General features: G+C 41.8%; 4 protein-coding genes across 4 annotated transcripts; all 4 read left to right on the top strand.

Annotated features, from left to right (window-relative positions):
• The first annotated feature begins 22,953 nt into the window (after nucleotides 1-22,953).
• Nucleotides 22,954-32,533, top strand: LOC120929279 (keratin, type II cytoskeletal cochleal-like). The gene is made up of 9 exons (XM_040340604.1): nucleotides 22,954-23,448; nucleotides 24,071-24,279; nucleotides 26,085-26,145; nucleotides 26,232-26,327; nucleotides 26,420-26,584; nucleotides 27,599-27,724; nucleotides 28,099-28,319; nucleotides 31,459-31,487; nucleotides 32,150-32,533. Exons 1-9 carry the CDS (start codon nucleotides 23,023-23,025, stop codon nucleotides 32,317-32,319), a joined length of 1,503 nt encoding a protein of 500 aa, XP_040196538.1. The 5' UTR covers nucleotides 22,954-23,022; the 3' UTR covers nucleotides 32,320-32,533.
• A 12,187-nt stretch (nucleotides 32,534-44,720) lies between these two features.
• On the top strand, nucleotides 44,721-51,152 carry LOC120929278 (keratin, type II cytoskeletal cochleal-like). The gene is made up of 9 exons (XM_040340603.1): nucleotides 44,721-45,212; nucleotides 45,468-45,676; nucleotides 46,249-46,309; nucleotides 46,427-46,522; nucleotides 47,162-47,326; nucleotides 47,416-47,541; nucleotides 47,992-48,212; nucleotides 48,467-48,495; nucleotides 48,922-51,152. Exons 1-9 carry the CDS (start codon nucleotides 44,781-44,783, stop codon nucleotides 49,086-49,088), a joined length of 1,506 nt encoding a protein of 501 aa, XP_040196537.1. The 5' UTR covers nucleotides 44,721-44,780; the 3' UTR covers nucleotides 49,089-51,152.
• A 19,162-nt stretch (nucleotides 51,153-70,314) lies between these two features.
• LOC120929280 (keratin, type II cytoskeletal cochleal-like) lies at nucleotides 70,315-82,828 on the top strand. Its single transcript, XM_040340605.1, has 9 exons — nucleotides 70,315-70,828; nucleotides 71,802-72,010; nucleotides 74,143-74,203; nucleotides 76,290-76,385; nucleotides 76,702-76,866; nucleotides 78,052-78,177; nucleotides 78,567-78,787; nucleotides 81,284-81,312; nucleotides 82,464-82,828. The coding sequence occupies exons 1-9, from the start codon at nucleotides 70,394-70,396 to the stop codon at nucleotides 82,610-82,612; spliced, it is 1,491 nt and encodes a 496-aa protein (XP_040196539.1). The 5' UTR covers nucleotides 70,315-70,393; the 3' UTR covers nucleotides 82,613-82,828.
• Nucleotides 82,829-104,624: 21,796 nt separating this feature from the next.
• On the top strand, nucleotides 104,625-131,294 carry LOC120929277 (keratin, type II cytoskeletal cochleal-like). Its single transcript, XM_040340602.1, has 9 exons — nucleotides 104,625-105,122; nucleotides 107,218-107,426; nucleotides 111,997-112,057; nucleotides 113,800-113,895; nucleotides 113,986-114,150; nucleotides 114,251-114,376; nucleotides 117,292-117,512; nucleotides 130,226-130,254; nucleotides 131,033-131,294. Exons 1-9 carry the CDS (start codon nucleotides 104,706-104,708, stop codon nucleotides 131,185-131,187), a joined length of 1,479 nt encoding a protein of 492 aa, XP_040196536.1. The 5' UTR covers nucleotides 104,625-104,705; the 3' UTR covers nucleotides 131,188-131,294.
• The last annotated feature ends 12,885 nt before the right edge of the window (nucleotides 131,295-144,179 follow it).

Raw genomic sequence — 144,179 nt, 5'->3', positions numbered from 1 at the left:
ATGCAAGTAGGCACTTTTTTCACCAACTACTAATATTAGGGAACACCGCATGTGTTACTGTTTGTAGCTCTTTTTCTGTTACTATCATTAATTTAATTTTAAAATTAAAACTGAAAATATTGTTGATGTATAGAGCAAAGGGTATATAAAATCAATCTTCCCTGGGTGTCAAATATGATAGGTAGGTTACATTGGTTAATCTTTTTTGCTACTTTTTGACCATAGTAATGTGCAATAGCCTGCAGATATAATTATTGTTATCAGGGGTACCCCAAGGCCTGGACAATATTTAAAGTATTCCCCCTAGGCAAAAAAGAGAAATACTGCCCCAGAATATAAAGCGCACTAGCAACTTTCTGAATGAAATATCAATAACAGGGATTCAGCTCAGTATCATCATGTCATATTAAAGATGAGCTCCAAGCTCCTATGTAAAAATGAAAAGTAAGCAGCTACAAAAACTGTAATAAACAGCCACTTACCTGTCCCATGATACAGCAATGTGCTCAGCCCAGCTACTTTTATCTTGTATCCGCTGTTCCTGGTGCTGGCATTTTAACTATGGGCACCCAGCTGTGACAGCTTGCAGCTTCACAACTCGATGCCCACTGTGCATGCATGAGTGGCACTGCACATTTTGAATGGCCCCACAGTCTTCTGGGACGTGTCACATGTCCTAGAAGACTGCGAGATGGAGGGGAGGAGAAGAACTTCTGCTTCCGATCACCTAGGCAGCCGGAGTGGAAGTGGGAGCGAGTGTCTGTCAAAATCAAGTACCCGCTCCCCCCCCCCCTCCTCTCCAAAAGCTCCATTTCATACACAGGAACGGGGAGGAGGCCTTCAAGCGAAACATCACCTTTTGGGTGTAGCTCCACTTTAAGAGGGAAATACATAGATGTACAGCATATCATTTATTCTGTTATTTTAGGTTTTTGTATGTATAGAATCTTGGGTGGGTCTGACACGCCCAGGAATTCTGAAACATTTCAAAATTGTCAGAATGCTGATTCAGGCCTGCCAGAATGTTTTTTTTTTTTACTGTTGAAAGAAACCCGAGGAAGTCTGAAGACAATATGTAAAGTTACATACTGACAGAGATAAAGTTACAAATGAACCCAGGACAAGTTCTTCTGAGAGAATGGCCGGCGATGGACGTGTCCTGCTGAAGCTCTGTCCTTCTCGGCTCTTACGGCTCTCACAGACGCTCGAATGGCAGGGTAACTACAAAATAAATTACACCATATCACTCCCTAGAGCCCGTGGATCAAAACAATATGGTTTTTGGAGTAAACCGTGGAAAAACCGTAGCTAAAACCCTCAAAGAAAAGCCGCTCACAGGAAATATGAAAATGGCACTGTCAAATTCTCCTCAGGCAGTCAAACCCCACTCTGACAAAAAAAAAACAGCACTTATCACAGGATTCCTTTGATACTGATGATGAACACAGTGCCATAAGCCAGTCAAAACAAACTGATACATTACAACCTAAAATATTGAACCAAATAGAGAAAATGTTTCAAAAAGCTTTGAAAGTGTCCTCTGAACAAATTACTGAGACTCTGACTAAAGAAATCAGAGACATAGGTCAGCGCACTGCGGACCTTGAATACAGGATGGATGATATAGAAACTAGCATAGCAACCCATGACAATGAATTTGAAATGCTAAAAGAAGAAAATGCAGCAATGCAAGCCCGTTGGGAGAATTTTGAGAACAGGGCTCGCCGTTCAAATCTCTGTTTAAGAGGTATACCGGAGTCAATCATTGACCTCCAATCGTCTATGACAGCCCTCATTCAAGAACTAACACCATCAATTCCTATAGAAAGATTGGAATTAGGGCCACGCAAAGATGATGGCCCCCCTTGCGATATAATTGCTAAGTTCTACTTTTTCCGCACCAAAGATCAAATTATGGCTGACTGAAAGAATCTCTTACTTTCCAATGACATACGTACCACATTTTTGCGGATTTATCTCCCATAACAGTAGCTAAACATCGTGAGATGAAACCTTTGCTCCTAAATCTCCAACTCCACCACATCCCATATCAATGTGGATTTCCATTTTCAATTAGGTTCACTTATCAAGGAGCCAAATACTCCAGCAAAACCACTACAGAACTAAATAACACGCTGCAAAAACTTCAGCTTTATAATAAGTCATCTGCAAATACGCGACGCCGTGCCCTTTCTGACTCTCCTCCAAATTCATCAATCCCAGAACCTGATGGAAACAGACAGGCTACCCCAAAGAGAGGCGGTTCAATCCTCCAGTTTCTGACCAGCAGGACACAATGGACTGACTTGACTGAATAATTCACTTTGTATCTCCTCCAAACTCCATGGTTAATCTAGCCATGCCTTAATTAATTTACATTTTTCCTACCCATAGAAGATAAGTATCAGTACACTTAAAATCATTCTGCCAAATCGCCTTGTTATACCCTCATAAGTCTCTCTCCATTGTAACATCCTGTCTCTCCCCCTTCTCCTATAACTACCTCTAAAGTTTTCAGGTCACTTTCAGCATCAAAAGCACACATAGTCTGCCTCCAGGAGACTAATTTCACTGAATCCTCCACCCCTAAATATTTTGGTGCAAGCTACCCCCAGGTTTATACAGCCTCAGCCAAGTCCAAACACAGAGGAGTGTTAATAGCATTTCACCGAATGACACCCTTTTTCCTAGAAACAGAAATCAAAGATCCAGAAGGTCGCTACCTCATACTTATAGGCAACCTATGCCATATACCAATCACAGTAGTCTCATATTATGCACCCAACAAAAGACCAACCTCATTTTTATCCCACCTTCTTCAAGTTATTGATACACATAAAGTAGGCACACTCCTAATTTGTGGAGATTCCAATCAAACAATTTATCCCTATTTAGATAAATCACCATTACCCCCTACATCTAATTTTCAATCTAGATCGTTTCAGAGACTCCTTCAACAACATTCATTAACAGATTCCTGGCGTGAAATTAACCCATCCAAACGCCAATACTCCTTCTATTCTCACCCTCACAAATCCTTTTCCCGTATTGATCACATTTTAATTTCTATTTGTATGTCCCCTGAATTGCTTACCTCATATATCAAACCCTATACATGGACCGATCATTGCGCTATAATTTCCACCTTTAACTCATTACTTCCAAAAGCACAAGACTCAACGTGGCAAATGAACAACTCTCGCTTATCACACCCTTCACTCTCTCAAGACCTAGAAATTGCCCTAAAAGAATACTTGCAAAATAATAAATCCTCAGATATATCCCCACTAACATTATGGGAAGCACATAAGCCTGTCCTTAGAGGATATTGCTTACGTCAAGCATCACATCAAAAGAAAGAAAATAAAAAACTGCAACAAAAACTTGAAACTGAATTTAACAACTGTCATAATAAATTCCAATCTAGCCTTACACCGCAGAATAAAACACAACTTGAGAAAGCTAGCTTAACTCTAGACCTATTTTTATCAGAATCAGTAGATAAAACTCTTCGTAAATCCAAACAAAAGTACTACTTCCAAGCCAATAAACCTGGCACTCTCCTTGCACGTGCACTTATAAAACTAAACAACCCATCCAAACCAATCTCCCATGATAAATATACAAGTAATCCAGTCAATATCCTTCATACCTTCCACAAACATCTGACCTCCTTGTATAAAAAAGAAGGCTCTTTCGACCAATCCTCAGCAGAAACGTTTTTTTCACAAATAAAACTCCCTACTCTATCCCAAAGTCATTACGAAAGCCTTGAACGCCCCATCACTCCCATTGAAATTGAACAAGCAATCAAATCCCTCAAACCTAATAAGCGTCCGGGACCAGATAGGTTTTCAGCTCTTTACTATAAAAAATTCTCACATATATTAACTCCCATGATGTTAGAAGCATTCAACTCCATCATTAATAAGCAATCATTCAGATCTGAAACTCTAACGACAATTATATCTATGATTCCTAAGCCACAATCTGATGACTCTATATCGCTCTTAAATCTACATATAAAAATATTAGCGAAAGTGATTGCAACCCGATTGAATAGCATAATAGGTACCTTAATAAGTAACGACCAGGTTGGTTTTATCCCAATGCGCCAAGCAACTGATAATGTTTGTAGGGCCTTGTTGCTGATCCAAGCAGCCAAGAAAAGAAGAATCCCTATGTGTCTACTGTCACTAAACATCAAAAAAGCCTTTGACACGGTAACGTGGCCCTACCTACATTTAACTTTACAAAGATGGGGCTTTGGCCCACATTTCCTTAGTTGGGTCACATATTTATATAATAACCCAAAGGCATACATCAAGTATGCAGGGTATAAATCAGCTATGCTCAATATTAACAGAGGCACTGGCCAGGGGTGCCCCCTCTCCCCACTGTGATTTGCCTTACTCATTGAACCCCTAGCTCAAGCAATTAGAACAAATCCACCAATTAAAGGTATAGAACTGGCTGGCTACCACCATAAACTCTGCTTATTTGCTGATGATATTTTAATTTTCATGTCCTCCCCCATATTACAGCTCCCAACGTTATAAAAAAACTTGACCATTTTGCCCATATATCAGGATTAAAAATAAACATGCAAAAATCTATAGCTTTAAATGTTTCTTTGCCCCCAGATATACTTCAACAAGCGAAGATATCCCTCCCTTTTACATGGTCAGCGACACATCTTTCATATCTAGGTATTGTACTTACCCCTCATCTAAAATATATTTTCTCTGCCAACTACCCTCCACTGTTACGGAAAATTTCAAATTATTTAAAGCAATGGTCCACTCTCCCCTTATCTTGGTTAGGTAAAATAAATATCATAAAAATGACTATATTACCCAAAATTGTATATCTCTTTAGAGTTTTACCCATTCCTATTACAGCCTACTTCCTCAGAAACCTACAACGAAAAACACAATCATTTATATGGAGCACTTTAAAATCTCAAATCTCTCCACACACCCTATACCTCCCTAAACTTAAAGGAGGTTTAGGTTTCCCAAACTTTGCCACTTATTTTCATGCTGCGCAAATAGCAAACATTCCCAAATACCATGTAAGCCATGAAATTCCACTATGGGTAGTAATTGAAACCATTGATAGCGACCCAATCTCTATACCAAATCTCATATGGTCCACCTCCTCTAGCCACAAAATAATCGACAATAAGATTACTAAACATACCGGGGTAGATCCACGTACAGCGGTGCATTTATGCGCCGGGCGTAGCGTATCTAAGATACACTACGCCGTCGTAACTTTTTTTTTTCAAATCCACAAAGAAAACTGCGCATGCGCTGTCCGTGGGGGTATCCCAGTGTGCATGCTCGAAATTAACCCGGAACAAGCCAATGCTTCCGACGGTGACGTCATTCTACGCAAATCCCTATTCCCGAACGACTTACGCAAACGATGTAAAAATTTCAAATTTCTACGCGGGAACGAACAGTAGCTTTATGCACGCCTCATAACAGTAGCTTTAACTATACGCCGGAAAAAGCCAAACACAAACGACGTAAAAAAATGCGCTGGCCGGACGTACGTTCGTGGATCGCTGTAACTAGCTAATTTGCATACTCGACGTGGAATTCGACGGAAACGCCACCTAGCAGCCGCCGAAAGATTGCATCTTAGATCCGACGGCGTACTAAGACGTACGCCTGTCGGATCCATCCGAGATGCCGTCGTATCTTGTTTTGTGGATACAAAACAAAGATACGACGCGCAAAATTTGAAATTACGCGGCGTATCAAGAGATACGCTGGCGTAATTCTTTTGTGGATCTACCCCACAATCTCTATTTGGGAAAGATTCAAAATGACCCTGGGTTTACAATCCCCACATGTACCCCTTATATCGTTTATAAGAAACTCAAAGTTTTACCCAGCCCTCACATTTCCTAGAACCTTCACAAGATGGATTTCAGTGGGTCTAGCACAATGTTGTGACTTTTTATCACCTGCCTCATTTAAAACATTTTCAGAAATACGTGAAAGTCATAAACTTCCGACATCAGAAATGTTTCGCTACTTACAAATTAAAAACTTCTTTGAACCATATGTACAAGATATAAATAAATTGAGTGACATGACGCAGTTTGAACGAATATGTAAACGAGATCCTCATTCAAGAGGACTCATTTCAATACTATATAGCCAACTAAGTACTAGGCTTACCGCAAAATTACCTTCATATGCTGAAAAATGGATGAACAACCTTGGTTTCAATATAGATATATCTACCTGGAATAAAGTATGGTCAAATACTAAAACGTCCTCCCAAAATATACTTGCTATGGAAACAAATTATAAAGTTCTCATGTACTGGTATTTGGTTCCTGTTAGAATAGCAAAATTTGCTCCCCATTATTCCCTGCTTTGTTTTCGTGGCTGTGGTGATCCAGGAACACATTTACATATTTTCTGGGAGTGCCCTGTTACAAAAAATTACTGGAAAGAAATATTCCTCATGATTTCAGCAGTTTTCAAGAAATCCATTACTCCTGATCCGACTACCGCACTCCTAAATTTAAAACGGATTGTATTTCCTATGCTCAATTTAAACTGTTCCTACAAATCACCATAGCCGCAAAGCAAACCATCTCCAAAGCTTGGAAAACAGCTACGCTTCTAGTTTCTGAAACCAGAAATAGAGTACACCAAGCTATGCTCCACTCAAAATCAGCAGCCATAACCAATGATTCCATAGACATATATGAAACATTATGGAACCCATGGGCGACCTATACTATCTCATCTAACCCAGATGATTCTCTATTGAGACCTTGGTAGGATATTGTAAGCCAGTAACATCCTGGATACAGTTCATCGATATTATTACTATCTCTATTATGTAACGATCCCGGAGCCTTTCCTCTATCCTGTACTCCCTTTCCTATCCTATTGTTTTCATCACTTTCCACTTTTTATACTCCACATTCTGTCCTTTTTCTTTCTTTTCATCTCTCACTTCTTCAAATATATAACCCAAGCTATCTCATTATATAAAATGGTAAATGTGAATATGTAAATACGATATCTAATTTTGCTCCTATTGTTTTAATAATTAACATGAATAAGATCCTTCTCCCCCCTATTTCGGCCAGTTTTTGAACTGATTCATTGCTAAAATTACAATTCCTCCATAGCTATAGTTCATATCATGTTATATATATATGTTTTAAATACTCTTTTATTGAATGATACCATTTTTATTTTTCTGTAATATTTTATTGTCAATTGTATCTACTGTTTTCTCTTTACTTTAAACCCAATAAACAAATTTGACAACAAATTAACCCAGGACTCCAAAGCTGAAATCTTGTAATGCATCAGTGTAGTGGTGAGCAGCTGCTCCTGATGTGAACTGAAATACTGAAGGAAAGTATCAATTCACCTCCCTCCAATTTCTAAATCCATAGATTGTAGATTATTTCAGGATAATAACTAACTTGGTAAATGAGATGCTGCTGTGGTCACTTCAGTCATACAATCTTGTACAAGTAAAAATAATTTTCTTTAACCACTTCCAGACCGCCGCATGTAGATATACATCGGCAGAATGGCACGTACAGGCACATTGGCGTACATGTACGTCCCTGCCTAGACGTGGGGTCGGGGGTCCGATCGGGACCGCCCCGCTACATGCGGCGGTCGGATTCCCGCGGGGAGTGATCAGGGATGACAGCGCGGCTATTCGTTTATAGCCACTCCGTCGCGATCGCTCCCTGGAGCTGAAGAACGGGGAGAGCCGTATGTAAACACGGCTTCCCCATGCTTCATTGTGGCGGCGGCATCGATCAAGTGATCCCATTTATAGGGAGACTCGATCAATGACGTCAGTCCTACAGCCACACCCCCCTACAGTTGTAAACACACACTAGGTGAACCCTAACTCCTACAGCGCCCCCTGTGGTTAACTCCCAAACTGCAACTGTCATTTTCACAATAAACAATGCAGTTTAAATGCATTTCTTGCTGTGAAAATGACAATAGTCCCAAAAATATGTCAAAATTGTCCGAAGTGTCCGCCATAATGTCGCAGTCACAAAAAAAATCGCTGATCGCCGCCATTAGTAGTAAAAAAAAAAAATTAATAAAAATGCAATAAAAATATCCCCTATTGTGTAAACGCTATAAATTTTGCGCAAACCAACCGATAAACGCTTATTGCGATTTTTTTTACCAAAAATATGTAGAAGAATATGTATCAGCCTAAACTGAGGAAAAAAATGTTTTTATATGTTTATATAGTTTTTATATTTTTTAAAAATTGTCGCTCTATTTTTGTTTATAGCGCAAAAAATAAAAACCGCAGAGGTGATCAAATACCACCAAAAGAAAGCTCAATTTGTGGGGAAAAAAGGATGCCAATTTTGTTTGGGAGCCACGTCGCACGACCGCGCAATTGTCTGTTAAAGCAACGCAGTGCCGAATTGTAAAAACCCCTTGGGTCATTTAGCAGCATATTGGTCCGGTCCTTAAGTGGTTAATTTCCCTTACACACAATTAGATATTTAATGTGAACATAACGTTACATTTTTCACTAACCTAGGTGGATTGTTGATATTGTGGTTTACAATGAACATCCATACCAATCCTGAAAGTTCAAAAGAGGTACAAAATACAAAACCGATTACATATTTTCTATAAAAAAGGCAGGGGTTGAAGGTCACAATGACCCGAGACAATGGTATATTAGATCAACCTTTTTCAGCCAGGGTGCCTTGGCAAAAATGCCAATAATTGCCTCAAATTGCCCAAAACTGTCAGTATGCTGGCAGGTGGATCTTGCCTCCTTTTTTTTTGTTACACAAAGCCACAGGTTTTAATTTGTGCAGCATTACTACCTTGGGCACCATGTAAGCCAGCTGTTGTGATTCTAATAAATGATAATGTCATAAATTGATAAGGAAGACACTGAGCATCTGAGGATATGCTTGTTTGCCCTTCTCTGTCTGCACTGGGGTCACATTAGTATGCAAAGGTGTATAAAATAAATAATCTCTAATGTTGGGTGTCCTACATGTGTCGATGCCCGTAAATTATGTAAAACTATTTGTTTCTTTTACATTTTACAATGGGGTGCCTCGAGATTCTGCATCATTTTGAAAGGTGCCTTGACTGAAAAAAGGTTGAGAAACACTGTATTAGATAATGGTCACCTTATAAGACTGTATAAATGTGAAGTTGAGATGTAAACCTTAAGTTCATGATATTCAGTTTTGTTAAAGGACTGCGTATCATAAAAATTTAAAAGAGAGAGGGAGGGAGGCGCACCTAAGTGCAATATTATAAAGTTATTTTTAATAGCGCAAACATGAATGCACTTACAGAAATGAAGGTATCATAGGCATATCTGTCAGGTAAAGGATCTTTCTTGAGGAGGGCAAGCAATCCGGTTTTCCCCAGCGATTAGCTGTGTTTTCTCACTGCACAGGATGCTGTCTGCAGGGCAGGAAGTGAAGGAGATCTCAGCTGCCTGGCTTGGATCGTACAGGGGAAATTACGTCATCCGGTGGGAAGACCTGTGTGGAGGAAAGAATGAGGGACACAAAAGGCTAGGTGCTCGGATCATACAGCTCCTTCTACTGGCCAGAAGCAGGATCCTTTACCTGACAGATATGCATATGATACCTTAATTTCTGTAAGTGCATTCATGTTTGCGCTATTAAAAATAACTTTATAGGATTGCACCCAGGTGCACCTCCCTCCATCTGTCTTTTACATTGCTCACAGAGCTCTGGGGATGGCTTGACCCTGCATATATGGACAAATTCCAATTAAAACAAAAAAGACAATATCAAACTGAACTATATCACAAGTGTTCTCATTGTCGTGCGCTGGGTAAACCCTTTCTTCTTAATGTATCATAAATATTTGCATTTTCTATTTGGTAAATACTGTTTTCAATGTTATCGTCTTTTACATGTGACAGTGATGGACAATGCCTGCACAATGAGAACATACTCCCAGATTCACAAAGCACTTACACCGACCTATAACAAGTTACGCCGACGTAAGTGCAAATGTGCGCCGTTGTATCTGTGCGCCAGACCCACAAACTAATATGCGCCTAATAACAGGCTAAACCCCGCCGACGTATCTTGCTTACGCCTGTGTAGCGTGGGCGCACATATGGGCTGGATGCACGGTGCTGCTCCCATTGATTAGCCATTCAAACATGCAAATGAGTGAGATACGGCGATTCATGAACGTGCGCGCGCCCGGCGCATGCTACGCGAGGTGCGCGTAATTTGTACGTCAGGCGTAAAGTTATTCCCCATAAATGAGGTGCAACCCGGCAACAGACGTGCACAGGTCAGCTGGAGAGCAGCTGCAGCAGCACCGTTACGGACGAGCTGAGCAACCACACTTGCAGGACAACACATCCGTATACCAACATGCCAGGGGCAGCCATGGTCATAGCACTACTGCGTCAACAGGCACGGAGGAGGGCACAGGAGAGGATATACCGAACGCACATGAACGTCTTGGCATCCTGAAGTCCACTTTCCGATGCCTGGATAAGTCCGGGGGGGCCCTGTTGTATTCCCCAAACTTTGTGTGCCAGATCATCGGTGCATGTTGCGTGCTGCACAACTACGTCATGAGAAAGGGCCTGGAGATTGATATATGTGATGACCTGACCTCCGAACCACACAGTCCCCCCCTGCCCGAGGCTACCACGTCTGCTGAAGGAACAGCAGTCAGGAGTTGCCTCGTGGAATGCATCTTTGCATGTTAAACACACACATTCATTATGGCACACGGACAATGCACGCATGCACACCACTGTGGTCCCTAGCTCACACACACCACATCACTTTGGTTTAGCCCAAGTCCACCGCGCGGGACTTGGGAGCAGCAACACCACGCCAAGGCCCCAATGATGTTGCTGTACATTCATACCACATCCACACGGTCGTGGGGATAACCTCTCCCAGACGAGCCAAGGTGACCCCTACCAGTTGACACGCCTTGCTGGCAGAAATGGCCTTGTGCCAGTCTGAACACATTGGCCACACATACACACACTCACACACCAGTCACACCGTAGCACTGAAAGCACCGGGCAAAACCTGCCCCTGCACTCCTGACCATGTGCAGTCCAATGGTGCTGTGACGTCAGTGAAAAAAGAAAAAAAATGGGATCATGCCATTGTCCGCCATGGCAAGCCCTTACAGGTGCATGGCACATGCATCTGTGCACATCACCCAAATAAAAAAAAATCTCAGACTCTGAGCTGCACTCATCCTCAGGACAGTCATTTGCCCTCTTGCGAACCAGGCCTCGTGCCCAGGGTTCTACTCCGCAGTTGTCGTGGAGACAACTCGGGTGGGGGGTGGGGCGTGGGGCATCACGTGGCGGATCATCACCTGGGCTGACGCTCCTGGAGCTGGTTGCAGATGTTGACTGCATCCCCTCCAAGGCAATGGCAATGTGGGTCAGCACACCATTTGTCTCAGCCTGCAAATGCCTCTGCCTGGCATTGTGCTGGTGCTGTAGGCGCCTGTTCTGGCGACCCTCGGACTGGATGGCGGCAGTGTTGGCCTGCACTATCACGCTGTGAAGTTACTGCCCTGCTTATTTTTGTGTCATGCGCAAAAACTGAGATTAAGCTATTTATCCATCCTCTATATCATTTATGAATACATTAAACAGAATTGGTCCCAAGACAGAGCCTTGGTGTACCCCACTTACCACTCCAGACCAATCTGAGTACACGTTATTTATCACCATCCTTTGAATGTTACCAGATTGTTCTGGCAGGAACGACCCTTCGTAAACCCATGCTGATTACTACTAATGATAATGTTTTCCTCAGCAAATTCTTGGATTTAGTCCCTTATCATCCCCTCCAACAATTTACTTACTTACTGTTGATGTTAGGCTGACTGGCCTGTAGTTTCCAGGAATATGTTTCTGCCCTTTAATGAACATTGGTACCACATTGGCATTTCTCCAGTCAGCTAGTACAATTCAGTATGCTGTCCACAATTAGGAATAATGGTCTAGCTATAACTTGACTCAGTTCTTGGAGGACTCTCGGGTGTAAGCCATCCTGGTGATTTATTTGTGTTATGCTTTTCTAATCTTTTATTGACTCCGGCCCCTGCTAGCCACAAGGGTATGTCCTGTGATGTGTTACTAACAATACTGTCATGGTCGGTATACCCCTCCTTTTCATGTGTAAAAACTGAGAAGAAAGCATTTAGTAGAGTTGCATTTTCTGTGTCATCTGTAATCATCCTCTCATTGTTGTATTTTATGTGGGCAATGTGCTCTGATCTCACTTTTTAAATGTTACTATATCTAAAAAATTCCTTTTGATTTGTTTTACTGTCCTCTGCTATGTGTCTCTAGTAATTATTTTTAGCCACCCTGATTTAGTTCTTACACTTCTTATTGCTTTCCTTTTTAGTGTTGAACTGCTGACACTGACCCCTCCGCATTAAATTTTTTAAACACCATTTTTTTCTCTTTATTAAAGGGTCACTAAAAGAAAAACATTTTTTTTGATGAAATGACTGTTTAAAAGTTAACTGATTCCTTTTAAAAATGATTAAAAATTGAATTTAATCTATCATATAATGTGCCTCTAGTTTTACTTTCGGTTTTAAAGGTACATACATGAAGTTCTGGGTGAGAGGTGAGTCGGGAAGACTCACAGAACAAAAACAAACAAATCCAGGGCAGTGTTTTGTTTTTAAAATTAATCTGATTGGTTCTGAGGAGTTTTAGACACACAGTAATGACAGCTTAGACCACTGTGAAAATCTCCCAGTACCATGGTTATAAGGAAACAGGCAACCAGGAAGTGTGGAGATCACAGCAGAATTACAGCTACTTCAAAGCAAAAACGAACAATGAGGACATGAAACCAGTACTGCAGTAAGGTAAAGGAAGCTATTTAGCTAAAAAAAATGTGGCCTGCATTCTGACGTTTTTCACGCTAACCTGAACTGACCCAGGAAGGGGAAGCCATAGAGGACGCCGAGATCCAGCTTTTGAAACCGCACTTTGTGCACCTTATTGGGCTTATGATTCTCCACCTATCTGTAAGTGCAATATTTTACTTTGATCATTAAATTGTTTTGCAAAGTTGCACTATGGGCCCTTTTACTTTATTTTTGCATCTGAGCCATTCATCCGTTCTGACCGATGGGAAATAGCTTGAAGCAGATCCAGTGTGCTACATACAGTCATTTGGGTGACTCAAAATATACCCGGGTCCAGTCTGACCACCGTTGTGGTCTCCACATCTGGTAAGGGCATTGTTTTGTCACTCAGGTGTGCCTTGGTGGAAGGTTGTGTCAGCCCTACTATCCTTTTCTCTGAAGACATTCGCTGTGAAGTTTACTCTTTTAAAGAAGTTTTCTTTAAGATATCTGGGAGCATATGGACTAATACCTCACCTGTAGTCTTTTTTGCTTGCACAATCTCATTCATTCACAGACTTTATACACATTCATATATTGTTTTCATTTACAAGTTATTTTTGTTTTTCACATGCATTTTTATTTATAGTCAATTGTTTAGTTTCAGTGATGCATAGCAATTGACCTTACGATTTTGTGTCACCTTCACTTATTTGTGTCACGCCAGGAATTTTTTGGTATCACATCAGAATTTCTATACACTAGAATTTGCGCTGTACCTCTTCTTTTCTTTATTTTGCTTAAATATTTGTATCTATATTTTTGGTACTAGCAGCATTTTCAATTTTTTGTTTAGCGCAGTGTTTTTCCCGTTTTTTTACTGGGCTTTTTTAACCGGTATTTGTGCGGTCATGCAATGTTGTACCCAAACTACATTTTTTGTCATATAAACAGAAAAAGACCCAAAATTTGGGAAACATTTGGGAAAAAATATATATTTTCTACTTTTTGTTATAAGAAAAATTTCTAAGGGAGTACATTTTTGATTTCACTCCTCACTACCTATCAGAGGGTAGAAGGCCAGAAGTGGTTTACGAGGGGTCGAATTTTCTCGTCCCACCCTCTTTTCCTGCGGCCTGCCATGTTGCGTGCTCGGATAAGGGTCTAGTATTTATTTTTTTGGGGCAACCCCACACCTTTTTTCTTTTTGGTGCGGGGTTCCCCTTAAAATCCATACCAGACTGAAAGGCCTGATTACGAATTTGGGGGAACCCCACGCACTTTTTAAAAAAAATTTGGTTCGGGGTTGCCATGCCATTTTTTCAAAGACTTTTATCTGTATTGCCGGGACCCGACAATTCATTATAGCTGTGAGTAGTTTTAAATGACTTTTTTTCCTTTAGAAATGTCATTTTGCAGAGACTGTTATAAACACGGTAAACATGCTCTACTTTACAGGCATAATATAGACACCCCCAGCTACGGAATATATTCCCTTTTATTGTTTCACTTTAAGCATTATTAAAATCAATGCTCCCGAGAAAACTGACGTTTTTAAAACTTTTTTTTTGCATTGATAAATGTTCCCTGGGGCAGGACCCGGGCCCCCTAAAACACTTTTTATGACAATAACTTGCATATTAATCTTTAAAATTAGCACTTTTGATTTTTCATGTTCGTGTCCATTGACTTTAACATTGTTCACGTGTTCGAACAAATTTTTTGCCTGTTCTGCTGCAAACCAAACCGGAGGGTGTTCGGCTCATCCCTAGTCACCACGTGATACTGCAGTGCTGGTTTGACTACGACCAGGGTGTACTAGGCCGCTGGTGCTTGCCAGTTCACCAGAAGGACGAGCAGGACTAGTACTGGCTCTCTGCTCCATACGAGAGCCCTGTGGTTCTTGCACCTCAAGAACACCAAAAGGCCCCTACATTCATTAATGTATATCATGAGAGGGTGAGACAGAGAGGGAGTGAGAGAGGAGGGAGTGAGAAAGAGGGGGAGTTGAGGGAAAGGGAGAGGGAGTGAGTGCAAGACCCCTTTCACACAGAGGTATTTTTCAGGCGCTTTTCAAATTATTTTTTTTGCCCAAAGCACCTGAAAAATACCTCTGTGTGAAAGGGGGTCCCCTGCAGTCCCAGTGTGAAAGCCAGAGTGCTTTCACACTGGGGCACTGGGCTGGCAGGACATTAAAAAAAAGTCCTGTAAGAGGCACCTTTGGGGCGGTAAAGGAGCGGTGTAAAATAAATGGGCACCACTGCCGAAGCACCTAGATGGTTAAAAGCGCCCGCTAGCACTGCTAAAATGATGGTAAAGCGCTGCTAAAACTAATGCCGTTTTACCATCAAAGCCTGCCCACCCTGTGTGAAAGCTGCCTAAGAGTCGGGGAGTGAATGAGAAAGAAAGGGATGAGAGAGAGGAGGGCGATGAGAGAAAGGGGGAGGAGAGACAGGGGGAATCTGAGAGACAGAGGGGGTTTGAGATACGGGGTCTGAGAGACAGAGGGGGTCTGAGAGATAGAGGGGGGCAAAGAGACAGAGGGGGTGGCTGAGAGACAGAGGGGGGCTGAGTGACAGGGGGTCTGAGAGACAGAAGGGGAGACTGAGAGACAGGGGGATGAGAGACAGAGGGGGGCTGGGAGACAGAGGGGGTGGCTCAGAGGCAGAGGGGGGGCAGTTGAGAGACAGAGGGGGGCTGAGTGACAGGGGGTTTAAGAGACAGAGGAGGGGACTGAGAGACAGAGGAGGGGACTGAGAGACAGAGGGGGGATCGAGAAACAGGGGGCTGGGAGACAGAGGGGGCTGAGAGAAAGATGGGAGGGCTGAGACAGACCACATAGCATGGTCTCTATCGGCAGTCCCTCCTCTGCTCCCTCAGTATGCAGGCATGTATGTGTAGGATGCCAGGTACCTGATGGCAGCAGCAGCTCCAGGTCTCCCTCTTGATCCAGGTGTGCTCTCGCTACTCTGCTCCTTCCAGTGGTTCCTTGGCAGCCTCCACCTCCCGCATGTTCTCTTCCTTCAGGCTCCCAGTTAGCCTGTCCTCCAGGCCGGTCGGCACGGTTCTTGGAGCAGAGAGGAGGTGCAGGAAACGAGGCTCTGGGAGCGCCGGGGTGGCCGCGCCCGCTCCTGTTTGCTTCTTCGGTGGTCAGGGATGGGGTGGAGCTCTTCTCCCTCCTGAGTTCTCACATCTAACTGCCCTCCTCACTGGCCACCTTCCCCGAATCCCAGCCGCTGTTTGCTGCCACGCTCCCACTGCCGCCGAACTCTGCATAAAAAACAGGTCACTGAGCCATCGGCCCACCATGAAACTCCTGGTAGTTTCAATGGGCAGTACATGCCTGGTAGTACAAAGCTCTTTGCTCCGAGTCTAGTATACTCCTTCGAATTTACATATCACGGCAGAGCTGCGGTGTAGGACCATTCCCTACCCCACCACGGCCAGGAAAGCCAAATTATTCAGGCTGCTGTTCCCAACACCAGCAGCAGCTGCTTCCTACCCCAGCAGGCATCCCTGCAGTCCATCTCCTTAGCTCTCGCCCAGATGCACACTATAATCAGCATGCTGACCGCAGCAGTCTCAGATGTGCAGGCAAGAGAAGGAGTACTAGAGGTGCACCTAGCAGTGACCTTCCTAGACACAGTCCCAGCACCCATCTTGGCACTACCACCCACAGGTAGGCCGGACACTATTTCCACTATTTTTCCTGCACACCTCATCCCTACCGGCATCAGGAAGGACATCCTGGAGGGAAAGAATGTTAACCTGGCCTACCTGCTCATCTCGGTCCATGATCTGGCCAAGAATAAGTCCTACGCCTGGGGGGACATGTCCGTGGTTCTGAAGGCCGCAGATAAGCTCCAAACCAGCACAAATTGGAGCATCGTGGACACCAAGTTCTTCCGCCGCCACTTTGCGGGTCTGCGTTCTCTGCTTTGCACCGTTTGCCAGTTCTCAATGCATGTGGCAAACTGGTGCTCTAACATGAACGCCAGATGTTCCTTGGCTGTCCAGTTACTAGGCAAGATGCCTATCTGCAAAAACTTCAACTATGGCACCTGCAGCTTCAACCAATGCCGACAGCTCCACATTTGTGTCAACTGTCATAGAGCTCATCCCAAGAGCACATGCACCCTTAAGCATCCCAACTCATCCTGACTGAGCTGGATGAATGTATGATGGCTGGAGTTCTACCTTATTTCACACCCGTCACCCGCATATGCACTATTCCTGGTGCGCGGGTTTGCCTCTGGATTTTACATGGGGCTCATCACCCTACCACACACCACCAATGAGTGCAGGAACCTCCGCTCAGCTTCCACTGACGAGCAGGCTATTGAGAATATGTTGCAGATCAAGCTGGACCGGGAATTCATTATGGGCTCCTACTCTTAGTTGCCATTTGAGACATAGAGGGTTAGCCCTATTGGGCTTGTCAAGGGCAAATTCTCAAAAAAATTATGTTTGGTGTATGATTTGTCTGTGCCTCATTCCTCCCACATCCCTAGGCTTAACCCAGTGATTCCTTATGAAGAGTTCTCTCTCAAATATGTGTCTGTTGACTTAGCATTTCAGGTGCTTTTAAACTCTTACCCATTGAACCTTCCTTGTGGCAGTAGCAAGGCATCATGTAGAGAGATTTATACTACTTTGCTACCAAACTGACCTTTAGGTCGAAGACCAGCCCATGGCTTTTTGATACGTTCGCTCAGTCCCTCACCTGGCTTATTCTAACTCACCAGGAGCAGTGCCAGAAAGTCATCTATTAGCAATATATTACCTGGATGACTTCCTGCACCTCAACGTGCCCATAGCGGAGCATAAAGTGGAAGATCCCGCTCAGTCCATCACCTTCCTAGGAATCACCCTTGACACCCGATTAACCACTTCCCGCCCGGCCTATGGCCGATTTACGTCCGGGAAGTGGTTATGAAATCCTGACAGGACGTTCTAGAACGTCCTGCAGGATTTCATGCCGCGCGCGCCCGTGGGGGCGCGCATCGCGGCGATCGGTGATGCGGGGTGTCAGTCTGACACCCTGCATCTCCGATCTCGGTAAAGAGCCTCCGGCGGAGACTCTTTACCACGTGATCAGCCGTGTCCAACCACGGCTGATCACGATGTAAACAGGAAGAGCCGTCGATGGCTCTTCCTCACTCGCGTCTGACAGACGCGAGTAGAGGATAGCCGATCGGCGGCTCTCCTGACAGGGGGGGTTAGCGCTGATTGTTTATCAGCGCAGCCCCCCCTCGGATCGCCACCCTGGAGCACCAGGGATGCCCACCCTGGAGCACCAGGGTGGGCAAAAAAAAAAAAAATGGCAAAAAAAAAAAAAGTCTAAAAAAAAAGTCTAAAAAAAAAAAGCATAAAGAAAAAAGATGCCAGTCAGTGCCCACAAATGGGCACTGACTGGCAACCTGGCAAAAATAAGTGCTGCCACCCCAGTGTCCATCAGCGCCACCCCAGTGTCCATCAGCGCCACCCCAGTGTCCATCAGTGCCACCCCACAGTGCCCATCCATGCCCAGTGCCCACCTATCAGTGCCCATCTGTGCCACCCATAAGTATCCATCAGTGCCGCCCATCTGTGCCGCTTATGAGTGCCCATCTGTGCCGCCCATGAGTGCCCAGTGCCGCCTATGTGTGCCCATCAGTGCCGCCTATGTGTGCCTATCAGTGCCGCCTATGTGTGCCCATCAGTGCCGCCTATGTGTGCCCATCAGTGCCGCCTATGTGTGCCCATCAGTGCCGCCTATGTGTGCCCATCAGTGTCGCATACCAGCGCCGCCAATCAGTGCCACCTCATCTGTGCCCGTCAGTACTACCTCATCGATGTCCATCAGTGCCATCTCATCGGTGCCCATTAGTGCCGCCATATCAGTGCCCGTAATTGAAAGAGAAAACTTATTTACAAAAAAATTAACAGAAAAAAATAAAAACGTAATTTTTTTTCCACATTTTCAGCCTTTTTTTAGTTGTTGCGTAAAAAAAAAAATCGCAGAGGTGATCGAATACCACCAAAAGAAAGCTCTATTTGTGGGGAAAAAAGGACGCCAATTTTGTTTGGGTACAGTGTAGCATGACCGCGCAATTGCCATTCAAAGTGCGACAGTGCTGAAAGCTGAAAATTGGCTTGGGCGGGAAGCTGCGTAAGTACCTGGTATGGAAGTGGTTAATGCAGGCCAGCCTACTCCCTGACAAGCTGTCCCAGATTGGGTGGTCATTCACGCCTTCACCACTTCACAAAGTTGCACCAAGAGACAGCTGCAGTCCCTGTTAGGCATGTTGAACTTTGCTATGAGGATTGTCCCTCAGGGGCGCTCCTTCATTTCCTTCATTTCTCACCTCCTGGTCTTCCTTTCCAATGCACAGGACCCCGCTCAAACCATCAGGCTAGACCAGGCAGCTGCTGCAGATCTAGCAATGTGGAACAACTTCCTTGAGAACTGAAATAGCGTATCCATGTTCATTCCAGCAGCTTTAGCCTCCTCACCTCATATAGTAACAGATGCGGCAGCTTCCACAGGCTTAGCTGCCATTTTTTGCGCACATTGATTTGCAGGTCCATGGCCACAGGAAATCCTCCTGGTCCCAGGGTTCAGCCAGACATCCTCATTGTTTGAGTTTTTCCCTATTGTCATGGCAGCTTAGGTCTGGGGACACACCTGGGCGCGGCCGGCAGACTGTGGTCTTTTCCATGGACAACTTAGCCACAGCTGAGATTGTCAACAAAGGCAGCTCCAAGTCCCTTGCCATTATGTCCTTCCTATGCAGACTGGTGCAGATATCCCTTCACTACAATTTCTGTACTTACATACCTGGCAAGTGCAATCTCTCAGCAGATGCACTGTCCCGTCTCAATTTGTATTTGTATTCCTTACAGAGACCTGGAGCCGACCCAACCTCATTTTCTATCCCACCTTGGTCGCAGCTAATGATGGGCTAAGAGACCACCTTCACAATGCTACACTGCTCATAAACTGGTCACTGTGCCCAACACGCTAAAGGCCTACCGCACCGCCTGGAATGCCTACGGCAAATTCCTAGCCACATGTCCCGGGACGGGCACAGGCCACATTAAGCATGTTCTGGCCTTTGTGTCTTACTGCCACACTCATCTGAGCCTGTCCCACAACACTGTCAGACTGTACTTAGCTGGGATCTAGCATTTCCTCTCCCTACAAGCCCTTGGGAAACCCTCATTGTTCGCGACCCTTGCAGTCAAAGCCTTTCTTCGTGGATTCCAGAAAAATCAGCTTGTAGCCAGTAGCAAATGCTTGCCCATTTTAAGTTCCACATTCTGGGGCATGTCAGCCATCCTGTCACGTTCCCCTTTTGGGTTGCTGCCCAGCCTGGTCGTCCAAGCAGCTATCTACCTGGCCTTCTATGGCTTCCTACGGCCCAATGAGTTCACTTACAGTGGCACCGGTTGCCAGGTGCTACACAGGTGCCATCTGACCTGCCATCTGGCAGTGTCCAAAACTCATCAGTCTGGCACCAGGGTCGACATAAAATTCTTCCAGACTCGCAACGAATGGTGTCCAGTAGCGATTCTGGCCAAGTTATTATCACATCTGTCGAGCCATTTTAGCTCCAGCCCATTGTTGCCTTTTCCTTCCAGTCCACTAACATCTAGCCAATTCATCAGGCATGTTGGCATTCTCCTGGCTAATCTAAACCTCAGCCCTAACCATCTTTCCGGGCACTCCTTCCGGATTGGAACGACCTCGGCCGCCTCCCAACATGGGGGGCTTGGTCAGTTCCTCAGAAGATTAGGCAGATGGAAATCCACCTGTTATACCCAGTACATTCCGAATCCCCAGGTTGAGATGTCGCAAGCCTTCACCAAGCTTGCCCAATAAATGTCATGTATACCAATAAAACAGCTTTCCCTATCCTGGTATTTTTGCCGCCTTTTTAGCGTACAGACCAGCTGACCAGGGCATACCTAAGGTCTATGTTATATTGTGAGTCTTATGGCGCCTTTATGTCGTTTCACGCATGGGCGTACCTAGAGTATTTGGCACCTGGGGCGGATCCTATATTTGGCACCCCCCCACCACTGGACCCCTTTACATTACACAGCACTTTGCACCTCTGGACCCCTTAAGTGAAGGGGGTGCCGGCCTGGCACCCCTCCAATGTGTGGCACCCAGGGCGCCCAGCCCCCACTTAGTACGCCACTGGTTTCACGTCTATCTCGGCTGGAGGGCTCTGACCATAAATTAAAAGGCCAGTATGGTAACCTGAATTTATGGTAGAAGCCCAGGGGAAAAGGGTTATTTAACCTCCCTGGCGGTATGATTATGTCAGATTTTTCAAATCTCAAAGTAGTACAATGTTTTGCGCTCACCTGTGTTTCTTGTCGGTTCCAGTGTGTAATACCCTCCCTCCCATCCCCTTTACAGGGCACTTCCTTCACATCCCTCTTCTACAATCAACCATTACTTATCTTGGGTATGTCCCCTTTTGGCGTACCAACCAGCTGACTGGGGACAACTCAGGTCTGTCTTGTGGCGCCTTTATGTGGTTTCACATCTATCTCAGTTGGAGGGCTCAGACCATATATATATATATATATATATATATATATATATATATATATATATATATATATATATATCAACAAGGGGGTGTGCAGGTGAATTTGAGAGGGTTTGGTTTTATGGCTAGATAGATTAGGACTGAGCCCTCTCAATTAAGTGGTGGACAGGCTCAGTCTTTGACAGGGAATACATGCCATCTGATAATTATTTCTCTTTCAATTATGAATTATTCTTTCCTTTGTGTATTATGCTTCTTTTGATGTGCACCTTACACCTACAGGTACACTGTAATTGTTTAGTTGCTTAACAATTTATAGCTTTTTTGTTGATATTATAACCATTAATTATGCACATTGCATTATGCCATGGTCACTCTCTAGAAATTGTGCATTGTTGTATTTGTTTCTCTTGCAATATTTTATTAATAAACCATTTCCTGATTTAAAGATAAGCTGGCCTGAAACAGTAAAAATTTGGGGATGCAATGGGGTCGATTTACTGAAAATAAGACTGGAGTGTGCAAAATCTGGTGCAGCTCTGCATAGAAACCAATCAGCTTCCAGGTTTTCTAGTCAAAGCTTAATTAAACAAGCTAAAGATAAAAGCTATTTGATTAGTATGTAGATCTACACCAGATTTCTCTCTCCAGTTTTATTAATTCAACCCCAATGGCTTTTGTAAATGATTCTAAAGTAGACTAGACAATTGTACCATATAAGTTGTAAAATAGTCTAATGCCGCGTACACAATATCGCAAATTCCGACAACAAAACCGTGGATTTTTTCCGACAGATTGTTCGCTCAAACTTGTCTTGCATACACACGGTCACAAAAATTTTGTTGGAAATTCCGAACATCAAGAATGCGGTCACGTACAACACTACGACAAGCCGAGAAAAATTAAGTTTAATGATTCCGAGCATGCATCAAATTGATTCTGAGCATGTGTAGGATTTCTGTGCATTGGAATTGCATATAGTCGATCAGAATTTTCGACAAGAACGTTTGTTGTCGGAAAAATTGAGAACCAGCTCTCAAAATATCCGACCAAAAGCTCACGTCAAACATTTGTTGTCGGAAATTCTGACCCTGTGTACGCAGTATTAAAGTGGAAGACTTTTGCAGGGAGAAATAGCAAAAATAACCTTAACATGAATATAGTTGAGATTCCTGAAATTCAATATCTTGATTTTTTTTTTATTATTGGGCCACCCCAAGCAGAACCAACTTATAAGGCATTACTGGGACATATACAAGACATGGTAATTGTTTCTTGTAATAGCATCAGCTCATATTGCTTATACTAATTAAACATTGTTTTATTATATTATTAGCCACTAATAAAAGTGTCACAGCTTTGAAAATATAGGTGGGTTACTGTTTTATTTGCTGTGACAAACGGGTGAGCTATTATCATCAAGCTGAAATCATAAGAAGTCACAACAATGCAATATTTCAAACTACACCCAGTTCAGTATAAAAAGAGCCTAGCAAGTGTCAGTGCATTGAACATTGCTCTGGAGAGTAGTCAACACCTTAGATTCTCTGTGTATCAACTCAAAGAGGAGATCCATCATGTCTCACCGCTCCATCCTGGCCTCTTCTGGACACAAGCACTTCAGTTCTGGTTCTGTTTCTTTACCCAAACATTCCAGCTCACACAGCTTCCTATCACACTCTTCTAAAAATGTTCACCAGACCAAGCATTGTTTCAGCAGCAAGAGTGACCATTCTGTTGGGTCAAAGGGACCTAAGATTTCAATGGGAAGTTTCCATGCAGGAAAAAGTGGACATGGACATGGATCTGGATTTGGTATTGTTGGACATGGTCATGGATTTAAAGGAATGTCTGGTTCTGGAGGGATCACATCAGTTACTGTAAACCAGGGTCTTCTGGCTCCTCTCAATCTGGAAATTGACCCAAACATTCAAAGAGTTAGAACAGAAGAAAAGAACCAAATTAAGGGTCTGAATAATCAATTTGCCTCCTTCATTGACAAGGTGAGAATTGTCAAATGTATTTATAATTAAAGGAAAAAGTATATGTACATATGATTAAGTGTCCGACAATATTTATAAGGTAAAAAATTTCTATAAAAAAAAGCTACCCTTAGTATAGTGAATATGAATTCAATAGGGCTGGTTTACTAAAGGGTTGGAGAATCATAATTCATAAGTTGTGTGAATACTCATCTCAATTATCTAAACACATGAAAAGCACCTGCACATGATTTTATATTCATAATTAACAGGCATTTGCGCTTCATATTATTAAATAATTGAAGTAAATATTCACACACAAGTGAATATTTTTAATTTCTAGTAAATCAGCCTCATTGTCTTTGAATGAAAGTATGAAAACATAAGTTCTTCAGCCTCCTAAATGAACAAATTTCCACATAAGTAATATGCAGTTCATTCTAGTGAACTGTGTTATTAATGGAAAAATAGATGTGCATACTCTGTACTAAATTATACTGTCCCAGTCAAAGAACATGGAAAATATTCTAATAAAATGCTTTTGCCAATCCAATCTGGCTTAGGTTTGTGTGAAAATATGTATATTTTTGTATGTTACCCCATTTCTATACCCATAAGCAATTATTTCATACTCCCAACACAGGTAAGATTTTTGGAACAGCAGAACAAGATGCTGGAGACCAAATGGTCTATTCTACAAGATCAGAAGACAGCAAGATCTCAGATTGAACCTTTGTTTGAGGCTTTTATTGGCAACCTCAGGAGACAGCTGGAGAATCTAGAATGTGAGGGAGCTCGTCTGGATGCAGAGAGGAACAGCATGGAGGGGACTGTAGAGGAAATAAGGAGAAGGTACCAATACTATTACACACTAATGCATAAATGTATGGAGTACCTTACATCTAAGGCCCCATACACACGTCCGAGGAACTCGACGTGCCAAACACATCGAGTTCCTCGTCGAGTTCAGTGTTGAAGCCGCCGAGGATCTCGGTGGGCCGACTTTCCTCATTGAACAACGAGGAAATAGAGAACATGTTCTCTATTTGGCCCGACGAGTTCCTCGTCGGCTTCCTCGCTGAAAAGTGTACACACGACCGAGTTTCTCGGCAGAATCCAGCTCTGATCGAGTTTCTGGCTGACAGTTAAGCTTTACCCTCTCCATGTTTTGGGGCCAGGCTCAGACAGGTAATACGGAAACTTTAGTATTCGTCCTTAAATCCTATCATCTAGTTCTTAAAGCAGAACTCAGCTCACAATTAAACGGTTTCTCAAAATAAAGCTCAAGTAAGAAAGGTTCTTTATGTTATTAAATCCGTAATCACAAATCCTTAAATTAAACACATACAATGTGCTACATTTAAGGCATGCCTCTGGTGGTAACTGTCACAGTTGCCAGTGTGCTTATGTCAGCTCTCAACAGAACTTTCACTCAAATGACTGGTGTTATAGCTGTGTAGCACAATGACAACTGTAGACCTAAATAAAGGCAAAGGTTTCAACCGCCTTCGGCTGCAAAAGAATATAAGGGTATACATTTGCTTTGATACTGTATTTAGCTTTTTAGGAACAATAGGGCTTTAATTTGGTAGCAAATATATATATATATATATATATATATATATATATATATATATATATATATATATATATATATATATATATATATATATATATATATATATATATATCCTTGGTTTTATTGGAAATAAACAGTATAAATATTAGAAAAAAAATGCATTTTCCTATCATTTTTCCCAACACAACATTTACAGAATTTGAGAAATTCCAGATATTTACCACAAAATATATTAATTAAAGTCTGCTGATTAAAATCATGTCACAAAGCAAATTTTAGGTAATGTAGCAATATAGTAAAAATCACAGTGAACATATACATTTTAGGGGAACCTCATTCCTTTTTTGCTGCTTCAGTGCACGCAGTGGGAGAAAAATGGTTTTCAGAAAAAAGATTTGCGCAATTTTAAAATAATTTTACATCTTGTTGACGTGGGCACAAATGATTACAATGGTGACTTATTCATGTTTGCCACAATTAAAAATTCAGATGACATTTTATTCACTTACATTAGCAATTGATGCAAACATTGCCCCAATCATCCAACATTATTGACATCCAACATCACTGTTGTGAGGATTTTGGAGGGGAAAATTATTTTTTTGTTCAATTTTTATTTACCCTTTTTTTTCTACATGAGGGGGGAGTCTGGATCTATTAGGTAGAGACCAGATCCATACCTCCAATGTAAATACTAAACAAAAGCATAGTGTTTACATTCGCTTTCTATGGAATAAACTCTAGAAGCTTTGGAAGCCCAGGAGCTGGTTATTTCAGTTCCAGGGCTTAGGACTGAATGCTGACTGTCATTTCTGCCCAAACCCTTGTTGGGACGCACAGGAGCTACTAATTCCCAGTGACATTTGAAAACATCACTGGGACAAATAGTCACTCTATTCACACCATTTTAAATTGGCAATGGGGACTTAAGTGGTTTAGAATGTTAATAAAACTAAACGCAGGCATAAAAATTAGCAATAAAAATATTACAAAAATTGGATAATTTTTTTTTAATAATTTACAAATTGTTTAGCATGTAAAGGACATATGAGAAAATAAAAATGTGTATTTTTTACAGATATGAAGATGAAGTCAACAGAAGAACAGGTGCTGAGAATGAATTTGTTTCTCTGAAGAGGGTAAACATTTTAAAATTAGTCACAGCTTTCTGTATTGTCTGTTAAAGCAACACTAATAAAACAAATAACTGTATTTCTAACTTTAGGATGTTGATGGTGCTTTCATGAACAAAGCTGAACTTCAGGCCAAGGCCGACTCCCTGAGCGATGAGATCAGCTTCCTTAGGACCCTGTATGATGCGGTAAATATTGCTCCTTTTGGGTCATAAGCACATTTATTAATCAATTTATAAAGCTGTACTGTAGTTGCTGTAAATATTTTCAAAATTTTCAGGAAATCAATCAACTCCAAGCTCAGATTTCAGACACTTCAGTTCTTGTGTCCATGGACAACAGCCGAGACCTAGACATCAATGGTATCATCGCTGAGGTCAGAGCTCAATATGAAGAGGTCGCTAACAGAAGCAGAGCCGAGGCTGAAGCCATGTACCAATCCAGGGTGAGTGTGTTATAATTGGAGCTACAAGGCAACAGGTATCACCATTCATTGTAATTCAGAAAAGATATAAGCAGCTAGACATGAATGGATTGAATAAGTGATTGGGAGGAACCGATAAATGTTCATCACAGCCGATATTCTGCCAAGCATTATTTTAAAATAATATATTGATTTAATGAGACTGTAAAAACACCTTTAGTGTGCTGCACCTGGCTAGCTTGAGGCCATCTGTATAATAGATCATAATTTTAGGTTTTGATTTCAGCCAACCCTTTTCCTTAAAAACGAAATAATATGCTATGTACTGTATAGTTCAGCCCAATAGTAAAATACATTAAAGAGCATCTCCCCCCTCCAAAAAAAAACTAAATTCGTAATATACTACATTTAACAACTCCTTATATGTGGTTCCTGCAGTAGTTTTCTGTTTTGACATTTCTCCTTTTCTTTTTCACTTGGCAATACTGCAAAAACACAAATTATTTTCCCTCACTCGACTGTATCTATGGGGGGAGCCATGGTTTTTACAATGACTTCAAATAAGTCTTCCTCTTCATCTCTATTACATGTTAGTGGATGGGATTCATAGTTTACAGAAGGAAAAAATCATTGTTTGTGCGCTCAGTTCAACTCACTGGAAGTAACCAAGACACTGCATTTCTGGCTAGTTAAACACATTTTTTTTTACTTGCTGAAAAAGTTATTTTTAGCATACAAATTTTTTTTATGCAGCCACCACATCAAAGTACTGGTAATCTAAAATATATTCAATTTTTTGGGGTGGGAGAGGGTAAGATATTACCTGTGTTCATTTTTGTTTCTGGCGATATCTTCTACTTTTGATAATTCAATTTAAAATAGTACTGTAGTTTTATATTTTGATATAATAATAAATGCAGTTTGCTGTGAGATACAAACCTTCAAATAAAATGGTGCATGGAATAAGAAATTAAATTAAAATATGCAGTGTCCACGAACATTCTGAATTTTCTTCTTTTTTTTTATTATCTACAGTTTGAAGACCTGCGAATGGCAGCTGGAAGAAATGGAAACAATCTACAGAACAGCAAAAATGAAATTGCTGATCTCAATCGAACAATTCAGAAGCTTAAAGGTGAAATTGAATGTGCCAAATCTCAGGTATATATCCAGAGTTTGTTTTATAATTTTATGACCAACTTTACAATATTGTTAGCACCTCTGATTTAAGGTTTTTAACAGCTTCATAGCGCTTGTTTAGATAAATGTTTAATGTTATCTTTTTCCAGATTTAGACTGACCATAAAGGCCTTTTGCTTCCCATTTTTACATTTTTATAATGGATCACCTTCCTTTGTAATATGTAATTTATTGTTTTCTTGTTAATATAAATAGAACATTTTCAGCACTTGTCTCATTGAGATCCTTTTTGCTCATGTATATTGTGTCAAGCTTATTGAACTCAAATAAAATAAAGCTGGAAATACTCAATGTGCCAGATTAAAAAAGAATGCATGTTATTTAATAATTTCTAGCGTGCTGCACTTGAAGCTGCCATAAGAGAAGCTGAGGAAAGTGGTGAAGCTGCTGTCAGGGATGCCAAGCAAAAATTGTCTGAATTGGAGGCTGCCCTACAGAAGGCCAAACAGGACATGGCTCGCCAACTAAGAGAATACCAGGAACTGATGAATGTTAAACTGGCTCTGGATATTGAGATTGCCACTTATAAGAAAATGCTGGAAGGAGAAGAGCACAGGTATATAATTCAGATGTCAGGCAAGGAACATGCTAACTGGGAGATAAAACAAAGAGATTACTTCATCAGTAGTGTTGCTCACGAATATTCGCATTGCGAATATTCGGCTCGAATATAGCATATTCGAGAAATCGCGCTATATTTCGAATTTCGCGGTGAATATTCGCAATTCCGAATATTCGCATTTTTTCAATTTGATTTTTAAAACAGATCACATCCTATCGACGTCTAAAAGCATTGCTGGTATGATTAGAGACCCTGGGCAGAGTAGCTAAGCTGAGGCGATCCTTTTATGTTGCCAAATTGAAAAAAAAAATATTGCGATTTTTCGCTATTGCGAATGCGAAAATAATTGCGAATTTTCGATAACTGTGGTAGGAGAACTCTGATTGTCTCTGATGCAAAAGGGGGGGGCTTTGTGTATGTGTATGTTATGAATATTTGTATGTTTGATATTATTATTTTTTGTAAGAAGGAAAAAATTGCGCATACCTTAAAAAAGGGGAGAATACAGCAGCAACTCAAAAATGTTATACAACATAAATTAATACAAGACAGAAAATGGAGTCGCTCTACAAGAATAAAAAATATGTCTAGTGACAAGACATGTGGGCAAATTATAAAATAAGCAAGCGCAAATAACTTGTGAAATACACAGTGAAACAAATATATAAAGAAATATAGTCCCAATAATAGAAAAATAATCTTTCATAAAAATGTCTTTGATATGTGAAGTGAAAAAAAGTCCAAAGCATGCAGCATGAACGTGTTCAATCTTTAAGGTGTTTGATTGACAAACGGCTGTGACAGATGGATAGAGTAAAGAATCACCACCAATGCAAAACACTTTTTATTTTCTATTGTAAAATATCAAGAATATTCTGAGCCAATCAGAGTGCTCCTTCTGCATTTGCCGAATATTCGCAATTATTTTGTATTGTAAAATATCAAGAATATTCTGAGCCAATCAGAGTGCTCCTTCTGCATTTGCCGAATATTCGCAATTATTTTGTATTGTAAAATATCAAGAATATTCTGAGCCAATCAGAGTGCTCCTTCTGCATTTGCCGAATATTCGCAATTATTTTGTATTGTAAAATATCAAGAATATTCTGAGCCAATCAGAGTGCTCCTTCCGCATTTGCCGAATATTCGCAATTATTTTGTATTGTAAAATATCACGAATATTCTGAGCCAATCAGAGTGCTCCTACAGCATTTGTCGAAATTGCGCAATAAATATCGCATTCGCATGTTGCGATATTTCGATAAAATATCACGAATATTCTGAGCCAATCAGAGCGCTCCTCCAGCATTTCTCGAAATTGCGCAATAAATATCGCATTCGCATGTTGCGATATTTCGATAAAATATCACGAATATTCTGAGCCAATCAGAGTGCTCCTACCGCAGTTATCAAAAAATCGCAATTATTTTCGCATTCGCAATAGCGAAAAATCGCAATAATTTCATTTCGATAAAATATCACGAATATTCGAATTTAGCGAATATATCTCGAATATTCGAATATATATTCGAGATATATCGCGAAATCGAATATGGCATATTCTGCTCAACACTATTCATCAGTCTTCTGCTGCTCTTTTAATATCAATTGCCAGGCTTAGAGAAGGGAGGTGACCTAGCTGTGTTATTTAGCTGCATCAGAGAAAAGTCAGGTCACCAGGATGGCTGTGCTGTGTGGCAGAGACAGAGTGTAAATTTCAGTATGGACATCAAGAGTATTATTAGACTGACTTGGAAAAGTAAATTCCTACAGACATAAATATTTTTGCTAAACTGTCACAATCGGGCAGCAATATTCAAATGGGCAGGTACCATATGTGAGCCCATTTTCACACTGAGGGCTGGTTTGAAATCGTGTGAACCCATTTTAGTCCAACTTCGGGGGCAATTTGACAGACATCTGTGTGGGTTCACGCTCAGATGTCTATTCAAATTGCCCCTGAAGTCGCCAAAAGTAGTGCAGGAACTACTTTTGGAAATTGGTTTGCGGTGTCGCATTGATTCGGATGGTGTCATTGCCAGCAATAGCCTCCGATTTGGCATGCAAGTTTACATTGCATGCCAAATTGGCCCAATATGAACGTGGGCTAAGGGTCAGAACCAACGAGTCTGGATTATTTTTATTAGTAAGAAATACATTTTAGGTCTCTAGTTTCTGCCTGATAGTCTGTTCAACTGTTTTTTACTAGTTAACCTCCCTGGCGGTATGATTCTGTCTGGAATTACGTACCAAAAGCGGTACCATTATTTGCAAGGAAATTTGGCGTTTTATACTGTAGGCCTGTAATCCTTAGGAATAACTCACTTAAATCTGACCAAACAAGAATCTAATAGGCATCCCGGATATGACATTTTTTTAAAAACAAAATTATAAAATATAATATAATAAATAATTATAAATAATTATAACAAATAATAATATAATTCTAATAACAATTATTCAATAATGCAATCAACTCAAAAACACTGAAATTTGCTCAGTTGCAAAATTGTTGCTGTCATTATTTATTTTTTTTATGACGAATTTCCCCACAAATCGCTATCGCACAATTCTGCAAGTGATTATAATTTATTATCGCTGTTTTCTAGCTGATCTAAAACCATTTTTGACATAAAGGGACATTTTTGGTTGCTATGGACAATCTACAGTTTGCAGGGAGAAAGAACCGTTTTTATTATATAAAAGAACATGTAGGGCACTAGGGACAAGGGGGTGTGTATTTTTTACATACAGTACTGTAATCTATAAGATTACAGTATACTGTATGTATAGTGTTTGTTTACTTTTTTGAATTTGGCGCCGATCTCCGCTCCCGTGCGTCGTAACGTCGCAGGGAACGGAGATCGGGGTCACAGGAGGACACTGTGTGAATCGAGCGAGGTCCCGCTCGCTCACACAGCGCGGTGGCATCGCTGGATCCAGGAACAAGGTAAGCCAGCGCGCGCTACAGGCTCTGCATAGCTACCCCGAGCGTGACTCGGGGTTACCGATTTTAGCAGAAAAAATCCACCCGAGTCACGCTCGGGGATACCGCCAGGAGGGTTAATGTTCATAGGTGTATGAAAAAAATCTTAATTCATGCTAAAATTCTGTTTATTTTACTCTTTTTCAGGATAGGTGCAGAGGGACATGTAAACATTTGTAAGTAAACCAATTAATTCCATGTATATTAAAAAAAAAAAACTATGTGCAAATTCACATACAGTATTAAAGTGGATTTTTATGCCTTCCACATTTAACGTGGAAATACTTAGAATATGTTTTTTTTAAATAATGAATATTAATTCATTTCTAGTAATAATTTTTTACCACAGATACTATACTCTAAACTATTATGTGTTAATTTCAGACAACCACAGACCATCTGAAACTAACTACACTTTTAAGTACACAATGGGGTTTATTTACTAAAGCTGGAAAGTGCACAATCAGGCTAATTTCTGCAAAAAAACAATGAGCTTCCAGGTTTTATTACCAAAGCTTAATTGAACAAGCTGGGGTAAGAAGCTGATTGGTTTCTGTGCAGAAGTGAGTCTGATTTTGCACTCTTTAGTAAATAAACCCCAATGTGTACTTTAAAGTGGGGTATGTAGGTCTGTACACCTATCTTTATATTCTAAAATATAGAGATAGGAGCACTAGGGATGGTGGGTAAATGAATCTTTAACTAAAGTATACTTTAGTTAAAGAGTAGACTTGCTGGCTTCATAATAGCGCATTATCTTCTGGGTGATATTGCCTGAACATGTATATACATATTGGCAAAGCATACCATATTGACATAACCTATCCATTTGTTTCAGCTGTCCTGCATTCCAGCACTGGAGGAAAACACCATTCTTCAGGAAAGTCCCATGAAGCTAGTAGCCACCACCAGCACCACCAGCACCACCATCATCATAAGGGAGGGTTCAGCTCCAGAAGCCATGTCCCCACAAGCAAGCATCACTCCAGCCATGGACATCACTGCTAAAGTGAAGACCTATATAGAGAGATATGATGAAGCTGCTCAATCGATGCATTAAAGCCTACATAGAAATGTAGAAATCTCCTTTTCATATTATGTGTATATATGAATTAGGGGTGCTGGCTTGCTTATTAGTGTAGTATAAATATAATGTTTGCTGTATATATTTGTGACATTGTATGCTGTAAAATGCTTCAATAAACAATAATGCATGTTCTGACATCTGCTGTAATTATAAATACTGACACTAGCTCAAATTGCATTTCCCACAGAACATTTACAGTAGTTTATGATTTGCAAATCTTATTTTGAGCACTGGGAGTATAAAAATGGATGAAGAGACAAGCTCAGCTCATTCCCCCTTTATATTACCCTCATTTATACAGAAAAACATATTATGTATGTCTGCTAAGCATATTTTACCATTGCCAGTAGTTCTTGTCCCAGTAAAGTCTACTGTTTAATATCCCACTCACACACTTTAGTGCATGTCCTGGTAGATGCAGATTAACCTACCAGTCAGACCAGAATGAGCCTAATGATCAGCTCTAGAAAAACCTTTCTCTACCAGGGTTCAGTTGTACCCTAGGATTCCTGTTAAGATCGCTAGCGGTTCATTAACCACTTCATCCCCGGAAGGATTGCGCGGTCGCATGGTCGTGCGACGTTGCACCCCAACAAAATTGACGTCCTTTTTTCCCCACAAATAGAGCTTTCTTTTGATGGTATTTGATCACCCTTGTAGTTTTTATTTTTTGTGCTATAAACCAAAAAAAGAGCCACAATTCTGAAAAAATACATATTTTTTACTTTTTGCTATAATAAATATCCCCAAAAAACTATAAAAAAACAAATTTCTTCCTCAGTTTAGGCCGATATGTATTCTTCTACATATTATTGGTAAGAAAAAACTGCAATAAGCGTATATTGATTGGTTTTGCGCAAAAGTCATAGCATCTACAAAATTGGGGATAGATTTATGGCATTTCTTTATTCATTTTATTTATTAGTAATGGCGGTGATCTGCGATTTTTATGGTGACTGTGACATTGCACCGTACGGACAGATTGGACACTTTTGACACTATTTTGGGAGCATTGACATGTATACAGCGATCAGCGCTATAAAAATGCACTGATTACTGTTTAAATGTCACTGGCAGGGAAGGGGTTAAATACTAGGGGGCGATCAAGGGGTTAAATGTGTTATCTTAGTGTGTTCTAACTGTAGCTCACTCGAACATGACAGAGATCACTGCTCCCAATAACTGGGTGCAGTAGATCCCTGTCATGTTGCTAGGCAGAACAGAGAAATCTCCCCGTTCTGCCTCTCCATGTCACGATCGCGTGCCACAGGTGGACATTAAGTCCACAGGACCTTGATTTAAACGGGACGTACGGGTATGCCCATTTGCACATTTTTCCCTTTTTGCCGACATATATCGTTGTGCACTGGGCGGCAAGCAGTTAAGCTTTAAGCAACAGGCAATTGATCTTCCACTCATACTGACCACCATTGTAAAAAGGATAATTTTACATTGTCCAACAATGCAAGGAGGCACTTTTTTCACCAACTACTAATGCTCATTTAATTTTAAGACTATTACATAAAATAATGTTGATGTATAGAGCAAAGAGAATATAAAACTGATCTTCCCTGGGTGTCAAATATTATGGGTAGGTTACATTGCAATTTTTTTGACCATATTAATGTGCAAAAACCTGCAGGTAAAATTATTTTAGCAGGGGTTCCCCAAGACCTGGACATTGTTTGAAGGTTTCCCTTGGGGCAAAAAATTTGAGAAAGACTGCCCCAGAATATAAATAGCAACGTTCTGTATGAACTATCAATAACAGCGATAGCAATAGGCAGGGATTTTTTTCTCAAACAATAGGTGTTGAAACTCAACTATGAACCCACAAAACCCCTCCCCCCACACACACCCTCCAATCACATCAAATAGTGGGTGTGGTCAGTCAAATTTCACGAACAGTAGGATGAACTTAAAGGGGCATTAAATACCAGGATTGGATTACATACAGAGTGCAGAGTCCAGGAGGGTTACACACAGAGTGCAGAGCTGTCACTTCTGTGTTTACAAGTGATTGTGGTGAGAAGCCCCCCCCCCCCCCCCAAGGGTCTAAGCCAGAGGTGGTGGAACTGAGTTCCACCAAGTTCCCCCTGAAAAAAAGCCCTGGCAATAGGGATTCAGCTCAGTATTATTATTTCATATTACGTGGGAAGCAGTGGCGGTTGGTGGTATCTTTTATTGGGGGGGGGGGGGGCGACAAACAATCCATACCGCATGGATTGGGGGGGCACCACTGCTCCCCGTATGAACGAGCCCCTACTGGTGGCAAGTACATAAATGTACAGCATGTTAATGTACTCTGTTATTTTATTTATTTATTATGTTCATGTACAAGCTATAGATACAGTCACACTTCTTAAACCCTTCAAACATATTAATAAGCTTATTTTTACACTGACATATAAAACAATGTTTTTATAATTTAGGAAGATTAAACATTTAATGTATATCCAAACCCAAAGAAAACTTGGCACTTACCATTACTTTTGGTGGTTGTGTTTGTTTTCCTTTTTCAGGCTTTTCTGTATCTCTTTAGGAGTAGTGTTGGACGCACGGTTCGGCCCAAGCATGAATTCAGGCCGAACAGTGTCGAACAGTTTGCCCGTTCGACGAACACATGAATTGTGAGGGCAGTTGACCGTTTGTTGCCTCACAATGCACTGCGCAAGTGTGCATTATACACAGTGCATTGGAAGACCTGATTGGCTGAAGCAATGAAGGATTTGACCCAATCAGGGCACAAAACACTGTCAGAGCCATGATTGGAGAAAGTAATGATGACTATGCCCAATCATGGCTCATTGCTCATAGACCCACCCCACAATAAAAGGATCCTTACCAGAGCAGCTATTTGCAGTGTGATATTGGAGTGGAGATAGATAGAACATGTCTCTGTTAATTTCTACTAGCAAGTTAGTGTGCTATAGTGTGCTATTGGGATTCTGTTATGAGTGTACAGTGTAAGTGTAGTGTGAGTATAGTGATGATGCAGCATGAGTGTAGTGCGATCATTCATTTTTACTTTAGTGTCAGTTTATTGTTTCGGGGCATGCTTACTGCAGTATATTGAACTGCATTAGTGCACATTTACTGCAGTATATTGAACTGTGTTAGTGCACGTTTACTGCAGTATATTGAACTGCATTACTGCACGATTTCTGCAGTATATTGAAGTGCGTTAGTGCACTTTTACTGCAGTATATTGAAGCACATTTACTGCAGTATATGGAAGTGTGTTGTGCACGTTTACTGTAGTATATTGAAGTATGTTAGTGAAATTTTACGGCAGTATATTGAAGAGCATTAGTGCACATTTACTGCAGTATATTGAAGTGCATCAGTGAATTGCGTTAGTGCACTTTTATGGCAGTATATTGAATTGAGTTAGTGCACTTTTACAACAGTATATTGAAGTGCATTAAAGCAGTTTTACTGCAGTATTTGAATTGCGTTATTGCCCTTATACTGCAGTATATTGAAGCACGTCAATGCAGTTTTACTGCAGTATATTGAAGTGCATCATTGTAGTGTGTCAGTGGAGTGTGTGAGTAGTGAGTACCAAACACCACTTTCCATTTATTAAAGTGAATCCAAGTACACATTTCCCCTTCGCCATTACATTTCGGTAAAAAGCCTCCCCATCATATCTGGGAGGCCAACAATGAGAGGCAGGCATTTCCATAGCACTGTGAAAGGGCCAGCAGCGTATGTGTCCACAGGTTAAGGTGGATGTGGTCTGTCCTCAGGTAGGGCATAATTTCCTCTGTTTAGTAACGTTGCCCGTGCTATCCAGCCACAGCATGCAGAGGAGGTGGTGGACTTCCTTACTAAACCATCCTCATCCTCCTCATCCTCTATCACCAATGCAGAGACTCCTGCGCAGTCCACTGCCGCTGCCAGAGTGGCTTATTCTGCCTCCTTGTCCACAACTGAGGTATTTGAATATAGCTTAAATTTGAGAGAACACCACTCTCCCATAAGGTGATGGGACTTTCACGGATATATCCCTGTCTCTGAGGTAAGCACGTACAGAGTGAATAATAATACAATTAAATGTATTACAAAATCTACAAAGCATAAAAAAAATCTGCGAAACGCATTGACTTACTGAATACACAAGCATCTTTCAAGATTTTACAAATTGTTTATCTTGTTCCGAGTGCACTAAACTGTGGTCTCATCATACAGACTTGCTCCCCAAACCATTTTTTATAAAATAAAGTTTGTAGGGAAAATTAAAATTTTCCTTTATAAATGTAATTTTTGCTGCAGCAGGTTTCTATACATGGTACAGCTGTGCTCCCGAGTCCTGTATTCGATGTCCATAGCCGCTGACTACAGGACTAGGCCCTGCCCCCAGCCCTCGCATCATTGAAAATGATTGACAGCAGCGCAAGCCAATGGCTGCGCTGCTATCAATCTATCCAATGAAGAGCCGAGAAGACCGGGCCGTGATCAAGAGCCTTCTCGTTATGGGAATTTCAAGGGCTCAGGTAAGTAAACCGGGAGGGCTGGGGGGGGGGGAATTTCTCAAATATATGATATAATAACAGATTTAGAAGGAAGGGGGGCCTTACCCTATATAGGGAAATGGGAACAAGATTTAGCAATAAAGTTAGATGAAAGACAAATGATAGAAGCAGTGTATAACCATGCAACAGATATAAGTACGATAGAAGCTAACTATAAATGTTTGGTAAGATGGCATCTGACCCCAGAAAATAAAAACATTTCAGCCAAGCAGGCCCCCCCAGTGTTGGAGAGAGTGCAAACAAATGGGAAAAACAATACACATTTGGTGGGAGTGCCCAAAAATAAGAGTATTGGCATAGTATCCTAGATCATATCGAGGAGATAACAGGGGAAAGGATTCCTCAAAATGCTTGGAATGTGTTGTTTCATGGGACAAATAAAACCAAAAAACAATATAAAGGGGGTCCCTCCCCTGCTTAACGCTGCAAAGGCCCTGATCCCAAAAAAATGGCTTCAAGTAGAGAAGCCATCCATAAAAGAATGGATACAGAGAGTAGATCATGTATGTGAGATGGAATACCTTTGCAGCAGGGATCAGGAAAAGGAGGAAAGACATAGATTAACCTGGAAGAAATGGCGTGAGTTTAAGACAATTGACGTCCGGGAAGTGGTTCTGTTATCCTGACTGGACGTCAGGATAACATGCCGGCGCGCGCCCATGGGGATGCGCAGCACGGCGATCGGTGGTGCAGGGCGTCAGTCTGACACCCTGCATCTCCGATCTCGATAAACGTGATCAGCGACCTGTTGATCGGCTCTTCTTCACTCGCGTCAGACAGACGCGAGTAGAGGAGAGCCGAACAGCGGCTCTCCTGACAGGGGGGTATACGCTGATTGTTAATCAGCGTAGCCCCCCCCCCCCACGGATGCTCACACTGGACCACCAGGGAAGCCACCAGGACCACCAGGGAAGGGGGCAATGTGGATGGCCAGGTATGTACCACATGGCCATCCACATGTTAAAATTTTTTTGCAATAGATGCCAATCAGTGCCCACAAATGGGCACTGACTGGCAACATGGGCACAACATAGGAAACATTTAAAAAAGTGATGCCCAGCAATGCCACCATCAGTGCCACCCCTCAGTGTCTATCAGTGCCACCCCTCAGTGTCCATCAGTGCCACCTCTCAGTGCCCATCCATGCCCATCAGTGCCCACCTATCAGTGCCCATATGTGCCACCCATAAGTACCCATCAGTACCACCCATAAGTACACATCAGTGCCGCCTATGAGTGCCCATCAGTGCCGCCTATGAGTGCCCATCAGTGCCGCCTATGAGTGCCCATCAGTGCCACATACCAGCACCGCCTATCAGTGCCCATCAGTGCCGCCTATCAGTGCCCATCAGTGCCGTCTATTAGTGCCCATCATCAGTGCCCATCAGTGTTACCTCATTGGTGCCACCTTATCGGTGCCCATCAGTGCCGCCTTATCAGTGCAGCCATATCAGTGCCTGTAATTGAAGAAGAAAATTTACTTATTTACAAAAAAATTAACAGAAAAAAATAAAAACGTTATTTTAAAAAATTTTTTTTTTTTTTTTTTTGTTGCGCAAAAAATAAAAATCACAGAGGTGATCAAATACCACCATAATAAAGCTCTATTTGTGGAAACAAAATGCTAAAAAAAATTGTTTGGGTACAGTGTAGCATGACCGCGCAATTGTCATTCAAATTGCGACAGCGCTGAAAGCTGAAAATTGGCTTGGACAGGAAGGTGCGTGGTATGGAAGTGGTTAAGCACACAGAGAGGTATGTAGCAGCTATGATAGAAACGGATGGGCCCAAAACAAGCTAAGATGGCGGAAATATCAGATCTGGGGGGGGGTTAAATAATTATAGGATGTTTGTAAGATTTTAAAATGTACACGTATTTTGTACTGTATATGGAAATATTCCTAATTAAAATAAAGTTTAAATAAAAAAATAAAAAAAAGCGCTTTAGAAAAAAAGAAAAAAAGAAATGTGGCTGTATACACAGAGGAAATTGACAGCTCACTCCCTCCCCCTTGCCCTCTCTGCCCACTAACCAGCTAAACACAATGGGGGCCAGATATTATATTTAAATTGATGAGGGCTTCACCTCCCTTTTTTATTCTAAGTCACAGGCCAGAGGGGCGTGACACAGCCTGTGACTGGCTGAAATCCGCCCACACCATGTTATCGGCAAGCATCCTGGGCAGTGAGAAAACACAGCTGATCGCTGGGGAAAACCGGATTGCTGGCACTCCTCAAGGAGGATCCTTTACCTGACAGATATGCCTATGATACCTTAATTTCTGTAACCATTGGTATATCTCTGGAGTGTATCTCTAGCTGAGTCTTTTGCTGTGATTGAGTTCACTAAGTGGAAGAAGGACCATTAATGGATCGCATAGGAGGAAATATTTGATGAATGGAAAGATTAGTGATATCACCTTATTATTATTTTTATGTGTATATCCCATACACTGACGGTAAGGGTCAGTTTTTTTGGGTGCTGGTGACGATTTTCTTCACTTGCCTGGGGTATTGTCCAAGTCCCGGCTGTTATGCCACTTACCCAACTATTATCTTAATTTAACCCCCCCCCCCCCCATAAAACAGACCGAACACCTTTCATTGGGTTTAAATGGCCATAGCAGCCTTTATTACAATAAACCAAAAAACAAATACCTTTAATACATGTATAAAATAGGTGATAAATCAAGAAAAACATCCCATAAAATCTCTAAGGCCGGGTACTCACGAGCAAACATGTACGGTGAAACCGGTCCGTCGGACCGTTTTCACCGTACATGCCTGCCAGAGGGCTTCTGTACGATGGTTGTACTAACCATCGTACAGAAGTCCGCGTGTAAACACGCATGATGACGCGGCGACGTGGGTGGGCCTGCCATTTAAAGGCTTCCACGCATGCGTCGAAGTCATTCGACGCATGCGAGGGACGGCGGGCGCTCGGACATGTACGGTAGGTCTGTACTGACGACCGTACATGTCCGAGCGGGCAGGATTCCAGCGGACGGTTTTAAAACACGTCCAGGAATATTTGCCCGCTGGGAAAAGGCCCGGTGGGCAAATGTTTGCTGGAATTCGGCCCGCTCGCGCCTACACACGACCAAACATGTATGCTGAAACAGGCCCGCGGACCAGTTTCAGCATACATGTTTGGTCGTGTGTACGGGGCCTAACTGTAAGTAACTGCCTGTTTCCATGTCTTGGGATTTTTGAAGGCACCCTTTACTGACCACTAGCTGTATCCGGCACCACCTTGCCTTTTTAACGGCCACCCGTCGCAACTTACGCCAGCTCTGGGACAATGGTTTGGCCAACTCACCAGCCGATACAGCCTATTATGATCTATAGTGATAATGGTCTAGTATTGCCCACGGGTGAATGCCTTGAATGCATCCCACACTGCCATTACCGATGCTAAGCCTGGGTTGACCCTTCAGCAGGTGTCCAACTCCACCTAAAACTGAGACCCCACCGCCTCATCTGAGATCCAAAATCTATAGAGTCTCCAGAGTTTGTCTGAGGGGCTAGCGGACACGTCCAGACTCAAAAACATTGGGGTGTGATCCAATATACCCCTCCGAAAAATCCTGATGTCCCCGACTCTAGGCAGGGCAGATCCCCCACGTAAATTAGTGGAGTGATAATGATGTCCTCACGGATTTTTAAGGCTAAGAGTTCTGCTACCTATTAAATGTGTCTCCTGAGGCACACAAATATGGGGATTATGAGACTTTATGAACTGAAAAACCAGGGATCTTTTATCCGAAGAGTTCAAACCCTGTGTGTTCCAAGAGAGAGTGTTAAGGGACAACATAACTATGTGGCTTCAATTTGTCAGGACGAACAAACCAACTACTTGTTACTGGACTATGCCCCCAGACCCGGGGCAGGAACGTAAGGCAATAAGGTTTCAGCACATTAGTAGAATCAGTATCAAAAATAGACAGTACCATGCAGCACACTTTGGTCAAATCAAATCTAATAAACCCAAACAAAACAACATTCCTCTTCCCCACCCATCCCCCTGAAACTGAGGAGGTTTGCAACTCCAAAACTCTGCAAGCATGCTGGCTGCATAGGGAGGTTAGTGTGCAAGAGAGGCGAATCGCTCCTAGGATACAATGGTGTAGATCACTCGGTAAACCGGGCGCACATCACTTAGAGAACAGTGATACAGTAACCCCAACGGGTAACTGTGGGTAAGTTTAGGCCAAGAGAGGACCAAAGAAGTGGGTAGGCTAAAAGCAATCGAACAGTCCAACAATCATAAAGGCATCGGCTGTACAGTATCCTTAAGATCGGTGTAAACACATGGGAAGTAACCAGGGAATAAGAATCACGGGCTTGTATCAAAGTTATCGTGACCACAAAACCTCCTTGGGACATTTGGGGACATTATCAGCAAATGTTCACTGGTGTACGAATTATAGTAGGGTTATTGATAGGAATGTAGACAATCAGCTTTCAACCCAGGAGGCAGTTTCCCTCGGTAAAGTAAAGAACATCACACGGTCGCCATCTTGTACCCCTGGCTTGCTATATTTGAATCCCTTCTCACACAGCTTGACTCGGACCTGGTCAAAGGATTTCCCTTGGTGTTGCGTTTCCACAGTGTAGTCTGGGAATATAAGCAGTTTCACGTTTTCGTATTTCAACATGCCTTGGTTGCGTGCCTCGCGGAGCACTGTATTCCGTTCCCAATGGTGCAGTAACTTGAATATGAATGTGCGCAGCTGGGCCTCCGGAGGGCCTCTAGCTGTTGGCATGCGGTGTGCCCATTCAATTCAAAAGTGTGGTGAAAATTGGGCTCTGGGTAGTAGAGAAGAAAGGAGGCACTCTACAAATTTCACAAGATCCGATCCCCCAGCGCCATCTTGTACATTGGGGTATTATGAATATGTATGAGGAAAGACATCATTAATGTTGTCCTGTCAGTACTGAAATAACTTAGGGCAGAAACTTAACATGTGTAGTAAATCTAAAGTTGAATACTAAGGAAGCGCTTCATATACTGTGAATATGCATACATACAATGTAAAAACATATAAAATCATGTGTGAACCTTAAAGTGTTTGTAGAGTCAGAAGGTTTTTTTATTTTTATCCTAATGCATTCTTTGCATTAAAGCATTCTTTGAATTCAAACTGCTTGCTGTGGGGGCGCTCAACAGGTGAGAGGGGCCAGAAGAGCCGAAGAGGGACCCGAGAAGAAGGTTGCTCTGTGCAAAACCATTACACAGAGCAGGTAAGTATAACATTGTGTTTCATTTCTTTTTCTTTACTTATACAATAAACTGCCTTTGGGAGCCATGGGTTAGGGGAAGAAAGTACTTCTGCAATGAAAGAAACTGGAAGAGCTGAGGATTTTGTCTCTTCTGATTTTGGTTTGTTGTATACAAGCCATTACTGGCTTGTACAACATATGATCAAACCAATCTCAGTTTGATCAGATGCTTTGTAGGCCAGAGGAGAGATCTCGGGTATAATAGACTCCAGATCTCTCCAAAAAGGTGACATGTCATGGCCCATGCTATCACAAGGGATGTTGCTCATCCCTTGTGATAGAAATAAAGTTAATTTAAAAAAATTAAAGGGACGGTGTAAAAAAAGTTTTAACCAAAATAAAATACAGTTTTTAAAAGCGCCCCTGTCACCCCTTGCTCATGCGAAAGGTCCCGCACACATATGTAAACGATGACCACACCATGCATGTAACTTCAAAGCAAGAACAATACAGTAAATAATATTTGGTGCAAAAGATTTGAGAGAAAGTTCATACATACAGTATCTCACAAAAGTGAGTACACCCCTCACATTTTTTATAAATATTTCATTATAACTTTTCATGTGACAACACTGAAGAAATGAAACTTTGCTAAAGTAGTGAGTGTACAGCTTGTATAACAGTGTAGATTTGCTGTCCCCACAAAATAACTCAACACACAGTCATTAATGTCAGAACCACTGGCAATAAAAGTGAGTACACCCCCTAAGTGAAATGTCCAAATTGGGCCCAATTAGCCATTTTCCTTTCCCAGTGTCATGTGACTCATTATTGTTACAAGGTCTCGAGTGTGAATGGGGAACTTTAAATTAAAATTTGGTGTTATTGCTCTCACTCTCTCATACTGGTCACTGGAAGTTCAACATGACACCTTGTGGCAAAGAACTTTCTGAGGATCTGAAAAAAAATTGTTGCTTTACATAAAGATGGCCTAGGCTATAAGAAGATTGCCAAGATCCTGAAACTGAGCTGCAGCACAGTGGCCAGGACCATACACTGGTTTAACAGGGCAGGTTCCACCCAGAACAGGCCTTGCCATGGTCAACCAAAGAAATTGAGTGCATGTGATCAGTGTCATATACAGAGGTTGTCTTTGGGAAATAGACATATGAGTGCTGCTAGAATTTCTGCAGAGGTTGAAGGGGTGGGGGGGGGGTCAGCCTGTCAGTGTTTAGACCATATGCTGCACACTGCATCAAACTGGTCTGCATCGTCCCAGAAAGAAGCCTCTTCTAAAGACGATGCACAAGAAAGCCCACACAAAGTTTGTTGAATACAAGCAGACTAAAGACATGAATTATTGGAACCATGCCTTGTGGATTGATGAGACCAAGATAAACATATTTATTTCAGATGGCTAAGAGTGTGTGGCAGCAACCAGGTGAGGAGTACAAAGACAAGTGTGTCTTGCCTACAGTCAAGCATGGCAGTGGGAGTGTCATGGTCTGGGGCTACATGAGTGCTGCCGGCACTGGGGAGCTACAGTTCATTGAGGGAGCCATGAATGCCAACATGTACTGTGACATAATGAAGCAGAGCATGATCCCCTTTCTTCGGAGACTTTGCCACAGGGCAGTATTCCAACATGATAACGACCCCAACCACCTCCAAGAAGACCACTGCCTTGCTAAAGAACCTGAGGGTAAAGGTGATGGACTGGCTAAGCATGTCTCCAGACCTAAACCCTATTGAGCATCTGTGGGGCATCCTCAAACGGAAGGTGGAGGAGCACAAGGTCTCTAACATCCACCAGTCAAAGAGGACTCCAGTTTGCAACCTGTGAAGCTATGGTGAACTCCATGCCCAAAAGGGTTGAGGCAGTGCTGGAAAGTAATGGTGGCCACACAAAATATTGACACTTTGGGCCCAATTTGGACATTTTCACTTAGGGGTGTACTCACTTTTGTTGCCAGTGGTTTAGACATTAATGGCTGTGTATTGAGTTATTTTGAGGGGACAACTAATTTACACTGTTATACAATCTGTACACTCACTTCTTTACATTGTAGAAAAGTGTTGTCACATGAAAAGCTATAATAAAATATTTACAAAAATGTGAGGGGTGTACTCACTTTTGTGAGATACTGTATAAATAGAAAATATCTTCATATATCGGAAGGGCTGTTTTAAATAAAACGTGTTGCATTTCCCTGAAATGGGCTACAACATAGATTGTTTTACTTTCATAGCTAATTAAAAGCTTTTACACATCTAGCATTAATATATTTAAAAAACCCTCCTCTAGTAATGCTATTCTTGATCAAGACATGTTTAAATGGGCTTTATATTTGTTTTGACATTGCTTATTGCTTCTACTGATGTTTTTATACTAACAGGAAAGGTACGCTATAACATACGCTATGACTGTTTTATTTCTCATTAAAAAACAGGAGGATCTGATGCTACCTAGCTGGAATCATAAGATGTAATAACAGGCTATGATTATTTGACTACACCCACTTCAAGTATAAAAAGGACCAGGCATCTGTTTAAAAACACATCCTTGGGATCTCAAAGCTCTAAACAAACTGCACTTTACATCCTCTGTGAGAAGATACATTATGTCTCATCATTCCACCATGGCTTCCTCTGGACACAAGCACTTCAGCTCCTGCTCGGTGGCCTTGCCCAAACATTCTTCCCACAGCATCTTATCACATTCTCCTAAGCATTCTGGGCATGCCCACAAGATACAGCATTCCTTTACCAGTGCAAGTGCTCATAATATTGGATCAAAAGGACATAAATTATCAGTTAGCAGCTATCATTCAGGAAAAAGTGGTCATGGACATGGCCATGGATCTGGATTTGGTTTTGTTGGGCTTGGTCATGGATTTGGAGGACAATCTGGAGGAATCACCCCTGTAACTGTTAACCAGGGCCTGTTGGCTCCTCTTAATTTGGAGATCGACCCAAGTATTCAAAGAGTGAGGACTGAAGAGAAAAACCAAATTAGAGGTCTCAACGATAAGTTTGCCACCTTTATTGACAAGGTAAAACATTTTTGTTTCACTAATCCTAATGATTTTGTGTCTCACTCAATATCTAGAAATGAACAATTTTTAACACACCTTGGTTATTGGGCTTTGAATGAGAGTTATCTACTGATGATCTGAGAGGGTACAGAACTATATTAGGGTCGGAAAACATGCTGAGAACACCATTCTTGCCATGTCAATTTAAGATTAGATGTGATTCTAATGTAGGAAACATAGGTTACAAATTACTGTCTGTTTTGTTTGATTTAGGTAAGATTCCTTGAACAACAGAACAAGATGTTGGAGACCAAATGGGCTCTTCTACAAGAGCAGAAGACAGCCAGGTGCCAGATTGAACCTCTTTTTGAGGCTTTTATCAGCAATCTCAGAAGGCAACTGGAGAGTCTGGAATGTGAGAAGGCACGTCTGGAGGCTGAGAGGAACAGCATGGAAGGAACTGTAGAAGAACTGAAGAGAAGGTATGTCACAGAGTAAAATATAAGTCTAACAATGCTAAAAGTTACCAAAATACATATTCTATCTTCTAGAAGGTGTAAGTTTAAACATGACAATACAGCATCAGCCAAAAAAATAATATAATTTTAATTAAAGTAAAGTCATTATTAAAATATGTCTACCTAGACTTACTTCACTACACATATCCATTTCAAACAGACACCCTTTAAGGTCTGATCATTTGAACTGTCCCAGCAAGGTAGAAAACTTGGGAGTTCTGCATATTATTTAATAACTGTATAGCACATACTAGCAATAAAGCAGCCCCATTATGCACACAGATAAACGCCAACACTGCCAACCCACTAGTCCATGTCTAACTTGGAAAGTTTGGTTATACCTAAAGTAAATTACATTAAGACGTGGCTACTGAGCACGTTCTTGACTGTTAAGATCTTTCCTTGAGAGCTGTTAATTTAAATAACGACTTGCTACACAGTTTGTGCATACACTTAGTTTTTGCATACTATCCTCTATGCAAAATACAAATTCAATATAGCTAGAGATGATCTTACCAAATTTGTTTTCACTACAGGTATGAAGATGAGGTCAACAGAAGAACAGCAGCAGAGAATGAATTTGTATCTCTGAAGAGAGTAAGTGCTAAATATTCACTCTTGGTAATCTTGGGAACATACAAAACTAAGAGCATACATAAGCCAGAAGCATGTATTTCTTCAGAAGGAGATTATTGTTTGACATTTTTATTGTAGGATGTTGATGCTGCTTTCATGAACAAAGCTGAGCTGCAGGCAAAGGCAGACTCCCTGACTGATGAGATCAACTTCCTCAGGACTCTTTATGATGCGGTAAAACAAAAGATATTTCTTTATTCATATTTACACATATTTTACTACTTGCCCACCTCACAAAATGTGTCACTTACATTATACCTTATTACAATACAAACCCTTTTATTGAAACGTGAATTTTGAATTTATTCTTTTGCCGCCTTGATTTTGCACACATATTCACATTTTCAGGTGGTTGTAGAAGCTCTTTCAGATTTGTATTGCTAACTTTTTTTTATTATCAGATTTTTATTGTTATCTGTGTACATTTTTGGGAGATGTATCCTTACTTCCTGCCCCATTTACTTTTTTGACTAATGCATAAAGTGATAGGAAATTGAAAATTTAGACATTACCAATGGAACAGATGTTAAACACCTGCCCCCTGACAATTTAGATATGTGAGATCTCTCCTTAATCCTGTCATATTTCAAGTTTGAGGAGCACTCCACAGGAAAAAACATAGGTAGCAATAAAAATCCGATAGAGGTTACATAGTGTATATGTTATTCAACATGCAAAAGGTTCACTTTCATTAGATAAGATTTAATCTGAATATAGTAAACTGAAACTTTACTGCTTGATCTCAGCTACTGTAGTTTGGAGATCATCATCATTTCTGAATTTCTCAAACTAATATGGTATTAATTGTTGCAGGAGATTGGTCAGCTCCAGGCTCAGATCTCAGATACTTCAGTAGTAGTTTCCATGGATAACAGCCGAGATCTGGACATGGACAGTATCATTGCTGAGGTCAGAGCTCAATATGAGGATATTGCAAGCAGGAGCAGAGCTGAGGCCGAAGCCATGTACCAGTCACGGGTGAGTCTGGCACTTTATCTGTTCTCCTTCTATACAAATCAACCATCAAAGTAGCCTGATTTATTCATTATTTACTCTTGTGCAATCAGTTTGAAGACCTGAGAACAGCAGCAGGAAGGAATGGCAATGATCTGCAGAACAGTAAAAATGAGATTGCGGAACTCAATCGAACAATCCAGAGACTTAAAGGAGAAATTGAGTGTGCCAAATCTCAGGTATATAATGTTATTTTAACAACTGTTTTCTCCCTTATATTTTGTTATATCATATGAAGTTTACTGTATTTTTGGTATATTGTCATTTTATTATGACTTGCTGGTGATTTAGTATACAATATTTTCCATGAGTTAATGTTGAGCTCAAGGCAGATATAAAAAAAGCACAAACTAACACAATTATGTATTTATAGTAGTAATAATAAAAAAGCCTAACATATTTTTTAGATGCAAGTAGTGTTGACACCTGTCTTTGACTTAATATGAGCTTTTGCCCCTGTACCAGAGTAGAGGGGAGGCAGTACTAAAAGTAAAACAAGTGTCCTGCAGTGTACAAGTAATGACAAGAGGAGAGAGCTGAGAGATAACTTTATCAGGCTTTGGGAAGTCAGTTCTATAAGCTTTTACAAAAAAAGAACTTGAAAAAAGTACTACCTTCTCTTCTTTTAGCGCGCTGCACTTGAAGCTGCCATCAGTGAAGCTGAAGAACGTGGTGAAGCTGCTGTTAGGGATGCCAAAAATAAGCTGTCTGAGCTGGAGGCTGCTCTACAGAAGGCTAAGCAGGACATGGCTCGCCAAATGAGAGAATACCAGGAACTGATGAATGTCAAACTGGCTTTGGATATTGAAATCGCCACTTATAAGAAGATGCTGGAGGGAGAGGAGCACAGGTAAGTGTGAAATTTCTTAGAATGGGACTCTATTAGCAGTGTAATGCAATGGAAAAGTGAAAAACACACATACACATACACATACTACACATAGCAATGATACAAATAAATCATGTAACACTTGATACATATTTGCATTTAATGTATGAAATAATAGTAACACATTTTAGAAATGTGGCATTGTATTATTTCTCTTTATTGTACCATTATCAACGTACTTTAGATGTTAATCCTGTTTATTTATTTTTTTCCAGATTGGGTTCTGACAGCCATGTTAATGTTTGTAAGTAACCTAAAAAGTTAATATTAATTATTTTTAAGGATTTAAATTATACACAGCATTATATTAAAAATATAGTTTAATGCACACAAGAGTACATGAACAAATATATATGGACAAAAGCTGCATATAATAAAATCAGTGTTAAATTACAATGTAATAGACATGTTTTTTTCATAGTAATTTACACAAAAATGTATATGCCCATTTGTATTTATAAATGTGTAAGCAAACTGAATTATGGCTTAGCTAGTGTAATATCTTTGACACTGGGATTTAATGTCAAAATTATATTTCTACAAAATGCAGTAAATGTGTCATACTAATGATAGATTTGGATATGAGGCCCATATTATTCTACTGAATACAGAATGCTAGCCTAGGAAGCTTTTAAGGGCAATTTTAAGAGACTATCTCCTTTTTTTCTAGCTGTTCTTCACTCCAGCACTGGAGGAAAACATCATTCAGGGGGACAACATGGAGCACACCATGGAGGACACCAGGGTGGACACCACCATCATCACATGGGAGGATTCAGCTCAGGCAGCCATGTCACCAAAACGAAGCACCACTCTAGCCATGGGCACCACTGCTAAAGGATGCAACTTCTATTTACCAAGCATGCTTAAAGGACCAGTAAACCTAAAATAAAGTAGGCTTATATTTAACCATAATGGAAAATATATAATATATTTAAATTAATTTGGAAGCATATGCAAACTGAACAATAGAGATAAAGCTATGATTGTGGGGTAAATGTTTTCCAGTACAGCTGACATTCTGCTCAATAATCCCACTGAAGGACAGAGCAGTCACCCTCTCCCTAGCCTGAAATGGCCAATAGCAAAGAGCTGTACTATAACCTCAATCATATAACAAAATCCAACACATTCTTACACAATAATTCATTTAGACTTTAAACATTTACATATAACTCTGTATACTTTTATGTAGGGCAACTTTTGTTTAATGGTCCTGTAAGCCTCATATACATATTAATGATTGCATATACAAATAAACCTTTAATCTCTTTTGCCACTTTTATGTATGCTTATATATTTAAATCTTACCACAATGCAAACCTAAAGATCATTTAAAAAATGGATAGTAAAGACACTGCAGCCTACTCCTCAAATTGCTTAGCAGTCTACAGCAAAGAAAATTAATACTTTATTTTTTATTAATATGGATTCTAATAATAAGACCAACAGAACTTCAGATACATACTGTATAAAGCTGGGTGAACTTTGTATAGGAGTTAGAATAGAATGTGTTAGCAAAAATTCTTATTTAAATTTTGCTTTCATATGGTTGAGTATTTAAAGTAAAAGGTTCACTTTATTGACTACCATTCATCTGGTAAGTGAACAACCACTACATACTGTATTTAGTTGATCAACACCACTGCATACATGTTGTGAAAGTTCCAGACATAGGTTAAATAAAGTACTAATAAATATATAAATAAAGCTAGCTATTTAAATTCCATTTCTGATATGTGGATGCTTAAGGAGTGTCTTTTTTTAGCTGCCAAACATAGTCCAACCATAATGCAGAGGTTGGCTGCCTATTGGGCAGTTAAATGGTACCAGGTGACCCTCAGTATACGACTGGTTTTCTGCATGGACTACCATGGGTCTGCCAATAGTATTGTGGAGATCATTAAGTACTCACTAACCACAGGACATGCAATCCACTGCTGCTTCATGAAAGTACAGTTAGGTAGTGACACTCCAAGCCACAAGGGACCATGTGGTATCCCCTATGTGAGTCAGGCTGTGTAGTGGCCTACAAGATCACAGAAAGCTTAACGAAAAACTCTGTACAAAAGACACAGGAAATACATGTTCACCGTCTTCAATCTCTACCTTTCAGCCTCTTTAGAGAGTTTCCTTCCTGCGGTGTAATTATTAGTTACCCACATAAAGAGAAATCCAATACAGAGAACATATCCAATTTACAAAAATATCAGTCAGTCTTCCATGAGGGACTTTATGTCAGAGGTTCCTAACAAATTAGGGACATGTTGTATAGGGTGGAAAAGCATTGCGGAAATGGGATTTGCTATGTGATAAAAAGGCATATACATAGTTGATATGTATATATTTTGGTTATGCAACACAGATTGTTTAAATGTAAGCATTGTATAACAAAAGAATAAGAAGACTGTTGATGTATTGAATATTGATAAGTCTGTATTGTGTTTATGGGTAACATACAATATCTGTGAAAACAAGCAATCATGCAGGAACTGTCTATCTTCTATAAGCCCTGGAAAACATCATGTCTAAAGAAAGGTTTGTGTTTTTTTTCAGATGATTACAGGCTAGTGGTGATTAGTCCAGGTATATATGAAATAAACAGTTTTTGCTTATTTCTTTATACTCGACTTCACCTTCTGAAATATAGATAGTTGATGTACAATGGTCAAGAGCTAACAGCATAAGAATGGCACTACAGCAATGGCAAGAAATTATTCTCAGCTAGCAATTTATGGGTATATCTCAATTATATTTACTTCTCCAAAGACCTCCAAGTTCTTGTCCATACATTCTAATTCATTCTTATTGATTTTTATGTGTCTGTTATCTATGCTGTACAACTGTAGAAGTCATTTTTGAGTATGGGTGTATGTCAATAAAATTCTCCCATTTACTAAATTCTGTCTGTTGTTTTGGAAATAGTTTAAATGAGATGTATACAGTTTTCCCACTATCAACACATTCTATTACCTTTTTATCACCAGTAATAAATACTTAAATTATATATAAAAGATTTACCAAAACATGAAAATAAAACAACATAAGGGGTTGAATAAACAGTAAAGTACTAATGCGCTACCAACGTGTTCAACAGTACCGTATTTATCGGCGTATAACACGCGTCAGCATATAACACGCACCCCAATTTTAAGAGGGAAGTTTCAGGAAAAAAAACATATTTTTTAAATAAACAATTTTGAAGCAAATAAGGGTTAGTGACCATCAATATCCATCTGCAGCTCAAATAAAGTCCTCAATGCAGCCTGATCAATGCATCAATGCAGCCCAAATAAAGTCCTCAATGCAGCCTGATCAATGCATCAATGCAGCCCAAATAAAGTTCTCAATGCAGCCTGATCAATGCAGCCCAAATAAAGTCCTCAATGCAGCCTGGTCAATGCATAAATGCAGCCCAAATAAAGTCATCAATGCAGCCTGATCAATGCAGCCCAAATAAAGTCCTCAATGCAGCCTGAACAATGCATCAATGCAGCCCAAATAAAGTCCTCAATGCAGCCTGGTCAATGCATAAATGCAGCCCAAATAAAGTCCTCAATGCAGCCTGATCAATGCAGCCCAAATAAAGTCCTCAATGCAGCCTGATCAATGCATCAATGCAGCCCAAATAAAGTCCTCAATGCAGCCTGATCAATGCAGCCCAAATAAAGTCCTCAATGCAGCCTGTTCAATGCATCAATGCAGCCCAAATAAAGTCCTCAATACAGCCCAAATAAAGTCCTCAATGCAGCCTGATCAATGCAGCCTGATTATTGTCAATAATGCCTTTTTTAAACTATCATCATTAGCATTCTCGCCATCTCCCACGCCAGCAGCCTGAATCAGGAAATCACTGAGCCATCATCTTCTCTGCACTCGGGTCTCACGTTACACACACACAGTCCCGCCTCCGCCATCGGCATTGGACCAGCTACTGTGATAGGCAGAACACTGGTCCACTGGCCGGTGGCAAAGACGGGACTGTGTGTGTGTGTGTGTGTGTGAAGTGAAAGCAGAGGAACCGAATGGAGAGGAGATGACAGCTCTGTGAGGTACGCTGTCGGTGTATAACACACACCCCTGCTTTGTCCCAGATTTTCAGGGGAAAAAAGTGCATGTTATAAGCTGATGAATACAGTAATTAATAATACATAAAGTGCTACAGTGCTAAAGTCAAAGGTGCAAACAGCAGCCAAACTTCTGTAGTATTGCCAATACCCATAAATTGTGTAAGTTAATGAAGTAGCGCTAATTGCTCTATATGTGCGTTGTATATGTAGTACAGTAGGCCTAATAAATAAAGTAAAACTACTAAATAAATAATGTGACACAAACAGTGCACAATAACTATTAACGTGCTAATGAGCAAAAATCTAGGAAAATAAACTCATAAATATGACAATAAAAAAATATATAGATGAATCGCAGTGTAACAAGTGCAATGTGAAAGTGCTAAAGTGCATAGGTAAGGTGCATCCAAAGTAAGCTGGTAATGAAATATTCAAAAAAATATATTATAAAAATAACAATAACAATCTTGACTCTATAAACGATATAGATAGTAAACAATGATATAATCAATTTGTAAAGTGCATCCAACAATGAACTGGAGTTCTGGCCAATAAAGTTCTTAATCCAAAAAAGGTTCACCTCCAAAGCAAGCAAACAGAGATGAGGGTGAAAGGGAGAGGTAAGGGAGTCCAAATTACAAATGGAAGGTAGGAAGTGCAAAATATGCTTCTATGGATCCTCCCCTAGTAATGCTAGCCTCTCCCCTTACGGAAAGACCCCAATGGGTCAAACGATGCATCAAGGAATACCCGTCACCGAACATGGTTGTTGTATCCTCCTCCAGATATCAGAGCTAGGGATCTCTGCGGCTGTTAATCCAGTTTCTCCAATCTTTTCTCCATTGGGGATGTTTTCTCCATGCAGTCAAGGGCAAGCAAAAAAACACTCCATAGCGTATTAAAGCTTAAAAATCTTGTGTTTATTATTAAAACGACAAAAAAAACACACAAAAAAATGGCTAAAAATGGCAAAAGAGTTCAAGGACTTCCTGGTCACGGCCGTAACCGGAAGTAATGTCACAAAGCTGCTCCTCCAATACTATAGTATTGTTTACTATCTATATCGTTTATAGATTCAAGATTGTTTTTGTTATTGTTATATATTTTTAATATTTCATTACCAGTTTACTTTGGATGCACCTTACATACGGACTTTAGCACTGTCACATTGCACTTGTTACACTGCGATTCATCTATATATTTTTTTATTGTTATATTTATGAGTTTATTTTCCTAGATTTTTGCTCATTAGCACTTTAATAGTTATTGTTCACTGTTTGTGTCACATTATTTATTTAGTAGTTTTACTTTATTTATTAGGCTTACTGTATTACATAGACAATGCACATATAGAGCAATTAACACTACTTCATTATCTTACACAACATAAGGGGTTGATTTACTAAAACTGCAGAGTGCAAAATCTGATGCAGCTCTTCGTAGAAACAGCTTCTGTTTTTTTGTGAAAGCTTAATTGAACAATCTAAAATCTACCCCATAAGCCTCTTAAAATGTACTTCCAATTTTGAAGCCAAATTTGGTTAAAGCAGTGGTTCTCAACCTGGGGGTCAAATGACGATTTGCCAGGGGGTCACCAAATCCTGGGCTGTTTCTGAAGCCCGCGTTCCTCTCCCAGCCCTTTTGTGGTCACCTAGCAGGGCTGTCCCTGGAGCCTGTTGTCGCCCACGGCCACCCACTCATCCTCTTTGCAGCCACCCATTCAGTTCACGGCATGGGTAGGGGGCAGAGACTAGAGGTCAGCTGACTGGTGAGGAATATTAAGTGGAAGGGGCTGAAGGAGACCCTATCTCCTGATTTCGGCATAGGTGTCACTGCTGCAAGACACCACAGAGCTGGAGACACAGTGAAGTCGGAGACACAGTGAGTAACACTACCTGCCATTAAAAGTCCCCACTACAGTTCTCAGATCAGCAGAATACCTTGATCAAAGCACCTAAGTTGGCTGATCAGAACTCTCCCCAGCATTGCCACTGATCCCACCACCACCAGCATTGCCACTGATCCCACCCCCACCAGCACTGCCACTCATCCCAACTCCCTGCCGGCACTGCTACTCATCCCATTCCCCCCCCACCAAAGAGGAAGGGAAGGAATAAAAATAGAAAATACATGGAAGGTAGATGAAAAGAGGGAGAGGAACAAAGAAAAAGGAGAGAAAGAATAAGAGAAAGAACAAGAAAGACGACTAGAGAGAGGGATGGGAAAAAAAGAAATAAAAAAAAGAAATTAGGATAGAGAGAGATAAAAGGGAAAGAAAGAAGAACAAATGGTACATCCTAAAATGTACCATAAGGGGTTTAATATTTTACGAGTGGAAGGGACTCTGGGAGTGCTAAATGTCCCTGGGTTAGGGGCGCAAATTACCTGTCTTGCCTTAGGGGCTGACAACCCACGCTATGAAAATAATTTTACTGTTAGGGGTCCCCACAATTTGGGAAATTTTATCAAGGGGTCACGGCACTAGAAAGGTTGAGAACCACTGGGTTAAAGCCTACATTATATTTGTTACATGGCCCTACTCACATAGTATATCATTTAAAAAATGTATTTAAAAAAGTGCAACTTACTTTTTTTAGTTTATTAGAGGTCTGGGTTGCTGGGTTTGCCATAATTAACCATTTTTTAATGTGCAGTAGGATCTTTACTACTAATTGTAGCTAAAGTTGAACACAAACAAAGGGTTAAAAGTTTAGAGGCTTCTTGCATTGTATGTTAATGAGGACAGACTTGGGACAGGCTTTTTGAACATTGTTCAAAAAACCTTGTTGTCAGTCATGGCACCTTCTCCTGAGAAACCTCTAAAAGGGAAGAAATATTTTAGGCATGTGGTGTAAATGGGAAGACATAACATTCACTAAATGAGGTTTCAGCGCTTATAAAGTCCCAATCCTTCTTTCTTTTTGTATATATTACCAAAAGTATTGGAACGTCTGCCTTTACATGCACAAGAACCTTATTGGCATCTCAGTCTAAGTCAGTAAAGCCCTGTACACACGATCGGTCCATCCAATGAAAACGGTCTGATGGACCGTTTTCATCGGTTAACGAATGAAGCTGACTGATGGTCAGTCGTGCCTACACACCATCAGTTAAAAAAACGATCGTGTCAGAACGCAGTGACGTAAAACACAGCGACAAAACAAAGTTCAATGCTTCCAAGCATGCATCAACTTGATTCTGAGCATGCATGGATTTTTAACCCAGGTTAAATTTAAAACAAGATTGCTTTTTTTAACCTATGGATAAATAACCGATGGGGCCCACACACGATCGGTTTGGTCCGATGAAAACGGTCCTTCAGACCGTTCTAAAGGGGTTTGACCGATCATGTGTACGCGGCATAAGATTCAATATTGAGTTGGCCCACCCTTTACAGCCATAACAGCTTCAACTCTTCTGAAAAGGCTGTCCACAAGGTTTAGGAGTGTGTCTATGGGATGTTTCTTTCAGCACTGATGTGAACGAGAAGGTCTGGCTGACAATCTTCTCTCAAATTCATCCCAAAGCTGTTCTAACGGGTTAAGGTCAGGACTCTATGGAGGCCAGTCAAGTTCCGACACACCAAAATCGCTCATGCATGTCTTTATGGACCTTGCTTTATGCACTGGTCCAAATCATTTGGTGGAAGGGGGATTATGGTGTGGGGTTGCTTTTTAGGGGTTGGGCTTAGTTCCAGTGAAGGGAATACATATGGCATCAGCATACTAAGATATTTTGGACAATTTCATGCTCTCAACTTTGTGGGAACAGTTTGGGGATGGCCCCATCCTGTTCCAACATGACTGCACACCAGTGCATAAAGACACCGATCCCAAAAGAGTTGAAACTGTTATATTTGCAAAGGGTGAGCCAACTCAATATTGAACCCTACAGACTAAGACTGGGTTGCCATTGACGTTCATGTGGATGATGGCACTGTAATTATTAAAAAAATCAAAATACCTTCTTTTCTAAGTGATAGTTTCCACATGACCCAGCTTTTTCTCAGCCTGTCCGCAGGGAAACATAAGCAGGAGGTGCTTCTAGTCCTCTGCTGCTGGTCACATAAATAAAAAAAAAATAGTTAATATCTATAAACTGTTTTAAATCATCATAAAAATATATATTTGAAATCAAATCTCTATTATTTTTGATGATAACATGGCGTGGGCAGATTATCACAGACTGTGTCACACTCCTCAGGCCTTTTTTTTTGGATAGGACAGACCAAGTTATATTATACATAACCCCTGTTTTTAACGCATACTGTTAGACAGGTTTATTTGGATGTTCTGCAGGCTGATCGGTAAGGAGGCTTGGTTTTTCCCTGGGTATGCTTGGTGTGCTCCTGTACCTTTAAGGAGGTGTGGCTCCCCTTCAGTCCACCTGCCCCCATCTGTTAGCCTTCCTATGCCACTTACTGCGATTGCCAGCAATAGATGGGGGCGGTGGACACAATTTTGTTTCACCTGTGGTGTTTATATTGGTCCAGCAGTGCACCAACACCTTTTCAGCCATTGTGCTATATGCTGGGTGTTTGGTGTGCTCCTGTACCTTTAAGGAGGGGTGGCTCCCCTTCAGTCCACCTGCCCCCATCTATCCATTAGAAAGCATGTGCCTCCACTGTAGGCATGCTCATTGTTTAGTGTTAGGACCACAGATTACAGGGAGCCTTGGCGCGGCTCTGTGGCTCACGCATGCGTTTGCAAATGCGTGCGGGCAAAACCCCTGTTTTTAACGCATACTGTTAGACAGGTTAATTTGGTTGTTCTGCAGGCTGGTCGTAAGGAGGCTTGTTTTTTTCCTGGGCACTCCCCAGGTTTTGTTGTTACAAGTTATATTATACGCCTACCAATTCCTCGTTTTACTTGTAGATTTGGTTTGACTTCTGGATGGATCTCTGGGCCCTTGTCAGGGTGTAGGAGACTAAAGATGTCATCAGTTGCTAATTTCTCTGCAGGATCCAGCAGGAACTCTGGACCTGTTGACCAGGAAGACTCTACAGAGGCACTTGTGAACAGACACTGTGCATTAATTGACACTTGTAAACCAGCCCAGTGTCAGCTAACAGGGTTAGATAGACTAAAAATGATGTAAGGACTGTGGGGAGTACAATGGGGAATGGATTATTAAAAGTCCATAATGTCTTTATTTGTCTACTTGGAAGGCAGCCCAGTGATAAGCAAGAAGCAGCTCAGGAACAACTAGGAAGAAAGTACAGGCGCCAATCTGAGTGTAGAGGGTTAGATCATTTCATGTAGAATATGGATACTGGTACTCACAAAGGTAATAGGGTAACAGGCATTTAGCATATCAGTGCAATGGCATCCATAAGCTGTACTGTCAGGATGGCTTCTGCGGTCTGGCACTCGAGGGGGACCACACCAGTGATTTCCAATGATTCCTGGTGTCCTGGAATGTAGAGAGACCCGAAGATGATGTCACTTTCAGTCCACGGTGTAAGAAAGGCGAATCGTTTTTAGAGAATGCGCTCCTTCTTCAGGCCTAGCTGATGCCATCTTGGGTAAGGGCTTATGAGGAAAACGCTGCTGCTGCTGGGTCTTAAAGCTTGGGAAACATGTATATTGTAGTTGCTATGGGAGTAGGACTTTGGTAGGTCATTTGTATTGTGTGAATCGATTTAATAAGCAATCACGGGGATACATTGTAATAATTAAAATTAAAATTAACATAAATAAGTAATAACACAGAAATTTCAATAATAATAAAGGGAATGTGCATTAGCTATGAGGAAGATAAGGATAAACTAAGGAATATAAATAAAGATGGTAATATTGATATCCACCCTAGGTTGATTAAAAATATACCTAAAAGTCAGTTCTGCCGTTTGCGCAGGAACTGTACCAGGGAATCTGACTACATAAAACAAGGGGCTCTCCTTAAACTAAAATTTATTGAGAAAGACTTCACAGAAACACTCATTGATGAAGCTTTCAATTTCTATCTGATCAACCAGTGATGTCCAAAAAAATAAACAACTCCCATATACAACCAGTCAGGTTTGTTACCTAATTTCACACTAAACACAAAGAAATGGAACGGTAAATGGTAAACATTGGCCCATTCTCCTTGGGGATCCACATCTACAACCCACCATTCCAACCAAACCCAAATGTTCATACAGAAAAGCTAAAAATGTCATAAACTCAGTGGCTACTAGCAAGTATAAATCTAACTCTATTCCACCCATGCATACACTATGCCTCATCCTCCTAGTGGGCATGTATCAGCACTGAAAGGCAATATGTCTAACATGCAAACATGTAACTCATGGCCATAAGGACTTTAAGATCAAAAATGTCCAAAAATTTGATGAATCATCCACCAATCAATAGAAATGGCTCCTTACCAGCTTACCATGATCCCTTATGACAGGGGATCATTAGAAGCATATAATCAAGGTTCTCACTCCAACCACGCAGCTCAGACAAATCCAATCTTTAAAGGGGTTGTAAAAGTTTGTCTTTTATTTTCTAAATTGGTTCATTTAAGCTAGTGCATTGTTGGTTCACTTACCTTTTCCTTTGATTTCCCTTCTAAATGTTGTTTTTCTTTGTTTAAATTTCTCACTTCCTGTTTCTCCTCAGTAAGCTTTCCACCATCATCTGAGCGGTGGAAAGTCATTTAGAACAGCTTACTGAACACCTTACTGAGGAGGAACAGGAAGTGAGAAATGCAGACAAAGAAAGCAAATAAAAAAAACATTTAGAAGGGAAATAGAAGGAAAAGGTAAGTGAACCAACAATGCACTAGCTTAAAGTAACCTATTTAGAAAATAAAAAAACGAACCTTTACAACCCCTTTAAGCAATGAATCTCATCCAGTAATGGTCATGGGTCATATACATCCTACATGCATGAGATAATGATCGCTCCACATAGCGCATTAAATGTATAAAAAGTTTATTGAAAGAGTTAATGTTACACTTACAATGTTGCAAAAAAAAAAAAATAGGCCTTAAATCTGGTGTGCCGGTCGGTACACAAAATCCAGACACCTGTCCTGCTGGGGCATTGTATGGAGCTTGAGGTGACGTCAGTGCGCCGCTCCGCTCTACGTCCATTTTGTAATAACTTACCAGGCCCTTGGACAAAGTAAGTTATTATGAAACAGGGCTCCCTCCTCCTCCTGCCCTGCCTAATAAGAGAGAGGAGCGGGGCCTCAAGCATGCGCAGTAGGGTTCCTGGCGTGAAGCCGAAAGGTTCCCTTACCTGCAATGGCGACTGCAGCACCCGACAGCTGATGTGAAACATCGAGGGACACCAGGACAGCATTTATTAAATGCCAGCAGCTGCAGTTTGTGTAGCTGCTGGCATTTAATTTTTTTTTATTTTTTTTGCCCAGGGTTGCCTGGAACACCCCTTTAACAGGAACTTGCATGTGTGTACATGTGGGAGTGTGTATGTGTATGTATGTTTGCATGCATGTATATTTATATATATACAGTACCTCACAAAAGTGAGTACACCCCTCACATTGATGTAAATATTTTATTATATCTTTTCATGTGACAACACTGAAGAAATTACACGTTTCTACAATGTAAAGTAATGAGTGTACAGCTTGTATAACAGTGTAAATTTGCTGTCCCCTCAAAATAACTCAACACACAACCTTTAATGTCTGGCAACAAAAGTGAGTACACCCTTAAGTGAAAATGTCCAAATTGGGCCCAAAGTGTCAATATTTTGTGTGGTGACCATTTTCCAGCACTGCCTTAACTCTCTTTGGCATGGAGTTCACCAGGGCTTCACTGGTTGCCACTGGAGTCCTCTTCCACTTCTTTCCATTTTTCCATGACCACACCTTCCATTTTAGGATGCCCAACAGATGCTTAATAGGTTTAAGGTCTGGAGACATGCTTGGCCAGTTCATCATCTTTACCCTCAGCTTCCCTCGCAAGGCAGTGGTCACTTTGGAGGTGTATTTGGGGTCGTTATTTTGTTGGAATATTGCCCTGCGGCCCAGTCTCTGAAGGGAGGGGATCTTGCTCGGCTTCATTATGTCACAGTACACATAATAAAAAAGGTGGACTTCTCCTTGCTCCTCATCTGTGATTTCAACCCCTACTATACCTCCAGCCCTCCCAAAAACCTGCACTGAGAGGAATGAAGGTATAGCAATAGGTGCCACAAGTACTTGCAACCAATCTGCTGTCAGTATACCACCAGTTGATATAAGCAATCAAATTTCGCTACCCCAGTTGCTGCACCGTAAAAAAAAATTGTCCCAGCCATTCACATGCTCAGCGTTTAAATGCTAGCTTTGCCAAATTGCTAGCACTGTAACTGCTGCCTTTTCAGATGGTAGACTCTGGGGAATTTGTGGAATGTGCTGGCAGGTTCCAAAACAATTTTTTTTTTTCATGTAAGGCCATTACAGCTCTTTACCGTCATGTGGTAGGCAATGTTTTGGCCTTATTGGACAGGGCGGTCAGCAGCAAGGTTCATATTACCGGTGACTCATGGTCCGGCAGGCATGGCCATGGACATCACATTTCCTTCCTCCCAGGCGCACACCTGTGCACAGGTGCCAACAAGGAATAGAAAAAACGTTTGCTGCTCTCAAAGCCCTGAACCTTCTGAAAATCCCCGCCCTATTGTGAACTCACAGATGCTGGCTCTGCACAAGCTTGTAGAAGAATACACATCCTGGACGGCCGCACACCGGCATTTTTATTGATGAAATAAAACTCCAGTACAGTCATATCATGTGTGGAAATGCAGGGAGCAAACAGCTAACGCGTTTCACCCCGTATGGTATCTGGATTTGAATGTGTGTATAAGGGGGAAGTTAAAAAATGAACGGCCAATCAAAAAATTCTGATTTATAGTAAAGATACCTCCCACACGATCAAATCGTGAAGTTCCAAAATAGAGCACACCTGGAGATGAAAAGACAGAATGCAAACCAGAATGGCAAAAGTCTGACAAGACTATAGCCAAAAGTGTGTGTGAGTGAGTGAGTGAGTGAGTGAGTGAGTGAGAAACTTATATAGCGCAAACAAATGCGAACTTAATCGCCTCAAGGCGCTGGTGTAAGTGTAAGTGTTGAAAATCATTGATGGTTGCTGCTTGCTGTCTGCACAAAATATCTGCTACCGGGTGTACTCTTACAAATGGAAACATAATAGTGAAACCGTAGTCTCACCTCACTTGCTGCAAAAAACAAAGAAAGAGAACTGTGTTACATACAAATTCAAATGTTTGCAGAGGGCAAGGAGAGGTGAAAATATGATGTTCTAGAATAGTTAAACATTAGTCAACTACAGATGCATGACGGGGGAGAGGTTGTTTTAAAATGTATATTATAAATGTATATATGTGTGAGCAAACCCCTACTTTGGTACACATGAGAGACACTACCTAAGGAAATATGCGAACATGATGCAAGCACATTCAGCACAGCGTTGGTATATGAAAGAGCAATGCATGATATGGATATGGAAACGGACCTGGGACAGGCATCGCACACACCTGAATAGACCACAGCAAAAAAATCAAAACATCTCAAAAAATCAAAAAAGAGCAAACGTAAGAGTAGTCTCCATGTATTCAAAAAACTGTATAATGTAAAAAAATTGCTCATTAACCATATAACCCCCGGACCATATTGCTGCCCAAAGACCAGAGCACTTTTTGCGATTCGGGACTGCGTCGCTTTAACTGACAATTGCGCAGTCGTGCGACGTGGCTCCCAAACAAAATTGGCGTCCTTTTTTTCCCGTAAATAGAGCTTTCTTTTGGTGGTATTTGATCACCTCTGCGGTTTTTATTTTTTGCACTATAAATAAATATCCCCCAAAAATATATCAAAAAAACTTTTTTTTCCTCAGTTTAGGCCGATACGTATTCTTCTACATATTTTCCGTAAAAAAAATCGCAATAAGCGTTTATTAATTGGTTTGCGCAAAAGTTATAGCGTTTACAAAATAGGGGGTATTTTTATGGCATTTTTATTAATATATTTTTTTTACTAGTAATGGCGGCGATTAGCGATTTTTTTTCGGTACTGCGACATTATGGCGGACACTTCGGACACTTTTGACACATTTTTGGGGCCATTGCCATTTTTATAGTGATCAGTGCTATAAAAATGCATTGGATTACTATAAAAATGCCACTGGCAGTGAAGGGGTTAACACTAGGGGCGGGGAAGGGGTTAAGTATGTTCCCTGGGTGTGTTCTTACTGTGGGGGGGTGGCCTCACTAGGGGAAATCACTTATCTTCTGTTCATACATTGTATGAACAGAGGATCAGCATTTCCCCCCCTGACAGGACCGGGAGCTGTGTGTTTACACACACAGCTCCCGGTCCCCGCTCTGTAACGAGCAATCGCGGGTGCCGCACAGGACTCGGGGGGCGAGCGGAGGGCACGCGCGCCACTAGTATCCTGCGAGAGAGCTGACGTAGAGCTATGGGCTCTCGCGCAGGGGAGCCAACCTGCCGCCATAAAACGACGGTGGCAGGTCGGCAAGTAGTTAAAGAAGGTTTTCTATGATAGATAGAAAACCCATGTCAAATATTAGCAGAATCTCCTATGAACCATTACTACAGTATATGGCAAACTACAATATTGTGGAAAGAATAATATGAATCAGTTATCTAAATATGGTTTTATTGATAAAAGTGGGGCGCATCCCATTCGAAGTTGAGACCCGAGGGACGTCTGGTGAAGAATATCCACCAGACTTTTTGTTTGCATAATATGCCAAACTTGTCCCCGGTCTCACAATTTTATCAATACCTTGAATGACGAGGCTGGATGTATCTTTCCGATTAAATTCATTCCAATGACGTGCAACATTAGTGGCATGGTCCTTCTCTATATCATGAAGATGGTCACAAAGACAATCTTTGAGAATACGTGTAGTTCTGCCGACATATTGGAAGGAGCATATTGTGCAAGTGATAATGTATACAATGTAATGTGTGTTGCAGTTAATAAAGGAGTGTATCTTATGTGATTTGCCTGTAGATGTAGGAGTGACAGTGTCACCTCTTTTAATGAAAGGACAATATGCAAAACCAGGAATAAACAGAACAGCCACGTGCGCATTAGTGAACGCGCATGTGCGAACGCGATTGCACGTTCGCGTGCGCATGCTAGCACCTGTCTTTGGAACTGGTGCCAGGTGGCCTATTTAAATGGGGCTTCAGCACTGGATAATTGCTGCTTGGTCTACAGCGTTTACCTGAAATCTTGATACCTGTGTTGACTCCTGATACCTTTCCAGCTTACTCCCCGATTACGCTCCTGCCTGCTGTTTGTACCTGATCCACCTGTCCATTGCCAGAACCTGTCTGTGATCCAACTACACAACTCTGTCCACAGACTCCGTTGATAGGCTCACATTTATAAAAATGCATCAGTCCTGGTTCAGCAGCCATCAAGCCCCTGATGCTGATGTAACTGATTGAATTTGTTAGGGATCTCGGATCCCTTGAAGACTGCCTATCCTATTCCTCCTGAATCTTGATGATGCTAGCTTCCAACAATATTTTTGGTTTAGGGCCCCCCAACACCCAGGCCCTCATTTTTAACAGCAGGGCCCGTTTATTGCATCCAACAAGATTAACTGTGAGGGGTTACAGTGTTCTGGCACCACCAACACTCAAGGCCCATTTTTTCTACACCTGTTTGACTGGGGCATGTAATTACAATTTTTTAAATAATATTTAACAGCAGGGCCCATTCCTGCGCACAACAAGAGTAACTGTGAGGAGGAGTTACAGTGTTCAGGCACCACCAACACCCAAGACCCAATTTTTCTGCACCTGTTTAACTGGTTGCCATCACACACGCTTGACACCATCTGAACCAAATAAGTTTATCTCTCTCTCCCCAGACCACAGGACATGGTTCCAGTAATATATGTCCTTTGTCTGCTTGTCTTCAGCAAACTGTTTTGCTGCTTTCTTGTGCATCATCTTTAGAAGAACCTTTCTTCTGGGACGACAGACATGCAGACTAATGTGATGCAGTGAGCGGCGTATGGTCTGAGCACTGACAGGCTGACCCCCCACCCCTTTAACTTCTGCAGCAATGCTGGCAGCACTCATACGTCTATTTCCCAAAGACAACCTCTGAATATGGCGCTGAGCATGTACACTCAACTTCTTTGGTCGACCATGGTGAGGCCTGTTCTGAGTGAAACTTGTCCTGTGTGAACTGCAGTATGGTCTTGGTCATCGTGCATCAGTTTCAGGGTCTTGACAATCTTCTTATAGCCTAGGCCAACTTTATGTAGAGCAACAATTCTTTTTTTCAGATCCTCAGAGAGGTCTTTGCCATGAGGAGAAAATAGCTAATTGGGCCCGATTTGGACATTTTCACTTAGAGGTGTATTCACTTCTGTTGCCAGCAGTTTAGACATTAAGGTGTCCTTTTATGAAAGTGAGATCAAAGGCGAATCCCGAGTCTCACCGCTGATCTCAGGTCATACACAGTTTATGAAGCTGAGGTAATCAGCGGAGAACATGTTCTCCACTGATTATCGCAGCACAGTGAGAATCTGTAACTGACTGTCAAAGAAACAGCCAGTTTATGAAGGTGCAATCTCGGCACCTCACTGGCGATCTGTGACAGAATTCTCACTTTCTCATTCATCATCTTAGATGTGGAGAATCAGAGAGAGAAGCGCGAAGCCTGCTGGGTATTGTGGAGGAAGAAGGAAGTCTTTGGACTTACATCCTTCACACACAAGCAGCCATTCATAGTCAGAACACATCTTCCCCACTTTTACACACCCCAAAATGAGCAGGTTAGGAATTTATAGTGTATGTATATGTATGTATATATATGTATATGTATGTATATATATATACCGTATTTATCGCGGTATAACGCGCTCCCGCGTATACCGCGCACCCCTAAAGTTGTCCGAATCCTGTGGAAAAAACTTTTTTTTTGTACTTACAGTTTTGGTGTCTTGCGCGGAGTCCATCGGTGGCCTCGTCGGGTCCGGCGTCCGTCTGCGGCTTCGGGTGTCCCCTTCGTCGGGTCCGGCGTCCTTCTGTGGCTTCGGGTGTCCTCTTCGTCGGGTCCAGGGTCCGTCTGCGGCTTCGGGTGTCCTCTTTGTCGGGTCCGGCGTCCTTCTGTGGCGTCCTCGCGTCATCCCCGCTCGTTTCCCGCGCCAAGTTTGAATACTGCGCCGACATATACAGAGCGCAGTACACTCGTGTATTGTCGGGCAGGCTCGGCAACTCTCGCGCTGACGTCCTGTACGTCCAGGACGTGAGCGCGGAAGGAGCCGAGACTGGCCGACTATACCCAAGTGTACTGCGCTCGGTATATGTCGGCGCAGTATTCAAACTCGGCGCGGGAAAGCGGGTATCGGCGTATACCGCGCACCCACGATTTTGCCCTGATTTTCAGGGCAAAAAAGTGCGCGGTATACGCCGATAAATACGGTAGATGGATATATGTATATATCTCTCTCTCTATATATATATCTATAGAGATATATTTATATATATTTATATACTGTATATATATATAATCTATATATATATATAATCTATATATATATATATATATATATATATATAATTCTACCTGCATTAAAATGCTATTATTAAAGTCATTTTTATATCATTTCTAATTTATTAGTAACAAAAAAATTGTAAACCCTAAAATATGGTTTTACCCATGGACTGTTCTATTACAGTTATACAGGTTTATATTTGTATACTTTATTAAAAAAAATATTTAATGATTATAAATGTATTTTTGATTTATATGAATGGTGTATAGCTGTATTACATATGTGGGATTCCATTAATTTACTATTTTACCGCAGTTTCATAAAAGGACACCTAATGGCTGTGTGTTGAGATATTTTGAGGGGACAGCAAATTTACACTAGTTATACAAGCTGTACACTCACTACTTTACATTGTAGCAAAGTGTAATTTATTTAGTGTTGTCACATAAAAAGATATAACAAAATACTTACAAAAATGTGAGGGGTGTACTCACTTTTGTGAGATACTGTATACTGTATATATAAAATTATTAATGGCAATGTGAAATGATAAAGTGAAATAACTGGGCAAATCGAATAGTAATGAATTGAAGAAAAGCCATAGCTTCGACTAAGCACTGCATAGTGGTGTGAAACATGTCAGCTTTTCATTGATCCTGTGCCTCTGATGTCTTTGTACCAGAAGAATTTTTAAACCGTCTTCAATAAAGGTGTCAACAGAGTGCGGCCGTCCAGTCTTTTCTTCAATTCATTCCTACATGTAGAGCCAGCACCTGTTTCCATCAGCAGGTGGGATGCATTATGAGATGTCTGCCTAGAGAGGTGTTCTTTTGTTGTTCAAATATAATAGTTTATCAGAAATTCAACATTGCTAGAACAAAGACATTTGAGATTTTTACCAGTTCCACCATTTATGCAGACCCATTTAGATATATTCAAGTGATTTACTTTACATTGCCACCAATCTGCCAGCAAGATAGTGGATCATTTGCCCATGTTGCAATGTTTAATGCTTTATATTTTTGCCATGTCATTTCCATTTCTTGGCGGTAAATCTCAATTGAATCAGTGATGCGTGTGCTGTCTAGACTTTTATGCTTATGATGAGTCCAATACTTCACTCATTTAAGACTTTAATAAATGCCTTTTCTATATCCTCCACCTATAATTAAAGCAAACAATAACTAAAGAATCACTGAAACACTTTATGACATGAAAGCCTTTAAGGATTAATATTTATGCTATTTCAAAATGTTATTAAACAAAAATAGTTCAAAACTTATGGGATGCAAAAAAAAATACTCTGAATTTGCTGGTGTGAAAATTGAAGCTTTATAAATGCAGTTAATTCAATACATTTTTAAAACAGAGCAATATCTCCTGAAGTGGGGATGATAGCAACACATGATTTCCATGCAGGACTACTTTTGATTGGGTGTAGAGACCCCAGTACAGGATAAGTTTTGAATGCAAGTTTTGAAGTTTTGAAGTTTTGAATGCAATAAAATAGCAATCAGTGTTAGGACTTATTTTAGGGGTTATAATAGTGTTCATTTCATTTCAGAAGTTAAGTATTAGGGTCAGAAGGTAGTTAAAGTCATTGTAAAGCCTTGTTTAAAAAATAAATACAAATAAGAAAAATGTTATACTTACCTCCTCTGTGCAGATGGTTTTGCACACAGCAGCCTGGATCCTCCTCTTCTCGGGTTCCTCTTTGCTTCTCCTAGCCCCTCCCTCGAGTGCCCCTCAGCCAGTAGCTTGCTACAGGGGTCACCAAAGCTGAGTCAGAGCTCTGTGTATCAATTCAGACACAGAGCCCAGACCTGACCTCGCCCCCCTCCCCCTCTCCCCTGATTGGCTGACTGACTGATTGAAGGCCGCGGGAGCAAATTGCACTGCTGCTCTATCTCAGCCAATCAGAAGGAGTGTACTGGATGGCTGAGGGGATTGTGGTCATCGCTGGAGAGAGAAGGAGCTCAGGTAGGTAATTTGGGGGTGCTGCTACACACAGAAGGTTTTTTACCCTAATGCATAGAATGCATTAAGGTAAAAAAAACATCTGCCTTTACAACTCCTTTAAGCATTAAGTATTCACTTTAGAGGCTAATTTGATGATTTGATTTGGTAGAAGGTCAAAAAATTGCTTGATTCCACCTCCAAACAATCAGTGTTGATAGGGGAATACCCCCCGCAGCGCTATTGTGTTCTGCAATGATCACATTCCCTCTGTTCTCAGCTGCATAAGTAGTGGGGGGGGGAGAAGCAGCAGTACACTGAGCTTCCAAGTAATTGGCTGTGCAGGGGGGGGGGGGGCGTGTCTGGACAAGTCTGATCACTGGAGGAGAGCACAGAGTTCCCAGCATAGCTAGAGAATTGACCACAGTGTGTTCTGCTGCTTAGTGTGGTCAGTTTTAATAGGAAAGCAGAGGGACTAGCATTTCTCACAAAGGAATAATACAAAGTGAACAGGACTTTCTCATACAAGTACATGGTATAGCAAGCACATATCAGGAATATAAAGTTTTGGGGTAACAAACGCTTTAAGTGTTAAGGTAAAGGAGAGCTTATTAATTTTATTGTGCTGCAAATGAAGTGACTGCACAGTAGTTGTACATTTACATAGCAAAGAGTTCAAAGGGAAGAACCAGTGAACACAAAATATAAGCAGATTAAACACCAACTTAAAGTAATTATTTACAAATAGGCAATTTTCCATTTATGGACAATGATTGACAAGTTTAAACCTATTGCCCACCAGAAATGAATATATCATGTACAAATGAACCCCAAGCAAATAAAATGGCCCTATAGTCATGAATAGATTTTATGTCCCCCCGATCCCCCTGAAAGGCTATGATTCTAAAAATCTCTATCTCAGAGCAGGACCTCCTGCAATCCTAGCAGACACTGCTCCTTTTCCTCTTCTGTCTGTTAGATGCAGCAGAAGGCCTGGATTTGTGTAAGGTGGAGGCCCTAAATAACTGCTTTTGCCTGAACTTTAGGAATGAGCCTATGGTTCAGTCCAAACCTAGGTTCAGACCAAACTCTGACTGTTTGGGGGTTCAAGCCTGTTCATCCCTCTGTTTAGCAGAAGCTGGGCATCATAAATAGAAGTGGTATTTCTACCAATTCTATATAAGCCAATTTCCCACTCTCTCTGGTTCCTGAGGAAGTTATGGGTGCTTGCACTTCTGGCATCATTATGAGCCAGTGGGCAAAGCAAAAGGGTGTGGATAGCAGTGAAATTAGCTATTATCACTGTTGGCATTAGTCGCATGTGCTGGGGTCTTTGCTTTTTAGGTTTTAGGTTTCTTTTTGTGGCAAGTCAGGTGGTAGTGATTGATGATGGGGGACTTTTTTGGGGATTTCAACTTTTTTTATAAAATACTTGTCAAATGTTTCAATGTCTTTATTCCTAGGTTACAACTTTTTATGTGTAGTGAAGGCCAGTGGTTGGCCCCCTTATGACTAAAGGAGGCTTCCAGCTTCCTATTTGCTCTCACCATGCAAACCCCTCACAACAACAAGGCAATAGGCTCTTGTCCTTTGCCAGCAATTTAAAAACTTGTTTTCTTTCTGCTGCTGCAGAATATTTGGTACATCACAGAGATGTGCCTCTATACAGGCAGGATTAGGACACCCCCCCCCCCCCCCCCAGGCATGTTACCTAAAGGAATAAGACATTTTTAATATTTCACTTTAGGCATTTGAAATGTCACTGCTCCTGGCAAAATGGATTTATTTTTTTGCTTTGGTACATGATCCCTAGGGCAGTACCCACCCTATTTTTGACACCACCTTGCCCTATTAGCCCACAAAATGGCCATTTTTAATTTGCCAGGTTTGGCTCCAATTGATTACAGTTGAGTTGGACATCCAAACTCATTTGAAGTTCACAGGACTCCTGCCGAATCAAATCCAGGGCAGTTTGGCTCATTACAACTGATCGTTTTCTTTTACAAAAATATATTTTTGGTGCCTGAAAAACATGTTAATTTATCCTGGCTACCCAACAGGCATGATTGGAATGGTCTGCATTTTTGGAAGATAAGTACAGCCATAGGAACTGGAAGCTCAGCAGGCATCCCAGGTGCTTGCGAAGGTCAGAATCAAGCTATTTATCTGCATATTTTGGTGGCTACAATTATGTTTTTTCTGAAGATGAGTTAACTTTAGGGTCAAGTCATTTACAAATCAGCATTTCTAAAAAAATCATTTTGATACACTGTTAAATGATATAGTCTTTTATATTAAATGTATACTGTATGTGAACACTTAAATAGGAACATTTTAGATTGATTGACATGGTTTTATTTCACTTGATGTTAGCAATGGAAGCCACTCAATGATACATCTAGCTTTGATTACTGAGGTGTGCTTAAGTTTTATTCTTATAAAACATTACATAAATTTGCTTCCAAACCAGACTATAATAGTTAGTGACGTAATTCATAACTGCAGCTTAAAGTATAAAACCAGCCAGAAAACATCACAGGTCACTACATCTTTCAAGCCAAAAACCCACTGAAATTATCCAAACATCACCTCGGTGAGAAGATCCATCATGTCCCACCACTCAATCCTGGCTTCTTCTGGACACAAGCACTTCAGTTCCTGTTCTGTTGCTTTACCCAAACATTCCAGATCACACAGCTTCCTATCACACTCTTCTAAACATAGTGAACATGGTCACAAGACCCAGCATCACTTTACCAGTGCAAGTCTACATAATGTGGGTTCAAAAGGACATAAGATATCAGTTGGAAGTATTCATCTAGGTAAAGGTGGTCATGGACATAAATCTGGATTTGGTGTTGGTTCTCTTGGTCATGGATTTGGTAGTTCATCTTGTTCTGGAGGGATCAACCCTGTTACTATAAATGAAGGTCTACTGGCTCCTCTCAACTTGGAAATTGACCCAAGTATTCAAAGAGTGAGGACAGAGGAGAAGAATCAGATCAAAGGTCTCAACAATAAATTTGCCTCTTTCATTGATAAGGTGAGATCCTTTTTTGTTGAAAACGTTCAAATCTAGTGGTTTTGTATTTTGCATAGGAATTAATTATATGTTTTAGAAGTATCTTATTGCATTTTATAGACACATTATTTAGTGAGCAAACATGTATACCCTGCTTGTTGTCTAAATTACATTTTTGGTGAGCATGTTTATAGTTTTAACTCTGGAATAAAGCATATTTAATGACATTCTGATTTTTCATTATGATGTTGCTTTGTATAAGCTTATATTTTTAATTGATATCTTACTGCTGGAGGCACAGTTTCAAGAAAATCTATTCACGCCAGTGGCACCAGAAAATGTTTTAAGACACTATAAAGTCTTAAGACAAGTAAAGTAGAACTACTGTATTTATTGGCGTATAACGCTCACTTTTATTACCCTGAAGATAGAGGGTAAACTGTGCCTGCGTGTTATAAGCAGGGGCTGTGGAAAGTTTTTTGCCTGAAACTTCCCTCTTAAAGTTAGGGTGCATGTTATACGCCTGTGCGTGTTATACACCGATAAATACGGTAAATACAAATCTATTTTTCATTTTGGATAAAGTAAGGGAAGGTTATAACCCCTGTCAGCTTTTTTTCTTTTACCATGTGTCCTATTGAGGAAATTTCCCTTTACTTCCTGTCCCATAGATTAACCAGGAAGTGAGAGGAAATCTGTCCAGAGTGAGGGAATTCCTGGTTGTCACCAGAGCTAGTGTCTTCATTGGAAGATTACCCTTATTTATTATTATGGGACAACCTAAAACTTGGAATCTTCTTTTACCTTCACTTTTGGCGAAAATGGTAAACATGACAAACAGAGAGGGCAAATCCCCCCAAGGGGAGGGGGGGCACAGACAGCAGTACAAATCTTACAGGTGTCCTAATCCTTCTCCACTCTATCCAAAAAATAAAATAAATTGCCTTTATACTTTAAGATTTACTGATGATCAGAAATTACTTGTTTGCTTTAGGTGAGATTCCTAGAACAGCAGAACAAGATGCTGGAGACCAAATGGTCTTTACTGCAAGAGCAGAATACAGCCAGGTGTCAGATTGAACCTCTGTTTGAGGTATTTATTAACAATCTCAGGAGACAGCTGGACAATCTGGAATGTGAGAGAGCTCGTTTGGATGCAGAGAGGAACAGTGCGGAGGGATCACTGGATGAAATAAGGAGAAGGTACACACATCATTATTATTTTTTGTTATAAAATGCATTTTGATGTCTAAAAAAAAGGGGGGGTTTCATTAAACCTGAGAAATTCTGCATATCTGGGATGCTGCTTTGTAACAGTGTGGCCCCCTACTACACTGAGTTTATGCACACCAACTATATTTCACAAACAGATGGTAAAATCTGACACTGCAGCAATGAGAGCATTGTTCGAGCTGTTATTGCCAACCTCTTTCTGAAAAATGACTAGTCTGGACTTTGGGATTTAAAACGACTTGTGTAGTTAGAAAATGTAAAAAGCAGGAGCTTCTATAGAAGTGGGTTTATACTCACTCCTATCGTTACCTTTTTGCTTAGCAACCGGCTCTGCACATAGACCCTTTTAAATGTTTGTGTTGCCTTGTTCCCTACTGCTCACTGTCGTTCCTCCCTACATCAAGGAACCACAGTGTGTGATAGGGGATATAGTCCTCCAACACTCCAAGAAATGTCCTATTTACAGTTTCTACAGGCAGCCATAGCTCTTCAACAGAGCAAAGCATGGGTGACAGTGGAGGTGATTATTAAAGGAGAAGTTCAGCCAAAAAATGTTTGTGGCTCACAGAAGTGCAGTTCGTTCTGCACTCCTGTAACCTATTTTCAGCAAATAGCGGGCTGAAGCCCACTGTCGGCTGATGCCACAGAGGCGGGAAAAGATTGTGACCATTTAATTATATGGTCAGGGTCCACCCAGATCCCTGGACTGGCACCTGACTCAGCCTCTCAGCGAGCACTTAAGAGCCTGAGCCAGCCGCTCCCGCCCCCTCCACAGTCATGTGCTCCAGTGAGCACAGGGGGGGCAGAGCAGACAGCAGTGACTGACATTTACTTGCTCTTTGCTCACAGAGCACTGAGGACCAAGTGATCAGCAGTGTTTGATCGCTTGGTTCTCAACCTTAGAGACGGCAGGAGACTGATGTTGCATCCACCAAGGTAAGTATGATTAAAAAAATAAAAAATCTATTTTTTTCGCTGGTCCTAAACATCACTCGTGTAAGATGTCTAAGTAATGTTCTCTACTAGAGTATTGAAAGGCCAAGCTGAAATGATGACCCAGAGTATGTGTCCATAAGAGTTTGTGCTCACAGGAAATGTGTTTAATAAGCTGGCCCTCATTCAACCAAGAAGAGGAGCATTATCTACTGGAGAAGAGGACCTTGACTGAAATTGAGTATTGCAGCAGGAGCAATTTTTTTGGTTAACACTTTCGCTTAGCAGCACTAGGGTCGCTGATTTGAATCCCAACACAACCTGCCTGGAGTTTGCATGTTCTCCTTGTGCCTGTGTGAGTTTCTTCCGTGTACTCAGATTTCTGCCCATACTACAAAGACATGTTGGTAGGATAATTGGATGATGTCAAAACTGGCCCTAGTATGTGTATGTATGAATGTGAGTTAGGGACCATAGATTGTAAGCTCCTTAGGCCGCGTACACACCATCAGTCCAAACCGATGAAAATGAACCGAAGTTCAGTTTCATCGGTCCAAACCGTCCGTGTGTACGCCCTATCGGTCTTTTGTCCTTCGGACAAAAATTAGAACTTGCTTTAAAATCGAACCGATGGACGGCTGACCGATAGATCAAAACCGATGGTTAGTACACAAAAGCATCGGTTCAAAACCCGCGCATGCTCAGAATCAAGTCGACGCATGCTTGGAAGCATTGAACTTCGTTTTTTTCAGCACGTCGTGTGTTTTACGTCACCGCGTTCTGACCCCATCGGATTTTGAACTGATGGTGTGTATGCACATCAGACCATCAGGCCGCTTCAGCGGTGAACCGATGAAAACGGTCCGTCGGACCATTCTCATCGGATGGATCGACCGTGTGTACGCGGCCTAAATGGCAGGGACGGATGTGAATGTACTATATATATATATATATATATATATATATATAAAGCACTGCGTAAATTAATGGCGCTATTTAAGTACCCATAAAAATAATAGATGCTGGTTGTTTTGTTATTGGCTGGCATTGTTGTTTATCTATCTGTATTATATAAGGTATATAATACCTTGGTTGGACCATGTAATTTTTTTACATTTTTTTGCTGCAATCAGCATTAACATACATACATTTTTATATTTGTATCACAGATATGAAGAAGAACTTAACAGGCGCACAGCAGCAGAGAATGAGTTTGTTGCACTGAAGAGAGTAAGTGGTAGTCTGTAATCGCAAATGCACTGCTATGTAACATAAGCTTTGGTGGTTTGTGGAATAGGATGTGTGCTTTCCAGTGGTGGAGTCTGGGGTTTAATCCTCATTAACCTTGTATTTTCTTAGTGGCACTTAGTAGATTTGATTTTCTTTTACAATGTAAAATGCCAAAAGTAAACATATACAGACACCTACAGCAACCAATCAGATTTCAGTTTTCTGTAGTCATGTGATTTAGCATTGTTTGCTGTTGATTTCTGTACTGTCCATCAGCACTGATTTTTCACACTGTCTTACTAAATAAGCCATCATTTTCTTCCTTCTATATGTCAAGTATGAGTAATGTGAGGAAGAGTGTCTTCAAATTTAGCATTGTGCTTGGTCTTTAATATCTTTTTTAAGAATAAAACTGAAGTAAAATGTTTTCTTTTTATTGGATGTATACATGAACATTAGCATTACATTTTCTTCCCTTAAACCTAACCTTGTGGTTAAAGAAGAGGGTCCTAATATACAGTGGGGAAATAATTATTTGATCCCCTGCAGATTGTGTACGTTTGCCCACTTAAAAAGAAACAAAGGGTCTATCATTTTTATCACAGGTATATTTTAAATGATAGAGACAGGATATCATTCAAAAATACAGAAAAAACACACAAAACAAATGCTATAAATTAAGTTGCAGTTCAGTGAGTAAAATAAGTATTTGAACCCCAAGCAAAACATGACTTAGTACTTCAGATCTTTACAGATATTCTCTATGGGCCAGATTCACGTAGCCCGGGCGCAGCGTAACGTAACCGATTTAAGTTACACCGCCGAAAATTTTCTGTCTAACTGCCCGATCCACAAAGCACTTACCTGGAAATTTGCGGCGGTGTATCCTAAATCCGTCCGGCGCAAGGCGGGCCAATTCAAATGGGGCGGGTACCATTTAAATTAGGCGCGCTCCCGCGCCGGACGTACTGCACATGCTCCCGACGCAAATTTCCCGACGTGCTTTGCGCGAAATTACGACGCGCCGACGTTTTGTAAATCGCGACGTGAAAAAAAGACTTGCGTCGGGAAAAAAAAAATTCAAAAGCGACACGGGAAAGACGGGTATACTTTTACATGGTGTAGTAATTTTACACTTTGTAAAAGGTGCCCTATCTTTGCGACGGCAAACTAACACTTGCGGCGACGTAACGACGGGAAAAAGTTTCGTGGATTGCCGTAACTGCTAATTTGCATACCCGACGCTGGTTTACGACGCAAACTCCCCCCAGCGGCGGCCGCGGTACTGCATCCTAAGATCCGACAGTGTAAAACTATTAAACCTGTCGGATCTTAGGGATATCTATGCGTAACTGATTCTATGAATCAGTCGCATAGATAGAAACAGGGATACGACGGCGTATCAGCAGATACGCCGTCGTATCCCTTTTGTGAATCTGGCCCTATATCCTTAAGGTTTCTTGGCTTTCTCTTGGCAACTCAACGTTTCAGCTTCTTCCATAAATGTTCTATAGGATTAAGAACTGGAGACAGACTAGGCCACGCCATGACCCTAATGTGCTTCTTCTTGAGCCACTTCTTTTTTACCTTAGCAGTATGTTTTTGGTCATTGTCATGCTGGAAGACCCACCTATGACCCATCTTCAGTGTTCTGGCTGAGGGAAGAAGGTTCAACTTCTCATCCAAGATTTTACAATACATGGCCCCATCAATTGGCACCATTTATTGGCACCATAATGCGGAAAAGTCGGCCTGTACCTTTAGCCGAGAAACAGCCCCAACAGCATTTTTCTTCCTCCAAACACGACAAGTTGAGTTAATGCCAAAGAGCAAATTTTTGGTCTTATCTGACCACAACACTTTCTGCCAAACCTTCTCTGAAACATTTAGGTGTTCATTGGCATGGCTCTACATGTTCCTTCTTGAGGAGGAGGACTGGCTGTGTTTGGAGGAAGAAAAATGCTGACTGTGACCCTAAGAACACCATCCCTATTGTCAAGCACGGAGGTGGAAACATTATTCTAAAGGTACATTATATTTTCTTTCTGTGTGCCCATACCTTACTAGAAAATTTTCTTTACTTTAGGATGTCAATTCAGCATTTATGAATAAGGCTGAGCTGCAGGCAAATGTCGATTCCCTCACTGATGAGATCAACTTCCTGAGGACTCTGTATGATGCAGTAAGTTCCTCCACCATTTTTTAATGTAGTGTTTTGTGCTAGGGAAGCCATTCCCTCCTTGAGCACTGTTGCCCAATTAAAGGTCCTGTACATTACCTGTCAAAATCAACTAATGATTAATACATTCTTTGTATATCATTTTTTTTAACTAATAGCTCTGTATTTATACATGGTAAAATACAGGTCCCTCTGTTCCTTCTTGTATTGAATTGTATTGTAACTATACGGCCTCTCTCCATTTTGTAAAGCACTGCGCAAACGGTTGGCTATATAAATCCTACATAATAATAATTATAACATGTGTGATATTTTACAGGAGATTAATCAGCTCCAAGCTCAGATCTCAGACACTTCAGTGGTTGTGTCAATGGACAATAGCCGAGACCTTGACCTGGATAGTATCATTGCTGAGGTCAGAGCTCAATACGAAGAGATTGCTAACAGAAGCAGAGCTGAGGCTGAGGCCATGTATCAGTCAAGGGTAAGTTTACATCACAGCTCCCTGCCTCAATACTCTCACCAACCCTGATGCAACGGGGGGGGGGGGTTAAGCAAATATGTCAGACTCGAGGGGCGGGTGTTCCTAGGCAGGCCTAATTTCCATACAGACTGCCTGTGATAATGCCCACATATTATGCTGAGCCTCCTTGATTCAAGTAACTCAAATCCAATCAATGAAACGATTGGACCAGGGACAGTAAGGCTGTTAAAGAATCTCTTTATATGAGCCCTCACTGTAGTGCGCAAAAAAAAGTATACCAAAAAAGTGCATGTGAACACACACATTAAAGTGCACTAGGGTGCGTCATATGATCAAAAAGGAAGGACCCTTCCCTGACCCCCCAAAGTGCAAGACTCCTGGCAAGGCACACTCAGGTCCATCTAGTCCAGTGGTTCTCAACTCCTGTCTTTAGGACCCACTAACAAGCCAGATTTTAAGTATTACCTTGGGGAGATGCAGACTAGAATATTGCCATTTCTAATGCACACTTCAACAAGCTCACAATGTTCCGTGAAATCAGAATAAACAATTTCAGGACAAGAGAGAAGCCTGTAGAACTGCACAATGCTAATGGTAAGGTTGGAGTTAAGCTTTTATTTTGACCGGACAGTCAAGGGTCAACGTTCATGATGCATTCTTGTAGATCACAGGTGTGACATTTCATGTGGCCCTCGCACCCCTCCTGCAACTGCAGGAGAGCTCGAGCCCTTCTCTGGTCCTACTCCAGACCCCTTACTTTCTGCTTTCAAGCAATGCACCCAGCTTCTTCCCAGCAGCAGCATAAAGAAAGGGTGTGCACTGTGATGTAAGGGAGAGTTGGGGACTCAACTTCTGATGGTGGGGTGGTTCTTGACATCTAATGTAAGGGGAAGGGATGCGCTGGACATCTAATCTTACAGATGCAATTGGCCCTTTTGAGGGCAATCATAATGCTAATGTGGCCCACAATGGAATTGAGTTTGATACCTCTGTGAACAACTTTCATATATAATGTGCTATGTATCGGACCTAAAATACAAAATGAATGTGGATATTATATTATTTGCATCCCATGCATTTTTTCTTTTGTCTATATTATTATCCTGTAGTTGGATGTACCTGTCTGTTTATTGACATGTATCATTACCAATGTGATTTGTTATTGCTTGTGTCATTATCTTGTAGTTTGATGAGCTTCGTTTGGCAGCTGGAAGGAATGGAAACAATCTACAGAACAGTAGAAATGAAATTGCTGAGCTCACTCAGACAATTCAGAGGGTTAAAGGGGAGATTGAGTGTGCTAAATCTCAGGTATATTTTTATACATACATCCTATAAATACTCAGTTTCCATTTTTCAAAAACTGGTAGTATGTAAGGTAAATAGTTTGCTGTACAGGACCCCTAGATGAATGCTGTTACCTGGGCCTAGCCTTCTTTAAGAGTTATGGAAATCCCATGCATTCCGTAATTTATGACACAGGCAGTGGAAGAAAATTCCACTTGGTTCATAGTATTAGTTCAGGGTTTTAATCCTTTTCTTACTGTATAATTCAGATCTGCTCAGTTATGGTATGCTGTATAGGAATGGCTACACACAGGTCTTGAACAACATTGTCAGTTTAGATGCTATTAGAAGCCAGGTCAGGGCAATATGTATGCATTATAATAATACATTAAATATATTTATAACAATATTAGCGTGCTGCACTGGAAGCCGCCATTAATGAAGCTGAGGAACAAGGTGAAGCCGCTATCAAAGATGCCAAACATAAGCTAGCTGAATTAGAGGCTGCCCTACAGAAGGCCAAGCAGGACATGGCTCGCCAACTAAGGGAATACCAGGAACTGATGAATGTCAAACTGGCTTTGGATATTGAGATTGCTACATATAAGAAGATGTTGGAGGGAGAGGAGCATAGGTGAGTGTCCGGCTGTTTGTTTGTGACTACTCAAAGGAAGATATGTTTTTATATGACTTTGTTATAAGGCAGAAATTCTAAGAACACTACATAAACATGTTAATAGACAAAGAAAATGTGAGGAAATAACAAATATTGCTACAGAAAACAAATGTGTCCCTCACAGTGAAGCTGTAAGCACCAAATACTAAAACATAGTCTTCATGCCTGTGCTAAATATTAGTTAATGACAGGTGCTGTCTAAATACCAGCCATCAAGGTAATTACGCAGATAATTTGTAGCTGGCAAGGTGACAAACCGCTACCCATATGTCACTCATTAATTGAAGTAGCGCCCCACCGATACCAGTCCCCCTTCAGTTCCAGAACTTAAACCTAAATTAAATATGTCTAAGATAATATCTGTTAAGTGGATCACATCCTCCCTCAGAAAGTTAGACTTATCACCTTCAAATTAATTTAATCTAACCACCCACTTGGCCTCCCAAGACACCAGGGGCGACCCGTCCATTAGGGGTGCAAGAGCACCGCTCCCCCATCCATGCGTCCGGACCCTTTCAGGATGCATGGATTTCAATGGTGGGGTGTGTTTTTTGAAGTACCTGATTAGAGCCAGAAATAATAGGCTTCAAAATAGGGTGGGCTCGGGGGTGCAGAAAATGCACTCTGAGCCCACCCAGGTGTGTTACAATAGCGAATAAATATTTTCTATTATAACACCGATTCTCCTCCTGGCCAATCAGTAAACAGGTCGTGAGACCCGTCACCCAATTGGCTGAAAGCACAGGTGATCCTATAGAATGCCTAGGAGGAGGAGACGCATGGCCGCCATGATGGATGAGAGGACATACCTGCCCAATGCCGCTGCCGATGCCTGCTACCTAGATGAGGTAGGACAGTGAGCGTGGGGACTTGAGGTGCCGTCAGCCACCGAGGGGGTGGTTGTTTGACACCCCCCCCCCAAAAAAAAACACCAGCCACCACTGAAAGGCACAAACAAATTTTGACATCCTTGAATTAACCTTCCTCCTTCTATGCTCAAGGAAGGGGCCAAGGATACCATTAGCCTAAAATTGGTCAGTAATGACTTCAGACCGGACTATAATAATGTTATTAAAGAGAGCATAAGAGTGTGTCAGGTCTGCTTTCATCAAATTAATGCAATCAACAACCCGTAACTGTCCCATGTCCTTACCACCATCATAGACGAATAGAATGACAAAACCTGAAACATACCTCTGTAATTGTAAACATTCTGAAAAAATTTGATGTCAATGCATGCCCCAGCAGCAAATTCTGGGTACCTCATAATGGATATTTAGGTGCCTACCATAATTGCGACTTCCAGCATGCTGATAAGCCCAATGGATAAGGAATCACCATTGATCCAAGTCAGAATCAGCTATGAATCTATGATTAAAGCAGAAGGTGGGGTCATAAATACAACAAATAATGGGAAGATTCCCATATACCCAAGCACCCATAGCTCATTTTCAGAAAAATACACGACTTAAAGGTGGGCTGTGCATGGCAGGGTAAATACGAACAGTGTGAGACACATTCTGAGGCTGAGAAGATACACTGACAGAAGGAATAGAGGTAGGAAGATTATGATTAATGGGTATACCTAGGGAGGGAGGGGCCTCCCTGTGGCTCCTGGATCTACTGGCTCTAGATAAAGTGCAGATGGGAGTGGGAGAGTGAGCCTGACCTTGGCAACGGCTGGGAGAAACTGTCTGTGTTTTTTTTTTTTTTTAGCAGGACTTGCGTCCTGGGTGCTGGAGATCCCAGGAGTGCTGTGCCTTCTGTGTGCATGATTGCTGGGGTCAGGACTAGGGACTGAGACTGAGGAGGGGGTGGTCTACAGGATTCTACAGGCATAATATTATGCCATGGGGAAGGAGAATAATTCTTATTAGCAGCCATTGAGGGATTGCCAGAAAGAAGGGGAATAAACCAGGCAGTATCACCCCCTTTACTATTAGTCTGAATCCAGCCACCAATTGCTGAGTGTCCATACTTAGCTAGGGCAGTGCTCTTCTCATGCAGAAGCCAGAAGTCCAAAGAGCATGTGCACCCACTCACAGGTAGTTTGATACCCCTCCACCTGGCCCACTCAGCTTAGACCCTAAAAGGGGGACTCCACACTAACATAGGGCTTCAACAATGTGCAAGGACTCCATTGTTATGATAGACAGGAAAATCCTTTGCTAGTTGTTAGAACCACTGACACTTTAATACTTTTTTAAACAAGACAATGGGGGTGACTTACTAAAGCATATAGACTGTTCAATGTGCAAGGGACGTTTCACTCTGCAAAGCAATTTACTTTTTGAAGAAGCTCTCCAGGTGCAATTGAACAAAACTGATAGTAGTATAATTTGTGTAACATGTGTTGAGTGGAAGAGCGCTGCTAGTAGCAGATGTGAATAAATCATTTGTTTGAATAAAAAAATAAAACAATAAAAACAGTTATTACTCTTGCTTTCTTTTCAGATTGACTGGTGAAGGCCATGTGAACATATGTAAGTAAAATATGATAATTGTCCTATACAGTAGTTCCTAGGCCAGTGTAGGCCAGTTCCACTCAAAATGACTATTTCAAGTAGTGATGAAACGGCTATAGAACAAACAATACATTCTAAAGAGTGGACAATGAGCAGATGTAGTACCACAAATGTCTGTGATTAGACTATAACGTAAGGTAGCAATTAAAATATTTATTGCAGAACTTATAAGTAATATCGGAACTCACAAAAATGTGAATACTTGAAAACCACAGTGGGGGAGGAATGTCCTGCTAGAGACATCCCCAAGGCATAATCCCCTTAAAAGCATCATCTAAGATTAAAACTAGCTCCTAGAAAACAAGAATGGATTGCTGAATTGGAAAATTCACTTTAACACCTATGCTAGGACCTAACTGTGGAGGTTGTGCTTGCAATATGGAGCCCTGGCACGGGTCAAGGGTAGGCTTTCTCCTTGCATACTGACTTTGTCCCCAATAAGGTTTCTTGATGCTGGCAATACACAGAAACTTGTGATCCAATAACAAAATTCCCTTTACAGTCCAGCTAAGGCCTAATTCCCAAAGACTTTGGTTTGTAAAAGCTTACCTGAAAAGTGAGGAGCACAATATTTACAAAGACTTTAATATGTTTCTAGCGGCTTTTTTTTTAAAACATTCGAATGTTGGCCATCAAATAGCAATTTCCAGGCAATTCAAATCATTTTCAACCAGACTGGATACATAAAGACAACCCACTACTATGAGCAATTTTGGTGGTTTCAAGGGTAAACTATTTGGTGGTCTTGAAATCCAAAGAAGACCTGCGCTGGAAGTTTCCATATTTATGGCAGCTTTAATCTTCATAGCCTTATGTGAGAGATACAAACTGCTACTGAAAAGTATATCATTAGGATCTTGAAGACATACCAGAGGACAGTGAGAAATACAAACCCATGCTATAGAGTGGCATTCATTGGCCTATGGGGAGCACTGTCATACCTGAAACAATGTGCATCAAACCATTTCACGTAGTGTCAGAAATCTGCCCCACTGAAAGTCTGGGATTAGGATATCACCTCTCCAATATATGAAGCAAACCATGGTATAGCAATTACCTTTTATGGCTAATGTCTGCATATCCATTTATCTGTTCATATTTCTCTGTAGCTGTTGTGCACTCCAGTACTGGAGGAAAGCATCACTCAGGAGGCCACCATGGTGGACATCATCAACATTATCACCACAAGGGAGGATTCAGCTCTGCCAGCCATACTTCCAAAATAAAGCACCACTCTAGCCACGGGCACCATTGCTGAAGCAACTGATTGTTATCCAAATGCCAATGGCAAACATATACTTCAATAAAAAATATATTATTGTTGTAGATGCAGGCTCTTGAGGACTCCCCCTGTATTGCCATTGCATTACTCTATTATGCCTGCTTAGCGACCCATATTGTTAGTATGTATTGTAAATAAAGTTATCTCTTCTCTTCTATATTGTCCTAAATAAACTATTTACATATCATTAAATGGTTGTGAGCGTCCATCTATTTTGTTGTACCGACACAACATCTTAAGTGACTGCACAAGAAGAGGCAAGGCTACACATGTTTATACAGATTGAGTAAAATAGAACACATAGAAGGCCTAGAAGATATCTATGCTACTGATGAAAACCGTATAAACTTTACACCTGTTGTGGTAACATTCAATTTGATTAGAACATATACTTCTTCTATTGAAAATGTGTTCACAAATATAAATCTTGTACTCTATTGGTACCATTCCTTATTCAAATTTAAACCACATATCACCTCAGTCCACCACATAGAAAAAGGGAAAGGTGGGGATAAGAAAAGTTTTTTTGGACTTTAATTTGTACCAAATAGAGATAATACTTGTATAAAAAATGCAATAATATATTACAAAGGTTAAAAGGAAGTTTGCACAGTCCACACAGGTATAAAGTGAAGATCAAACAATATGTTTTTACCCAATCATCATAAAACAAGTCATCCCACAGGAAATATAGTTTGTGTGCTGTTGGTGTCTTTGATTAACGTGTTTCGCAATATATTTGCTTCCTCAGAATCTATGCCATTATCTGCACATGTATGAATAATGGTCTGCTCTAAAAAATAAATTATGGAAATAAATACTGCATCGTATAAACACTATGAAAATACTTCCAACGAAATAGGAAAATTACAAAAAAGAAACCCTGTCCCCAATATTGGGGAACATGCCAGAAAAAGAGGGGAGAAGGGAATAAAAAACAACCAAGCCCCAAATACCCATTCAATATTCTAAATCCCGATCCAAGAACAGGACTCCACGCGGTCTTTCGGGGGGGGGGGGGCAAAATACCCAGCCATAAATCAAGTTCCACAATCAATACCAAATCAGGGGCCTCAATGTGTACCAATCAAAAGCCTTTAGCTTGACAGTATCATAAACTTTTATAGATGTAATCCCCCATAAAGCCTCTTGGACAAAGGAGCATAGAGAATAAAATAAAGAAAAGAGGTTCTTGCAAAATCGCACCTTAATGCTTTATTAAATCTGAAACTAAGAATGTACTATATTGCAGCTTAATAATCCTTAGATGTGGTGGCTACATTAGTTTTCTTTTTTTCTTCTCCCCCCCCCCCCACACTATTTTCACATGATGATCTGGCTAATAATGCATCTCCTGTATTAGAGTGCCCCCACTCTGGATAAATGAGCACAGGAGCACTGTTAATCTGGGTTGAGTGTAAGATGCTCTAGCAGATTTAGATACACTAACAAGTTGAAGCTAAATTCCATCTCTCACTGCAATACAAGCAGTTACAGCGTTAAGCATAAGACAGGGTTTTCTGTATTACATTAACATGCTATGAGATGGATAACCTGACACTGTCCTAAAGAGGAAAGAGGCTCCAAGAGGAAAGGGGCCTCTTGAAGGAGGGGCAGGTGATTGGGGTTGCTGCATTGTCTATTTTATGAGAAAAAGATATGTGTCATTTTGCACAGCCTAAGGCCCCGTTCACACTGAGGAGTTTTTAAGGCGGTACAGCGCTAAAAATAGCGCTGCTATACCGCCTGAAAAACTCCTGCCCAGCCTTCTCAATGTGAAAGCCCGAGGGCTTTCACACTGAGGTGATGCACTGTCAGGAGAGAAAAAAATCTCCTGCAAGCAGCATCTTTGGAGCGGTGAGAGGAGCGGTATGTATACCGCTCCTTCACCGCTCCTTCCCATTTAAAACAATGGGAAACTGCGGTAATACCATCCGCAATGCGCCTCTGCAGAGGCGCATTGCAGGCGGAATAAACCCTTTATCGGCCGCTGGTGGGGGTTAATACCACACCGCTAGCGACCGAATCCTGCGGCAATTGCGATGGTATAGCACCGCTATTTTTTGCGGCGCTATACCGCCACGGTGCCTCCCACCCCAGTGTGAAAGGCGCCTAAATGTAAATGTTCTTAACCTGATTTTAATAAATAGTTTTAAGGCAGAGAACACTATGGGGTAGATTCACAAAGACTTACGACGGGCGTATCAGTACATACGCCGTCATAAATCCGAATCCCCGCCGTCACAACTTTAAGCGTATGCTCAAACTGAGATACGCTTAAATGTTGCTAAGATACGACCGGCGTAAGTCTCCTACGCCGTCGTATCTTAACTGCATATTTACGCTGGCCGCTAGGGGCGTGTACGCTGATTTACGCCTAGAATATGTAAATCAGCTAGATATACCTATTCACGAACGTATGCCCGGCCGTCGCAGTAAAGATAGGCCGTTTACGTAAGGGGTTTTCAGGCGTAAAGATAAACCACCAAAAACATGGCTCAGCCAATGTTAAGTATGGACGTCGGAACCGCGTCAAATTTTTCAAATTTTACGTCGTTTGCGTAACCCTCCCGTGAATGGGGCTGGCCGTAATTTACATTCACGTCGAAAGCATGACGATTTGCCGACGTCATTTGGAGCATGCGCACTTGGATACGTCTAGGGACGGCGCATGCGCCGTTCATTAAAAACGTGAAATACGTGGGGTCACTAGTATTTTACATAGAACACGCCCCCAACCAGCCTATTTTGAATTAGGCGGGCTTACACCGGCCCAGTTACACTGCGCCGCCGTAAGTTACAGCGCAAGTTCTTTGTGAATACAGGACCTGCGGCTCAAACTTACGGTGGCGTAGTGTATCTGAGATACGCTACGCCGGCCGAAATCTACGTGAATCTAGCCCTATGTCTGTTTGTTTAATGTTTCCGTGAGGAGAGAGCTGCATACGTTTTTTACTATGGAGGAGTTGGTTTGAAGCCAAGTGGAAAGTAATTATTATAATTGCTGTTCTGGTGTGCTGATGAGGCTGATATTGACCTCCTATAACCAAGTCCTAGACGTCCAACATCTCTGGTGAGCTTGATTTGACACTGGGTGACGTGTTGAAGTGGTATACAGCACTGATTAAAGCTGGCTACACATGATACATTTTTTTGTTCAATTTCCTTTAGATTTTTCCTTAACTATGTAGTGCAAGAGCCTGCCTGATTGCCTTGAATAATTTTGAGAAACGTCTTTTTATTTTATTGGAGTTGATCTGTGTATTTTGTATGGTACAATATGGTACAATATGCTACACTGGCTTCACTGCCAGTTTCCCTTAGTGGAGATGGCGGTGGCAGCACCCGACAGCCAATTCGAAGATCGACTGGAGTGCCGAGATTATGGGCTCTCTGGACAGGTAAGTGTCCATATATTAAAAGTCAGCAGCTATAGTATTTGTAGCTGCTGACTTTAAAAAGAAAATCCCCAGGCTGGAACATCTCTTTAACTACTTGCCATCCGCCCACTGTCAAATGACAAAGGAGCAGTGCAGCTCTCATTCTAGGTGGATATCATATGACATCGTCCCAGAACGGCCTCTCTTGCATGCCTGTGGGGGCACGCAGAGTGGCAATCGCGGCGTGTTGCTAGGACGTGACGCGACCTCAATCTCTGCAAAGAGTCAATGGCGGGATCTTTAACCATGTGATCGGCTGTGTCCAATATTGCAGCCGGTCACATGTAAATGCGGAAGTGCCGGTAATTGGCTCTCATCACCTCACACTGACAGAGTGTGTGACAAGGAGAGACAATCAGTGGGATCTTCTCACAGGGCACTGATTACAGTAAAGCCCCCCAGTGCCACCAATTAGTGCACATTAGTGATGCCAGTCAATGCTACCTTTCAGTGTCTGCCCATCAGTGCTGCCCATCAGTGAAATTCGGCAGTACCCATCAGTGCAGCCTATCGGTGTCCATCAGTGCCGGATATCGGTGTCACCTATCAGTGCACACCCGTGCCCATCAGTGTCACCTATCAGTGCCCACCAGTGCTGCCTAACAGTGCTCATCAGTGCCCCATATCAGTGCCATCTATCAGTGCCCATCAGTGTGGCATATTAGTGCCTCCTCATCAGTGCCCATAAGTGCCGCCTCATCAGTGCCCATAAGTGCATCACATAAATGCCCATCAGTGCACATCAGTGAAGGAGAAAAATTACTTATTTACTAAATTTACTGACAGAAACTAAGAAAAACTTTTTTTTTCAAAAAAAATTCCTTTAGATTGCCTTAATAGTTTTGAGAAACGTCTTTTTATTTTATTGGAATTGATCTGTGTATTTTGTATGGTACAATATGCAATTTTTTTCACATGTAATTGTTATACAGTAAAACCTTGATTTGAGAGTAACTTAGTTTGAGAGCGTTTTGCAAGACAAGCAAAATGTTTTAATACATTTTGACTTGATATACAAATGATGTCTTGATATACAAGTAGCGTCATGTCACAACTGGGTAATAAAAGAGAAGAGAGGCGCCTCTGATGCCACGTACACACGATCACTTTTTGTGATGAAAAAAAATGTCATTTTTTATCATGAAAAAAAATGACATTTTTCCAACTTCATCATTAAAAATTATGTTGCCCACACACCATCGTTTTTGAAAAATGATGAACAAAGCAACGGCACTCTAAAGGGGAAGTTCTATTCGCCTTGAGGCTGCTTTTAGCTGGTTACTTGTTAGTAAAAGACGATTCATGCTTTTTTGTCTGTTACAGCGTGATGAATGTGCTTACTCCATTATGAATGGTAGTTTTACCTCCCGTCTCATAACTTGCTTCTGGGCATGTGCGGGTTTAAAACGTTGTTTTTGCCCACACACGATCATTTTTTACGACACAAAAAATTACATTTTAAAAAATTGAAGCATGTTCGAATTTTTTTTTGGTCGTTTTTCAGAAGACAAAAAATGATGCCGCAGGATTAAAAAATATATACAGTATTTAAAATTGCCATTTTCGGTGATCTGAATTCTTTGAAGTGCAAAGGAGGGATAATTGGTCTTTTAGACCCCCGATCTCTCCATAAAAAATACCTGTAACCAACTATTACTGTCACAAGAGAAGTTTACATTCCCTGTGACAGCAATAAAAGTGATCATTAAAAAAAAAAAAACACAATTTAATAATATAAAAATAAATAAGAAAAAACATTTTTAAATCGCCCTTGTCCCCGCGAGCTCGCGCAGCAAAGAAAACGCATACGGAAGTCGTGCCCACATATGTAAACGGTGTTCAAATCACAAATGTGAGGTATCGCCGCGATCGTCAGAGCGAGAGCAATAATTCTAGCCCATCTCTGTAGCTCTAATCTGGTAACCGTAAAAAAAAGTAAAGCGTCGCCTATGGAGATCTTTAGGTACCGTCGTTTGCCGCCATTTTACAAGTGCGTGCAATTATAAAGAGTGACATGTTTGGCCTCTATTTACTCGGTGTAACATCATCTTTCACATTATACAAAAGAATTGGGCTAACATTACTGTTACGTTTTTTTTTAATTCATGAAAGTTTCTTTTTCCCAAAAAGTTGTGTTTAAAACACCGCTGCACAAATACCGTGTAACATAAAATATTGCAACAATCACCATTTTATTCTCTAGATTCTCTGCAAAAAAATACGGATTTTAACTTGTAAACACCAAATATTAGAAATAGGCTTAGTCATGAAAGGGTTGAAGGGGTTGTAAAGGTTTGTTTTTTATTTTCTAAATAGATTACTTTAAGCTAGTGCATTGTTGGTTCACTTACCTTTTCCTTCTAAATGTTTTTTTCTTTGTCTGAATTTCTCACTTCCTGTTTCTCCTCAGTAACCTTGCCCCCATCATCTGAGCCGTTCTGGCTGGGGGTTAGTCAGTGTGCTCGCCCCCTCCCTTGGGACTACATCCCTGCGGGGAGACACTGACTAACCCCCAGCCAGAACAGCTAAGATGATGGGGGTAAGCTTACTGAGGAGCAATAGGAAGTGAGAAATGCAGGCAAAGAAAAAAAAACATTTAGAAGGGAAATCGAAGGAAAAGGTAAGTGAACCAACAATGCTCTAGCTTAAAGGAACCTATTTAGAAAATAAAAAACAAACCTTTACAACCCCTTTAAAGCCAAATGTGAACTATTTAATTGACAGAATAACAGAGCCACCAATATATTCTGTAAATATAGAAATCATATATATAATAACCATATAGATGCAGCAGAATTAATAAACCTTTGAGGCTGAAACAGTTAAAGTGTTTCTAAAGGATTTTTTTTTTAAAGAAATAACAAACGTGTTATACTTACCTGCTCTGTAATGATTTTGCACAGAGCAGCCCTGATACTCTTATTTTTAGGTCCTCCATCGGCGGTTCTTGCTCCTCCTTCTATCCGAGTGCCCTCAATAACCAGCCTCTTGTTATGGGGGCACTTGAGCAGGTACACTCCCAAGCCACGCTCCTGTGAATGGACAATGTCCATTCGCACACGGAATCGGCCCCACCCCCTGCTCTCTTCTTACTGGCTGCTCGCTGCTGTGTGAGCCAATGAGGAGAAGGAGACCCTGGAGAGCCACTGCTCTCATGCACATTGCTGGATCAATGAAGAAAAGATGATCCGCACTCCGGTCATTGCTTTTAAAAATTAGTAGTGTTTATTAACAAGCCACAGTGGACAAACGCAAATTGCTGGATCAACATGGGGGTGGGGGAGCCGCACCCAGAAGGTTTTTTAATTTAATGCATTTATGCTTTAGTTAACATAACGGACAGTGAGACGGACTGCTAGCCCTTCATACATACTACCAATTCCTAGCAAATACCCAAACTTCCAGTGGAAGAAAACCGTGTATGTTGTACGTATGCATTGTTATCTTCTGTTGTTGAAAACTTGTGAATAGTTTAACTGCTGACTAATAAGTTATATAAATATATATTTGGTGTTTGTTTTATGATGTTTTATGTTTTATGATGTTTGTTTTATTATGTATAAATGGCTCATCTTTTGGCTAATGTGTCATCTACTAAATAACAACATTGTTAAACTAATGACAAACATCAATTTAAAGAGCAAATTATCAGCAACAAAGTGATTAGAAAAGTTTATGTTATTTCGCATGCGACAGGAAGGCTTTGTTTCCTTTTACAGATAAATGTAAATGTGAAAAACACTGTTCTTCAAAATGTGCATCCATAATGAAAAAGAAAACCAGTAATACAAAAATAAATCTGAAGCTATGTTTCATATATTAAGTAAAGTACGGTAGCTTAAGTACAGCAGATAAAGCAAGTGCAGTTGGGTAAGTAAAGTAAGGTAATACTAAAGGGTACACAGGATTTTTTTATCAGATAATTCTATGGCATATTTATTACTTCTTCTGTTTTTTGTCTACTCATTTTATATTTTTTTTTATCGTACTTGATTCTGAATTATGAATGTTTTATATCCTCAAATCACTTATTTTGTATACATATGTAGTGTTTTATATATTATTATTTCAGGTTATATAGTGCTGTCAATTTACGCTGCACTTCACATATTTATATATATTATACATTTGCTTCAGCCCCTGCCCTCAAGGAGCTTATAATCTAAGATCCCTAACTCACATTCATATACTAGGGCCAATTTAGACAGGACCAAATTAACTGACCAGCATGTCTTTGGAGTGTTGGAGGAAATCAGAGAACCCAGAGAAAACTCACACAGGCACATGCAGGTAGGGGCAGATTCACATACAGATGCTGCGCCCGGCGCAGATGTAAGATACGCTACGCCGCTGTAACTTACTTGGCTTTGGTTTGAATCCTCAACGAATTTGCGCCGTAAGTTACGGCGGCGTAGTTTATCTCTCGCGGCGTAATTCAAATTGCGCGGGTAGGGGACGTGTTTCATTTAAATGAAGCGCGTCCCCGCGCCGAACGAACTGCGTATGCGCCGTCCGTAAAAACTCCCAGGGTGCATTGCTCCAAATGACGTCGCAAGGACGTAATTGTTTTCAACGTGAACGTAAATGGCGTCCAGCCCCATTCACGGACGACTTACGCAAACAACGTAAAATTTTCAAAATTAGACGCGGGAACGACAGCCATATTAACATTGAGTACGCCACCATATAGCAGCTTCAACTATACGCCGGAAAAAGCCGAACGGAAACGACGTAAACAAAATGCGACGGCAGGTTGTACGTTCGTGGATCGTCAGAAATAGCTAATTTGCATACTCGACGCAAAAAATTGCATCTAAGATCCGACGGCGTGCGAAGACGTATGCCTGTCGGATAAATCCCAGATGCCGTCGTATCTTGTTTTGTGGATACCAAAACAAAGATACGACGTGCAAAATGTGAAATTACGCGGCGTATCAAGAGATACGCCGTGTAATTTATTTGAGGATCTGCCCCGTAGTGTCATGGTTGGTATTTGAACCAGTGAACCTAGTGCTGCTAGGCAGAAGTGCTAACCACTTTTATATAACATTTAGTATTGGTAGGGCTTTCAAATGAGAACAATGCATTTTGTTAGGCAGGCAGGGTACCTGTCCAAAGTACCCCCTACCTGCAGCATTATTGGTTGAGACACAGAAAAAGATAGCACGCAAACAAACGTAGTAAAACCAGTCTAACAGAAAGCAATTCATGGTTGCGCAAATTGGTATGATCGACTAATAAATACCAGCCTGGTTATAAATCAAAGGTCAGGTTATAACTTACAAGTTGAAAGATAAAGCAGCTCCAATACCGGCAGAGGAAACCAAGGTTAAATGTGTGAATAAAACAAAGAGCATTCATGGCAGACAGAAAAGGGCTCATAAGGTTAGTACATAGTCCTTATACTGTAAGTCAAAGCCTTAGGCCCCATACTCACGACCAAACATGTCTGCTGAAACTGGTCCGCGGACCAGTTTCAGCGGACATGTTCGTTCGTGTGTAGGCAGTAACGTACTGAATTCCAGCAAACAATCGTCGGCCAGACCGTTTTCCAACGAACAACTGTTTCCTGGTCTTGCTTTAAAACAGTCTGCTGGAATCGTGTCCGTCAGACATGTTCGGTCGTCTGTACACAAAAGCAGCGTACAAAAACCCCGCGCATGCTCAGTCCAAATGAGGAGACGGGAGCGCTCGTTCAGGTAAAACTCGCGTTTCTTTGGGATATGGCACATTCGTCATTAGAAACCTTTTATTCTAGCAAGAGAACAATGTCTTAAAAAGGCGCACTAAACCGCATTTTCAAGCCTCGTTTTATTAATTCTTCTCTTGCTAGAATAACCCCGTTCTCTTGCTGATGCAATTTCAATAGAGTTGTCCCATACTGAAATGTCACATTTCTTGCTTGTGATGTAATCCTTTAATAATGTTTTCTATGCCAGACGTGTGTTTTGGTTGGTGGTCCTCCATAATTTAGAGTAGTCATTTTTGTAAAGGAATGTGCATTTTTTTTTTTTTTTTTTTTTGTTTCTAGTTATGTCACCATTTTAACTTTTTTTTTTTTTCTTTTTTTTTTTTTTTTTTTTTTTTTTTTGTGTTTCATTAGAGAATATTAAACCATGTTGGCACACCAAATGTCCCCCCCCCCCAAGGAGTGTGTCCTTTGTAAATTACCCATTGTATATTTATTAAAGGTTTGCTGCCTAATAATCCCCACAGTATAACAAACAATAGACATGTTTTCAAATGAAAGCAAAAAGCCTTTTATTCAGGCAAATGTCATCACAAAAAATAAAAAGAACGGCAGCACTAGAATAGATAGCAAACTATATGCAAACTTGCATTTCCAACATGGTGAAGGATAAACTTCCAAGCCTCAGGAGCCAAACACAAAAATATGAAGCAGCAGCACACAAACAAAGGAACCCAAACTGTGGTAGTACAAACAAGATGTCCTTTATGTGGAAGGAAATGGAAGGCAGAAAATCAACGTTTCCTCCTCTTTCCAGCCTTCCCTCCAGGCAGCCTTCCAGCGGATCGAACACGGGGTCTTGCAGGTGGGGTTGATGTGGCAGCAGGAGGATGGTGTTCCGCAAGTCGGGCCGGGTCACATAGCCCAGTGTCTGGGGTCAGCAGGCCCCTCTGCATCCACCAAAGGACCTGGTTCATCAGGGCCTTTGCCAGTCTTCTCTGGTCCTCCTCCCCTTCATTTAAATCATGGGCCAATGAGGCACTGAAGGCCTCTGTGGGGTTGAGGGGGGCCCTCATGATGGCGCTTGCCTCCTGGATCATGCGGAGGCTTGCCTCCTCCACAGGCCTCAACTGCCTCCTTCGGCCTGATGGCCTCACCTGGGGGGGAGAAGACTGGCTGGTGGTGGTTCTCCTGGCCGGGTGGACCTGCTGCAGGCCACTGGGCCCAGCCTCCTCCTGGCTGCCACTGACCCCGGCCTCCTCCTGGCTGCCACTGACCCCGGCCTCCTCCTGGCTGCCACTGACCCCGGCCTCCTCCTGGCTGACAGACACCTGAGGATCTGCCACCTCCTGGCTGATCTCTTCTTCCTGTGTGGAAAAAAAAGGAATTTTTTTACAATTTCGCTAAATAAAACCACACTCATTTTCATGTTTTTCGTTTAGTATTTTCTGTTCATTATTACTTGAATACACTCTACTTCTGACCCCTGCAGTTGTCATCTCTGACACCTATTTGTCTGAACACCTTTTTTTTTGCTTTTTCCCAGCTTGGCTTTTTTTTTACAATATCTAATCATTAATCCACCAAGAATTATTTACGCCAGAAATATAGAGGAAACTACTATACCTCCTCATCGAAGGGTGGCAGATCTGCATCTCTGTCAGCCAGGCCCTCTTCCTCCGACTCTGCAGGGCTGTGGTCATCTGGGGAAGGTCCGCTGGAAGGTAGCATGGAGGAAAGGTTGGAAGAAAGACTGGACATCGTTTTCCTGCCTTCCATTTCGTCCCGCAAAAAAGCCATCTGTTTATAATACCACAGTTTGGGTTCCTTTGCTTGTCTTGCTGCTGCTCCCGATTTTTGGCTTTTATTAGCTTTGTATGCTCTCCTGTATGTGCTTCTGAGGTTGGCAAGTTTATCCTTCACCATGTTGGCAGTGCATCCTGGCACCCAAGTTTGCATATAATTTGCTAGCTCTTCTAGTGCTGCCGCTCGTACCTCTTTATTGCAATATAAAGAGTGCTTTGAATTCCACAGGATGGGCGTCTCCTGATATTTTTGGATTAAGGCCTCTATAGATTCCTTGCTTTGTAGGAGGTCCATTGTAATTTTTCCAAAATTATATTTCTTTTTGAGTCTAGATTACAAAAACATAAACCACAGAAAAATAAATATTCCAAAGGATCAGCGTTGACCTTGATCTAATATGTGTCTTCAAATTTATTACCTATATCTAATTACAAACACAGTCTCTCTTGTTTAAACAATGATTGGCAGCTCGGCCGCATTGCTTGTACCAAACATTGATTTGCTAGATGCAGAGCCATTGTTCACATTGCAGTAAATATTTTAAATATAGAAAAATAAACAATGCTTACAAATGACAGTTTTCATCTAGGCACTCTTTCATGTGTAAATCTCATGCCCCTGACAATGGATGACATAAAAGACACTTCCTAATGACCTCTGTACAACCAACACTTGAACAATACTTTGCCTGATCTGAATACACCATTCAAAAACTTGTCAATGAGGTACAGCATTGTTCACATCTCTATTTTGTGAGGTGTCCAAAAGCATTTGTAAACCAAAATAACATTGTGGTACCCCATAGACAGAATAGCTTAAAAAGGGTGCAACCAACAGCCCAAACCCCCATCCCATGTGTCTACATTTTCAAGGCCTCTGCTGATCACATTTTTAATTTCCTTACCTTCCTGTCTCTCGCTCCTCGTTTCTCACGCTCGCCTAATTACCGCGTAAGATGCGTAATCACGGCGTAAACCTTTTAAACACTCCGCGTATTTATTAAACCCCGCCCTCGTCACCTTTGCGAGGCCCCTAATCAATGAGTTTAGGAAATATGGCGTTAACTGTGTATGTTCTGGATGCGCTCGAAGATTCTCCGCGTAACCGACGTAAACACGTTGTTTGCATTCTCTACACTCCGCGTATGTATTAAACGCCGCCCTCTTCTCCGCCCATGGCGTAAGAATTCATCTTTTCCACGCCCATAATCTCTGTGGGAAAGGAAAGATGGCGATGTCACACGAGCGGGCACGATGCTCTCATGCCACAAGTGAAGGGACAGAGGCAGGGACGTCCCGATCAAGGAAAAGAAGATATAAAGCCACTAATATGCGGTTCCAGGAAATGGTGGAGTTAGTTTACATCATGCGAAAGAAGGACTATGATGGTGAATTAGGGCCATACAAGACCCCTAACCGCCGAAAGGCACATATTATGGACAAGGTGGCGAGGAGAATGCAGAGGATGTTTGGGATCACCAGGTCCAAGGAACAGCTGAGGAAACGATGGTCAGACTTAAAATTGAGGGAGCCACATCAGATGAAGAAAATACTTAAAATTCTGCGTAAAAGTAAGTAAATATATATTGGGGTTGGGGGGGGGGGGTGATTGTCTGCAATAATGTGTTGCCATGTATATTTCACCATCTGCCTCCTTGGCCTGCTTGTAATTTTAAAGACATGTTGTCATTTATTTTTTAGGACATAAATAACTACATATTTACAAATAGTGTTCTTAGTAAACAACGTAACATCACATAGTTTATCAGAAAGGCTCGGTTATTCCAGGAACAACACACCTGGACATGGCTCACTGGCCAAAAACTTTGTTTGTAAACATTGTGTAAAAGCTAGTTCTAGAAAAAAAAAGTATGAGAATGGGAAAGGCAAACAGGATTCATTCTAAAAACAGTGGTAATAAAGCAGATGTTTTCACATCTGCAATGCAGAGCACCTGTGTCTCCCCAAATCAAAAATGGGTTTTGGTAGGGTCTCCCAGAAATACAGTTTAGGGGGGACATCCATGTGTGTCACTTTGCTAAAAAGGGGCAGGATCAGAGCTTGCCATATAGAAGTATTTGCAAAATGTAGGTTTGGTGAAAGATAAAAGTAACTAAATGAAAGCATCTTCTAAGCAATGTGTGCGATTTATGCTCTCCAATATCTGTGTGCTGATGAGTCTACATTTTTTTTGGTTTATTTCAGGGGAAAGAAGTCGCCAGCATTTGGAGGAGGCAGAGAGGGCCAGACAAGGCCAAAATCTGCCATCTCAACATGTGGAGGAGGAGGAGGATGTGGAAGGAGAAGAGGATGTGGAAGGAGAAGAGGATGTGGAAGGAGAAGAGGATGTGGAAGGAGAGGAGGATGTGGAAGGAGAGGAGGAAGGAAGAAAGGAGGAAGGAAGAGAGGAGGAAGAAGTAATTTTGGACTTAGAAGTTATAGCAGATGAAGGGCAAGTGGCGGAAGAACAATTTGGCGAATTGAAAGAAGGTGGATTGATGGATGAAGGAGGAGTCCAAGATGATGGGGAAGTGGTGGAAGAAGGAGGAGTGATAGAAGATGATGGGGAGGTGGTGGAAGAAGGAGGAGTGATAGAAGATGTCGAAGAGGTGGAAAGGAGAAGCCCATCAGGTCAGTGTCACCCTAGCTTGATTCAAAAAAACATATGTAGATAGGCCTCATCGAAAAATAATGTTGTAAATGCCATTTTTAATTTTTTTTTTAGGGGAGGAGGATGGTGTGCCAATATTTTCACGTGCAAGTGCTGCTATAATTATTCAGCAGGTAATGGAGTGCAGCACTGAAATGCACAATATGCGTGAAAGGATGTTTCTCATGGAACAGAATGTAACAAATGTCCTTTTGGAATGCAGCACGGAAATGGACAATATGCGGCAAAGAATGATGGTCATCGAATCTAATTTTAAAAACATTATTGACATGATGGGCCGTGTCAAAGACTGAAACACCCCCCGCCCATCCCCCGCCCCCACAAACATTTTTACAGTTTGAATAATGAATACGCCAAAATTTGAAGATACACACACAGTGTGCCAACATGTGCTATCTGCCATCACAGAATATCTAATGTCTGTGCTTTGTGGGTCCAACCCCCTCCTCCATCCTCAAGTAGTTGAGAGGAAGGGTTTGCTCCCACAAAACACAGACATTGATCACCCATGATGTCAGATAGCACATGTGGCCATTTGTCTGTTGAACCAATGACATTTGGCGAGTTTGCACTGAATGTGTGTATCTTCCAATTTTGGCGTGTTCCAGTGTGAAAGCACACCATGACTGACTGCTGTTGTGAGTTTTTAGATTTTTGGAATTTGATTTTGTTACTTTTTGACCATGTTGAACATTTTGGGATACTATAAAGTTTAGACCATAAAGAATAAACAACGCCAAAAAATTTAAAATATATATATATAGAATTATAAATCTCTCTAATCACTGAATTTAGTGAAGTAGAGATTTGACTCCAAAATCTCACCTAAAAATTTACTTTTAGAAAAACACACCAAAAACAAAAAAAATGGTTAAAAAATTATTGTTTTTTGTGCATAAAAAATATGCACAAAAAAAAAATTAAGGCGGTAAACACCCCACCAAAAATAATCTATATATATATATATATATATGTAAACAATAAATCTAACTATATTTGATAAAAAAAAAAGTGAACTTGTTAATAAATGTATAATCTACATAATATTTTTGGTTGAATTACCTGAAAAAAAAAAAAAATTATAAAAAAATTTTGTAGACTCCTAAGTACAAAAGCAGGGAGTAATGAAAAAACTATAAAAATATTTTTGGGGTCATGAACAAGCAAAAATTAAAATACTTGACCTCAAAATTTACAAATGGAGTTGCTTCTTATTTCTAGACTCAATACCCTGTTTGTAGATGAGTGAATACTGTGCAAAATGTGGTTAGTTACTAAAAGTGGAGAAATCAATTATGCATTACAATTGAAGAAGTTAGTTAGAGAACCAGGAAGACAGAAAAAGAGAAAAAGCATTAATGACAAACAACTGTATAAAGTCCAATGGTCTAATTATTTATTATTTTTTAGAATATTCCTTTCTTTGGGGGCCGAATTAGAAAGAAATATGATCTGGCATAGCAATGGCCCCCCGACCCATGAAGTACTCAACATATTTGTCGCGTACCTCACGAGCTGATTGGGGGGCCAAGCCAGCGCGACCAGTGTCCAGCCCGGGAAGGGGATCTGAGGGTAGTCTTGCCTCAGAACCGATGTCGGGTAGGTACGTCTGGGAGTGCCTGCGTAAAAAGTTGTGCAAAATGCAGCAGGCAAATACAACGGTGTCCAATTTATATTCCGCCAGATGTATCGATGTCCTGAACAGGCGGAACCGGTTGGTGAGTATCCCAAAGGCATTCTCGACTACCCTCCGAGCCCTGCCCAACCGAAAATTAAACACACTCCTCTCTGAGGTGAGGGTCCTCTGGGGAAAAGGCCGCATGAGGTGAGGACCAAGCCCGAAAGCCTCGTCCGCTAGGAACACAAACGGAAGTCCTTCCACATTATCTTCATCTGGTGGCAATGCCAGACCACCAGCTTGGAGACGATCATAGAAATCAGTCCGTGCGAACACTCCCCCATCAGACATCCGGCCGTTCTTCCCCACGTCCACATATAGAAACTCATACTGTGCCGATACCACCGCCATCAACACAATACTATGATAACCCTTGTAATTATAATAGTAGGACCCCGAGCGGGGTGGGGGCACAATGCGGACGTGTTTCCCATCTATTGCTCCACCGCAGTTTGGAAAATCCCACCGCTGGGCAAATTGGGAAGCCACAGACTGCCATTCCTGTGGTGTGGAGGGTAGCTGTGGGGACAAACAAAAATAGAGATTTAGTACTTTGTAACAAAAACATCCTACAAGCATCCTTGTGACAGTTCACATTATTAAAATTGCATTAGAAAAATGTGCATGGAGAATTTGGGAAATGAAATATATAGGGCCACTTCATTAAGAGACTCCACAGCCCTCTGATGGGGACAATAAAAGTTTGAAGGGGGGGGGGGGACACAAAAAACAAAAAGTCCTGTTTTAAAAAATGGCAAGGTGGGTTTGTCCCTAGGATAGCATGCTGGACAGGTTAATATTGGGTAAGGGACAAATATGCAGGTAGGCCAAGAATAAAACATGTAAAGCTGATATCAACATGCATAGGGAGAAAAGGTAACGTTAGTTAAACACACAGCATATCTGGGAAAATAAAAATAAAGTTAGTTGGCCACATTATTAGAGCCAGGAAACTTACCTTAATATACTCCTCATGCATAACTTTGATGATGGCAGCACACGTGTCCGGTATGATGACCCCAAGCGCCTGCGGAGAGATGCCTGTCGAGAACTCGAGGTCCTGCAGGCTCCTCCCAGTCGCCAGGTACCGCAACGTGGCAATAAGCCTCTGCTCGGCCGTGATGGCTTGGCGCATCACAGTGTCCTGCCTCGTGATATAGGGGGACAGAAGTTCCAGCAGACTGTTGAATACGGGGTCCGTCATGCGGAGAAAATTCCTAAAGTCATTAGGATTATTCTCCTGGAGTTCCCTAAGCAGAGGCATATGTGAGAACTGGTCACGCTGGCGCAACCAATTCTTGGTCCAGAAACGCCTCCGCCCCCTGTTTCTGGCCAAAGTACTGGACAAATGAACATATCCAGCAGCCATCCCATAAACAGCACCAACTCGCGAAAATTGACGCTGCTGCTCCATCATGGCTTCAAACCGGCCGGCTGGTCAGTCAAGAACACACTGAAACAGAAAGCACTCGCAAATCCAGCACTACCTGCGACAAACGCGTGACAAACAGATACGAGCGCACAGGATGCAACTGCTAAAGCAGAAACAACCTGCTTGCCTATAGCCGAATGACAACTACGTTACCGCAAGCACACGCACTGAACCCGTGAATACACGCTGTCAAAGCCTGGAGACCGAGAAGCGCGAATCAGCTCTAACCAAACCTTCACTAACACGAGCAAACCCGTAACTAGCAAAAGAGGAACAGAGGGCGGCGCCATTAACTTTGGTCTTCCCCTTTATAGTGACGTCGTACGTAGTTTACGTGCACGCGTTCCGGTACGACGGGAATTTGGTCCGCTGGTGTGTACACGCCAGCGGAACAAAACACAAATCAGCCTTGTACGCCGGAAACTGTCGGGCAGACAGTTTCCAGCGCACAGATCCGGTCGTGAGTACAAGGCCTCATACGTTGTCCACCAAACACAAATGATGAGTACTTTTGTCCAGCTGCATTTTCCTGAGAACAGAGTGACTTGCTTACTGCCTGGTCTGCACCATGATGTCCCTCTGCTGCCTACTGAGGACCCAGCTGAGGCTATAGGTGGCGTTGTCCAAAAAGGGCAGTTCTGACACCCACCTGGGCTGATTTACTCCCTTACTTCCATGATTTTAATGTAAGAACTGTAGACATTACTTAGTAATAAAATTGTCGCATTTGATATTATACCAGCATGTTGTTCTATTATTTTTATTTCACGGGCTTCTCATCCATTGCTGTGGGAAATAGCTACATTCCATCATTAGGTATCCTGTCTACCTTTGAAGTGAAGAGCACAAAAACAGGGCAACTGTGGGGCCCCCTCCCCAAAAATATTAAAGCTATATTTTTCTTAAAATACAATGAAATCACTCATTAGCAGACACAAATACAACATAAGCCCCGGTTCACACTATTGCGATGTGGGAACTAGGGCAATTCCAGTGTGTGCCCACATCGCATCTCCCTCACAGGCAGTTCATGCTGCTCTCTACGAACCTCTGCGGGTGTTAATACAAAGTTAATGACACCCCCAGAATGGTTCGCAGATTGCAGTGTGAACTGTGAATTTGGACAGGAATTGGATCACATGGGCATGCTTTATAGGTCCATCTTTTACTTGCCTGTCCAGTCAATCAATCATTTACTTACTCATTATTACTTTTTTTATATATATACATATACTTTTTTCTACATGTTTTGCAAAGATTACATTTGTGTATTTTTTCAAGCACAGGCACGGTTCACATTAAAAGAATCAGTTTCACTTATATCACTTATCGTAGGTTACATTCTATACAAGATCCTGTCAGGCACTTCACACTCATTCATAGCAATGATTTAGGACACATGATTTGCTGCACCTAATACGGGTGCTCTTGTATAAGTTTGTATTTATCGTTATAAAGCCTGAAATATGCACAAGTTGTGGGGTTAATTTTGGGATAAACGTGTGTGCTTAGACACACAGGTGTTTTTATTTATTTAATTGTGTTAATTTGAGGGAGTGTTTCACCCTTTTAGCTGATTGATTTAATTAATTTATTAATTAATTGATTTTGTGTTGCCAAAGGTTGACTATAGTCACATGTTTGTATGATCTTTTGTATAAATTTTATTGAGCTGTGAACCCATCTTTAGCCATGATTAAGCACAAGCTGTAAGTGCGAAACGCGTCGGCTATCCTGTATTCTGTTGGTTGCAGTGACTGTGTGTGTACAGTTGAATATTAAAGACAACTTTTTTAAGTTATTTTGGAGTGCGGCCATCCAGTTTTTGTTCCTCATTTTTGCAATCCGATTCCAGGGCGGGAAAAAAAAGGTTCCTGCAGCATTTTCATGTGAATGCAATGCAAGACATCGAATGCGATCTGCACAGCAATGCGGTTCGAATAACATGCAATGTCTGTGTTCGCAATAGGGTGAACCCAGGCTAACTCACAGAATTTCTGCTGAATCTAAAAGATTAAACAGAGTTTTTAAATAAAAATGAAGATGAGATGAAAAAAATATACAGGCTGGGCAGTTGGGATCAGAGAGACAGAGGGAGAGAAACAAAGTTACAGAGCTAACAAACTTAGGAGCTGAGCTAACATTAGACCCAGCACTGGAAGGAGGATTCGTGAGGGACGACTGTCTCTTTCTCAGTAGATAAAAGTTGGCAGCAGGGAGAGACCAGAGTTCTGCAATTGTCGTCCATCACTAATCCCCTTCCATGTATGGGCCCCCCTGTGTGCTCTGGCCCCCTACAAGAGGACCAGTTTAATTGTGTTCAGTGGACTTATTGGCCTTCGATTATCAGGACTATGTACTAATCCTTTGACTCCTTTTTTGTTTGCCATTCATAAAGTATATTCTCCCCTTGTTTGTGTCTTTGCACATTACTGGTTGGGAACCTCTGCTTTATAAGGCATTTTATTCAACAGTTCATCAGATGAAAGGGATTTCTGTCCACAGGTGTTTGTATACATTGTATAAAAGCATTTATCCAATATGAAATTCACATTGTTTCTTTGCTTATAAGATTACAGTGTTACAATAGTAACACTAGATAAAAAAAAGGTTCACTCTAGATGTTGCTGCCTTAGACACCAGCCTCTCTACAACTTCCATCAAAATTACCAATACATTTGATATTTTAAACTTAGGCTTAGCATACCTACAATGTAGTGGTTTGGTCTTTGGTATTTACACTAAATTTTGTGAAAAACTACATTAAACACTAAACTTACCAAATACAAACAAAAAAAATGGACTGTTGCCTTTATCCTTAATCAATTAATATATACAGTATTCTAAATAGATTATCAATACCGCTGCTCGGCTGGAACTCATAATAAACAGGCCTGCAGTGTAAAAACCCAATTTGTTCTCGTATTGCTAAGTACACTCTTAGGCCCCTTGCACACATGCGTTTGCGTTTTATCAGTTCAGTCACTTTCTTTTTAAAGAAAAAACAGATGAAGTTTAAATCAGTTGTTCAGCTTTTTTTTCGTCCGTTTTACACTTGTTTTTTTTACATCTGCCAGTTAAAGTCCTTAACCACTTTTTTTTTCCATGCAAAAATGGATCTTTTGTCCGTTTACATCCGTTTTTTTAACAGATGAAAAATAGGGCTTTCATTCGTTAAAAAAAACGGATGTTCACAGAAGCGGATGAAATTGGATGTAATTGGATGATCATCCATTCCATTTACAACTGTTTTTCTATAGGAATTCATTGATGTCTGTTTTTGATACATCAACGTATGTATGAAAAACGAACGAAGGGTCCGTGTGTGAAAGGGGCCTTAATCGCTCTATAACACTGCAAACTGATTTAAAAAAGTTAAATAAATTTGATTACTGTTACTTCTGCCACACATTTGAAAACAGAAGTGTGGATTAGCAAGAAATTGCTATAGCAAACTGTGTTTTGAAATATGATAATATGCCTTTAGTATGTAAACCCCCCTGTCACTTTGTACATTCAAGGTAAAGTGACAGTGTCTGTGCAAAAGGGGCCCCTGCCCCAATTATGCCCACCTTGCCAGTGTTCCCTCCTCGATACTTCATCACTCACAGATGATACTAAAATCGCCATTACTAGCTGGACACTAGGTGGAGAGGTGTCATCTCTCCTTCTGTCACGTGATAGCACTCAGTTTCAGCGACTAGAAGCTAGCATTCAAAGTGAAGTGCTATCTCACCAATGAAAACATCCCAATCCTTAAAGTGTCCAACCGTGGATAATCAATAGTAGTAGTGAACTTGTATGTGCACCGAATGTGCCCTGCACCTGTCATACTATGCGCACACCTCCCGGGATGGCCTAGTTGCACCTTACCCTTGAGTGTATAAATACAGTGAACTTTAGGCTCCAATGGATGGACTCCTGTTCTCTTATGCGTTATTCCTCATAAGCATTAATAACATAAGTGTATAAAGCAAACTGACATAGTGTAGAACTGTAAAACCGCAATTTATTTAAAGATAAAAAGTCTCACATTTATAAATGCACCAGCCCTGGTGCATACAGGTGATACTTTGCGGTAAAACACCGCTATTTTACCGCAATTTTAACGCTCTGCTATAGGCGTATCCAGTGTGAAAGGGGTCTAATGAAGAAACATCAGTGGCTGTCCTAGCTTCATTCAGCAAGAGCCCACAGCGTAGCACTCGCCGCATGTCACTGGAGAGCACATTGAACACATTTTATAAGTGGTCAGAAACTTGTAAATAACTCATGAAAGAATAAATGTACGTTAAAACCAAGCACACCATTGTTTTTCTTGTGAAATTCCCAATAAGTTTGATGAATCCTCTTCCTATTGAAAATTCAAAAGTTGGATTCAAAATGGCCGACTTCAAAATGGCCACCATGGTCACCACCCATCTTGAAAAGTTTCCCCCCTCACATATACTAATGTTCCACAAACAGGAAGTTAATATCACCAACCATTACCATTGTATTAAGGTGTATCCATATAAATGGCCCACCCTGTATATATTATACTCCGATAAATAAATATATACCCGTATTTATCGGAGTATAACACGCACAGGCGTATAACACGCTAACTTTAAGAGGGAAGTTTCAGGAAAAATACTTTCCACAGCCCCCTGCATATAACACGCAGGCACAGTTTACCCTCTATTTTCAGTGTAAAAAAAGTGAGTGTTATACGCCAATAAATACAGTATATATATATATATATATATATATATATATATATATATATATATATATACATATATACACTGTAGTTGTTAATATTCATTTTTAACCCACTGGTGCTGATATTAGGAAGAAATAAGCCTTCTTCCTCTTCCTCCACCTCTGAGCTTGTGAATCTGGAAAGGAGATATTTCAGTGGAAGGGCTGTAAAATCTTCAGATCTCGGTTTATTAAACTGGCCGTTTGTGACAAAACAGCCATGTGCTGTGATGAGAAGCGGAGAATATGTTCTCTGCTCCTTATCTCAGTTTATTAAACCGGCAATGCTCTGAGATAAGCCGTGATCATCATGATCTCGGCTTATCACGGTTTATTAAACGTACACCACAATGTTACATTCCAGTAAGTGCAGCTAATAATATTTGCATCATAGTTTTGACAATGCAGGTGTGTTACTAGTCTGCCTTCTATAAAAATAAAGAGATGATGCTACAAAACAAAACTCATGTGGTCATAATTTTTTATGAGACTCTTAACAGTCTGTTGGGGAATAAAAGCAGTATGAGAGATCTGTGGATCAGCAAGTTCCCGGAAGGCCCTTTATTCAACATCTCCTGTGCAAACCAGCTTAAAGCCTGAGAGAATCTATTATGTCTCATCATTGTATCATGACCTCCTCTGGAAACAAATACCTCAAGTCTTCTGCTGCTTTACCCAAACATTACGGCTCCCACAGTTGCTTATCACACACTTCTAAACACTTTGAACATGGTCACAAGACCCACCATTGTTTCAGCAGCAAGAGTGCCCATAACATTGGATCAAAGGGGCCCAAGATGTCAGTAGGAAGTTTTCATTTAGGTAAAGCAGGGCATGGACACAGACATGGATTTGGTCATGGTTTTGGAGGATCATATGGTTCTGGAGGCATCACCGCAGTTACCATTAACCAGGGTCTTTTGGCTCCTCTCAACTTGGAGATAGACACAAACATCCAAAGAGTGAGAACTGAGGAGAAGGATCAAATCAAAGGTCTCAACAACAAGTTTGCTGACTTCATTGACAAGGTGAGAGTTTTTATTGAATGACAGCCTATATAATAATTCAGTTTCTTGATGCTACAATAATTTCAACTAAGGTGAATTTTTACTAAAGTGAGATATGCTGTGATAGTAACTATCATGACTTATCTCCACTGTGCAGCAGTTTAATAAGTTGTGATGAGGAGCAGTGAGGATGATCTCTGCTGCTCATCGTAGCTCAATGAGAAGCTGCCAGTTAGTACCATACAAATGGCCAGTTTAATAAGGAATGAAAGAAGATTCTCACTGGCTGTTTGTGCATTTTATCTCACTCCCACCGAGGTGGCAATAGTACAGAGAAAAATGGAAAATGGCCTTGATGTGAGGAGGAATCAGGGGGGATTGTGTCCTCTGCTTCCCCAGTCACTGCTTGGCGACCCCTGTAAAAAGATAGAACAGGTTATATATACATATACTGTATGTGCGGGTATATATATATATATATATATATATATATATATATATATATATATATATATATATATATACATACACCGTATTTATCGGCGTATAACACGCACAGGCATATAACACGCACCCAAACTTTAAGAGGGAAGTTTTAGGAAAAAAAATTCCCACAGCCCCCTGCGTATAACACGCAGGCACAGTTTACCCTCTATTTTCAGGGTAAAAACGTGAGTGTTATACACCAACCTCTGCTCTTCTGACACCGTCCATGTTTTAATACATTTGGGGTGTGCACACCTACTACTAGACTGTGCACACCTACTACTATAAACAGTATATATTCGTATATACTGTATATGGTTTTGATATATATATATATATATATATATATATATATATATATATATATATATATATATATATATATATATATATACCGGTATATATATATATATATATATGAGAGGGACTATCCATAAAAAATTGTGTTTGTGTTTATATCAGGGCCTTTCTGTGACACTTGTGTGCAATATGAATAACAACAATTGTCACAGGAATGTCTCGATAGAAGAAAAAAAAACAAGCTTATTTTTGAATTGCTCCTCTAACATAGATCTTTAACCACTTCATTACTGGGCACTTAAACCCCCTTAAACCACCAATTTTCAGATTTAAGCGCTGAAGCATTTTGAATGACAATTGCACGGTCATACAACACTGTACCCAAATTATATTTTTATCATTTTTTTCACACAAATAGAGCTGTCTTTTGGTGGTATTTGATCATCTCTGCGATTTTTATTTTTTGCGCTATAAACAAAAAAAACAGAAAATTTAGGGAAAAAAAACACAATATTTTTTACTTTTTGTTATAATAATATTCCCATTTTTTTTATATATATATTTTTCCCCGGTTTAGGCTGATACATATTCTTCTACATATTTTTGTTAAAAAAAAATCGCAATAAGCGTATATTGATTGGAGTGTCTCCCAATGAGTGCAGGATGAGCAAAATGAAATGCAGGTGCCCCAGGTGCAGTGCAGATGTTTACATCCCCACTTCATGATCCCCCCACATATAAGAGAGGCAAAGCCAAAGTGCAGGGAGGTGCAAGTACCAACTGGGTGCTTCAGCTTATACAGAAACAAAAGTAAGAGATGTGAAAGATGGTGGCGCTTTTAAGGGCATTGGGAGAAGATAGCGGTATTGGAGGGGGGTTGCATGCAGAGGTCAGAGCTGAAGAGGGGTGAAAATGAGATGTGGAAGCAGAGGTAAGCAGTTGTGGAAGAAGACTGTTCTCTGCACTCTGTAGGTAGCGCACCCCTGAACTCTGCACTCTATGCAATGCACTCCTGGTATTCAATGAGCCTTTAAGACTGATACGATTTGAAGAATGTGAGTGTGTGTGTGGGGGGGGGGGGGGGGCTTGTGGTCAAGCTCCTGTACATTTTTTTTCGAGGAAAAAATCCCTGGTTGTGCCCCACTTTAGATGCACTGAACATCTGTCACAGAACCTATTTAATCTGCCAGAAACTGGGTAATGTAGCTCTCAATATTTAGAACATAGTGACCACAATACTATAATAACATCACACTGAGGCAAACCGCTATCCTATTAGTATTTTATGGCTGCTAATGGTTATGAAGTAAACCATTTTTTTTTTTTACAGGTCAGATTCCTGGAACAGCAGAACAAGATGCTGGAGACCAAGTGGGCTTTACTACAAGAGCAGAAGACAACAAGTTCTCACATTGAACCTCTGTTTGAGTCTTTTATTGGCAATCTCAGTAGACAGCTTGAGAGTCTTGAATGTGAGAGTGCTCGGCTAGAGGCAGAACGGAACAGCATGGAAGACATGATGGAAGAATTTAAGAGAAAGTAAGTTGCTTTTTAGTTATTGTTCACTTTGAAAAAAAAAACTTTCCCACCAGTTTTGTAGAGCAGACAACTTTTAAAAGATTTAGGTGGACATTTACTGGGATGATGTATAAAAGGTATGCCAGTCTCATGATTTTGTTTTGATCTAATACAATCAAGTTAAAATGTATTTCAGAGCGGAAAAAAAAAAACATATGCAGTACATCTCTTCAATATACAGTGACTTGAAAAAGTATTCATACCCCTTTAAATTTTCCACATTTTGTCATATTACAACCAAAAACATAAATTGACTATATACCAGTGTAGCACTACCCCCGTATGAGCTGCTGAGAATAATTTTTGGTTCCTGCCATTACTCTACTTTTCACTGTTTCAGAACTAGGAGACTATATTGGAAAGAAATGTCAAACAGATGTATGTACCAATTGCTTAGTCTTTTTCCAATGCTTTTAATAAACAAAACTTGCAGTATTAGAGGGATGGAGAGTTAGGGGAAGTTCAGATACCTTATTGCAGATCACTGAGGAACTTTAGGATCCAAAAGAAAAATACCACTTTCTGTCAGGGGATTTTTTGCACACCCGGATAGGCCTCTCTCTCACCGACCTAGCAGCCGGTATGATGCACGAACAAAGTCTCTGCCACAGATTTAGAAATATAACAAAACTGCTGGATAATCCTCTGCCACAGGATTGTGTGACCATTAGTTGGTAGATTGAAACACAGCTACACAGTACCAGAGCCTTTAAGCCATCCGGCAGTACTGTGAGGGTAAATTGGTTTAAGTGCGTCCTCCAAATGAGTCACCAGGCCCTTCTTGAGAAACCAGCCTTCTGCTCGGTTCTCTCCAAGAAAAGTCCTCCCCTAGATCTTCTCAGTTGCTCGGCTTCTTCCCACAGGCAAGACAGCACAGGACCACCTCTGAACTAGTAGGCCCCCAGCCAGACTTCTGGGCCTACGTGTAGTAACATAACCTCGAGCCAGCAGGGCCCGAAGTAGAAGAGAGAATTTGTCACATACCTTAGACCAGGAGGGCCATGAGGTCAGAGAGAGCGAATCACATGGCTTCTGTCCCTTAAATATCCTCTCCCAGAATACCCAGCTACAAAGAAACTCCTGATTGGGATGTTTCTGGGGAAAGAATAGCCAATACACTTAGCCTGCTGTATTTCTCACACTGGCCTGTGGTGACAACAACACCTACTGGCAACAGTGAGAAATGCACACAACACAGCTAAACTGGAACAGAAGCTAATTTAGCTTTGAAATATAAATTCTGAACTATGTACAATTCAGACAACCCACTAAATTTACAACATAGCCCACTGCTCTTCAGGAGCAGGGAGCTACACCAGGATAGCAGAAAACACACTTAATATTTCCTTTTATTACAAGGATAAAAGCAGAGGTGATGAGAGCACAGGGCTGCAGGATTACAGAGCAGAGCTGCAGAATGTAAAATGGAAAATGGGAGGTGGCTTCAGTGCTGACTGTAACTCCATGCTCCAAACTCCCAATAGGAATTCCCATAATTTGAGCTACAGCCTGGGGTGGAGCTACAGACGGCACTGATAAAAACGACCTCTTTCCATCTTTAAGCATAAGGAAGTTTCCCACCACTGCTCTCTTTACAAGGCTCATAATGAATCTGTCACCTCCAGCCATCTCCACTGCTTCCACAGTTGGTTGTGAATACCCCAGTTGCATCTGATGTGCTTTACTTTGGCATTGTACCACACTAGGCTGGATTGTAAGTGCAAAGGAAATGGCCCCATGGGCCTCTGCAGCTCATAATCCTCTAGCAGCTCCAGGGTGACCTGCAGTGTTCCTTCCAAAGGACCTAATGTGAAAAGTTTGCATAATTGTCCTCTCAACTCCTTGAGTCCACTCCCTTGATTTTTTCCCTGACTCCCTCAGGTGTGGTTACCTCCTCTGCTCTCTCCAGGAAAAAACGTTTCTTCAGTTCAAGATTCCATGTACAAAATATGTGCCATGATAGCTGACTCAGATTGTCTCTTTTAATCCTTCAGCTACTGCAGCCTTGGCACAGTCAGCTGCATATGAAGAAGAGTCTCACTATTCCCATTTAGACTGATTTGTACTTGAGAAGTCTCAGTCTCCTGACATATCTCCTAAGCTTAAAGATACAATTTTTTTCTTATTGATGGAGCAAACTGCATCTGAAACCACCTCTGTCACCAGTATGGGTTCCCTTATAGGTCCCAAGACTGTCAAAATGTTTCCAGTACATTTGTTACTGGAATTTTGTATGAAAATTGGATTATTGTATGAAAATTGCTAGCTTCTCTGAAACACTTTACTGAGCAATATGGAGACGGGTTTACTAAGATGTGGGCCCAATCATTTATTTTCTGAACAAAACTCTGACAAGCATCTAGAAACTCTTTCTAAGTACTTGTTTTCCCAAGCTGGCCCTGCCCTTTTATTCTGAACGTGCTTTGATGGAGACTACCTCTTTAGGGCTGTCTGGTGTTACAAGTACTTTTTACTGCAACAAATGAAAATCAAGCCCCCACCCTGCAAAACTCATTCTACCTCTGAAAGAAAAAAATCCTTTCATTTATCACTGACCCCTTTCTTTTTGTTTGTCTTTTGCACCCTGAGTGTTCTAGCTTTAGGTCCTAGCTCCTGTGTGACCCTTGTTATGCTGACAGGGTATTCCAATAGTGGAATACTAAGACAATCTCTTGCTGAGAGAGCAGCCAACACAGACCTTGTCAGACAATGTTCGCCAAACCTGTAAAGGCCTTGTGAACATGGGCATGCACACAAGGTATGCCTAGGCACACTCTAATCACCACGTATGGTGCCAATTCCCCTACTGCCCGTCTTCCCGTGCCCACCCCCTGAAGCACTGTCGCCTTCCATCCTCTTCTGTTACAGCTGCTGTGTTTATTTTGCTTAAGTTTGTGGAGAACAGGAAGCTGTTGAGCACGTTCATTCACTGTCCAGTGCAGCGGAGACTGCAGAGAAAGGGACGGAGGAATCTCTGTCCTCAGTCCCTTTCTCTGTCTCAAAAGTGAGACATCAGGGGTCTGTTTAGACCTCTGATATTTCACCAAAGTCCTCCCCAACAGGGCTCCTAAAAAAATGTAAAAATAGTACAAAATAAATCAAATTGTAAATTAATAATAATAAAAAATAAACTACTGATCCCGTCCTCTGCCCTACTGACAAAGTCCATTGCTCTACTGACTGAACACCATCCACTGCTCTACTGACAATATACACACATGTGTGTTTGAGCTCTGGGGGGCACACCCTAATGCATTAGGCTGTGCACACCTATGCTTTTTAAAGTTCAGATTCTGAACCATAAAAAATTATCACTGAAACTGACCCCTTGCTTGTAATGTCTATTTTTAATCCTGTTTAATCCTGTTTAGAGAAACTTCAATCCCTTTGCTGGACCTTACAGTCCAGGAGCTGTACATTTTTTGCATTAGAGTTCCGGGTTTGATGGTAGCCTTCTTTTGAAGCAGTCCTATTTCTCCAGTTCCACTCCAAACCATTGCAACTCAACAATCTGTCTATCAACATAGTGGAGCTACAAATGATTTATCTGTCCCTTCATCGTTCAAATGAATGGTCATCCAATCAGAATTCAGTTGGGCAACTCCACAGCAGTAGAATAGATAATTATAATATTGTTCTATCTCTCAAATTTGGTCTGTGCTTCTGTTAACCCATTCTTTAATATACATTATAATATAACTTTTTCTGCATTGTATCTCTGTCTGGAGGTCGCCATATTGTTAGTAGCATGGTCTTTTTTTCTCATGTCGGATCATCCAACAGGCAGAGCAGTAAACACTACAGTAGTGACATCACCATATGTCACCCCAAATATTCTAGCAGTCAGAGACAACAGTGCCTCAGATCTCACAGTACAGGTATACAGCTCTGAGGCTGTAGACAAAGGAGTGCCTAGGCTCCCTCACATACCAGGAGGTGCACTTCTCTTTTTCAGGAGGGGTTTCTGATTAAAGATACATGTTTCAGAGTACTACATAGGTACAATTAATATTTCTAGATATTCCCTATAACATATAAATTATTCCCTTTTTTAGTTAAGTTCCACTTTAAAATACAAAGCCCCCAAAACTCTGTCTTGAGCTACATTCCCAGCATATTTTCAAAATATCATCCAAACCATCCTCTTCACTCCTTCCAAGACATTTAGCTCCCTCATCACCTCTTCCAATGCTCTCCTCCAGGAATTTTTCTCAGAGCATATCCTACCCTAGGAAATTTCCTACCCAGCCTCTCTGGTTATGACCATCTCCTGCGTTGTCAGCCTTCAGGCAAGCCATAAATCTTTGTCTATTAACAACTGAATTTTATTTTCTCAAACAACTCATCCCCACACAGTTACTACCTTTTGTATTGATTGATCTTCTTTTTAGATTGTAAGCTCTCACAAGCAGGGCCATATGATGGTCCTTAGTACTATCTACACTAACATTGCTGTAGTTATTGTGCTGTGGTCCATAAATAATAATTATCTGCTAGCACAGATTTAAAGTATAGTTTGTTTTGTCATCAGATATGAAGAAGAAATGAACAGACGTACTGCTGCAGAGAATGAATTTGTCCTGCTGAAGAAGGCAAGAATGTCATCTACTACTCTTATTATCATTTCATGTTTGCAGCACTAACATATTCCAGATAGGGATGAGCTTCGAGTTCGAGTCGAACTCATGTTCGACTCGAACATTGCCTGTTCGCCTGTTCGGCGAACAGCGAAAAATTTGGGGTATTTGCGGTAAATTCGAAAAGCCGCGGAACACCCTGTTAAAGTCTATGGGAGTAATCTAAAGTGCTAATTTTAAAGGTCCTAAAAAGTGTTTGGGTACCTGGGTCCTGCCCCAGGAGACATGTATCAATGCAAAAAAAGTTTTAAAAACGGCCGTTTTTTTCGGGAGCAGTGAATTTAATAATGCATAAAGTGAAACAATAAAAGTGAAATATTCCTTTAAATTTAGTACCTGGGGGGGGGGGTGTAAATTATGCCTGTGAAATAGCGCATGTTTCCCGTACTTAGAACTGTCTCTGCACAAAGTGTCATTTCTGAAGGAAAAAAAGTCATTTAAAAAAGACTTGCGGCTATAATGAATTGTCGGCTCCCGGCAATTCAGAGAGAATTCATTCATATAAAAAAAAAAAGCGTGGGTGTCCCCCCAAATTTAATTACCAGGCCCTTCAGGTCTGGTATGGATATTAAGGGGAACCCCGCCGTCAATTTAAAAAAAAAATGACGTGGGGTACCCCCCAAATATTCATTCCAGACCCTTCAGGTCTGGTGTGGAGTTTAAGGGGAACTCCACCCCAGATTTAAAAACAAAAATGGCGTGGAGTTCCCCCAAAAATCCACACCAGACCCCTTATCCGAGCACGTAACCTGGCCGGCCGCAGAAAAGAGGGGGGGATGAGAGAGCGCCCCCCCCCTACTGAACAGTACCAGGCCACATGCCCTCAACATGGGGAGGATGTCCCCATATTGATGGGGACAAGGGCCTTATCCCCACAACCCTTGCCCGGTGGTTGTGGGGGTCTGCGGGCGGGGGGCTTATCAGAATCTGGAAGACCCCTTTAACAAAGGGGATCCCCAGATCCTGCCCCCCCCCCCCCTATGTGAATTGGTAACAGGGTACATTGTACCTCTACCATTTCACTAAGGAAGTGTAAAGAATTGTAAAAAAAAAACACACACACCGTGGATAAAAATGTCCTTTATTAAAAAGAAAAGAATCCAGCGGTGGTAATCCACTCTGGATCCCTGCTCCCCGCTCCAACGTTGACGGTATCCAGCGACGGGTGATCTCCTCTCTGCCGGGGTCCAGCGATAAGAAGATCATCCAGGTCCGGGATTCAGAGCACAGCATCGCCGGCCGCGAATGACGCGGCTGGAGCTAGTGACAGTTCTTATATAGGTGAGGCGGGGTCACCTGTCACGTGACCCCGTGTACTTGAGGACAGGGTTGAGAACCTCTGACTGCAAGGAGAGAAAGCAACAGTGACTGGTCTACATTACAGGAAGCTTATACTGTATACAAAGGAAAAGTTGAAGGTGGATTACTACAGATATCCAGAAAAGCACACCAGGATCCATGTAAAAATAAACTTTCCTTTTGTATTTAGATAATTTATGCTTATCTAAGGGTTTAAATAGTAATTTTAGCCTAAATTAAAAACATAAAAATCAGCATAAGGGACATAACTTACATTTAGTATGATGTGTCCTTTGTGCGAATTCTTCTTGCAGAGAAATTGTTGTCTTTCCTAAACCAAACACCCCACACCCATGTTTTTTTTTGGTCAAGATTTAACTAACTCATGTTTATTGTAGGATGTTGATTCTGCATTTATGAACAAAGCTGAACTACAAGCAAAGGCCGATGCTCTGACAGATGAAATTAGCTTCCTGAGGGCTCTGTATGAAGAGGTAAATGTCTATCAACCCATTGCTAAAGGATTCTTAATTGTTATTGATTGATTATCTATTCTCAATGTTTGTTTACTATTCATTCTGTAGGAGATCAATCAGCTCCAGGATCAGATCTCAGACACTTCAGTCATTGTATCCATGGACAACCGCAGAGACCTGGACCTGGAAAGCATTATTGCTGAGGTCAGAGCTCAGTATGAAGAAGTCGCCAATCGAAGCAGAGCTGAAGCAGAGGCCATGTACCAGTCAAGGGTAAGTCTAATATAGTAGCTGCCAGATAAACAATACGCTCCTTATGTAGTATGAATATCAGCATTAGGAAAAAAATAACATGGTGATCTTTTTTTTTTAGTTTGAGGACTTGCGCACGGCAGCTGGCAGAAATGGAAATAATCTGCAGAACAGTAAAAATGAGATCGCTGAGCTCAACCGAGTAATTCAGAAACTTAAGGGAGAAATTGAATGTGCCAAATCTCAGGTAAAATATGTATTTTTTTAAAAGGAAGAATAGTGGAATGTAAATAGATTTCCTGGTCCCAGAATTTCACCAATTATCTAGGCAGCATTTTTTATAGAGTATTTAAATATACATTTGATATACATACAGTATATGTTAACTGTTTTAACATTTGGAAATGTGTTTCAAACCCTTCTTTTGATTTGCATACCCGTGTCACACAGCATTACCATGATGGCGGCAATTTTTTTTACTATTGCAGCTTTGCATATTCCTGTGGCATAAGACTATGACTGGATTTTAAATTTCTCCATCCCAGCCCTTCACTTCCCCAAGTAAACATGTTAGGCCCCGTACACATGGTCGGTTTGGTCCGATGAGAATGAACCGAAGTTCATTTTCATCGGACCAAACCGACCGTGTGTATAGGCTATCGGTCTGGTTTCCTTCGGTCCAAAATTTCTAAACATGCTTCAAAACCGAACCAATGGACCGCTGCCCCATCGGACCAAACCGATGGTTAGTACAGAAAAGCATTGGTTCAAAACCCGCGCATGCTCAGAATCAAGTCGACGCATGCTTGGAAGCATTGAACTTCGTTTTATTCAGCACGTCGTGTGTTTGACGTCACCGCGTTCTGACCCGATCGGATTTTGGACTGATGGTGTGTACACATATCAGGCCGTACGGCCACTTCAGAGGTGAACCGATGAAAACGGACCGACGGGCCAGTCTCATCGGTTTGGTCCGACCGTGTGTATGCGGCCTTAGACTGGCAGCCCTGTGCACTGCAATAAAGGCTGGTTGACTCAAAGTGCATAACCTTAAAGTCTGATTAATGCTGTGGATTCAACCAACTTTTACCATAATGCTATGGCTCAAGCAGTCATTTTATACCATAAATACATAAATATATTAACATTACTATTTTGAATATTGATACTTATCTGATGTTTCTGTATATTTTGCTGGGTTCTGTTTTTAAAGTGTCCTGTCATTAGAGCAAATATTTTAAATCCATCTGTACCTGTAAAAGGAGTATGGGGGTATTTACCCGTCTTGCTGCCTGTGATGTAGAAAATCAGCATTGATGCTGAAGAATATGAAATATGAGGGGATGCTGAAAATTTCAGAGGTCCCCTGAAATTCCCATTGGTTCCTCACACCAACCTTCATGATATAGGAGTGGCATGGATGACAGCAGAAAAGACCCAGGAGATCGACACTCTTGGAATTGTTGGCTTCGGTTTCAACTATACTGAAGAATCTGAAATATGAGGGGATGCTGAAAATGTCAGGAGTGAGGAACCAATGAGAATAGGGTCCCCTGCAATTCTCATTGGTTTCTCACTCCAACCTTCAGGATATAGGAGTGGCATGGATGACAACAGAAAAGACCCAGGAGATCAACACTCTTGGAATTGTTGGCTTCAGTTTCAACTATACTGAAGAATCTGAAATATGAGGGGATGCTGAAAATATCAGGAGTGAGGAACCAATGAGAATAGGGTCCCCTGCAATTCTCATTGGTTTCTCACTCCAACCTTCAGGATATAGGAGTGGCATGGATGACAGCAGAAAAGACCCAGGAGATCGACACTCTTGGAATTGTTGGCTTCAGTTTCAACTATACTAAAGAATCTGAAATATGAGGGGATGCTGAAAATATCAGGAGTGAGGAACCAATGAGAATAGGGTCCCCTGCAATTCTCATTGGTTTCTCACTCCAACCTTCAGGATATAGGAGTGGCATGGATGACAGCAGAAAAGACCCAGGAGGTCGACACTCTTGGAATTGTTGGCTTAACTTTGAAATTTAGCAAAAGAGTTCTTAGGATTGAAGTGGTGTTCAGCAACATAGGCATCTGAAATGATAAGATGGTTCTGTCTTCTTTAACAGGTATTTCATGGTTTAAAATATTTATTATAGTGACAGGATTGCTTATCGTCATAAAAAGACAGAAAAGATGTGTGGTCTAATTGAAGGAAATGAAAGAAAGTAAGGAAACTATTATATTATTAATGAAGCGTTACTTAAATGTGGAATATCTCTTTAATTCCACAGAAATTTCAGTTAGTGATCCCAATAATTTTTTTTTTTTTTTTTATAATAAAATGAAAAGATTAGGTATAGATCAGTTTATTTGGCTACATTTACCTCCAAATGAACTATGAATGCCGAAGATTAAAAATGTAGCTTATAACTTCATGTCAGTTCTACTTAAAAAAAAAAAAACTTTTTCTGTATATTCTTGCAAAGTAACAACTACTATTCGCAGATATTACACATTTTCTATCCTTATATAAGCCTTGAGCCTTCAGACAATGGTGGACAACTTACTAGGAATAAATATCCTCAACTATGGACCTTGCGGTCACACACTAATTTTGGTATCTGTGGTGCTATATAATGCTACCAGGGACTGTGGATATGCTTCAGGAAAGGGTCAGAGACTGAGGCTTTGCTACCAATGTAGTTACTGCAGACACAGTCAAGGGACTGGGAACTAATATAGATCACTGTCATTTCAGCCTTTTTAAAAAAACTTGATCCTACTCCCTCTACTGACTGCTGGGATCTGAGGGCCACACAAAAAGTAACAAGGACCATAAACAAGGCAGAAGGGCTTGAGATAGCCATATCTACACCATTTTCTATCTTTTAGTATATATCTACACTTTATATGGCTAATCTAACAATCTCAGACAGCTTTTTTGAGAGTGGTCGAACTGTGCTTGTACACCTGGCTCATCTCTCTGTGGTATAGGATAAAGGCCTTCACCACCACCTGGGCTATCAAAAAGATAAAAAAATATATAATTTTTTTTTATATTTCCAGCTAAAACATGGAAAGCTAAATAAGCAAGAGATCATATTATGCCCTTTCTGAAACTATTAGCGTCTATATAATTAATTAATTTTCATATTTTCCTAGCGTGCTGCCCTGGAAACTGCCATTAATGAGGCTGAGGAACGTGGTGAGGCTGCTGTCAAAGATGCCAAGCATAAGCTGGCTGAGCTGGAGGCTGCCCTGCAGAATGCCAAGCAGGACATGGCTCGCCAACTGAAAGAATACCAAGAATTGATGAATGTCAAACTGGCCTTGGATATTGAGATCGCCACTTATAAGAAGATGCTGGAGGGAGAGGAGCACAGGTGAGTGTGATATTGTCACCTAAATCTGTAACTAAAGTTTAATTAAACATCTTGTAGGGGATACAACACAAGGACATAACTTACCTCTAATGAAGCATCTCCCATGTCCTGCTGGTTGTGATTTACTGTAGAAATCCTCCTGATACTCCCCTCCTGCTCTTTGGGGAGTTAAGATTAGCGGGAGTCACTGTAAGCATTGCGCTCTGTGAGTGGGGAGGCATGCTGTCACTCATCTACCCCTCCTTTTTACCTTATTGCTGTTAGTGGAATAAGTTACATTCCACCACATAGTCCAAAATATAGGAAGCACAGGCAGGCTAACCTGTACAGACCTGTCCAGTATTATCAGTTCTGCACTACTCTTCATAAACAACTCTAGTGCACTGACACAGTAACCTACAAGTGTCTGCTGATTAAAGTAAATGTTTTTTGAGAGAAACACGGAGGCTGCCATTAAAGCTACTTAGACCAGTGCTGAGGGTTATTATTGTTGCAAATGCTGGGGGCTTATTTTAATACTACACCATGAAGCAATATCCACTTTAATGGCCACGTCTCCAGGTGTTCGGCAGATGGTGTATTTTTTCTTCTTGATACCTTATGGGGTCCCTTCTAACTATGCATCCATACCTTGGTTCCTCTTGTTTATGTTGTCTTTAACCACTTCTCGCCTGGCCTATAGCAGAATGACAGGCGGACGGTGGTTCTGTTATCCTGATTGGACGTTGTAACGGAACCCCAAATGGGACAGGGGTTAACGCCATTTAAGATATTCCATTCCGTACCCAAGACAGCTACCGACACAATCCGTCGAACACGACCCATACGGATTCCCCCAGAAACTAGACACACAGCTCTGTTCTCTGGTTCAAAACGAATAGACAAGCTTTATTGAGAAGGCATGCTCTTATATACACCAAAAAGAATACTGCAGTAATCAAATGGACAATGCCACACTCCACCCACAACATCATACAATGGTTCCTAACGAGCCCCCCTCAATACACATTCCTTTAGTAGACATAATTTACATGAGCTAATTAACTAATCATTTATCCAGACAAGGTGACTCCAGGATATGATTTTTCAAGATAGACACCTGATATACAATACACATTCCTTTAGTAGACATAATTTACATGAGATAATTAACTACAGCTGACAAGTCAGACATCTGACCTTTAGACTGTGCTAACTCACAACACACATCTAACTTCAATAGAACTTTCACACAATACAATGTCAATTAGCATAACAGGTTCTTAGGGGCCATACTAAGGTTCATTTACATCACAGTAGCAGACTTAATTACCACAGCAAGCTTTTATAGTACACATCAGCCAACACACAATATATATACAATATCTATACCGCATTAAATGTGACTAGCACAGACCATAGTGGGGTTCTCATTCACCCTGTGCCCCTATTAGAGACACAGGGTGATCTACACAGGGCCGTTTGAAGGAATTAGGGGGCCCCAAGCAAAATGGACATGGAGGCCCCCCCACCGCACGCACAGCGCAGAACCACAGCAAGCAGAAAACCAACAGCCGGGTGGATGGAAGGGGTGATGGTGGGGCAAGATGAATCACTAGTGCCCCAGCATAGCATGACATATAAAAGAGGGCTGCATACAGGGCTGATGCAAGGATTTTTGACACCCTAGGCGAAACCTAATTTTGCCGCCCCCCTTGGCTCCACCCCTGACCCCACCCCCTTTGCCCTGCCCATGTATACCCCACCTTTATAACGAAGCACCCATCAAATGCAGCCTTACCAGCGCCAATCAAATGCAGTGTCACCAGCGCCCAAATACAGTGTCGCCAGGGCCCATCAAACACAGCCTCACCAGCGCCCATCAAATGCAGCGTCACCAGGGCCCATCAAATACAGTGTCACCAGCGCCCAAATACAGTGTCACCAGCGCCCAAATACAGTGTCACCAGCGCCCATCAAATGCAGCCTCACCAGCGCCCATCAAATACAGCGTCACCAGCGCCCATCAAATGCAGCCTCACCAGCGCCCATCAAATACAGTGTCACCACCGCCCATCAAATACAGCGTCACCAGCGCCCATCAAATACAGTGTCACCAGTGCCCATCAAATACAGCGTCACCAGCGCCCATCAAATGCAGCGTCACCAGCGCCCATCAAATGCAGTGTCACCACCGCCCATCAAATACAGCGTCACCAGCGCCCATCAAATACAGTGTCACCAGTGCCCATCAAATACAGAGTCACCAGCGCCCATCAAATGCAGCGTCACCAGCGCCCATCAAATGCAGTGTCACCACCGCCCATCAAATGCAGCCTCACCAGCGCCCATCAAATACAGTGTCACCACCACCCATCAAATACAGCCTCACCAGCGCCCATCAAATACAGTGTCACCAGTGCCCATCAAATACAGCGTCACCAGCGCCCATCAAATGCAGCGTCACCAGCGCCCATCAAATGCAGCCTCACTAGCACCCATCAAATACAATGTCACCAGTGCCCATCAAATACAGCGTCACCAGTGCCAATCAATGCAATGTGGGGTGGGGGATATTTTAATACACAAACACATTTAAAAATTTTATGTCAATGATCATGAGAAGGGTTCAGGGATCAGGATACTCCAAAATGACACTAGTGATTAACAGGAGGACAATCTTCAACCTAAATCCTCATAAATGAAGTTACACAAGAAGTTGTCATCACATATATACAATATACAACAGTTTTTATTCACCACACCAGTGTCACCAGGTGACGGTCTTGGGCTCAGCAAACTTCTGACAATATAGTACTGTGTACCTGCTGTTTGCTGTGTTCGTGCCTCTTCCAGGCTCCACCTGACCCCAAGCCCGGGAGCCGCTGCCAGGTGCCAGTGCCATGCTATATCCCATGATGCACCATCCATGTCTGCTCCAGACAGGAGAGCATGAGGGGGAGCATGAGGGGGGAGGGGGGGCGCTGTGCTGCTGGACACTGTAGAGAGAAGTGAGAGAGGCCTGTGGACACAGAGAGCAGAGGGGGGGGGCTGCCTTGTTCTGAACGGAGAGTGTAGAGGGGGATTGCTGGACACATGTGACTCACATGTGTCCAGCAATCCCCCTCTACACTCTCCGCTCAGATTCAGAACAAGGCAGCCCCCCCCCCTCTGCTCTCTGTCACAGTGTCAGAGCGAAGAGCTCAAGCCAGGGGGGGGGGGCGGTGTCGGCGCTGCTGCTTGACATGTCAGGGCGGCTGCCTGGTGGATAGTGCAAGCTCCGTGGAGGACAGTGCGGCCGGGCTCCCTAGGCGGTGTAGTGTCTCCTCACCGGGCCCCACAGCGCCCGCGTTGGGGGCCCCCTTCCAGCTCGGGGCCCCAAGCAATTGCTTGCAGTGCCTCTCCTGTTCCGACGGGCCTGGATCTACACATAAGAGGCATCGGTGGAGCAGAAACAGGAGTATCTCATACTTTCTAAGCGCTTCTGGGTCCCAGGGGCCCTCCCGTTACATGTGTCCCCTTTTGGCAGGAGACTAACACAGGGGGAGACCCCAGACGGGTTGACTCCAAAGTTAGTTCCTCTAATGCTGGTATCCCCACAGTACCCCAAATAAATTGCTCCAAACAGAGCATTACTCACCCAGCCAACCTCTGCCTCTCTCAGAGAACATGCCTGAACTGGCCCTTCTCCCTGGAGTCATTTCAGCCGCTGGAGAGAAGACAGGGTGACTGGGCTCAGTTCATCATGCTGTTGGGGATCTGGGCCAACTGCCCCCTATCCCTGGGGTATACAAGTGGAGACTGAAGTCCCATCCACTACCACAGGAACTCCCTCTCCTGCTAGTTGAGAGCAGCGGCCCGTGGCACTCTGCTCTGTTGCCAGTGATTCACCTGAGAGTAAAAGTTTTACCTACCACCTCAGCTTGTTGCTGGAGAGAGGGGCCAACTGCCCCGGCTCCCTGGAACTCCACATCATCCGATTCGGCTTTAGGGATGGCAATCTTCCGATCTTCCACTGCCACTTCATCAGCCAGGATTTCAAAGTTGTCATCTGAAATTTCCTCATAGTCCCAGGCAACGGGAGCCCCACCCTGCTGCTGAGCAGAGTCTAGCAGCTGTCTGTAGGCGATCTCCCATTCCTGAACGGCCAGAAATTCCAAATCTTCCTGTGCCCAGTGCCCTTCCTAGACATTCAATTTTTGCTCTCTGTGCTCCATTATTTCCTCCAAGCGCCACTCCCAATCACTCCCAAAGTCAGGGTCACTGGACATCCTCCAATACAACAATCCCAGGCCATCATAGTCATAGCCTTCCGTGGATCTATCCTCTGCTGACCATGGGCACTCTTGGGCTACATACCACCGGAGGGGTCTGTAGCTCTCGTCCAACGGCATCTCTGCCCGGATCAGCCTGCTTAACTCGGCTGTCCACTCCTGCTTCGGTTGTTCCCCCAATAACGACATTTGTACGTCATACTGTGGCCAGTACCTTACATGGATGGAGGGGAGGACCTTTCCCTGGTGTTGCTGCTCGAGAGCTAGCGCTTCCTTCCAGAGTTGGCAACGGATCAAATCAGACCATCCCAGCAGGGCCTCCTCTGATACTGTTCCTCTGTGCTGTATCTGCATCTCTTGTAACCTCCTTCTGAATTCCTCTTCCATGGCGACTGGTATCTGTACCTCTCCTCTCTCTTCAGTTGGTGCTGCTGTGACTTCTGCTGCTGCAGCACCTCTTTGATGTAGCCAAGTTGCATCCACAGCAGCTATAACTAGGTCTATGATTTCCGGTGGAGGGTTAGGACCATACTATGCCAGTCTTCGTTTAACAGCCCGATCAAAACTTGCCTCCTCGGGTGTCCTGTCTGTTACGCTGGGCCTTTCAGCTCTATCCATTTCGACAAGTTCTGTGATAATGTCCCTTTTCTTACGGTTGTTGGCCGGTCTGCCCCGGCTCTCAAGTAAGTCCTTGAGGGAAGAGAGCTTCAGCCATTCATGTGTCTCCATTGTCCTGTGTCCTCTTTTAACTGTTCTTTAAGGCTGTGGGATCATCTCCCTGCTAGCCAACAATTGTAATGGAACCCCAAATGGGACAGGGGTTAACGCCGTTTAAGATATTCCATTCCGCACCCAAGACAGCTACCGACACTCCACAATCCGGCGAACACATCCCATACGGATTCCCCCAGAAACGAAAAACACAGCTCTGTTCTCTGGTTAAAAACAAATACGGCAGGCTCTTATATACACCAAAAAGAATACTGCAGTAATCAAATGGACAATGACACACTCCGCCCACAACATCATACAATGGTTCCTAACGAGCCCCCCTCAATACACATTCCTTTAGTAGACATAATTTACATGAGGTAATTAACTAATCATTTACCCAGACATGGTTACTCTGGGATATGACCTTTCAAGATAGACATCTGCTGTACAATACACATTCCTTTAGTAGACATAATTTAAATGGGCTAATTAACTACAGCTGACAAGTCAGACATCTGACCTTTAGACTGTGCTAACTCACAACACACATCTAACTTCAATAGAACTTTCACACAATACAGTGTCAATTAGCATAACACAATGAAAGGTTCTTAGGAGCCACACTAAGGTTCATTTACATCACAGTAGCAGACTTAATTACCACAGCAAGCTTTTATAGTACACATCAGCCAACACACAATATATAAAATATCTATACCGCAATAAAAGTGACTAGCACAGACCACAGTGTGGTTCTCATTCACCCTGTGCACCTATTAGAGACACAGGGTGATCTACACATAAGAGGCATCGGGGAAGCGAAAACAGGAGTATCTCATACTTTCTAGGAGCTTCTGGATTCCACGGGCCCTTCCGTTGCAGACGTCATATTATGTCCTCAGGATAACATGCCGGGACGTGCCCGTGGGTACGTGCAGCACGGCGATCAATGTTTCTGTGTGTCAGTCTGACACACCGAAACTCCGATCTAGGTAAGGAGCCTCTGACGGAGGCTCCTTACTACGTGATCAGCTGTGACCAATCACAGCTGATCACAGCGTGAACCAGGAAGTGCCGGTAAACAGCTTTCCTCAGTTCGTGCTGACAGGGAGAGCTGATCCGTGGCTCTCCCTGTCAGAGGGGGGTCTGTGCTGATAATTAGCACGTTGATTATCAGCGCAGCTCCCATGAGAGGTGCCTATCAGCTGCCAATCAGTGCCCAACAGCTGCCAGTCTGTGCCCCATCAGTAACGCCTGTCAGTGCCCATCAGAGGCCAATCAGTAGTGCCTGTCAGTAGCTCCTCATCAGTGCTGCCTATCCAGTGCCAATCAGTGCCCATCAGTGCTGCTTATCAGTGCCACCTATCAGTGCCCATTAGTGCTGCATATCAGTGTAGCCTACCGGTGCCCATCAGTGCTGCATATCAGTGCCACCTATCAGTGCCCATCAAGTTGACATTTCAGTGCAACCTCATCAGTGCCACCTCATCAAAGCCGCCTCACCAGTAACCATCAGTGAAGGAGAAAACAAAAATGAAAACATTTTTTTTTTTTTTAAATGTTGTATTTTTTAGTTTGTTTGTTTTGTATTTGTAGCTAAAAATAAAAATACCAGTGGTGATAAAATACCACCAAAAGAAAGCTCTATTTGTGGGAAGAAAATTGTCCTGGGCAGGAAGGGGGGAAAGTGCCCGATATTAAAGTGGTTAAACATTGAATGTTCCAAAAGTCTGGGACCATTTTTTTTTATGGCAGGTTAAAAATGTTGTATGTGGCTAAAGTGTGTGTGGTCAGTAGTTATATTTATAAACTAGTGCATTGCAATATTTTCTTGTACATAACACTGTGAATCTTTTTAAATCATCATATTAAACTGTGTATTTCCAAAAAGAACATTAAAGTCCCAAAGCAACTCCTCCATGCTTATAGCCAAACTTTACCACCACCATATACTACATGTGTTCATCTCAGTTCCATTGACCTATTTACATAAAAAGGTCTTTGTTTATTTTTATTTTTCCACAAACTCGATGATATTATTTGCTGCCTTCTCCTACACCTCAGATACAATCTTCAGTATATATTATTACAATGACCCTAAATCAGCATGCAAGACTGGCTCCTCTTTAAAAAACATTAAAAAAAAACTATTTATATAGTGCTTCACCTTTTTAAAACTATGTTAGTCCAGTAAAAGGCCAATAGGAATACTGGGCCAGATTCACAGAAGAGATACGCCATCGTATCTCTGTGATCCGCCCGTCCTAACTATGCGACTGATTCATAGAATCAGTTACGCATAGCTAGCCATAAGATCCGACAGGTGTAATTGACTTACACCGTCGGATCTTAGGATGCAATTCTAGGCCGGCCGCTAGGTGGCGAGGCCATTGCGGTCGGCGTACAATATGCAAATGACTAGTTACGGCGATCCATGAAGATCTGCGCGTTCGTCGCAATCTCGTACGTCGTCGCTAGTCGTTTTTACCCATCGCAAAGTTACACCTGCTTTAACATGGCTTATCTTTAGATCAGCCATGTTAAAGTATGGCCGTCGTTCCCACGTCGAATTTCGATTTTTTGCGTAAGACATCCGGGAATACGGAACGCCGTAACGCACGTCGCCATTCAAAAAAAAAGTCGGGGCGCCGTAATTTCGCGCAAAGCACGTCGGGAAATTTAAACACGGAGCATGCACAGAACGTTCGGCGCCTAATTTAAATGGTAACGTCCAAAAATGTAATGCATATCTATTATGTCAAAAAGAGCAACGTTTCGAGGCCACGCAGGACCTCTTCGTCAGGCAAAAAGATACAAATACAATAAAGCAAACAAATATATAAGAAGCTGTCACCAATGAAAATCTTTGAAAAATAAAACCCACCCACCCCAAACACCTCCTCCCTCTACCCACCCATCCAATCAGGAGTCTACATCAGGTATGTTATGCAAGCACCTATTAGTGATCAGTTAATCAGATTAGTGATCAGCTTGCCACAATGGACATTTCCTCACTATACACCTGCATACCCAATGAGGCTGGTCTTCAGGCTGTTGATCATTTCCTGTCTAAACGAGGTTCCCTTGAGTTACCAAGGGCTTTTGTTATTGAATGTCTTGAATTTATTTTGGTGAACAATCATTTCAGATTTGAAGGAACGATGTATACACAGATTAGAGGGACAGCTATGGGGAGCTCCGCAGCTCCCTCTTTTGCTAACCTGTTTGTAGGCTATCTGGAAGAGGTGTATATCTATCCATCTCCTTTGTTTCATCAATATGTAAAAAAATGGATGAGATATATAGACGACGTCTTTTTTATATGGACGGGGAGTGAGACGGACTTTGTGAAATTTGTGGAGTATATTAACAGCATTTTCCCAGGGATTGTGTTTAACCCAGAGATTTCCGGTGAATGTATTCCATTCCTCGATGTACTTATCACCATCACTGGTGGTAGTATGACCACATCCCTATATACTAAACCCACCGATAGAAACACTCTGCTACACTTTCAGAGTGCACATCCAATGCATTTACGCCACAATTTGCCGATCTCACAGTTTGTACGGGTCTTACGGATCTGCTCAGATGAGCAAGATAAAAAGAAAGAACTTGATATCATGTACCAGAAATTTCTCGAACGTGGTTATCCCAGACCAATTCTGGATCAAGCTCTAGATAAGGCATTAACTGGTAGCAGCAAAAGTTCTAGGGCTAGTTCGTGCCCTATGCTAGTTCACACGTATAACCAAGAGTCAGGCACAATCAAATGCGCCACGGAACGCAATTTGAAAATATTGCAGTCAGATAGATCTTTGAGTCCTGCAATCAAGACCAAACCAATGATGGCGTACAAACGCGGAAAAACGTTACGAGACCATCTAGTACAGGCTGACCCACGACACAAGTACGCGAAGACGGCAACTAAGATATCCCTCAAGACCGGATGTTTTAGATGCTATAACTGTAATATATGCAACTCCCTTATTTGTGGTGAATATTTTTCACATCCACATATGGGAGGTCGCTATCCTATACGCGAATATTTAAACTGCAACACCGACTTCTGTGTCTATATTCTAAAATGTCCCTGTACATTGGTATATGTTGGAAAGACTATAGGCCCATTTAAGAAGCGTTTCCAAAAACATAGGAGCGACATTAGGGTAGCCCTAACTAAAACCGTCAAGGGGGAACAGGTAGACTTCAACAAACCTGTGGCTTTACATTTCGTGACAGTCAAACACCAGATCCACGAACTCCGGGGTATGGTTATTGAACACGTTAAAGCACCCTATAGGGGTGGTGATCGGAATCGAGCACTACTTTGCCGCGAGGCCTATTGGATACACACATTAGGGACAGTGCAACCTGGTGGGTTGAACGCGAATTTGTCTCTGACGTGCTTTATAGATGATCGCTGATTGATCGCTGTGACTTCCATTAAGCTCCCCTATGCAATGCCTTATGGCCTTTGATTGGGCTTATCTATCTAGTGTTCTTCTTCAATCACATATTATTCTTGCGCCATCGTATTTATTTAAAGTTATTCTCTGATCTTATCTTGCCATTGTATATTAGAAATGACATCCCATATGGTATTTTTTATACCATCGGTTTTTTTCAAGCCCCCGTGGGCTTCTTTTAACTGTATTTTGTTTTCTTTTTTCATTTTTGACAATGTAGACATTTTTACATTTGACTATGTATGGACGATGACCCCATCAACTTAGACCTTTAGGCAGGTTTGATATAGGATGTACATCGATATGGCTCGTTTTTGAGTGACCATTTGTCTGTTGGTGTTTTCACCCGGACCGTTAGCCCTCTGTATTGTGTCTACATGTCATATCTTACACTTTTTTAATAGTCTGTTCACCCTGGTGCTTTCTTACCTTTTTGTTTTTTGGTATTTTCTTTTGCTTTTTCTTTTCTTCTGTTTCAGTAATTTCACTTTGTTTTTGATTTCTGCCTTGTTTTGTTTTATTTTTGTTTTATTTTTGTTTTATTTTTGTTTTACATTTATTTTTATTTTTATTTTTATTTTTATTTATCTTTATTTTTATTTGTATTTTTCTATTTTTATTTTTATTTGCATTTATTTATATTTATTTTTATTTTTATTTTTATATTTATTTTCATTTTTATATTTATTTTCATTTTTATTTTTATTTATATTTTTTATTTATATTTATTTATATTTATTTTTATTTTTTTCTATTTATATTTATTTATGTTAATTTACATTTATTTTTATTTTCATTTATATTCTTTATTTCTTACATTTTTTCTAGTTGTTTATTATTGTTTAATTTTACCTTTTTTTTCTTTTTTTCTTTATTCTTTTTCTCCTTTTTTTCTTCTTTTTTGTCTATCTATGTAGGTGTTTGGTTCTGTATTGGTGCTTATCATTAGTCATTTTATCTTTTTTAAACAAGTTTCTTCTTTTCTTCACTTATTATCTTATCCTGGGTGAATATAGCACGCTTCCTCTCTAGTATCTCCCCTTGAACCATATCACAGCGGCTTGTTTTACGAGTCGCGCTGTCACATTAGCCTGAATTGTCAGGCTGCGCTCTCCTTGACCCCTGCTACCATGCGACAGGGGCTTGCTTTTCAAGCCTCGCTGTCACATAGACCTGAACTGTTAAACTGCGCTCTCGTTGGCCCCTTGTAACATGTGACGTAGGCTTGCTTTCCAAGCCTCACTGTCACATTGGTCGTAGCTGATTGGCTGAGCCGATGTATGACGCGCCGACGTCATTGTCTCTATGGCGACGGCGGCCGCACAACGACGCTGACCACAATTTTGCAGACTGACACTGGCTGAGGGATACCACAGGACAGCACACGTGGTATCAGCTGAGCGATCGGGATTATGATCGATGACACAGCGGAGGGGTACTTGGATAGCTTCTTCTGCAGGTAGGGGATTTATACATTTTTTCTGGCAATGTACAACTGAGCAGCTATGCGATCACTGTTTTGACCGTGAACACAGCTGGGGGTATGTACCCCATGTGACTCTTTGCTCATGCCTGTTTGTGATTAACTGATCACTAATAGGTGCTTGCATAACATACCTGATGTAGACTCCTGATTGGATGGGTGGGTAGAGGGAGGAGGTGTTTGGGGTGGGTGGGTTTTATTTTTCAAAGATTTTCATTGGTGACAGCTTCTTATATATTTGTTTGCTTTATTGTATTTGTATCTTTTTGCCTGACGAAGAGGTCCTGCGTGGCCTCGAAACGTTGCTCTTTTTGACATAATAGATATGCATTAAATTTTTGGACGTTATGATTCCTGGTGTGCTGGCGAATATATATATATATATGATTTGCTTTCCGGTTCCCAGCCGGTGATCGTTTCAGCACCCTTTTACTACTTGGCCATTTTGCCGGAAGGTGTGCAATCGGAATATTTTTGAGATAATTTAAATGGTACCCGCCCCATTTGAATTAGGCGGGCTTGCGCCGAGCGCATTTACGTTACACCGCCGCAAGTTTACAGGTAAGAGCTTTGAGAATCAGGCACTTACGCTGTAAGCCTGCGGCTGTGTAAAGTAAATCAGATACGTTACGCCGCGGGGGAGCAACTTAAATGTCTGTGAATCTGGCCCACTACTCTCAATGCTGGTGCACTTTAAATCTCAGGGTGCACTTTAAATCCCATAGCACACTGTAATATCTGGCATAATGACATCACATCCGACCGTGAATTTCTCAAGGGTATCAGAAGCCTAATATCCCTGAGAAAGTCACAGGTGGATGTGGTGTCATTACACCAGACGGGAAGTAATGGTCGGAGTTTGCGAAGTAAGCTAATGCTGATCCCCAGGCATTTAGGAGACATCCTCATGTATTTTTAAAGCAACATTACAATGTGCACTGGGATTTAAAGTGCATCAGCATTGTGAGTAGTATTACTATTGGTATTCCTCAGGAAGTAGATGCTCACCCTATATAATGTATGAACAAAGATTGCGCCATACCAACCAGCCTTTTATTTCCTCGTATACACAACCGTTTTTCCCGTCTGGAGAACTGCCATGACATCTTTTGGCTGGGAAAACCGTCCGTGTGTATGGTCCATCGCAGTTTTCCCGACGAGAGAACTTGTTCTATTTTTTACTGCCAGGATTCCCGGCTGTCTTTTTCCCGCCCGGAAAACCGGTCGTGTGTATGCTTTCCCGAGGGCAAAAAACCTGCCAATGCTCAGAATCAAGTATGAGACGGGAGCACTCGTTCTGATAAAATTAGCATTCGGAATGGAGGTAGCACATTCGTCACACTGTAATGGACTGAAAAGCACGAAGACTGAAAAGCGTGAATCGTCTCTCACCAAACTAACACGAGGATCAGCAAAAGCAGCCCAAAGGGTGGCGCCATTTGATAGTCCCGTCGTACATGTTGTACGTCACTGCGCTTTGGACAGGCGGTATTTGGCCTGAACGTGTGTTTGCAAGGCAGGCTTGAGAGGAATCCCGTCGGGAAAAACTTTTTTTTCATGCCGAGAAAAATGGACGTGTATACAAGGCATTAGAGGGAAGAGAGATAAAGATATTGTCAGGTGGAATACAGTATTTTTTGGGGGAGGTAGTAAATACCAGAAAGGACTACAATTACAATACTTAAGCAGCTCTGGTGGAAAAAAAATGAAAAGACTGAATAACCCATAGAAAGTGAAATAATACCCATACTTTGCTATATATGTTTCAACATACATCTTGATATTTTATTTCAGATTGTCTTCAGATGGCAATGTAAATATCGGTAAGTAAACATATTAATGTTCGTTGACAGTTGTAATTCCTAGGAACAATGGGCCAGATCCACAAAAGGGATACGCAGGCGTATCTACTGATACGCCGTCGTATCCCTGTTTCTATCTATGCGGCTGATTCATAGAATCAGTTACGCATAGATATTCCTAAGATCCGGCAGGTGTAATAGTTTTACACTGTCGGATCTTAGGATGCAGTACCTCGGCCGCCGCTGGGGGCATTTCTCGTCGAAATTCCGCGTCGGGTATGCAAATTAGCACTTACGGAGATCCACGAAGCGGTTTCCCTTTGTGAAGTCTCCGTTAGTTGTTAGTTTGCAAACGCAAAATTAGGGCTACTTTTACAAAGTGTAAAGTTAGTACACCATGTAAAAGTAGACCCTTCTTTCCCGCGACGCTGTCCAATTTTTTTTTTTATTTTTTCCCGCCGCATCTCTTTTTTTTCCCGACGCAACTTTTTTACCCGGCGCGATTCACAAAACTCGGCGTAACGTAACTTCGCGCAAAGCACGTCGGGAAAATCGCGTCGGGAGCATGCGCAGTACGTCCGGCGCGGGAGCGTGCCTAATTTAAATGGGACTCGCCCCATTAGATTGGGCCCGCCTTGTGCCGGTCGAAAATTTCTAGGTAAGTGCTTTGTGGATCGGGCACTTAGGTAGAGATTTTGCGGCGGTGTAACTTAAATAGGAAAAGTTAAGTTACGGCCGCTCGTTGTGGATCTGGCCCAATGATTTTACTTTCAGTTCTTTTTTTTGTTTTGTTTTTTAGCTATCCTGCACTCCAGCCATGGGGGAAATCACCACTCAGGAGGAATGTCCCATGGGGGACATCATCATCTTAAAGGTGGATTCAGTTCTGGCAGTGGAAAAAGCCATGGGCATGTTTACACAAGCAAGCACCATTCCTGCAATGCGCACCACTGATAGAATGGGAATTTAGATATGTCATATTCCCTCTCAACAGTGCTTTTATTGCTACTACCCTGTTATTCCATTCTGCTGCATTATGTGTCTGCTCCCATGCACATTCACCGTTTAAAGCAGGGGTCTCAAACTCAAATTACCTGAGGGCCACAAGACACATTTTCATATCCCATGGGGGGCCGCATGCAAACTTTCAAACTTCAAAAACAGTACTGGTGTCAGCGAACACATTATTAACCCCCCAGCACTGGTGTGAGCGGGCGCATTATTACCCCCAGCACCGGTGTCAGCGGACGCATTATTAACCCTGACCACTACACTGACCACTACACACTGTCCACTACACTGCACACTTTCCACTACACTGCACACTGTCCAGTACACACTCACCACTACATTGCACACTCACCACTACATTGCACACTCACCACTACTTTGCACACTCACCACTACACTACATGATGACCACTACACTGCACACTGACCACTACACTGCACACTGACCACTACACTACACACTGACCACTTTCCATCAGGGCACAGCACATCAGGGTACAGGGCACAGCACATCAGAGTACAGAGCCCAACACACCAGAGCACAGCACAACAGGCCACATCAGGGTACAGGGCACAGCACATCAGGGTACAGGGCACAGCACATCAGGGTACAGAGCCGGGCCCATCAGGGTACATGGTGCCCATCAGGGTACATGGGGCCCATCAGGGTACATGCGGCACATCAGGGTACATGGGGCACATCAGAGCACATGGGGCACAATCTGGGCACATCAGGGTACATGGGCACATTAAGGCACATCAGGGTTCATGGGGCACATTAAGGCACATCAGGGTACATGGGGAACATGAGGGCACAATCAGGGTACATGGGGCACATGAGGGCACAATCAGGGTACATGGGGGCACAAGCAGGGTACATGGGGCACATGACGTCACAATCAGGGTACATGGGGCACAATCAGGGCACATGAGGGCACAATCAGTGTACATGGGGCACAGGTCAGCGTTTACTTGTTGTTGTTTTCTTCACATGCAGAGTAAAGCAGGAAGCGTCTGTCATAAGTTCACTTCTCTGTCATGTCACGCTGCGGCTGCTCCCCGCCCCCCAGTGCCCCCCCTCTCTCTTCTCGTCCATCCCAGATGATGTCACAAGCTAATGGGGTTGGACGAGAAGAGAGGGGGGGCCGCCGGGTGGGTAGGGAGTAGCCGCAGCGTGACATGACAGAGAAGTGAACTTATGACAGATGCTTCCTGCGCTACTCTGCATGTGAAGAGAATCTACTTCCCCACTTCCGCGGCACCCCCAGCCCTGACTGCGGGCCATTAATAACCAGTCTGCGGGCTGCAAATAGCCCGCGGGCCGGTACTTTGAGACCCCTGGTTTAAAGCTTCATGCTTGTATAGCCATAAATACAGTAAGGGCCTTTGTCAAGTCAATGGGAATCCAAAAGCAGCTTGAAGCAGGTTGATGTAGTTTAGAATGAGATGATGAAAAGTAGGTTGGACATAGGTCAACTTATGATCAATTGTACATGTCAATGTATTCTGAAAGATCCTAGAAATGTCTGAAGCTGATGTCAAATGCAAACAGTAAGTACCTGATAGCAAGCTGCATTTGCCCATTGATACAAGCTCAAAGCTGGTCAGCACAGGCCAAATACTGTTACCTTATCCTATTCCCTAATAAACTGCCGTTTACAGATTTGTGCATTGTATATTTTATTTTTCTTATTAAACATTTTATGTTGATAAAAAAGGTTGGCCAGTGCAAAATATAAGTGTAATATATCTAACAATGACATATACAGTATTTCAACAGATATCTTCCACTACAGTATGCACTTGATTCATATTTTAACTAAAGGGCACAAAACAAGGAAAAGGGAACTACTGGACAGCTAGAGGGGGAAACAAGAGGAGAGAGTGGAAGAGGGTAGCATGAATGTAATGGGTAGGGAAGGAAAATAAGGATTGAAAATTGGGGATGTGGGCATTCAACGGTTGGCAATCCCTGCACGTTTTCCACACCCCATTGCAATCCCACTGTGTTTGTAATCTGCTGCGGGTGTCAGTATAAAGTTAAAGCGGAGTTCCACCCAATAGTGGAAATTCCAATTTAAGGACTCCTCACCCCCATTTTTTTGGGGGGGGGGGGGTACTTAGTTTTGACAGGTACCCAGCTCCCACTTCCTCTTGGACTGCATAGGTGACACGAGTGGAAGTTCTCCTCTTCCCCCTCCCTCCCTACAATCTTCTGGGACACGTCTCAGGTCTTAGAAGTTTGCTTGGCCATTTAGGAGGCGCAGCACGACTCATGCATGTGCAGTGCACACCTGACTGTGAAGCCACAAGCTGTCACACCCGGGTGCCCACACTTGTGTTGCCAGGTCCGGGGAGAGGCTAGGCAGAGAACCGAGGGTTCGGGCGGCCACATCGCTGGATTGTGGGACAGATGAGTGGGTGTTTAATAAAAGTCAGCAGCTACACTTTTTGTAGCTGCTGACTTTTAATAAACACAAAAGTGACTGGAACTCCGCTTTTATAACACTCCAAAAGGATCACAAATGCAGTGCAGTTTTCATGAACCAGATCACATGGTACAAAATGACCATGTGATGCGGTTGAAGGGAACTCCAAAAAAGGTGTCAGCACTTATTTCTTGCAATGCGCTGCCATTTGAGCCAATTCAAAATGAATGGGCTCAAATCGCACCACACTGAATCGCATGTGGATTGCACAGGAATGCACTGAGGTCTCTGTGTGATTCACATGTGGGTTATAGTGTGAACCAGGGCTTAATAAGTAACTTATCTTTATATACTTTATTTGGAGGAGACAAAGATCTTGCAGCTAGGTCTGAATTTCTGCCCTTGGACTAAAATTAACATATTTAAAGGAGTTGTAAAGGCAGAAGTTTTTTTTTTTATCTTAATGCAGCACCCCCAGCACCCCCAATTACCTTCCTGAGCTCCTTTTCCTTCCAGCGATGTCCACGATCCCCCTCAGCCACCCAGTACACACCTCTTGATTGGCTGAGACAGAGCAGCGGGGCCATTGGCTCCCGCGGCTGTCAAAGTCAGTCAGCCAATCAGGGGAGAGGGGCGGGCCATGTCGGGGGGTCCGTGTCTGAATGGATACACGGAGCTCTGACTTGGCTTGGGTGCCCCTGTAGCAAGCTGTTGGCTGATGGCCACCCAAAGGAGGGAGGAGCTAAGAGCAGCAAAGAGGGACCCGGGAAGAGGAGGACGGGCTGCATTTTTTTAAAAATAACAAACACACAACAAGAGCCCTTACAATCACTTTAAGTTTATAAAAGATCTAAACCTTTTTGCCCGGAATTTAACAATGAGAGTAATTTATGATAACAATTGGAATAAACCACATGTGGCAACCTCAGATATGGAAATATGTAAAGAGTTTACCATACATTTTTATGCACTAAGAGATCTTAATAGGGCAGTTTAACCACTTCAATACATGACCCCCCTTCCTGCCCAGACCAATTTCAGCTTTTGGCGCTCTCACACTTTGAATGACAATTACTCAGTCATGCAACACTGTACCCAAACAACATTGTTATCATTGTTTTCACACAAATAGAGCTTTCTTTTGGTGGTATTTAATCACGGTTGTTTTTCTAATTTTTTGCTATATATAAAAAAAAAAACTTTTTAGTTTCTATTGTAAAATCTTGCAAAGAAGTAATTTTTATTCATAAATTTGGGCCACAATTTATACTGCCACATATCATTGGTAAAAATAGCCCAAATTAGTGTATATTATTTAGTCTGTGTGAAGGTTATTGAGTCTACAAGCTATGGTGCCAATCATTGAAAATTGATCATACCTAATGTACTGATGGCCTATCTCAATTCTTGAGACACTAACAAGCCAGGACAGTACAAATACCCCCTAAATCAGTGGTCCCCAACCTTTTTGACCCCGGGGACCGGCTGCTTGGACAAAAATTGTGCCAAGGCCCGGGGCGGGGGTTGGGGTTGGCATGCGGGGGGTAAACGATTTTTCGCGGGCAATTTGTCAGCGCATTATTTCTATTATTACATTGTAGTAATAAATGAAATAGTTCAACTCACCATAATGCAGAATCCATGGAAGCCCTGAGCGTGTCACTTGCCATGTTGCCTGTCACCAGGTGCGGAATGTCACTTGCCACATCACCTGCCACGTTGCCTGTCACCAGATGCGGAATGTCACTTGCCACATCACCTGCCACGGATTCGCAGGGTTCTTGCATTGCAGCAGTGTGAACCGCCCCTTATTAAAAGTCCCAGTATAAAAGTATTATCAAAGCCCCAGTATAAAAATATTATGAAAGTCCCAGTACAAAAATATTATTAAGGGGCGGTTCACACTGCTGTGGTGCAGGAACCCTGCGAATCCACTGCGGGTTCCCGCATCGCAGGTTTTCCATTGCCCTATGCGAACTGCTGGGAGTGTCAGTTAAAAGTTAACAACACCCCCAAATCAGTTTGCATATCACAGTGCGATCTGCAAATTTGGACATGAATCAGATCGCATGGGTGTGAACACCCATGCGATCCGTTTCTGATACGGACAAAAAAAAAAGGGCCCTGTGCGAGTTTGATGTGAATTCAGCCATACAATTTGCATGGCTGAAATCGCATCGCACAGAGATCGCATGTGATGTGCACTGCAGTGCGGTGCAAATCACATCCGAACTCTGACATCGCTGCAGTGTGAACCAGCCCTAAATGTCCCAGTGCAAAAATATTATTAAAGTGTCCCATTATAAAAAAAATTATTAAATGTCCCAGTATTAAAAAATGATTAAATGTCCCAGTATATAAAAATGATTAAATGTCCCAGTATAAAAAAATGATTAAATGTCCCAGTATAAAAAAATTATTTTAGTTTTTTTTTATACTGGGACATTTAATCTTTTTTATACTGGGACATTTAATCAATGTCCCAGTATAAAAAAATGATTAAATGTCCCAGTATAAAAAAAATGATTACCGTAAGGCCCCGTACAGACGACCAAACATGTCTGCTGAAACTGGTCTGTGGGCCAGTTTCAGCAGACATGTTCGGTCGTGTGTAGGCCCGAGCGTGCAGGATTCCAGCAAACATTTGCCCGCCGGGCCTTTTCCCAGCAGACAAATATTCCTGGACTTGTTTTAAAACAGTCCGCTGGAATCCTGCCCGCTCGGACATGTTCGGTCGTCTGTACAGACCTACCGTACATGTCCGAGCGCCCGCCATCCCTCGCATGCGTCGAATGACTTCGACGCATGTGTGGAAGCATTTAACTGGCAGGCCCGCCCACGTCGCCGCGTCATTGTCGCGGCGACACCGCGTCATCGACGCGGCGATGCCGCGGACACCCCCGCGTATTGTTTACGCGTGACTTTCTGTACGATGGTTAGTACTTCTGTACGATGGTTAGTACAGCCATCGTACAGAAAGCCCCAGGCAGACATGTACGGTGAAAACGGTCCGGCGGACCGGTTTCATCGTACATGTTTGCTGGTGTGTACACGGCCTATATGTTCCAGTATAAAATGATTTAATCGTTTTTTTTTATACTGGGACATTTAATTATTTTTTAATACTGGGACATTTAATGTCCCAGTATAAAAAATTATTAAATGATTAAATGTCCGAGTATAATTTTTTTTATAAATGTTTCAGTATAAAAAAATAAATAAAAAATGTGCCAGTATTAAACAATATAAAAGTCCCTCAGCAGTGCCCACTGTACTTACACTCAGCGCGGGAATGTGAGGGGGAGCCATTTACGGGAATGCATAGAGCGGGTGGGCGGAGAGATGACGTAATTCTCTCTCTCTGCTTTCATCGGGCGGGTGTGCCAGGACTCTGTGTAGCGTAGCCTTGCACGTATGTAGGGCGGGACAGTGGCGCGCCTCTGCGTAGCGCAGAGAGATGGCGTCATCTCTCTGCTCGGGCAGCTGAATTTCCAATAGATCTACCCGGATATAGCGGCGGTATGGCCCGCCAATGTGTCCTGTGCGTTGCGACCCAGCTTTGGGCCGCGGACCGGGGGTTGACGACCCCTGCCCTAAATGACCCCTTTTTGGAAAGTAGACAGAGGTATTTAGTGTAATGCCACGTAAACACGATCGGTTCATCTGATGAAAACGGACTGAAAGGGGGAAACTGCCGCTCCAGGTGAGTGTACTAAGCAATCAGTGTCCTCTCAGAACCAAATGGGTGCCGGCAATGCACGAAGCAAAACTTTGAGGAGAAGATATGGACAGCCGCACACCAACCAAAGAAGCCTTAAAAAGGTGGCCTTTAATGGTAAAAGGAAAACAGGCACTACAAAGCACAGCAAGCAGTGGGGTATATAGCTGACACGTTTCGCACTGGGGTTCAGTACTTAGTCATAGCTCTGACTAAGCACTGAACCCCAGTGCGAAAAGCGTCAGCTAAATAACCCACTGCTTGCTGTGCTTTGTAGTGCCTGTTTTCCTTTTACCATTAAAGGCCACCTTTTTAAGGCTTCTTTGGTGTGCGGCTGTCCATATCTTCTCCTCAATGAAAACGGACTGATGGATTTTTTCATCAGATATCCAATGAAGCTGACTTTCATCAGTCTTGCCTACACACCATCAGTTAAAAATTTGATCGTGTCCAACGCGGTGACGTAAAACCCAACAACGAGCAGAGAAAAATGAAGTTCAATACTTCCGAGCATGCGTCGACTTGATTCTGAGCATGTGTGGATTTTTGATCGATGGATTTCCCCACAGACAATCGTTTTTTAACCATCAGAAAATGGGGAAAAAACGATGGGGCCCACACACGATCAGTTCGTCCGATGAAAATGGTCCATTTACATCAGACAAACCGATCGTGTGTACAGGGCATAAGAGATATGGTGAGTTTTTTTAAGTTATAATTTTTTCCCACAATTCTTCTTTTTTGTTTTACACAAAATTGTCACATTAACAAGTTATTCCTCACACACAACATATGCATACTTGCAATTACATCCCAAATAACATTATGTTACTCCTCCTGAGTATGGCGATACCACATGTAAGACTTTTACACATCCTGGCCACACACAGAGGCCCAACATCTAAGTAGAACCTCCAGGCATTCTAGGAGCTTAAATTACACATATAATTTCATGATGACCTATCACAATTTTGAAGGCCCTGGAGCACCAGGACAATGAAAAACCCCACAAAATGATCACATTTTGGAAAGCAAACACCCTAACGTAAATTCCACAAGCCATTATGAGAGTCTTTTGAAAGGTACATTTTTTTCTACAAGTTTTCAGTAAACGTGGAAAGAAAATGAAAACGTATTATTTATTTTATTAAATTTTTTTACACACCGGGTAGCACCAATATGCAATCCCACTGCACATGAAAAGAGTGCCAAATTAGGCCAATTAAGACTTATTTTTAAATATTATTTATTTATACCCAAAGGAGGACAAAAATTACATCACATACCGTCAAAAGCATACATACATAATTATTTTCTTGTCATCTCACAGTTTAGGTAGCATATTCACATTTCTTCACTTATACCTTCCAATGTATGCATATAAACTCGCATATTCGCTACCACATCTTCTCTACCTACTTATAGTACTGTAATACTATATCCTTAACTTAAGCCAATTAAGACTTCAACTGGTCGGACGTGCAGATGGAAAATCGCGCTATTGCACATGAACGTGCCTGTCACATCGGCATATGCGGGAATAGTTGAAGTCAATGGGGCTCGAACCTGCAAAATCCAAAGTCCTCTTAAAGGTTTATATTGTATGGGGACCCGGGTACTGCCCTAGGGGACATGTGTCAATGCAAAAAACAACAACATTTTTTTCAGGAGCAGTGATTTTAATAATGCTTAAAGTGAAACAATAATAATGAAATATTTATTTAAAATATCGTGCCTGTGAGGTCCCCTCAGTCTGCCTGTAAAATGGCGCATCTGTGTGATGTGTGGAACAGTGCTGCAGCAAAATGACTTTTCTAAAGGAAAAAATAGTAATTTAAACTTGCTCACGGCTGTAATGTATTGCTGACTCCCAGCAATATAAATAAAAAAAAATCACGGAAAAAAAATGTGTGCGCCCCCCCCCAGTCCATATAAGGCCCTTCGGGATAGTATGGCATAATCTAAACCATGTATCCTCTGTATTCCCTGGACATGTCTCTGAGCCTCCATTCCTTTTAATCTTACAGGGGGAACTCTGCGAACCCTGATGTAAAGGGTAATGCTGCAGACCCTGATGTAAGTGGGAATCTGATGTAAATGGGAATGCAGTGGAGTCTGACATAAAGGTGGTCTCTGGTGACCAGAGCACCCCTTACATCAGAGTTTCCGCTTAGATCATGCTCTGATGTAAAGGGGAATGCTGGGAACTGTGATGTGGGGGGAGAGGGGAGACTCTGATGATCAGAGACCACCTTTCTCAGAGTGAATACACTAAGGTAAGAGGGGGGTTACTGATATAAGGGGAAACCTTTATATCAGTGCCCTCTTACATTATTGTATTCACTGCCCCCTTACATCAGTGAACCCCTCCCCCCCAGACTGGCATGAGATTGTAGGCATGATACAAGAGATGGTTAGAGGCTGCAGACAGGGTACATGAGGTGGTTAGAGGCTGCAGACATGGAACAGGAGGTGGTCAGAACATGTGCACAGGATACAGGAGGCGGTCAGTGGATGTGTACAGGATACTGGAGGCGGTCAGAGGATGTGGAAATGGTACAGGTGGTGGTCAGAGTATGCAGACATGTAGGGGGAGCAAATAGAGAGGTCCCCCATGTAGGGGGAGCACACAGAGGGGTCAGTCGTGTAGTGGAAATACACAGCCATGTATCTATTTAGGGGGAGCACACAGTGGGGTGAATTCCTGATAAGAGCTGTCACAGGAGGGCCCTCATACAGGACACATGACAGGCAGGGCGGTGAGGTTGGCACACTCAGGGTGATTATGGCAGGGCGGTGAGGTTGCCACACTCAGGGCGATCAGGTTCCTGTTCTTAGGGGAGGTGGGGTCCTGGTCCCCAGGGAAGATGGGGTCCCTAGATGAGATGGAGTCCCCATTGCCAGGGGAGATGGGGTTCCTGTCCGTAGGCATGATGGAGTTCCTGCCCCCAGGGGAGAAGGGGTTCTGTCGTCCCCAGGGGGGGAAGGGGGTCCGTCGTCCCCAGGGGAGAAGGAGTGGGGTATGGGATGGTGTGGTCTCATTCACCATGACCAAGTTTGCATATTCATGGTCGCTTGAGCTCCCTCCAGCAGCAGCATGATGGGCGATCAGCATATCCCCAGGTAGCACAGCTAGGGTTTAACATGCTCTATCTACAAAAGAACACAGCGTAAACAGAGATAAGAATAGACACAGCTCTTCTAATGGGCTTTCCTATATTACCAACTAAACTTTAGGTCATTGTCATAGATTGCAAGATCTTGTGCACAGGGATCATTTACACATACACAGCTATTCAAGGGGCCCGCCCCCTCTCCAAGCACAGGTGTAGACCCCTCCCACTGGCACCACTCTGTTAATCCGAGCACCAGAGCAACCTAGGGGAGTGTTGGTAGCGCAGGCGGGACTGGATGCACTGCTCCCGCTGACATCATGAAGCTGCTGACATGCCCCACTCGTCTATGATATTCCTGAACCCAAAAATACAGTCTGTGCATGTGCGTTGAAGATGTGCACATGCACAGATGTGAAGACATGGGAACAGCTGTTTTCTGACGTAGTCTCACCGGAAGTGATGCGGTCGAGATATTTCACAGGTTGAGAAATTGTTTAGGACTGCGGCATTCTTTATGGAATGCCATTCCCTGTTTTTGTAGCATTTGATTCTTCTCTAATATTGATTTTAACCACTTGCTTACTGGGCACTTAAACCCCACTCCTGCCCAGACCAAATTTTCATCTTTCAGCGCTGATGCAATTTGAATGACAATTGCGCGGTCATATAACACTGTACCCAAATTACATTTTTATCATTTTTTACCTCAATTGTCCACAGCCCAAATGCAAATGCTGGACAAAGAAGTCATGAATGACAAAATGAAACAGGCCCTGTTGAACTGCCTTTAGAAGTCTATAAAAGATGTTTGAATGACAGTTGACACCCTGTTGAATGCATTTCCTATGGACTAGAGCAGCACGATTCTGGATAAAATGAGAATCTCAATTTTTTTGCTTAGAATAAAGATCACAATTCTCTCATGATTTTGGGTGTCACATTATCTTTCACATTATACAAATAAATTGGGCTAAGTTTACTGTTTATTTTTTAATTCATTTAATTTCCCCCCAAAAAATGCATTTGAAAGGCCGCTGTGCAAATAGTGTGACATAGTTACATAGTTAAGTGAAGTGAACTCCTGCGCTGTCTAGAGTGAGGGGACAAGTGAAAAGTGGGGATACTGCTGCAAATAAAAAAGAGGTCTACCTCGATAGACAAAAAGTGATAATTGTAACAAGTGAAATATTTGCGCTGTAAAGTGTTATACAAATTAATGTGTGTGTGCATATAACCACATACATATACAAGTACAAAAAATGGGTGGGGAAAGTCCAAAAAAGGGGAGTGACACTAATATACCAGTAAACAATATTGTTGAATGGTCCTTAATCGAGGGCACAGTGCTGAAGAGGTCCAGGTACAACAAAATCCAACCATGTAGGGGTGTGGTTCATCAATACTTAATCCAATCAATAACGTTGTGAAGTGAAAAATGTTGAAAAACACAACAATAAAAATAAAATATAAAAATAGAAATAAAAATAAATATAAAAGTAAAAATAAAAATAAAAATAAGGGTCAAAGTATTTCAGAAGAAGGAGGCCTTGTATCCAAAAAGGGTGAAAGATAGAGAGTGAGCCGTAACCAAGATCTCATATATGCACCTCTAGTGATCCCAGCAGCTCACCTCTAATCTGGCAAGCTGGATTGAATCAGCCTGATCCTGATGGGTGTGGTCCGTTGTTGGATATCACATACGGGTCTCCATAAAGTGTATTACATGAAAAAGTAAAAAGGGTAGAAACCAAATGGTGTGATAACGTCACAGAGAGGGGTAGCAATGTCTTCTGATTTAAACCAGTGGAGATGCACTCACATGTGGGTAAAAAAACTGGGGCTCTTATCCACGAACGCCGAGCTTGTCAGTCCCTCCTTCCTCTCCCTTACTGATTCTCCAGGGTTAGGAGTCCCGTGTACCCAATGGTTCACGAATCGGCTCTTGTTATGTATGAGGATCTCGGTAGTGTATGTGGGGTAAGAGAGAAGGACAAGCCTGATCGTGTGATATCATCAACAATAAACAAAAAACCCCCAGGAATGCCCAGGTAGTGATGCACTCACATGAACAATATAACATAAAAGACCTTCCTCCACGAGTGCGGACTCGCAATAAATCTGTGCCTCCAACACTTCCCCTCTATCTGTGGCTCAGTCCGGACACTCAGATGTGGCAGTCATACATGGGGGGAAGTGGAATAAACAACCACAGCGTAGCCCAGTCAGACGTGAAAAGTTTATTTTAAAAGCACTTAAAAACTCACATTTAAAATCGAAATTGCTGCATCAATCCGACGAGTGGCGAACTCGTATGTCCAGTGGTCGGATGCTGGAGTGTGTCAAGCCCTTCAATCCCGACGCGTATCGTCAACATGTGACTTCATCAGGGGATAAGAGCCCCAGTTTTTTCACCCACATGTGAGTGCATCTCCACTGGTTTAAATCAGAAGACATTGCTACCCCTCTCTGTGACGTTATCACACCATTTGGTTTCTACCCTTTTTACTTTTTCATGTAATACACTTTATGGAGACCCGTATGTGATATCCAACAACGGACCACACCCATCAAGATCAGGCTGATTCAATCCAGCTTGCCAGATTAGAGGTGAGCTGCTGGGATCACTAGAGGTGCATATATGAGATCTTGGTTACGGCTCACTCTCTATCTTTCACCCTTTTTGGATACAAGGCCTCCTTCTTCTGAAATACTTTGACCCTTATTTTTATTTTTATTTTTACTTTTATATTTATTTTTATTTCTATTTTTATATTTTATTTTTATTGTTGTGTTTTTCAACATTTTTCACTTCACAACGTTATTGATTGGATTAAGTATTGATGAACTGCACCCCTACATGGTTGGATTTTGTTGTACCTGGACCTCTTCAGCACTGTGCCCTCGATTAAGGACCATTCAACAATATTGTTTACTGGTATATTAGTGTCACTCCCCTTTTTTGGACTTTCCCCACCCATTTTTTGTACTTGTATATGTATGTGGTTATATGCACACACACATTAATTTGTATAACACTTTACAGCGCAAATATTTCACTTGTTACATAGTTACATAGTTAGTCAGGTTGAAAAAAGACACAAGTCCATCCAGTTCAACCACAAATAAATAAATAAATAAACAAAATAAAAAACACAATACAATCCCATACACCCAACTCCATGCCCACAGACATAAAATATTGCAACAACTGCCATTTTATGCTCTATGGTCTCTGATAATAAATATATATATAATGTTTGGGGGTTTTAACACATAAGCATCAAGTGTCAGAGAAAGGCTTGGTCTTTAAGTGGTTAAACTGACCTCATTTGCAGACCGAAGTTCATCCCTTTGATCTAAAAGAACCAAATGATACAATGTTTCTTTTTATCTCTCAGCGCTGAGCAATGTTGTGCTGAACGTTGTCAGTGTTCTATCGAATAGTGCCCTCCATCGGAAAATGTCCTCAAATGCGCAGTACGGAACGACATCTCCAGCTGATTTTCCAAGCAGCTGGTGTGATGTCACAATTGCGAATGCACACATCGTAGGAGGCATTTTTCAATAGGAGACAGTATTAGGCGGCCACTATTGAAAGCTATGCACACAGTGAAGGTTTTCAGTGTGCTCAAGGTTGGGTATTTTTGCTATTGAACCTTGATTACACAATAT

The sequence above is a fragment of the Rana temporaria genome, chromosome 2 (genome assembly GCF_905171775.1).
Source record: "Rana temporaria chromosome 2, aRanTem1.1, whole genome shotgun sequence".
Taxonomy (NCBI): domain Eukaryota; kingdom Metazoa; phylum Chordata; class Amphibia; order Anura; family Ranidae; genus Rana; species Rana temporaria.
The sequence above is the reverse complement of the archived record's forward strand: the minus strand, read 5'-3'. Positions and strand labels throughout refer to the sequence as shown.

Coding starts and splice junctions, on each gene's coding strand:
- LOC120929277 (XM_040340602.1), top strand. CDS start 104,706: ATGTCTCATCATTGTATCATGACCTCCTCTGGAAACAAATACCTCAAG. Junction 105,123..107,217: donor TTGCTGACTTCATTGACAAG/GTGAGAGTTTTT, acceptor TTTTTTTTACAG/GTCAGATTCCTGGAACAGCA. Junction 130,255..131,032: donor AGATGGCAATGTAAATATCG/GTAAGTAAACAT, acceptor TTTGTTTTTTAG/CTATCCTGCACTCCAGCCAT.
- LOC120929280 (XM_040340605.1), top strand. CDS start 70,394: ATGTCCCACCACTCAATCCTGGCTTCTTCTGGACACAAGCACTTCAGT. Junction 76,867..78,051: donor AGGCCATGTATCAGTCAAGG/GTAAGTTTACAT, acceptor ATTATCTTGTAG/TTTGATGAGCTTCGTTTGGC. Junction 81,313..82,463: donor TGAAGGCCATGTGAACATAT/GTAAGTAAAATA, acceptor ATTTCTCTGTAG/CTGTTGTGCACTCCAGTACT.
- LOC120929279 (XM_040340604.1), top strand. CDS start 23,023: ATGTCTCACCGCTCCATCCTGGCCTCTTCTGGACACAAGCACTTCAGT. Junction 23,449..24,070: donor TTGCCTCCTTCATTGACAAG/GTGAGAATTGTC, acceptor CTCCCAACACAG/GTAAGATTTTTGGAACAGCA. Junction 26,146..26,231: donor AATTTGTTTCTCTGAAGAGG/GTAAACATTTTA, acceptor TTCTAACTTTAG/GATGTTGATGGTGCTTTCAT.
- LOC120929278 (XM_040340603.1), top strand. CDS start 44,781: ATGTCTCATCATTCCACCATGGCTTCCTCTGGACACAAGCACTTCAGC. Junction 46,310..46,426: donor AATTTGTATCTCTGAAGAGA/GTAAGTGCTAAA, acceptor TTTTTATTGTAG/GATGTTGATGCTGCTTTCAT. Junction 48,213..48,466: donor CTGGAGGGAGAGGAGCACAG/GTAAGTGTGAAA, acceptor ATTTTTTTCCAG/ATTGGGTTCTGACAGCCATG.